Genomic DNA, 112156 nt, shown 5'->3' with positions numbered 1-112156 from the left:
CTTTTATCCTTCCCTACAGTGGCAAGATTCCTTAGGGCCTTGATTCATGTTTTTCTCAAGGTTGAGGAGCACCCTCTCTTGTTCTAACAGGGTTGATGGGTCTCCCCTATACCACATACCAATGAAGACTGCCTCTTTAGTAACCATTACATCAGCGGAAAGATGTGGGGGCCCCACATCAGCTGCTCATTATATGGCATTTTGTAAGGATAGGGTCACTCTCAAGTTCCTGCCCATATTTGTTTCAGTATTCTAGTTCATTCAGCTCCCAATTTTTTCCGAAATCTCATTCAACCCCAGGAGAAGTTAAACGTCACAAATGTAATGTAATAAGAGAGACTGTGCATTAATGGGACAAAACCATTCAGACCACTGATGGTTGCTCTCCCGTCGCCTGTGCTGCTACAGCACTGAAAATGTAGGTAAGCCCTTATATAAAAGCTTACATGCTAAGAGCTACGTAACACTTCTTGGGAGACATTTTGTACTTCCCTTTAGAGGTCTGGCTTGGGCCAAATTTTGAAGCCAAACATGACCATTTGGGGCCTTTGCAGAGGTTAAGAAATGGGAACAGAGATTTTTTAAGTGGGATTTTGACTACATCAGAATGTGTTCTAAGTTAGTGAGGGTTAGAACTCATTCCACTAGAGCTTAGGTAGCCTGTTTGTGACTCAAAAATCTGTGGGCAGCAATGTGGAGCTCAATCCAGACCCTTACAAGTCCCTACTCTTTGGCAGAACCTTCAAAATTGGATGCCCATTTAGTCCTGCAGTCATTGTTTAAATAGGTCTTCTACCTACTTCCAAGCAAATAGATGACTGTTAGCCACCAAGAGTGGAATCCATGGGACAGTACAGTCTGCGGGTGGGGGTGGGGGGTTATCCTACAGTAACTGGTTCTTCATGAAGTGTTGTCCACATGAATGCTGGGACTCCCCTTCCTTTCCTGCTTCTACAGCGTCTTTCTTATACGAATGGGATTCTGTATTAGTAAAGGGAATTGAGGAACAGTTGGGGCCCTGTGGGGGGAGGAATGCAGAGTATATAGGGCACAGGTGTGGCCCCAATAGACACTGCTGGTCAAATGAATTGGATCTCATTTTTAACAGCACATGCACATCAGAAGTAGAATCCACGTGGACAACACAAATCAAAGCACAGTTTAAGTAATTCTACTTTCCTAAGATTTCTGAAAATTTCTGTTCAGCTTGTTTAGTTCGACAGATAAAATGCTTGAAAAGTAACTCAACGCTTTTTATGTGCTGATGCGGCACCTAGTTGACGCCAGTCTGAATGGTTAGACAAAAAATCCAGGTGGCTGGATAGCAGATGAGAGTAAATTATATGGGAGAGTCATATTCCACCATTCTTCCTCTTAAAATGTAGAGGAATCACAGGGGACCAGATGAATCAATTTGTCTTCTGAGATGAGTCAAAGTTGCTTACATTTTTCAGTGTCTTTCATACAAAATGTACCTTACAACACATATGGTAGTGTGGGTGGTGCCTTATAGGGATGTAAGAGCACAAATTCCCTACCCCACAGAGTTTACAGGCTATTACAACACCGCTATAATAAATGTTTTGTATTAAATGTGAGAAAATTTTGCAAGATATGGAAAATGTGGGATAGAAATCCTGAATTCATAGGATTGTGGCAGTCTGTTATTTCATTAAAGTGCTATGCAAACACTTGTAGTAAACTGTTCTTCCATCAAGCTTCTAAATTAGGAACTACAGGAACATGTAGCAAAGCAGAAGGGTGGGTTTTTTGTATCTGTGGTTATTTGCAACAAGTCTGTGACAGATCAAGGAAAACTCCACTTTTCAGACACGTTCTTCTCAGTTGTTAGGGGTTTTTGTTTTTGTTTTAATCTTGTCTGTTGTCACAAAAATTGACTTTTATGGGAAACCTTTTGTATAGCTAAATGCTTTCAGGACAATACTTGTCAGACTTCTTTTTTTTCTTGCGAAATGGTTCCTGACACATTGTGACTTTGCAAAACAGCTCTGTATAACACTGGTTATACAGTGATTATTTATAATATTGGAAGTGACTCTGCTGCTTGGTGACAGCTATGGATAAAAATACTAGAATCAACACAGCTGCAAAGGTAAGTTGATGGTTTATGAGAACAGAATTTAATGACTTAAAATATTAGGAGCTGAAGTAAGTGTGATTTTTTTTTTATTTTTATTTTTTTAGTTCAGAATAACTCTTGTAGTATCATACATGTTTTATATCTTTACCAACTAATTGTGGAAAGGGAGTTCTTGGTTTGAATGCTAAGGTACCTGATGTTTGCCTGTATTTCTGCTGTTGGAGACCTGAATGTGGCAGTGTCATTGGTGTCTGAAGAAATTTCTCCTTGGATGGTACTCTGAGTAAAAGGAAACCTAAGAGATTTTATAAGCATTAATTACACTGACAAAAGTTAAGTAAGGCCTAGCTTCTATCTTGAAGGTACCACCTCTCTTATTACCATCTCCTAAAGCTCTTTGATGGTATAATAATGTACTATTATTAACTAAATACTCAACACATTTGTAAGGTAGATAAGTTAGTTCCCTATTTTACAGGCAGGATAAAAAATAAGTTAAATTACTGAGGTTTTTTTTATTAGACTTACAAACGGATTTTGTAAGCTTTTCAGGGTAGGGAACTTGTCTATGCGTTTAGTACTCTACCTAGCAAAATGTGGGTCCGACTGCAATATAAATAACTTGCAAAAAGTCACAGTGTGTGTCAGCGTCAAAGAGAATGCTGGTGTTCTTGGCTCCCAGTGCAATGTTCTTGACCTTGATAATGTAAATATGATTTGGGGGGGAGGATTGGAGTTGGATACCAGAAATACAAGGAAAAGCACCCAATGCGAGTTACATGGAACATTTATTGTGTTCAGAGTTTTCTGTCAAGGTCTGTTTGAAAAAATTGACCTCTCTTATTCCATGTTAAGTCCATCAGAAGACAATGGGACACATTTTCCTCTCTATTACTGAGACGAAAACTTGACCCATTTATGTTTTGAAACTCCTATATTAAGAAGTTCTCTTATACCTCTCTCTTTGGCTCCTAACACTTTTGTTTTCAATTTAGCAAATTTCCAGGTATGATATTTTGGGCACAGATGTCAAAATAGTTTAGCAGTGGCTGACTGAATTTAGCAGTATCAAGTTGACTTGTAAATTCTGACACTGTCCTTATACAAATATACACATCTTCTGGAGCTGAAGTATGGTAAGAAATCAGGAAACCATTAGCAAAATGCTAACTGACCTATTGGTTCCTATTATCTCAGCAACTCTGGGGCCATGTCATTTTAATGGCCTGACATCATTTTTTATAATTTACTCTGAGATAGCAACACTTTGGCAAGATGAGTGGGCAAAAAATGAGTCCTTTTATAGCTGGAGCACAGTGGCTGTCAGCTTTAGCTGTGCAGAAATTCCCATTATGATGAAAACTAAATAGTAGTGTTAACAAGGGCTCCTGAACACTATTAAAATGTGTGTGTGTGTCGGGGGAGGTAGATTTGCACCTATGTCTGACCCTCCTTTTCCCCTCTTAGCCCCCCTCCCCACCAGCTTCCTGACACTTCTCCTGCCCATGAGCCCCTATGCCCACCCCTCCAATGTGACCAAACAGTGGTAGGGCCATGGCCTGGGTGCCTCCTCTCCCCCCAGCTCCAGGGTCTATGGTTGTTACTGCCACCGCTAACCATTAGCAACTTTTGCCCCCCCCCCCCCTTTTGCAGGATAAATTGCTTCTGTAAAGGAATCCAGTGCGTTAGCATGCTCAATGGACAGCTTGTTAGTTTTTTTGACTATGTATTGACGGCTGATTGTACACCCTGCAGGTGCAGAGTCCTATATGCATATACACAAAGTAAAAAGTGTTGGGCGGGGAGCACAGCATGAACACAGGGGCCCGTCCTATATTAATGAGTTCTGGTGGGTGGCTGCCAAGTTGATCCTGTCTAGCAGCAGCATGAAGTGAGAACTAAAAGATGCACATAGCTAAGCTCCTGTCAGACATGCTTAAGTTTACTCTTAAATTTCTCTCCTTAAGAAATGCTCAGTATGTGCGCACGCTTTTTTTAATTGCATACTTGTAAGTAAGTGATCAAGCTTGCAAAGGAGAACACCTAGTGTAGTGGCTCTCAAACTTTTGCACTGGTGACCCCTTTCACATAGCAAGCCTCTGAGTGAGACCCCCCTTATAAATTAAGAACACTTTTTTATATATTTAACACCATTATAAATGCTGGAGGCAAAGCAGGGTTTGGGGTGGAGGTTGACAGCTCGCGACCCCCCATGTAACTTGTGACCCCCTGAGGGGTCCCGACCCCCCAGTTTGAGAACCCCTGACCTAGCACTTAGAATTTTATTTGCATACTCTCACCTTGCAACCACAGCAACCTCGCAGACTCTGCTGTGTGTTGTGCAAGGACTTTAAGCTATCTTTGTGGGTTGTCAGCCCCTAGCCGGTCAGCCACCAGCAGCAAGTTAGAATAACCTAACTTACACTACTTGCCAAGCACTTTAGGTAACAGGAGGCAGATGTGGGTTATGGAATCCAGAGCCATTCTCTCTTTCTCTAACTTACATCACCTGACCCTCTAGTATAGGAGGGAACTGAGGAGTAGCGTAGGCCTTGTGCGGGCTCTATGCTATTGAAAGTTCCTTCAGCAGAGTCGTCGCCTTGTGGTCAGTTATTACACCTTTAAGGCAGCTCTGTGGCAACAGATTGCATTGTTGTTCCTAAAATATATTTTAAAAAATTCTATGGTCTGTGATGGTACATTTGTGCAATTTCTCTAGGCTGAATTCTCTTCTTGCACTTTCACAACTGATAATTCCAATGCCTGTCACCTAAGAAGGATCAGAATTCGTTGCAAGTGAGCTTCATTTTACCAGACATTTTGCATGACTAGAAAAGTTGGTTGGATGTTTCTGCATTACCAAGTCCACTCCAAGTGCAAAAGATTAAAATTTAGAGAAAAAAATAATAAAAAATCCAACTGTTGCCCCCTACAAGACACAGGCACAGTTTTTCATTATAAAAGTGTTTCGGGGAGAAAAAGGGAACATACTTATTGTAGAAAGAGGAAGGAAAATAACGGAGGCAAGATCTCTTCTGTATAAAGGAACCTTTGAAAATTGTACAAAACACAAGATGTTAAACATGAACTGCTCAGCATTGTTCTCTCAGATTCTCTGCCTTTAAAATATGTGGTTTTTCTGCAGTGATTCATATAGCCGTAAAGGTCTTGCTGAGCCATGACATTTCTAGTGACCGGAACATGAAAAATTCAAAATCCAAGTATTTTTAAATACAAACTGAGGAGGAAGAAGAACTGATACTGTCTTGGGGAAAAGCTCCCAAATACACTCATCTGTCTTAGCTTCACTGCAGTGTCCACATGACCTTCTTATAGCTCTACAACGTCGGAATTCCTATTTTGGTTTCTGCCTTTTCTTCCTGGAGGCTTGACCGAGTGCCATTCCTTCTTTTGCATGAACATAGCTGCAGGCCATGTAACGTTAGAGAGAATTTACTATGTAATTAGTTCCATTCATTCCCAGTGGCTGTTCACTTCACCCTCGGCAGGGTTCACAGCAAGTCCAGCACTGGGAGGTGTAGGCTGAAAGTCTAATACCCAGGCTTCGAGCCAAACCTTACCGTACCGTACTTCAGTCTGAGCTGAAGAACTTCACTTGAGAAGGGGAGAGTGTATTGTGCTCATTTAGGTAATGGAATAATAGAGAAAAGACAAGATGAAAGTCAATGTAAGTACTAAATTATTACCTCTGCTGTATTTTATTTAATGGCATCTCATTTTTTGTGAGAATGTAAATGGAATGTATATCTGCATCTGCTACAATCTCTGTTTAAAGCATGCTCTATTCCTGTTTATTAGTTCCTAACATGATACTTTGTAACATACAATCTTCATTTTTAACATGCAATCCATAGTTATCTGCAAAAACACTACTCTATTTTATCAAGAAGAGGGGAAACTTTTCTGTCTAAAGAAGTTAGGTTTGACTCAGTCTTCTATAAGTAAAGAATTATACAGTGATATGCTGTACTGGTAAGCAACATTTATGACAATGGCAGGTTATTAGATGTCTAATTGGCCATTGTGCCTTCATAATTACCATGGAATTTTTAATGAGCACAAGTGATTGCATCTCATCTTCATTTTGGATCTCATTCAAAAGAGGGAAGCTATACAAATGTATGTGCAGCGTAGTAGAAGATAAATGTATCATTTATGGAACTGTTCAAATACAACCTATGGGCTGATGATTCTCCCCTTGATGTACAAGTGTTAAGTAATATGAGTAAGAGTTACATTTGTGCAGAGAGGACAAAATACACTAGAGTGACTGAACACATCATAAAATCCTGTTCTACAGTAAAAACAACGAAGAGTCCTTGTGGCACCTTAGAGATTAACAAATTTATTTGGGCATAAGCTTTCATGGGATAGCCCACGAAAGCGTATGCCCAAATAAATTTGTTAGTCTCTAAGGTGCCTCCTCGTTGTTTTTGCTGATACAGACTAACACGGCTATGCCTCTGAAACCTGTTCTACAGTAATGACTGAACTGAAAAAGAGCAAATAGCCAGTACGATTCCTTTTGTCTTTAGAAAGTTTTGAATACACTCATTTTTTCATGGGAAAACAACACAGCCCCACGCCAGGTTGATCATATATCTGTTATAAATGTGTCTTAATATTTTGGTCTGGATTTTCAGCACTGCACACACAAGCTTGCTGTAACAGCATATAAAAATGTCCAGCTTGAGATCCAGGTTGTAATTTTCAAAATTGAGCCTCCACATTAGTCGTGGAAAGCTGAACTGCTGATATTAGTAATGAACATTCTTTGCACTTGTTCCTTCCAGCCAATTATCTCAAAACACTTTGCAAAGATTTATCCTCACAGCAAAGCTTGTGCATAGTATTTTGCTCCCACATTTTATAAGTGGGCAACATGAGGCACAGAGAAGTTAAATGTTTGCCCAAGGTTATAAAGCAGCCAAGCTGGGAAGTCATCATTGTCCAGATGACCAGATCCCTGCTTTAAAAAGACCGCACTCCACAGACCACATTTTTCTATTAACCCCATGATGCCAGGTGGAATGACTTCTTCTAGCATTAGTTTCCTTTGTGCAGAAAGATAAGAACTGCCCCTAACTGGAAAACTCTGTGTTTGGTTTTTGTCTAGCAAATAAAGCTGACCTGTGGCAACTGTAGTTTAGGAGGTAATTCCCCCTCATTACCACATAAGTGGCATGCTAACATCATCAGCTTCAACATGTTCTAATTCTGTTTTCTGCATGTAGGTGGAAGTGTGATTTAGTGATTATGGCTGGTCAAAAAAATGCCATCAGCATTTGTTTGTTTGTTTGTTTAAGCTAGGTTTTCAACTTAATGAAAAGTTCTACAAAAAGTACCTGCTTTCCTAAAATTTTGAAATCAGAAAACCAACGCCTTTGGGGAATTTTAAATAAAAACTTGGGAATTTCACAATTTTTTTTCTGTTCGTTGACATTTTCTGGTACCTCTGTCAAGGATTAGGGCACTGGGAGTTAGGAGATCTAGCTTCTAGTCCTGATCCTGCTACTGATTCACTGGGAACAGGCAAAATTAGTCTCTAAGGTGCCACATGTTTTCCATGAACCTGTTTCCCCAATTTCATTTTATTTTACTTGGCTTTCAAATTTAATTCTGACCAAGTTCAGACAGTCACTATCATCCTATTTTAAATGTCATATGAGCCTGTGGGATAGCATGCAATCGCCATTATGCTATTAAGGGGAAGAAAATATAGCAACAACTAAAATGAAACCTTTGCGATTAGATACATGGCATAACATCACTACTGCAAATCAATTTCCTGTAAATCCAGTGGGTGATAAAGGAAGCAATAGATGGGATTAGAGCACTGACTGAATCCCTTTACTGCTCAGTTTCCAGACTTTTTAACAACTTGAGCTTTTAAAAGGTGTAGTGCACAGTGGCAGAGAGAGGATGGCTTACTCAGAGGGGCTAAAGTTGGGGGAAAACAAACAGTCCTTAATTTACAAAGTCTCTTTGGATGAAGCAGAGTAACAAGGTTGTCTTCCAGTTCCTATTGGGTGGCAAAGTTTCCTGGCTGGGCAAAGGACAGAGATCTTTTCTGTGCCTCTTTTCTATATCCCTCCTTTAATGATCCTCTAGTCCAGTGGCCGGTTCTCAAACGGGTTCAGGGGCCCACAAGCAGGTTTCGAAAGGTCCGCCAAGCAAGGCAGGCGTTAGACTCACTGGGGCCCAGGGCAGAAAATTGAAGACTCTCCGTGCGGGGCTGAAACCCGCCACCTCGAGCCCAGCCACCTGGGGCTGAAGCCAAAGCCTGAGCAACTTAGCTTCGCAGGACTATCTATGGCATGGGGCCCTGGGAATTGCCCAGCTTGCTACCCCCTGACACTGGACCTGGGTTTTATATGGTGAAAAATAGTTGTGGCACAGGTGGGCCATGGAGTTTTTATAGAATGTTGGGGGGACCTTGGAAAGAAAAAGGTTGAGAACCCCTGCTCTAGTCAATCCTTTTTGTTGCTTACTTTAGTGATGGGTATGTACAACCCACCTGAAGCTCTCAATATGTCTTGAGATCTAATCTTGGTAATTTCCCCACTAAACATACCTAAAATATTAACAGGCTGCTAACCCTCAGTATGGCCAGCACACCAACACATTTGGAGTCTTTAGGCCAAGACAATTTTGAGATAGAATGAGGCAAAACATAAAGAAATGAATTAAATACATTTAAAAATGGGGGGGGGGATGAATGTTTTCAAAAATTTAAGTGCAGGGAATTTTAAAACTATATTGTATTTTTAAAACTCATTTATTATTTTTGATCCCCAACTTCCTAGAAAAATTCGTGGCATGTGAAATTTTAGGGAAATAGGGTGAAATCTGGCCCTATTGAAGTCAATGGGAGTTTTGCCATTGACTTCAGTGGAGTCAGGAATTGACCAGTTTTGGGGGAGAGAGGAAGGAATTTGAGGAGGGTTGAAAAATAGATTTATAGTAGGAAGGTAGCTTAACTATGGAGCAGCTACCAACTCCCCATAATACAGTACTGAGGAAACAGGACTCCATGTATAAGGTCTCCTCCAAAAGGTACCACCCATAGAAAGGAAGCCAATTTTTCCAGTTTGGTAAGATCTTCATCCTTCCAAGAGCTGAGCTGAGCCTTCTGGATTTGAAATTTTTAGTTCTTGGGATTGTAAACCTGATGCTTAGATTCGCTGACCAAAAAAACGCTTCATTAATGCAGAGCTATGGTTGCCTTGTGGTATCTCATACCCTTCCAGAAGAGTTCAGTAACACTGAAACCACTAAAAAACAGGAAATGAACAGTTAATTAGATCCCTAAGTGGTCCTCTAAGAGTTAGATAACCCTTTGCATAGAGAATAAAATAGATAGTTTTCCTCTCCATTCCTAGCTCTCAAACACTTATTTATATCCAATCCTGAAAAATTTCTATATGCAAAAACATGCGACTTCTGTTTATGGAACAAGTGTCGAATCAAGCCAAATAGTTAATGCTTGCTACGTTTTTGCTATTTTCTAGTTACATTAACCACAAACGGACCAACAGATGAAATGAAAGCATCTCAGATCATCTGTGTGCCACCAAAAATGTTACACATCATCTACACCAAGAACAAACTAAGGCAGGAGGGATAGCTCAGTGGTTTGAGCATTGGCCTCCTAAACCCAGGGTTGTGAAATCAATCCTTGAGGGGGCTATTTAGGGATCTGGGGCAAAAATCTGTCAGGGACAGTACTTGGTCCTGCTGTGAAAGCAGGGGACTGGACTCAATGACTTTTCAAGGTCCCTTCTAGTTCTATGAGATAGGTATATCTATATATATATATAAAAAAAATGGTCAGGCATAGTCAGAATGAAGGCACATATGTTTAGAGAAACTTCAGACAATTTGAGGATTTTTTTTCTTTTCTTCTGCATGTATTAGTATATTTTAACTGTTGGCAGTCTACAGTTAATTTAATTTGTCAAGTTAAATTGGCCTAACTTAGACTACTATTTAAAAGGTTTCAGAGTAGCAGCCGTGTTAGTCTGTATCCGCAAAAATAACAGGAGTACTTGTGGCACCTTAGAGACTAACAAATTTGTTAGTCTCTAAGGTGCCACAAGTACTCCTGTTATTTTTGCGGATACAGACTAACACGGCTGCTACTCTGAAACCTGTCATTATGCAAGGCACTGCATTTAGCCGTATGGAGTGGAAATCCATCAACTTCATGAAAAAATTTGTTAGTCTCTAAGGTGCCACAAGTACTCCTGTTATTTTTACTATTTAAAAAGGACTCATCTGGGAACCTCATTCCACATCTCAAAAGGCATGTGGAGATTGTTTATTTGTTCAGCTCTTTTCAGAGGTGAATAGATTAACTGGAAACAGTTCAGTAAACATGCCAAGACGTGTCACTGATACATCAACATAATTGTTTTGCAAACTATCCACAGCTTTTAATTGTATCTTCTTCTTCTGCTCAAATATTTTGTCATATTTTCCTGCACTAAAGAGTATTTTAAAGGTTTTAAAAGACACTCAAAGTGTGGCTACAACATCTTTTAAGAATGTAAGTCTCAATCTGCAGAAGGAATTCCCATGACTAAAAATCTGTGTTCAGATTTTTTAAATAGCTATTTTAAAAAAAAGCAAACTAAAGACAATAGAAGGAAAAAATCTTTGGAATCATTTTCTTTAGAAATTAAGATTCTGTCAAATGTCTATCATGCTTTTGGATTGTATTAAATAATAATAAAATTAATAATTAATAAGGATTTTCAAATACAACTTTCAGGTGTCCATAAGTGAAATGCAGGCATTTTGAGAACCTTGCTGACTACTGTAACATGCAATATTTTGCTAGTGACATTTGCTTATATTTATACTAGATTTTATTTTCTGTACCATGGTTGTGTCGTTTAGTTCTTGAAAATATTAATTCTATATCATGCTGTAAAATAACATTTTTTCTTTATTTATAAATATATGCCATGTTTTTCTATATGTAGCTACATCTAACTTGAGGTTAAATAATTGCATTGTCAGCTTTGTGGACTTCTAACAACATTATTTCCCACTATTTTTCATTAATAAACATACAATTACACAGCAACTTTCATCCTGAAGGATCCCAAAGTGCTTCCCAAATTCTGTACTGCACGTCCATGAATCATTTCAGGCTGGGGGGTGGAGGTTAGCAGCCAGGCAGAACATGGGACCTATATCTGTGCAAAACTTCACCTTTTCAGATTTTGTCTGATCAAGTGCATTATGTGATAAGGAAGAATTTAATTTACCTTTTCAGAAAGGTGAAAGGTTGTGTTGACTGAACTAGGATTCTAACTTGTGTTGCCAGGGAACTAAAACTGCTGCTTTTAGACAGCTAAACCATCTCCGTTATCAGCCTTTAATATGACTTTCCTCCCCTCAAACTATGTAATTAACTCACGTGGTTATAAATAGGGGTTATACATACATATTCAGAGGAAAATAAGTTCTCAAAGGGGGCTTGGGGATGATGTTCACTTTCTAGGCCTAAATTAATTGATTGGCTATCTGAAATTTGCGTCACGCTGGGAGTGATTAACACATCATCTGTTGAGGTACCTTCATGAAGTGTTGTACTTGGTTTCTAATAAATCATGTTCCTTTATCTTTTTATGGTAGCAGTGGGGTTTATGGGAAAATGTTTGTGTCCTTGCTATACTGCCTTTTTAGGGAAGATGGGACCTTTAAAGAAGCAACAAACAACACAGACAAAAATACTTTGATCTCATCTCTGCTGCTTTAGTGTTTATAGTGCATTGAGTATTTCAAGTGTGCATTAAAGAGAAGTATAGAGATCACATAAAACTACCCAAGAGCTGCATACAGCTGGCCTAGTCAGCATTGTGTGGCTGATGGCGTTAGACAGCCAGTTTCCGGTTCTCTGGTAACAAACAAAAAATGCAATTCTCTTTGGCCTCAGAGCAGAACTATCTCTTATCCCAGCAGCCCACAGAGGTCTCAGTGATCGTGGGAATGATTGACTAATAAACACACACACAATCTTCCGGGAGCATTTCTGCTCAAGTAACAGAAAGGGCCTGTGATAGTGAGTCTTTACACATGTCCCAGGCAAGTGTGAAAGACTATTTGGGACCTGGTTTTGAAAAATGAGCTCAAGTTTGGTGCCCCCAATTCTGCACCCACAAATAATCTTGGGGCAAATAACTGCAGATACCGTTGATGACACACCAATATCTAGCAGCCTGACTGTACTGGCAGATCAGGTAGTCAAATGTTTAAATCTCATAAAATAGGTCTGCAGTTATTTGCAGCCACAAAATTATGCACACAGTTACTGTGGGCACAAAATCAAGTACCAGGCTGAGCTCTTTTAAGAGTCAGTGTCTTATTGTAAAGCATCTCGGAACAACTAGAGCAGAGGTAGGCAACCTATGGCACGCGTGCCGAAGGCGGCACGCGAGCTGATTTTCAGTGGCACTCACACTGCCCGGGTCATGGCCACCAGTCCAGGGGGCTCTGCATTTTCCTTTAATTTTAAATGAAGCTTCTTAAACATTTTAAAAACCTTATTTACTTTACATACAACAATAGGTTATTTATATATATTATAGACTTATAGAAAGAGACCTTCTAAAAGGTTAAAATGTATTACTGGCACGCGAAACCTTAAATTATAGTGAATAAATGAAGACTCGGCACACCACTTCTGAAAGGCTGCCGACCCCTGAACTTGAGCAACCAATGGCTGCTTAGTAATTCACTATGCTTCTCAGAGTAAATGTAAATCAGAGAATAGAGGATCTGAGTGCAGTTTTCTATGCTGTGAGAGTATTGCTGAATGGCAGAGCAAAGACCAGGGAATGATGGCTCCTGGTGTTATGCCAGGTTCTGTCAGTGACTCTCTTAATCTCACTGTACCTCAGTTAGTCACCTATAAAACTAGTAAAATAATACCTTCCTCACAGGGGTATTACAGAGGGCTTTAGTCTGCCAATCTAGCATGTTTCACCAGTACTAAATTTACTTACAAATGATTTTCAAAGTGTGTGTGCATCACCCATTCAGGTGTTGGCCCATGACTGGGGCTCCAAAGTATTACTGTGATACAAATAATATGTAATGATAATATAGTTGCTAAAAGCTATATTAAAAGCTAATATAGATTCCTTAGATAAAAGGTACTACATAAAGTATTCTGCTCATTCACTCACTCCCTAGCTGTCAAAGTTATGAGAGTCATGATGACTAACCACCATAGTCAGAAAGGAAATGAGAGGGAAAAAAAGGTACTTACTATACTTAATAATAGATAGGCAAAGGAGAACACAAGGCATGGAACAAAGGCAAAGCTGTACAAATTACCATTTTTATGCCCTTCAAAAATGTTCTTTTTTCTTTATTTTGTGGAGCTCAGGGGTTAATTGCAGAACAACCTACCTCACTGGCTTTGTGTTGCTGGTGCTGGCGTAACAATATGCTGTTGTGGTTTTCCCTTGGTCCTTCATTACTGTGAACACGGAAAATACACAGAAATCTGAAACCTTTCAAGGGAGGAAGTTGGGTTTTTGCAACAAGATCTAGATGCAAAATGCTTTACAATTTATGGCAGGAATTGGTGCCAGGAGGTTAAAATAACAGTAAATTAACAAACATTTAGAATTTGGGTAATAATGTTGTAGCACATTTATAAGGTTTCGTAAGTGTTTCTGCATGCTCCTAAAATCTCTTCAAATATGGGTGTGAAGGCAAATAGGCCTAAAATCCTCACTAATATACTCAGGCAGTTTCCACGCCTTTTGAACATACAGTGACAATTGCAATACATCATATCATCCAACGGATGAGCAGACAATAACACCTACAAACATAAGATTTATTATACCAATCAGATTACTGGTCTCTCTAATCTGGAATCAGACTTCCAGCAGTGGCCAGTACCTATGCTCCAGAGAAGAGGCACAGGAAGAAATCCTATATTATCTCCTGATTGTGCAATGCAGAATAGGGGGATAGAAAGGACTTGGCTCCTGACCTCCATGGTGCTGACCATATTCCCTGAAGCATGGGCTCTAACTTAGTATCACTCTAGGTTACATAGCTATATTAATGGACATAACGTTACTCTTTGCCCTTCTGTAAATCTCATTAAGGTATTTGTGACACAATGACTTCCCTTGGGACCAAAGTCCACACGTCAATATATGCAATGTAAAGGCATCTTTGTTTTTATTTGTTCCAAACTGACTGCCTTCTCAAATCTAATTTAGACACAGAACATAGGTAATCATATTTATGAATGTTTGCTTAGAAGTTATAACACACTCTGGGCCATGTGCAGTTTTTATTAATAATGCCAATATCTGTATATCAAGGGACAAACTGACTCCTATACTTAAGAAGATGAGGCCTCATTTTCGCTAAGCCTCCAACTAATTTTTTGTTCCCCCTTGGTTATTATTGGACCTTGATGATGATTCACCAGATGAAACATTTATTGGTACAGGTCTAATAAAACTTTTCTGTAACACTTTTTGCTGCAGAATGAACTTTAAGATACAAGAATAAAGGATGGGGATTAAGGATTCTTTAGTGTCATCTCTGATAGTGGGGTTGTCTTGCCCCATACATTTACAGTAGAAGGAGACCCATCTATCCCTATGCAAGGAGATTAGAGAGTACTTGGCATATTTCCCCCAGAAATGCCTGCTGAAATCATGTTTGAGTGTCACTGAAGCACTGATGATGTGACTGTTATTTCATACATTCATATAACATGGGCCATAACTTGTGGTCCTTATTTGCAGAGATTCCTACTGAAGTACATGGGCTAAGCTTAAACTTCTTGTAAGTGCGTTCAACCCTTCTGAAATCAGATAGTCTTATGTACACTGCAATTGCAGACTCAGGCATAAAAATACTTACCATAGCGTTTTCTCAACAAATAATTAGCTACAGATAGGTTGATAGTCAAATGTCTTTTCAAGTCATACCATGGGTATCACCTCTCATTGGTGCAACTAGGAAGGATGGTCTTGTGCTTACCACTCCAGTTTGGAACTCCTTCTTTATCTGGGTTTATTTCCTGGCTATGCCACAGGTTTCCTGTGAGAGCTTAGACAAGTCACTGAATTGCTCTATGCCTCAGTTGCACTCCATCTGCAAAATGATGATATAAATATTCCCTTTGTCCATCCTTTCTATTTAGTTCACAAGCTCTTAGGGGCAGGGACTGTCTGTTACTGTGTATTTATACAGTGCATAGCACAATGGGACCCCACTATTGGTTGGAGTCGCTCGCTGCTATTGTAATATTACTGCTAACCATACTAGGAAAATCTGGCCTTTATTCACAATTGTGACAATGTGAAATGCCCTATCCCTCTCTGGGTTATACTGTATGATGAGATTACAGAATGTCTCACTTAAACACATGTGGTCCCAAGCATTTGGTATCGTCAAAGTAGAATTTGGGACTGACACGTACAAGGCAACAAGAGCATTTTAATCAAACTAGGACATAAGGTAAGTGGGACTGTTGCTGTCCATCTCTGACAGCTGCTAGTGCAGTATGTGTGGATAAACCCATGTATCATAAAAGGGCCATTGTTCCAAGCCATCCCGATGAAGAAATTTATGCTACCAACAACAGGCTGCTTTATCAGCTGAGCTGACAAATTGATTTTCTTCTCCTGATACTTCAAACCAGCTGTTGCTTTATGGCAAATGCGCTGGATAAAAATACAAGGCATTATGTTTCCAATGCAGACGCTATCTCTTTGGACATTACTCGCACTTCTGGATAAGAAACTGTTTTTCCTAATCCACATTCCATGGAGAAAGTGGTTGATCTTATTTTGAAGCTGAAAATAAATCCATGTATGGGAAATAGTATGTGCATACTTCTTTTTATTCTTTCATCAGCTGTAGTAAATTGTACAAAAATGCCTCCAATGATGAAGACCACATTTGCTATTACTTTTGGCTGGTTTAATGATAGTAAAATCAATTGCTTACTAAAAACCTGAGTTCTAAGAACAAAACATGTTTAGCCACATACACATGATCACTATAAACATTAAATAGAGTGGAAGCATAGTTCACTGGGTTAGTATGCTTGTATAGGACTTAGCAGATGCAGGTTCAAGTCCATGCTCTGTCACAAATGTGTAGTATGCCTCAGTTCCCACCTATAATATGTGGCTAATAGCACTTCCTAACCTAATGGAAGTGCAGTGAGGATAAATACATGAGAAGATGCTTGGATGCTATCATAATGGGGGCCATATAAGTATCTCGTGGAGATTATCTTCCACCAGTAAAGTAACTAGCAGCATCATTATTCTCAGATCTGTTATTATGCTCATTGATTTGAAATTTCCTTAATCTCATGTTCACAGCAGATGGGTCTTGCCTACTCTGAATATTTTAGGGAAATCTCTGTCCACCCCACCCCACCCCACCCCTATGCTGGCACAGGTGCTTCTCTCCCAGTACTAACACTGGGGGAAATGATAGTGTAGACTGGCCACTGGTGTATTTACTGTACTTTGTCACCCAGAACCGCTGGGTTATTTTCTTGATATTTTCTTGAAATCCTCAGGGTAGTGACTACCAGGTGGTTCATATATATCTGGCTCTAAGAAAGGAAATGAATAATAACACCTCCAGCATTGTGTTTTATGTGAAAAGAGAGGGAGGATGGATATGTGGTTAACACTCAGAGCTGTGAGGCACTCAGATACCAGATGTGATAGAGTTGTAGATAGATAGCTTGATTAGACAGAAGTTAGGAGATGAGAGTTCTATTCTTGAATCTGTCACAGACTTCCTGTGTGACCTTAGTAGTTTTCTGCCTTAGTACCCTTATCAGGAAAACTCAGCAAATGATATTTTCCTACTTTGCAGGGGTGTTCATGAGACTTATATAATTCATGTTTTCATTGAGATCCTCCGATGGAAGGTGCTGGAGAAAAGCAAAGTATTATTATGGTATTATTTATTTCTATAACACACTAAAACATGGCAGGCATATGTTCAAAAGGTTTAACTTCGTAAAACCAATGCCTTGAGAACTGACCCTTAGGATAAATATTAGCAGTTTTGAATTTGCATGAATTTAGGTGCTGAGAAATGTTAATCTGGTAGCTCCATATAACACTTCTGAATAATACAAGCAGTGCAAATGTTACTACATGTGTTTTTTTAAATTTGTTTTTCCTCTCTAGAATACCTTGGCAAAAGCATTATATGACAACAAGGCTGAGTGTTCAGATGAGCTAGCCTTCCGCAAAGGAGACATCCTAACGGTTCTTGAACAGAATGTCTTAGAGAGTGAAGGATGGTGGAAATGTTCCCTCCATGGAAGACAAGGCCTAGCTCCTGCTAATCGCCTCCAACTCCTTGCTGGTTCCCAGGCAGGCATGTTGTCTCCCTCCTCTGAGCATGATTCCCAGGAATTGCCCATCTGTCAACAAAATATCTACCAGGTCCCATCAGCTCCCAAGTCTTCCTCATTGTCACCTACGTATGAACGGATGGACAGTTGGATTAAGCCACTTCCTTCTTCTGTTTCTTCTCCACCTACTCAAGAAATATATCAGGTGCCAGCTTTAGCTGCACAATTATTCAGTGAAAAGACCCAAAGCCTAACCAATCAGGTAAGAATATAAGCAAGTATTAAGGTGCCAAGTGTTGGAAAATACCAGTGAGGGGAAGGGAAGCCTGACGGTTTTTACTTTTTCAGGGACTTGAGAATTTCAGTTGAAAGTTGCAGTGAAGTCAGTCAAGTAAATTATGCTTTGTTTAGGCGACTTGAATAAATACTGTTATACATTCATAGCATTCTATTGGAAATATTCCTATAAAACACATATAGTCATCCCTGGAATCACATCAGCCCCTGCCGAAATACAGCCACCTCCGTGATAGTAAGTGGCAGCTATATAATGCCGAACTATTTAGGACAGGAAGTGAAGAGGAATATAATAACTGCTTTGGGTGGAATATAGAGATTTATGGGTCCTACAAAATTGCTTAAAATTCCTTAAGCTATAAAATTCCAGAGCTTCATACTTCAGTGGTTGAGGCACAGACACACATTTCTTCACATTTGTGAGGTTTTGACACTTATAGAAGATAATTTGTAACAATGTGGTTATAGAACTTCTCAGTCAGACTGTCATCTTCTCTCACTGAGATGCTGCAACTCTCTTCCCTTTAGTCTCTCCACTTCCCAGTTCTTCAACAAGTTCAAAATGCTGCTGCCAGTCTTCTCATGCACCGGGTCACCTCCTTCTCCAGACAACTCCATTGACTCCCTTTCCATTTCAGGAGTCACTTCAAAACTGCTCCCTTGTTGCAGCTTCTCAGTGAGATACCCTCTCTTTCTCTGCTCACGCTTTCTTTAGGCCTGGAGGCATGATTACCCAGTTCACATTTGGGTGATCCCATCAACACTCAGGTGTTCCAACAGCTCGTATAAGTGCCAATATTATTTTTATTAAATGTGAATTGAGTGCCCTAACATAGGCAGTTGAAAACTGCTGTCCCTGTAACAAATAATTGCCTCAGAGGCCTTCCTAATTAAAAATGAGCAGTAATAGCAGGGATTTATCAGTGCAGTTCACTACAATTTATTTTACTTTATGTTTTGTCTCACAGGCTCATGGGGCCTTGGATATGGGAGCTTCACATTAACCATCCCCTAAATTAGTTCTCAAACTTTTGTACTGGTGACCCCTTTCACGTAGCAAGCCTCTGAGTGTGACCCCCCTTACAAATTAAAAACACTTTTTAATATATTAACACCATTATAAATGCTGGAGGCAAAGCGGGGTTTGGGGTGGAGGCTGACAGCTCGCGACCCCCCCATGTAATAACCTCACGACCCCCTGAGGAGTCCCGACCCCCAGTTTGAGAACCCCTGCCCTAAATGAAACGTATGTTACAAAGGTTAAATGATCTAAGGCAGAGACTTAAATATTAAGTCAGTCTATAAAGGATGCAGGCGATTCATCTAATCATTTACTGTAGGCCATCATTTCACTCCATTTACCTCCTTTAGCCATCTTCCCTACCTTTGCATCAAAAGGAAAGATACAGTGACAACAGTGTTGCTCTATGTATTACCTGGTGAACAGATGCTGAAAAACCAAGTGAACTTAGTGTATCTGTGGAGATTGAGGTCCATTTTTTCAAAATAGCACTTCCAGTTTTCATGGCTGATTACCATAATTGCACAATCAAACTGTGTAACTGAATGTGCAAAAGAACATAATTAGCCTTCTGCACAGGCAATGACCTGATCTGCACAGGCAATGACCTGATCTATGCACCTAATTACAAAGAAGGCATACACAAATTGGGTATGACATTTCACAAACATTTTGCATATGCAATTGTGCCCCCAACTTTTAAAAAAAACAGGCCCTGAAATTGTCACATACCCATTTTCTATTGAATTAGGAGCACAAGCTGAGAGTTAGATAGATAGATAGATAGCAAGCAAAGCCATCTATCTATCTATCTATCTATCTATCTATCTATCTATCTATCTATCTATACTGTTGCCCTGTGATACCTGCTAAGCTGCTATGTTATATGTTGTATCTACCTTGTTCAGCTATAACTGTTTTCTTTAACAAGGAAAGAAAAATACTTTAAAATCTTTAAGATGTTTCTAATATTTACACTTTCAGGTTTGCCTGAGCTACATCACAGTTGCTACTACAAAGAACAACTGTACCACAGGAGTCAACAGCCACACATACACACGCATTTAAAGGTGTAGAAGTAGACAGCCCATCTGAGTGCAGCAGTACAAACTGAAGTATCCTAGATTACCCCATGTAGATGGTATGGGACAACTGGCATATCTTCTGACATGTTCAGCTGTTCTCTCAGCAGCTGGGTGAAGCTACTCAGTCTTTGAGGGACTCTGATTGAAAAAAATAAGCCCCTCTGAAAAAAACTGTGTGCATGCTCCACCTACATTTTAAAGCTTGTAATTTTGTTACTTCTCGTCCAATAAAAATTTCAGCCATTTGTTGTCTTAGTCTGCCTGATCCTGAAAATATACAAAGCGATTTCTTTTCTGTAGCAAATCTGGTAATAGAGTGAGATATTCATTAATTCACATTTTACTATCAACCAAATAAGATTGTCTGTATGTGAAAGGAGGTTTGGGCCAAACCAGAACCTTTTAGCTGGACTCTACTTACCTTCTTACCTACTCTGCGCAGAAAAAGAAAGCCTGTTCTCTTATAGTTCTGTCAGTGTAGATGGTTTGTAAGAGAGATGGCTCCTTTTACAGAATAATAACAGAATTCATGTTCATTTATTTATTTCCTGTCCTTACAAGAAACCAACGTTTCAGTCAGCCAGGCCTTTCTGAAATATGAAACAGGGAGATAAAAAGCTGGGGCCTTGTCCTTCCGCCACACAATATGTCCTTCCGCCACGTTGCTCTGAATTTTGTGGGTGTGATTTTTAATATGGTGGAGAAGAACACTGCCTCTCATTTTTAAATGGCTTATTGCAACATAAAGCTTCAGTAGAAGCTCTTTCGGGTCAGAAATTTGGTGTTGCAATGGTTTATTTATAGACCCACTGTGCAGTCCCAAGGGCATCTCATTGCTGAATAGACAAAATTCAGGGTGGTTTCGGAGTGAGTGAAAAATCCTTTTCCCAGTGCTCGTATCTATTAGCAGTCTGCTAGCATTTTAACTAAACATATCCACAGCCTCCAGTCATGGCAGTATTTTCATTCCTATGCCTCTTAAAACAACGTTTCAAACAAACAATGAAATAAATCTGTAACTGGTCTATGCATTAGAGCACCCTCATTAGGCTCATGTGCTCTAGGAGTTGGACAGGACCAGAGAAAGAGGTGAGAACAACAGACTTGCTTCTTCTGAGACAAGTCCAACCTCCTTTATCGTACCGTATACTTTAATAATAGTGGTGCTACCACCCACTATAATCTCATTTCAGATGTCTTGCAAAACCATGCTCTGAAGTGTCCCTAGCCTCTGTTTGCCAGAAGCTGGGAATGGGCGACAGAGGATGGATCACTTGATGATTACCTGTTCTTTTCATTCCCTCTGAGGCACCTGGCATTGGCCACTGTCGGAAGACAGGATACTAGCTAGATGGACCAGTGGTCTGACCCAGAAAGGCCGTTCTTATGTTCTTACGTTCCTGTACCCGCAGGGCCGCCCGGGGGGGGGGGGGGGGCAAGTGGGGCAATTTGCCCCAGGCCCCGGGCCCCACAGGGGCCCCCACGAGAGTTTTTCGGGGCCCCTGGAGCGGGGTCCTTCACTTGCTCCGGGGGCCCCGGAAAACTCTCGCGGGGCCCGGGCCCCCAGAGCTTCTTCCACTCCGGGTCTTCGGCGGCAATTCGGTGGCGGGGGGTCCTTCCACTCCGGGACCCGCCGCCGAACTGCCCTGAAGACCCGTGGCGGGGGGTCCTTCCGCCCCGGGACCCGCCGCCGAAATGCCGGGTCTTCGGCGGCAATTCGGCGGCGGGGGCCCCCCGCCGCCAAAGACCCCAGGCCCCCTGAATCCTCTGGGCGGCCCTGTGTACCCATAGGAAAGGTGGAGTAGAAACCCCATGGACCTCTTTTCAGTTGTTCTAATTTTTGGGAGCCAAAAGATCTGGTTGCTTTCTGGATCAGGATTGATTCACTACACATCTTTTCTATTTCCTGGGCTATATGTGAGGCAGAATGCCTTTAATCTATCAATAATTCATCTCTGAAATAGAGTGGAAATACTAGTAAAGGGGATTTATAGGAAAAATAAACCCTGTCTGTTTAATAGGCAGACAATGAGCAGTTTTCAAGTTTAGGTTCAGTGAATATTTGACAGAAGCTTTTTAATTAACACCCCAAAAGGAATTCCTCCAGCAATGGCCATCAGACTCATTACATTCTCACAGATGCCCTAAGATCACTTCAACTTTCTCATTACATTCTTCTTTTTTCCCCCCCTCAAGCACCGGTTTACTCTTCCCACAGCATCTCAGGCCTCCATACCATTTATAAAAAATGAGGCTTATGATGTTCCATCACCACAACACCGGGTGGCCTTATTCACTCAGGTGAGTCCTGTCATGTCGCTGAATATGTCCATCAAGTGGGACTGGAATTCAGGACTTCTGAGTTCTTTATCATATGCAACAGTGCTAGAAAATTTAAAAGTAAATTATAACTTTTCTATTCATTTATTGTTTGAACTCTGCTATAAAGATTGGTAGAGAATTCTATATAAAAGTTAAAAAAAACGATAAGAATCTCAGTCTCTTTTAAATTTGATAGATTTTTTAAAATAATGTATTTGGAGCCAAATCTTCAAAAATTAAGTGTAACATCCAACTGCGCCACCTAGTGCCCATCTCCCCTCCCTACAGCATTATGATTTTATTCAACAGTCCACTCCAGTAGATTCTCCTGCTCTGAGTACACACACAGAATACCTGCATGAACTCAAGGCAGTTATGTCCCTAAGTCTTCAAGTTGGTGCTATGATAAACAGTATTTAAATCAACCTTACTTTTGTATTTTATTAGAGGTGTGCCACTCCACCCACAGCCAGAAAGGGCTCTATGCCGATCCTCTCCAAAGAATATATCCAGGAAGAGCAGCAACAGCTTTATGACATCCCATCCAGCTCGGAAAAGGCAGAAATCTATGTCCAGCAAGACTCTCCAGGGGGCAGTGTAAGTGTTACTCACTGAATGGCAGAGAATAGTCTCTCATTAATACTGTCACACTCATACAGCAGAACACATGAAAAGGTGTATGGTTAATCTAATATGCTGTACATGCCTCTGATGTGAGGTGGGGCACCGGCACAATAGTTAAGTGCCTTCAATCTGCTAAGAAGAATAAACATAAAAACAGCACTACTTGAATGTTACATTTCTTTAATATCATAGAACCATAGACATGTAGGACTGGAAGGGACCTTGAGGTATCTAGTCCCTCCCCCTGTGCTGAGACAGGGCCAAGTGCACTTGTCATAGATGATCCTTGACAGGTGTTTGTCTAACCTGTTCTTAAAAAACTCCAGTGATGGGGATTCCACCAACTCCCTTGGTAACCTATTCCAGAACTTAACTGTCCTTATAGTTGGAAAGTTTTTCCTAATATCTAACCTAAATCTCCCTTGCTACAGATTAAGCCCATTATTTCTTTTCCTACCTTTAGAGGACATGGAGAACAGTTGATCGCGGTCCTCTTTATAACAGCCCTTAACATATCTGAAGACTGTTATCAAGTCCCCCCCTTGGTCTTTTTTTCCTCAAGTCTAAACATACCCATTTTTTTAACTTTTCCCCATAGATCAGGTTTTCTAAACCTTTTATCATTTTTGTTTCTCTCCTCTGGACTTTCTCCATTTTGTTCATGTTTCTTAATGTGTGGTGCCCCAAACTGGACACAGTACTCCAGTAGAGTAGAGCATGACAATTACCTCCCAAGTCTTACATACAATGCTCCTTTAATACACCCCAGAGTACTAGCCTTTTTTTGCAACTCCATTACATAGTTGACTCACATTCAATTTGTGATCCACTATAACCCTCTCCCCAAATCCTTCTCTACATTAGTATTACCTAGCCGTTTTTGTATTTCCTCTTTTTGTATTTGTGCTTTTTTTCTTTCTTAAGTGCACTTTGCATTTTCTTGTATTGAATTTAATCTTATAGATTTCAGATCAATTCTCCAATTTGTCAAGGTCATTTTGAATTCTAAACCTGTCCTCCAAAGTACTTGCAACACCTCCTGTCTTGATGTAATCCGCAAATTTTATAAGCATACTCTCCACTCCATTATCCAAGTCATTAATGAAAATGTTGAATAGTACTTGACCCAAAACAGACTCCCACAGGACCCCAATAGATATATCCTCCCTGTTTTACAGTGAACCATTGATAACTATTCTTTTAGTGTGGTTTTTCAGCCAGTTGTTCATCCATTTTATAGTAATTTAATCTAGACCACATTTGGTGGATTTCTTATTTTTAATATTAAGTAAGTTTAAAGTAAGAAATGAGACTAGTTATACTGGATATCTGCTGGAGATGGAACTATCATTGTATTTGTTTGCTTACTATATTTAAAGTGACATTGTCACCAAAAAAGGTGACTCAAGGAACTATTTGGTAAGTAAAACAGATGTCAGATTCTTATATTCTTGAATATTTGCATGTTTGTAACCTTGAAGCAGAAACAAATAACTTGCATTGTATTGTAAGAAGAGAATGTGGTCTAGTGGCTATAGCTCTGTCAATGACTCATGCACAACCTTGGGCAAGACACCTAATCTATGTGTATCATAGTGTATCCACTTAAAAATAGGAATTATTATTAATAATAATTGTATCATGCCAAAAAGTGTGCTGGGAGCTTTACAAGGATAGCCAAATAGATAATGAGATCCATGTTCCAAAAAACTTACAATTTTAAATACATAATACTTACACCTCATGGGGATGTGGTGAGACTTCTACAGTATTTGTAAAGCATTTTGAGATCCTTGGGTGAAAAGTGAAAACTGTAGGCTCAGTCGTGGTGAGTGGACACTGGCTTGCTTTGGGGGTAGTGTGAAGCGGCACACCCCAGCTTAAACTCTGGGAGGGATTGTGCCTCAGTGAGCATCCTATTGTTCAGGGGAGCCATTAGAGGTGCAGCTTGCCCACGCCTTGTATATCTGGCCAGCTGCATGGACCAATGAAGAGGGGAAAGTCAGGGATCCACCTCTTCCCTGCCACTTGTGAGGGTGTCTTGCACCCCTGGAAACCTTGGCAAACCACAGACTCTGCAATTGTGCCCAGTGACTGCACACTCCTGTTGCATCTTGAACTCCCTCCCCACTACCCTTGTGAAGCAGCAAAGCACTATCTGGCCCGAAATGTATAATTATTCTTATATTGGCCTTATTGCACCCGAATCAATCATCATTCTTCAGCTGTAGAGGTCAGATGTACACAAGCAGCTATTGTATGCCATTGAATAAGATCAGTATGCATCTCAGGAAGCCTTTGAAAATGTAAACACAGTGCAATTATTTTAGTGTGGTCAGCTGTGCATTTTTTTTATTTGCGTGTGTGTATGTGTGTATATGACCACCGGAAATTAAAGAGGTTGGAATCAGTTCTGCTAGTTAACAGGCTCATGAAATCTTGTTTGCTTCACTATATAAAACTGTCCTTGATCGACATTACCTTGCAGTTTGATAATCTGTGGATGTGACAAAAATATACTTGGTCAAAATATTCGATATTTCATATTTGCAATGTGATTGTGCATTTCAGAGAGGAAGCAGAATTAGAACTATGTGCCAGAACCACGGCTGGTATAAATCGGCATAGCTACATTGATTTCATTGACCTATGCCTATGGATCTGACCTTATATTTCTAAATGCCGCTTGTAAACCTTGTGTACTGCTTTCCAGGTGTATGATGTCCCCCCCACAACTGCAAGAGACCATGACATTTCACTACAAAATTTGTCTCAAATAAAATGTTTGGGTCATTATACTACCTTGCCAAATCCTCGGAAGTCAGAATGGATTTATGATATTCCGGTATCACCTGAAAAAATGGGTTTAAAAAAAGATCCTTCCGATCGTTCCCTGGAAAAGCAGGTGCTGTATGACATACCGCCAGCCAGATATGGTTCTAGTTTGCAAAATGTTCCATCAACAAACATCAAAAGCAAATCAGTGAATCCACAAATGTATGATGTCCCACCAACACAGAGAAAATTAACCTTTCCTGATATCCCTCGTTATAATGAACCATCCTCATGTGACATGCAACTTTTGCAGCAAAACGGTAACTATCATGTTCCACCAAGCTTTCTGACTCCAAGGGTTGAGCAACAGAACTCTGAACCAAATGTTTATGATACTCCAAAAGTGCTGCCTACTGCTTTACAGCACAGGAAAGGAACTGAAAAAAACAACAGTAGTTTTGGAAACCATACTTACAACATTCCTCCACAGCTGTCAAAAGATTCCAAATTAGAACAAGACAGGTTATCAGTGTCCAGTGTGGACAGTAGAACCAGTACCCTATCTACATTATCAAGCACTTCTGCTGAGTCCTCTTCTATGTCATCATCAGAAGAACCTGCAAAAGAAATTGAATTGGAGCTTGACTTAGCCATAGAAGCATTGACCAAGCTGCAGCACAGTGTATCCAGTTCAGTTGCAAGTCTGATGATTTTTGTAAGCAGTAAGTGGAGATTCCGGGAACACCTGGAGACAAACCTTGAGGAAATCCATAGAGCAATTGATCACATAAAAGTATCTTTGGGAGAATTCTTGGACTTTGCTCAAGCCATCAAGGTGAATGCCTCTTGCGTCACTGACAATAACCTTCAAACCAGAATTAAAACACAACTGAAAATTCTTACAGACTCATTCCAGATCTTGGTAGAAACAAGGGAAGCACTGAATAACTGCAACTGGTCACTGGAAGTTCTGGTCATTAAGAAACCTCAGAATAACCCAGATGACCTTGATCGGTTTGTTATGGTAGCCCGCACAATTCCAGATGACATCAAGAGATTTGTATCTATCATCATAGCTAATGGAAAGCTTCTCTTCAAAAAGAATTGCAAGGAACAAGAGACCAAGACACCAAAAATTGGTACAGATCATAAAATGGCAAAGCCGATCCCAATACCCAGAAGAAGAGAACTTGATTCACTCCAAAGAAATACTTTGGATAAACCAAACAAAAACAAAGTGTCTTCTGAGAAATCAAGAGAAAATGTCACTGAAGACTGTGATTATGTTCAGTTACAGGTCAGTGTAACATGATTTGCTGCCAATTTTCTGCTTCATGTTGTTTGCAGGTAAGTTTACTTGCTCTATTTTAACTTTGTTTTATCACAAACCTCGCTTTGGTTTATATTCAGTTTCACCTGCTAGCCTGATTGCCTACCTCCAGGCCTTTGGGAGTGCTGTGGCTACGAGTGCCACAGCAGCCACAACCAAGGCAGCCAGTCAAATATAGAAGGACTAGAGAAGTGGGGCTTGTCCATTCTTAGAGAGCAATTCTTGAACCTCACCACCCAGATGTGCTTAGGGCTAAATTTTCAGCCCAGCTTCAAACAATGTGTTTCTTTAGAGTGCTATTTGTTTCGTGTCAGCATATTTAACGTTAATGGTTATGGCACAATTTTGTGTTTTGGGTGCACATCAACTACGGTGCCCAGATGCAGGAAATGTCAGCTTCTGTGTTTGTGATTTGCTAGAAAATGTGGCTTTGAGGTGTAGGGGTAATTTACAAAATGTGTTAAAACATAAACCAAATGGTCTAAGCAACTTAATCTTATACTGTAGATTACCTGACCTATTTATTACTTTTTCAGGTGTTTGTCAGTTGAGTAATTTTCCCCGAAAGGGAGAAATGCCAGCGACTCCAAGAAGCTCACTAGGAACATTGCTCTAGCTTTTGCTTTTACACAGAAGGCACTCAGATACTATGGGCAGCAGTATAAAACCCTGAAAGAGAGAGAGAGAAAGTATTTAAATCAAATGCCAGGAAATAATATCTCGACTTAAACAATATTGGAAGTTACTCTGGGAACAGAGTATAAAGAACAAGTATCAGACAGTAAATGGCTCTGTCATAACTGGAATACTATCATTAGCTGGAAGTAGTTCATTGATAATGGGCCCGATGCTACTACTCCTTTCAGGGTCAGCTCCTAAATTCTGTAGTAGAAATTACAGCTGATCAGTTATGCTTCTAACAGCAGGTGCCATTGCATACAGTAGCAACATTTTGGCTGCATGTAAGTTTTAAAACAAGGAATTCTTATGCCACTATCTAAAACAAAACCTGATATAGTATGTTGAAATAATATATAAATCATTTTAAGTGTTTTCATTTTTCAGAAGTCTTCTGGATTGGAACAGGCACAAAAAACCCTTTCAGCTAAAGAGGTGGCAAAGAAGAATGCAGATTTAAAAACAAAGGTATTTCTGATTTTGAAAATTGTTGCTAGTAAAGGCTTTTGGTCCCTGAAGTTATATATGGCTTCTACACTTTGTTGACATTTTAAAAAGCTAGAATTTGGCTGGAAAAATAAATTTTTATGAAGGGATTTTTTTTTCTTTGTTTACTGATCTTTTGTCCGGGACCAGTGCTTGGGCATTTGTACTAGTCTAGGGAAGTCCTTCTAATCTTCATGTCATGAGATCCTGGAATTTTAAATCATAGCATTATTTACTGTCTTGCCCTTTTCACTTTATTTTGAGTATGGCTGAACCAGCTAATATCTCAAAGGCCATGATAAGAGATGAAAGCCTTGATTTTCAGATTTCTGATTACCCACAACTCCCCTGAAGCCAATACCTTGTACGATCAGGCCTAAATGCTTTATAGTATTTGAAAACTAGAATTCCAAGTGTTCAGCCTTTTTAAAGCATTGATTTTTAACTCCAACAGTTCCTGTGACATCAGCTACTAAAATCATGTTGTAAGTGAAGTGTGTGTATGTGGGCAAAAGGTAGATTACAATTAGGATCATATCATTTTAAGATCTGATATTTCATGGCCTACCAAAGCTAGAAACAGTGCTTTATAATTACAAAAGGTCTCCAGGCTGTGACAATTTGGGGGCTGTGGCAAATCAGCTGCAGCGACGAGAAGAATAATTTATTTAATTGAAACTACAGGAGAATACAGGATAAGGAGACAATTTCTGTGTTACCAAACTGAATATCTTTCTTGTTTTCTTTTCCCTTTTTTAGGTTTTCCCACCTTCAAAAAAGCATAATATTCAGAACAACCTGGACTTGGCAAAGAAAATCACTCTCTCAGAAACCTGTAGACTGTATTTTGGTGCCCTTCACAAGGCCATTAGGGTATTTACCAGTAGTCTTAGCAATAATCAACCGCCTGAAGTCTTTATAGCACAGAGCAAACTGATCATTATGGTGGGACAAAAGTTGGTAGATTCTCTCTGTCAGGAAACTCAAGAAAAGGATATTCGGAATGACATCCTCTGCCGCAGCAGCCAGTTTTGTAGCCTGCTGAAGAACTTGGCTGTTGCCACCAAAAATGCTGCAGTGCAGTATCCAAATACAGGTGCCGTGCAGGAACTTCAAAATCAAGCTGATGAGCTGTCTAAATACACGCAGCAGTTTAGAGCAATGATGGAATGAAGAAGTTTTTCCATTCTTAGAATAGAATCCTGGTGAAAACTTTAGGATCTCCCCCTATTTCTGGGTTTTAACCCCTCAACTATGGTATCCTGAGAGCCGAGGAAGGCAGGACTCCACAAAGAACCCAAATGCCAGTCTTAAATCAGCCATACCCTGTAGAGGTTGCTGTTGGGCAATGAAAGGTGTACTAAGGCCCTGAGAGCAGGAGACACTAGGAATGTTACACAGGCTGTGGCAGCAAGCCTCGGCCTCCCAGTCTGGGTTGACAGATTTGGGTTAGTGGGGCATGCTCTGGTGCTCTAAAAACAGATGTATAGACAGCGCTTTGAAGTGACAGTGAAACTCAACCCCTCCTAGGCTTCAGAGCTTGTGCTCCAGCCCAAGCTGCAATTTCAAAGCGCTGTCTATACACCTATTTTTAGAGTGCTAGTGAAAGCCAGCTATCCCGAGTCTATCACCCGAGGCTAGGAGGCTGACTTCCACGGGCTGTGTAGAAATACCCACTATGACCAGGAATAGAATTTGTACTTTCCACACAACAGTTTAGAGCACTGTCTGGAAAATGCTGAGTCAACCCTTCCAATCAATCGTCTGAGTGACTTGGCAAAAATTGCCATACAGCATTGTTATACAATTATTTTATTATTTGTCTGATTTCTTATCTTTCCAAACAAAGCAGTTAAATATATTTTTCTATTCTTTTTCACTTGGAAATGTAAGTGTTTTACTGGTTTTCCTGATAGACCAAGATTTAAACTGTGATACATTTTTATGTGAAGCCATCATCATTCTCCCTTTTCCAGGGAATTGTTTACTGTATTTGTTTTAATCTACGGATATTTTTAATAAAATGTCATTTACAGATCTTTCATATTACAATGTTATGAGCACATTATGGAACAAATTCTGGCAGATTATATGTATACAGGCCTCAGAAAACCCATACCCAGCACCATAGAGAAAGCTGTGTTCCCCATTCTGGTTCTCATCTAAACCCACGGAGCAACTACTGCTTCACAGGTCTTCCATGAAAGAAGCTATAATGGACCATTACAGAATTGGCCTCAAAGTTTAGGGAGCATGGTCAGCATGTTTATGATCACTAAACACACATAAGATCCGTGCAGGTTGTTCATGCAAAATGAGGGTGAATGTCAAGACAGGAATAATCCGTTGATTGCGTTGCTGCTGGCCAGAATATGGGTGCACAGTAATGCTGCTCTTGCAGGATACATGTGCGCTCATTTTGAGGACACTTCTGCATAGTTCAGGAATTTGATTCAATGATTTTTGTATGATTTTGCTCTCTCTCTGGTGTTCAGATATTATAGTGATGGGGGCCATATAAATACCTAAATAGGTTTTTGTGTGTTGTTCTGTATTTTTTTTTAACCAATTAATTAATTTTTTTAAAAATATGGCTTAAATTTTCAAGTCTTGTCTTCCTTTTGTAGCTACAACTTGTATCTGTATAATTTGCTTCTGGTAATCAGGCAGATAGTTTTGCCAGTATTTGCAGTCACAATTCATTTGTGGATGCAAAAATTTGGGTGCAATTTGTCCCTGTAAAGAAAATTTGGCTGTCTCAGTGTAATGTTCCAACATGCAACAGAATGCATTGCTGAAACAGCTGCATTCAGACAGATTTACAATGGAAGTGCAAAGAAAAAATATTTAAGCCGCTCTTTATTTTGAGCACACTGTACATATTTTGGCCTGACCTGATATCTGCAGAAATTTGTTCTCTGCATTTCCGATGTTTAATTTTGTTCTTCTATTTTCCCTTTTAAATGAGTTTTACAATTTTTGTAGTTCACAAAACATGAACAAATAACATATTGATAAATATATGTTTAATTTATCAATATACCATTGCAAAAATTATGTTGTGCCTAAGTCCTTAACAACTCTCTCACAGACTTAATTGGGCAGGCCAGGAGATGGGGTACTTGGTTTAGGTATCTCTTTCCAGTTATTTGATGCAAGAAAAGGGAGCGAGAACAGGAACAAGTAGTGATGAGGCTAATTCTATCAATTCAGACTAATAGCTGAACCAGTTGTTTGTTCATTTCCCCATATTTTCCTAGCTGTGTTTTCTGAAAGCATTTTAATTTTAGAACCTTCTTATCAAAACAAAAAACAAAACCAAACAGAAACAAATTCTGCTTTGAATCAGTTTAAACGATGGTATCAATTAAGTAGGTTTTGTAACTCTGAGCTATAGCTTGCTGAAGAGCACCTAAGAAACAACCACAAAGAAGTCTAATATAGTATACACCTCTACCTCGATATAACGCTGTCCTCGGGAGCCAAAAAATCTTACTGTGTTATAGGTGAAACCGCGGAATATTGAACTTGCTTTGATCCACCGGAGTGCACAGCCCCCCCCCCCCCCCCCCGGAGCACTGCTTTACCGTGTTATATCCGAATTCGTGTTATATCGGATTGCATTATATCGGGGTAGAGGTGTATGTATAAATCCAGGGCAGAAGTAGGTCCTTTGATGGGGAAGTTTCAGTAATATTTTCTCTTGAAAGAAACTGAACACCAACATAACTATTACTATTTGTTATTCCTATCAACAAAGAAAGAATGGAAAAGGATACATGTTAAGGGGGGATTTTCAAATATAAAATGGGCAAGTAATTTTACTGCACAAAATCCAACAGTAATCATTGGAGGGGTTTTAAAGGAAAATTTCATTGCACTATAAACAGTATTGCAAGCATCACATTCAGGTACAAGAAGAGTAAATTACTAAAAAACACAAGGGTCTTAATATAATGAAAATGGTTTATTAAAGAGACTGGCCCAGGATTTGGTAGAAGGATATAGTACCTTTTACTTATAGGCTGCTTGTTTAAATTCAACCTTTCTGTTGCCTCTTTCAGTGGCCTACGTGAAATCTAGTCTTAGTCTAGTTCTCAGTCGGAGGGTGTCCACATGATGACTGTCATCCTTTTAGAGTCTCAGCACTAAGGACATGGTCTGAATGGACCTTGAAATTTACTGAATGGACGCACGAGGCATCGCAGTAAACCACAATCCTGCAATCTTAACTTTCGAAAAATTCCCACAGTCAATGGGAATTTTGCCAGAGTAAGGGCAGCAAAATTTGACCTTTTTTTGTGTGTGAAGGTGAAGGAGCTGGAGGAGGTAAAATGAAGTGCATGAGAAGTGTGTATGTGAGAGAGACAGACAGGGAGAGAGAGCGACATCACTATTGCTGCTTTGCTTTCACACTGACATAAATCAAGGTCAAAGGTACACAAAAGAGAGACCCTAAAGACAGTCTGTTCTCAGAGGCTGGCCAATGAAATCTGAAAAAGGTTCAGAAAAGGGCTCATTTCATTCATGCCTGCCAGTGCATGAGTCCATTCTGTTGACCTATTCTCATGTCCCCAGGCCCAGGTGTTTGTCCCTGTGTGCCAGGACCCGTCTTTGTGTGTTATCCCTGTGTGCAAATATGCCAATGTCCATCCCCATGTGCCCATGCCATCCTTGTGTGCCTACATGCCAGTGCCCAGTCCTCTGTGTTTTGTGCCTGTGCTGTCCCTGTGTGCCGACATGCTAGTGTCTGGCCCTTATACCTGTGCCATCTCAGCTTCCCAATATGTCAGTGCCCACCCCTATGTGCCTGTGCTGTCGTGGTGTGCCTCTATGCCAATGTCCATCCCCATATACCCGAGGGTTGCCACCTCTGAGGTACAAAAACCCACGACATCCAGGATGGTCCTGACCCCCATAAAAACTGGACAGCTGGCAGTTCATACTGAGGACCCTTACAGATTTCCCAGGACAGCTACCTCAAAAAAGGGATGATCTTGGGAAAACCTGGGAGGTGGCAACCCTAAGGTGCCCATGCTGTCCCTGTGTGCCTTCATGCCAGTGCCCATCCCCATATGTTTGTGCTATTCTAGTGTGCCTATATATCAGTTCCCGTCCCTGTGTCTAAGTGACCATCCCCATGTGCTTGTACGTCAGTGCCCATCCCCATGACCCAGGGCCCATCTCCATGCGCCTATATATCAGTGCCCACCCCCATCTGTCAGTGCCCACACGGGTTGCCAATTTTGGTTGAGTGTATTCCTGGAGGATTCATCACATGACATAATCTGTAATTAAAGATTAATCTTGAATTCCTGGAGACTCCCGGACAATCCTGGAGGGTTGGCAACCCTAGTGCCCATCCCCATGTATCTGTATGTTAGTACCCATCCCTGTGTGTCAGTGCCTATCCCCATGTACCCCTGTATATCAGTGTTCATCCCCATGTGCCAAAGCCAATCCCCATGTGGCTGTGTGTCAGTGCCATTGCTGTGTGCCAGGGCCCAACCCCCGGTGCCTGTGCGTGCAGGTTTGGGGTGACATGTGGGGGCCCTGTAGTGCTCTGTGATACAGTGCGTATTTCCCAGGGCCCTAGTGTGGGAGCAGGATGGGCCCTCCCACCAGCCGCTGAATCCATACAGGGACGGACACTGAGCTCACGGCCACAGCCTCAACCTCCTCCCCTTCCCCCACCCCTCGGGTGACTGGTTGCTAGGGGACCTTAGCAACCCGAGTCCCTGGTGCGTCATCCTCGTGCGCCGGAAGCACTCTTCATCTTACCGGAAGTACGTTTGTTGTGGGAGAGGGGACGACGCGGAAGTGCAGATTGGAAGGGAACGATGGGTTGCGACGGGGGGACCATCCCCAAGAGGCACGAATTAGTGAAAGGGCCTCGTAAGGTCGAGAAGGTAGGAGTGTGCTCCAGGGAGCCATGGCTGGGGGCGGCTGGCCCGGTCCGTGGGGGTACGGGGATTGGAGCCACCCCCGGGAGTGTGGAAAGCCTGGTCAGTGAGGGGGAGCTGGGCCTGCAGTCGAGGTTTGAACAGGAAGCCAGGGGATTCCCCCAGTAAAACAGCTGGAGATCCCCGCTGTAAGCCTGTTAGTGACTCTTAGAGAAATAGTCCTGAGTCTCGGAGCTGGCGATTGCAAACCCCTCTGGAATCTCTCTCTCCCCCTTGCAGACCCCCGGGGGGAAATGTGAGGCTGCAGCGTGTTTTTCCAGGTGGAGGTTGTTCTTTATCTGACACTGACCGAGCGCGGCAGCTTTTTGTGACGGCTTGTTATGGGAATGAAGCTAAACTTCATGCCAGTAAAACGGGCAGAGTGCGCCACTTATTGCACAGCATGGCACTCACCTGCTGTTCACTGCTACATGGTAGTGATAGCCAGCAGTTCAGGAAGATTCAAAAGGGGTTGTGTGTTTCTATGGGTGCATTCTTGGATGCTAGCTATGGTTACATTATGCACTTTTTGTCCAATCGGATGTAAGCCCCCGTGTTTCTGGGGATAAGCCAACCCACTAGCTGCATGGAGTTAGGAAGAAACTTCCCCTATGGGCAGTTATTCCTCTGAAGACATCCAGTATTGGCTACTCCTGGAGACAGAATAATGGACAAGATGGATCAATGATCTGATTCAGTATGGCAATGTCTGTATTACACTATGGCACTCAAGGCATTCTGACAGCTAGTTAGATCTCTTCTATTTTTTTTTAATGTATCAAGCATGTACAATGTTCTCAATGATTTTATCTGCTCTTGCCTTGAGGGGCAGATCAGAATCAGTGTGAATGGAAAAAGCTGCAGGACCTCATGGCCATCCCCATGAGTGTACACAAACATGGCAAACATTTTGCCATGTATAAAGCACCAAGCAGCTGTTTTAAATCCATCCATATTCTCTTCCTATTTCTCTTGTGGCCCACTATGTGCTCAGCTGAAGTAGTAGTTCACATTTACAGGTTGTAGGCTCAGGCAACAGCCTACCAGCCCAAACTTTGCTTTTCTGCTCTCGTTTCACTTGCCTTAGCATTGGGTCATACCGACAGGCAGCCACAGCCTTAGGGGAGAAGAGGAACAGGTGGAAAGAGACAAGTGAGCAGAAAAACTTGTAACAGATGAGTGAGGGAAGAGAGAGGAGGGGGGAAAGACAGAGGAATAGAGAACAGATGATAATAGACAAAATATAAGGAACAACATTGTCCTTTTTCAATCCATCCCAAGGAAGGGGCTCCAACAAAAAGGTTGGGAACCACTAGAACAGTGGTTTTCAACTTTTTTTTTTCCATTTTCAGACCCCTCAAAAAATCCAAATGGAGGCACGGACCCCTTTGGAAGTCTTAGACATAGTCTGTGGACCCAAGGTTAAAAACTGCTGTTCTATGATAATGACAACTTTTTGCAGACCCCTTAGACATAGTCTTCAGACTTCCAGCAGTCCGCAGACCACAGGTTGAAAACCATAGCACTAGAAGACACTCCCTCTGCTGTCCCTCTCCTCCCCCCCCCCCTCCACCTCCACCTTCCTAGTTGAGTTTATAATCTAATGCAGTGGTAACACATGCAGTTAAGACATTTGTCTGACAGGAGTCCTATTGAAATCAGTGGGGCTACTTGCATGAGTAAAGGTTAGCAGGATTGGGCTCCAAGTCAGACATAGGCAAAACACTTGTTTCCCATAACACTAAATCAAGGTCTACCCTAGCAAATGTGCAGAATCTTCACTGAAAGTTTTGAAAAAGCATTTTATCAGGTGAATTTGAGCCTAGAGGGTGGTTGTTTGTCATTTTGTAGGGTGTGGGTGCTGGTTTCAAATGTAAAGGTTTGAATGATAAATCTGCCAGTGGGAAAAATCCATCTGAAATGAATGATAAACCAGTGTTTTTTCCTCCTTCAGGTTGACAAAAATGCAGAATTAGTGGCACAGTGGTACTACTGCACACTGAGTCAAGAAGAACTAAGGAGACCAATTGTAGCCTGTGAGCTGGGCAGGTATGATTGTTTATTCTTTAGCTTTCTTGATAAAAATACTAATTTTTGAATAAATGTAGTTTATGAAAGTCAGAATTTTGACTACAAATTTTATGTTGTAGGCTGTATAACAAAGATGCTATCATTGAATTTTTACTGGATAAGTCATCTGATAAATCCCTTGTGCAGGCTGCATCATATATCAGGAGCATTAAGGTAAGTGGATGCCAAAATTTAAATCTGATTCTAAAAATTCTTAATTTTTCAAGTACTGTTCTGGCACTCTTTCCAGTTCAAAATGGAAAGTTTAGCAAATAATTTTGTAAATTCTTATATAGCATGTAAATTTAGCATCTCATTTCTAGGCAGTCTGATACTTTGGTAGCAGTTGTGTTGGCTTACAATATCGGAGACACTGCTGCTATACTGCAGGCTATCTGTCTTTTTATGATATATTGTATGGGAGGGGAACACATACTTTTAACTAATGGTGACAATCTCAAATTGCTAGGCAGCCAAAGTCTGTACCCAGTCTGTATAAAATGGAGCAGATTTCAGTCACTTTCTTCTATACTGTGAGGATGCAACCTGTGGAAACTACTACACCCAGTTGCTGTACTCCATCTTGATCCAAACAGGCATTTGTCCTGTCCTGAAGTGGAGTATTGCATGCTGTACCGTGTTGTCTTCGTAAGCTGCACTTCTTCATTAAACATGAGAGTTGTCCATGTCACCTCATAGAATTTAGAGCTGCATTTGGATCACCCTTTGCTCTGTGAATAGCTCATGATTAAGGCTGTGGGATTGTCACGGAGCTGCCTGTCCATGCCTCCGCCTAAGAGCTGAGCAAGGGGGATGTCGCTGCTTCCGGGGAGCCCCCCAAGTAAGCGCCACCCAGAGCCCACCTCACCCCGTCCCGTGCCCCAGCCCCCTTCTCCCTCCCACACCCAAACTCTGCTGCTGCGGTGGGGAGAGGCGCAGAGCCAGGTAGGGTGCCAGCCGGCCTCGCCAAAATTTCCCGCACCAGCGGGATCCCGGGCCGCACGCCGCTGCCCTCCCCCCTGCCCACACCATCTGGGCCACCCTCCCCCAGCACCCGCGGGGCCTCCAGGCAGACCCCCAAGTTGTAGTCATGGGCATTTTTAGTAAAAGTCATGGACAGGTCACGGGCCGTGAATTTTTGTTTACTGCCTGTGACTTTTACTAAAAATACTTGTGACTAAAACATAGCCTTACTCATGATACCTTGCATGTCACTATTTAATAGCCAAGCCCATACCACTCCTGTAACACAGGTGGTATTATCACCTTTTAAACAGTGGGTAAAGAGAGGCACAGTGAGGCTAAACTGGGAAAGAGGCTAGTTGATATTGAGCCAATATGGCCACTTTGTAAATATTTATTTTTAAATCTTTATACTGTATTGCAGAATTAGGACACTGTTAGAACACGTGTTAGAACACTGCCAGTCAGGAATAGAATCCTGAGTCTCCCATGCCAGATATGTCACAAACATTTTGCAGGTGTAAAATTTCAGAGCTGCTGTATGGCTGAACTTATAAAAACTTTACAGTGTCTGTGACACTAAAATGTCATTGTCATTATAAATGTCATTGAAGGCTCTAATATAAAATAGAATCATAGAAATGAAGGACTGTAAGGGACCTTGTGAAGTCATCAAGTTCAGGCCCCTGTGCTGAGGCAAAACCAGGCGAACCTGGACCATCCCTGACAGGTGTTTGTCCAAACCGTTCTTAACAATTTCCAGTGATGGGTATTCCGCAACCTACCTGGGAAGCCTATTCCAGGATTTAACTACCTTTATAGTTAGAAAGATTTTCCTAATATCTAATCTAAATCTCCCTTGCTACAGATTAAGCCCATTATTTCTTGCCCCACGTTCAGTGGGCATGGAGAACTACTGATCACAGTTCTCTTTATATACAGCCATAACATATGAAAAACTGTTATCCGGTCCCCCCCTCAGTTATCTTTTCTCAAGACTAAACATGCCCAGTTTTTTTTAACCTTTCCTCATATCAGATTTTCCTAACCTTTGCATTTTTGTTGCTCTCCTCTGGACTCTCTTCGGTTTGTCCATATCTTTCCTAAAGTATGGTGCCCAGAATTGGACACAGTACTTCAGTTGAGGCCTCACCAGTGCTGAGTAGAGTGGGACAATTACCTCCTGTGTTTTATAGATGACACACCTGTTAATATACCTCAGAATATTAGTCTTTTATGCAACTGCATCACATTGTTGACTCATTCAATTTGTGCTCCACTATAACCCCAGATCCTTTTCAGCAGTACTACACCCTCGCCAATTATTCTCCATTTTGTAGTTGTGCAGTTGATTTTTCCTTTCTAACTGTAGTACTTTGCACTTGTCTTTGTTGAATTTCATCATTTCTTCATATAATAAGCCTGTAACAGGTTGTGCTCACCACCGCGGTGCCTCCTGCTGGTCGCTCCAGGAATTAGCTCTGTCCTAGCCGTGGAGCGCCCTCTGCGGGTGGTGTCCTACCCATTGCCTGCTGTGCTGTCTGGGACCCGCATTGCTCCCTGGCTTGCGGCATCCTCTTCTGGATACAGTCCTTTGGCTGTGCCCCTGCTCTGTTTTCCCCCCTTCTGGGGGTATCAGCAGTCCTCAGTCTGCACCTGCCGCCCCAAAGTCTAGTCCCTTGCCTCAGGCACTGTCCTTTGGCTATGCTCCTTCATGGCAAGGTGCGGTGTAAGAGGGGAGGGGAGGACCCAGGCCTTCCCACTACAGAACTCTCTAGCGGTAGTCTCCCACTGCCCTCCTTCAATCCCCTCTTTTCCCTGTGTACTCTGGGCCACTTCCCCTTGGTCCTTATACCTTCTTGGCCCTTTTCGTCAGGGGCCGCCGCCTGGCATGTAACAGGCCGGAGCTCTCGCTCTGCTCCCCTGAGCCTGCCCAGCACTGCTCTCGCCTAGGTGCTCTGTCTACAGGGAGCTAGTCCTTCTCCCTTGCTTGTCAGGAAGGGACTGCTGCCTCTGCTTTGCAGCCTTTATGTAGGGCCCAGCCTGGCCCTTATTGGCTGCCTTTCTGCCCTTCTCTGATTGGCCGGGTTCTGCACAGGCTCCCTCCAGCCTGCTTTCACCCCCCTCTGCCAAAGTGGGGCAACTGCCCCACTACAAAGCCATAAAGGAAAATGTATCTTCAGGAACATCACCACTTCAACATGTCTCAAGCATCATTAGAACACAACTTAAAAACTTAGTTTTGTCTCTTCCAGAATGTAACAGAGCTGAACCTTGCAGATAATCCAGCTTGGAAAGGTGATAAAGGGAACACAAAAGGTGATAAATATGACGACATCCAGTGTGCACGCTTTATTTGCCCTGTGGTGGGCTTGGAAATGAATGGAAGGCATCGGTTAGTATCATACATGTAACTTTAACTGGACTTTACTTAGAACTGTGTAAATTAATATTGTAGAAACTGTTAAAATATTGGGAGGGCAGATCCTGAGCAGCTGTAAATTGTCATAACTCCATTAGGGGGCTCTAATCCCTCTCCCTCTGAAAGTCTACTGCAAAACTCCTATTAACTTCAGTGGTGCGGGGTGAGCCCCAGGGAGTTCTCCTGTTGTGACACATTATTTTGGAGGAATGTAATAGTGGCAGATCTGTGAAATTAGAGTGGAAGTCTACCAAATTATGTTCAAGATCTCCTCACCCATTTTCTTTATGATGATGATTGACCTAATATTCCGCCTCTCAAAATAATTACCCCAGGCAAGAAAAATGTTCTTCTTTATTGCCTATTCATTCCAAGAATCCATTTTAAATTGTACTATATTCAGTAACTAACAGTCAGGCAGGTGAATGCCTAATTGCTCATTTATCGGTTCATGAATGCTTTCTTTTTAATGTCAGCAAATATTTCAGGATGGAGGAGGGGATGACTCTTACTTAATGGTACTTTGAAGCTTTTTTTTTTTTGCCATATCGGGTTGTTGGAAAGGAAGCTCTTTCCCAAAGCATATAAACCTTATACAGAATCATTAACAGATCCGTCTCTCACTTTTTTCTCTTTCCCTTTCTGAATATCTCAAAGACAATGTTAAGAATATAGCTCCCATTGGCAATACTGCTCATTTAGTAGTTAGCAGAAAATTTGTTATGTTATTTATTTATGCACAGTAACATGGTTATTTTGGATTGTATAAAAGTAAGAATTATGTTTGTCTTAACTTCAAAAATTTTTATATTGAACACTGGAAAACTGAATTATGGTAGGAATCATAAAATTAGCTAAACCGCTCTAAGACTCTACATTTTACTTAAGTTCATATTTTTAAAAATGGCCATTATGTTTAATCCACTTCTCAAATTAATTTTCAAATCAAATGCTTTGAGAATTACTATGAATAGCCCCAACATTATTATTTATTTACTATTGGTGTTACTGTAGTGCCTTCGAGCCTTACTAATGGACCAGGGCCTCATTGTGTTAGGCGCTGTACAGTCACACAAGAACAACAACAACAAAAGACAATCCCTGCCCTAAGGATCTTACAATCTATAAATCAAGAGACAATAAAGCGATGCAGATTGGGGAGTACAAGGAAACAGTGAGAGCATATTGGTCAGCATGATAGACTGTGGTCTCAGCAGCCTAACCATTACCAGCTTTTTGTTGTAAGCATCATAGAAATGTAGGGCTGGAATGGACATCAGAGGTCATCTAGTGCAGCCCCCTATGCTGAGGCAGGATTAAGTATACTTAAACCCTCCCTGACAGACACACAGAATCTTAGAATCATAGAAATGTAGGGCTGGAAGGGACTTTGAGAAGTCAAGTCCAGCCCCCTGCACTGTGGCAGGACCAAGTAAACATAGACCATCCCTGACAGGTGTTTGTCCAATTGTTTTTAAAAGCTTCCTGCTCTAGAGCTTAACTACCCTTATAATTAGAAAGTTTTTCCTAATGTCTAACCTAGAGCTCCCTTGCTGCAGATTAAGCCTGTTATTTCTTGTCATGCCTTCATGGAGGACAATTAATCACAATTCTTTCTGTATACAGCCCTTAAAATATTAGAAGACTGTTATCAGCTCCCCCCTCAGTTGTCTTTACTCAAGACTAAACATGCCCAGATTTTTTTAACCTTTTTTCATAAGTCAGGTTTTCTGAACCTTTTATCATTTTTGTTGCTCTCCTGTGGACTCTTTCCAGTTTGTTCACATTTTTCCTAAATGCTTTTGAGAGAGGTTTTGAAGGAACCTTATTATCATTATAATTTTGGATAATGAGGTAGCTTAGTGCATGTTTGCAGGGGGCACCTCACAAGTGTGAGGGGAAGCCTATGGAAAATATATGAGGAAATTTCTTTGAAAATTTAACAAGTAGGTGATGGAGGCTGGTGGGCTGATTGATGGCTCATTAGTGAATGAGAGATGATAAAATGGGGATAGACTGTGAAGGGCCTTGAAAATGAATACAAGCAGCTTATGTTTGATGTGATAGAGAAAGTGGAGCCAGTGGAGGTGTGCAAAGGAAGGGGCGACACGGATTGTGAAAGTGATGGGCTAGGAATATAATCTTTGCAGCAGCCACAACAGGAAAAGTCATAGTGGAGAGTGTCCATCACTCATCAGAGTGCTCATCATACAAATACGAGAGTTTGATTAGTGCTTAGATACTTCAGAGGATCTGGGGAACCTACATGGATCAGTAGCAAAGTATAGTGAGGTCTTGTAAGAATTCATTAATTTTTGAGAGATTGTAGTAAACTTGTTAGTATTCACTGAAATAGTATAAAAATAAACTAAATTAGACTAGTCAGAATAAATTAACAAAGTACATAGCATAATTCAGAATGTTTGATTTTTGTTTGTTTAGTTAGTAATTATAATGAGTCTCACTATCATTAATGCAAATTAGCTATGGCATACTTGTGTTTCTCTTGATTAGCCACAAGGAGGTGTACAAAAAGCTAACAGGTAAATTACTTGCTGCCATCTGCAGTGTTGGTTTAATTTATTTATTACACATGTATAAAATAAAATGTCTGTTACTGGTAAACTAAATTTTCTAAAATGTTAGAATCAAATTACTCTGGTTTTATTTTTTTCCAAGGTTTTGTTTTTTGCGGAATTGTGGCTGTGTGTTCTCTGAACGTGCTCTTAAAGAAATTAAAACAGAAGTTTGTCACCGGGTAAGTTTAATCTTTAAATCTTGTTTTTGCTTTAAAAACACATAGGAGTAAAATGTGGCCATAGTTTGGGTGTATACATAAATATACAGACACTCTATGCCAGATGCAAATGCTTCTTCACACAAAAATTTGAACAGATGCACATACAAATTGAGGTTGCATCTGCAAAACTCAAAGATTTCACTTTTCTAGTAACCTGAAAATAATACTTTATATCCTTTTAACAGAATTGAGTGTAATAGTTCCTTTGTGATTAACTTGGGAAATGCACATCTTAAAACCCTTATTCTTAAAGTTAGTTTGGTTTTATATCCGCTATTCTCCAAAAACAAATGTTTTGTTCATTTTATTATTTTCCCCAGACACTGTAGTCTTTTAATTTCAGTTCAAGAAAAGGTTGTTTTTTATATTTGCTGAATACTTGCCATTTTTTGTTTTTATTTTTAAAAAAATCTTTTGACCCATTTATAACGTTAAAACGTCAGATAACTTTTCCCCAGATTTTTAAATAGTTAAATAATCTCAATACTTACAGTAAAAGACAAGTTACTTTGAATTATTCTGCTTGGAAAACTAGTACAGCAATCTCACCAGATGAAAAAGTAACACTATATATATTACGTTACTGTGTATGATTTTAACATTGTAAAACAGTCTTATGTGTTGGTACATAAATACTTAAACACTGATGTGAATTCTTGATGAAATTCAAGGTGCAGATGGATTTCCTTTCTTCACTTAATGTTTTTCTAGAAGCAATGATATGAATGCACAAGAGAGTTATTTACTCTATTTTTGCTTCTGTTATTTGACTTGTTCTTGAAGACATTAGTGTGCTCAAAAAAGAATATTTTCTTTATTTTAGGGTATTCCATTGATAATTTTGTTTGTTGTTCTTCTTCATTGCTCCAAGTGCAATGCTGTGGACAAAGGGCTAATGCAAAAACTGGGAACCTCGAGTAGGAGTAGAGAGGTTATTTTACCTTGTTATTAGGCACTGGTGTGACTGCTGCTGGAATATTGTATCCAGTTCTGGTACCCACAATTCAAGAAAGATGTTGAGTTATTGGAGAGAGTTCAGAGAAGAGCCATGAGAATGATTAAAGGATTAGAAAACATGACTTTTTGTGATAGACTCAAGGAGCTCAATCTATTTAGCTTAACAAAGAGAATGTTAAGGGGTGACAGTTTATATGCACCTACATGGAGAACAAGTATTTAATAATAGGCTCGTCAATTCTAACAGAAAAAGATATAACACAATCTAGTGGCTGGAAATTGAAGCTAAACAAATTCAGACGGGAAATAAGGTGTAAATATTTAATGGTGAGAGTAATTAACCATTGGAGCAACTTACCAAGGGTTGTGGTGGATTTTCACTGACAATTTTAAAATCAAGATTGGATGTTTTTCTAAAAGAAATGCTCTAGCTATTATTTTTGGGAAAGTCTATGGCCTGTGTTATACAGGAGGTCAAAATGGATGATCACAGTGGCATTGGAATCTATGAATTGCACTAGCTGCTAGAAAAAGCTGAAACATCACATATGCAAGCTTTTCTTGATTAAAATTAATATTCATTCTGCACCATAGGTATACAAAGTTCATGTGTACTAGATCTAGCAGATAGACCCACACATTGGTTTTAGTGGTATTTCTCCTGGAGTATTTAAGAGAATAGGACTCATGGTCCGTGGACCACTGGAATGAAGATTCAGCTGCTGCATTTGTCTTTAATTAGTAACAGCATGGTGGTTACATGACATTGTCTTGGTTCTGCAGATGTTGAAGCTCAGGTGCAGGGATGTTTACTGATTTGTCCAAAAGTCATACAAGGTCTGAATATAGTGGAGAATTTTGGTGGTCCCAGTACAGGCTCATGCTCCTTGAATGCTTGTATAAAAGTGTATTCACAAATAACTGCTGCTAACATTTCAATACTGCTTTCAGTATAATTGTGATTGTAGTAGGTCTACATCAAGTCTTAAACTCCTCTGCTGGTTCAATTTTAACTGATTCAGAACTATTTTAGAGTTAGTTTGGCAGAACTGGGGCTAGAATCCTGTCTCCCAATCCTGTCCTTTTTCCTTAGGAGGACAGAGGAGGGGTGGGGTACAAACTTCCACTCCACCATGCTGGGGGCACCATTTTGAAGCAGCACAAGGGCAGGATGGGAGGGAGGAGGGGGCTCCTAGCTCACAACCACCAACAATAACAATAAAAAAAAGATTGTAAAGATAGGTATTTAGATGCCAAAGTTCTAGGGGATCTGACCCTTCAGTTCCAGCCTGGTGTTCGGCCTCAGACAATGCAGGGCAGGAACTGGGTCCATTGTAACACAGTAGAACTGGGACTGGCTTTCCAGCTGGCCGTCGTCAGGGTCCTGAGTCACAAAAAAGGGACAGCTCCTCTCCAGCATCCTCCTGCTCATTTTCCCGTGGGTCTAGCCAGTCATCCTCAGTAGGGGGAGAGAGCCAGCACCAGGCTCCAAATACTGCCTGGAATGGCTAGAATCCTGTCTAGTTCATCCAAAAATGGACAGATCACATGTCCTCTACCAGATTGTCTCATTTGATCTCTTATAGATTCATAGATTCTAGGACTGGAAGGGACCTCGAGAGGTCATCGAGTCCAGTCCCCTGCCCGCATGGCAGGACCAAATACTGTCTAGACCATCCCTGATAGACATTTATCTAACCTACTCTTAAATATCTCCAGAGATGGAGTTTCCACAACCTCCCTAGGCAATTTATTCCAGTGTTTAACCACCCTGACAGTTAGGAACTTTTTCCTAATGTCCAACCTAGACCTCCCTTGCTGTTTCAGTGTATTTTCTTCTGAGCTGCTTGAGCTTTTTCCAGCACTAGTTGGCATCCTGCTCCTGCCCCTCGTGAACATCTGCTTTTCACACAAGCTTTATTTCTGTGGCTAACCACAACAGCTTCCTGAAACAGTGCTTCTCCCCAGATAGTGATGCAATCCAAGGTCTCAGCATGCCTCCAAGCAGCTGCGCGAGGCATGTTGTGGGGCTTCTGGAGCGCTAGTGTGCTTGTATCACCAGACTAATGATATACTGGCATCCAGAAACAAATGGGTAAAAATCTGACTCTGCAACCTTCTAAAGGAACGTGTATAGTAGTTTGACTCTTAAAAATATGTATATATACGGTTGATTTAAGTACATCTGGGGACTCTGATTCTTAACACAAGTTTTCAGTGGACTCATTCTAGGCCTTGTCTACACTAGGAGAGGTTGGCTGGTATAGTTTTACTAGTATAGCTATACCAGCAAAATGCTGTAGTGTGGATGCACTGATATCAGTATAAAAGTGATTTTACCAGTGTATTTATGCTAGTTCGGGAAACCAACATTAACTATACTGGTGGAACTGTATGTACAGTAGGACTTATACAGACATAGCTTTGTTGGTTTAAAAACAAAAATCCCACCCCTAACTGACATAGTAAAATCTTTAAGTGTAGACCAGGCCCTATATTTTGGTCTGCACTTCCTTTGATATGCGGTTAAGACTGAAGAACTTAGAGTAGAGTTGAATGTTCAGAAAAGAAAGCCCTGATCCAGTTGCCTCATGCACAGAAAGTGAGTAGAAGTTAAGTAAATAGGGCCCTTAGGGAGCTGGTTTCTATGCTTTCTGGTAGTTAATGGTTTGTTTATATTGAAAGCAATAATTAGCTGTATTCCCCTGGTGCACTCTTTTTCTTTGTGCAGTAGTGGATTTAAAAACTGAAGTGAATGTGAGAATAAGAAGTAAAAAAGCTGTCATTTTCTATATATAGTATGTTCTATGATTAGTGATTGACTATTAGGAATACTGTTTGTTAATATCTGGTATAGGCTGTCTCTCGGAACACAAGGCCTTCCACAATATTGAACTCTGGATTTTACCAATTCCCACAGAGACGTCTTGGAAGCTACATTCTAAATAGTGGCAATGGCGACAGCTTCTGTTGTGCTAGCTGGTGTATTTAAAGACATTCTGTTTTGCAAACCTGTATCTTAAAGATAAGTGAGAACATGTTCTCAGAAGAAGCAACTTCTGATGCAATAATGATCAGCTCTAGCATGGCTCTTATGAGTACACTGATTGCAAAGTTAAATGGATTTTTTGTGTGTGTAGGAGAAATGTAAGCTTATTACAGCGTAACCCATAGGCCATGTGTTTGATTATGCTCCCTTTCTTCATATCCAATATCTAATTGATTCAATCGGTGGACAACTTTGTATTTTTTAAGGAGGAGAGGAAGGGGATAGTTAAACATAGATATTATGACTAAAGTTGATAAACTGTCCTCAGATATCATATACTCTGTTGTGCTGAATAGTTGAAACACTTTTGTTTTACTCACCTGCTTGTTTGACAACTCATCAAAAATTGGGTTATTTTACATTAGGTTAAAATAAGTCCATTGTTGGTCAATAAGTATTTCTGTGTCCACTATTTTATTACAGATGAATGTCTTAACCTGCACTTTACCCTAAAAACCTAGCTGACAATCCTGAGACCTCTTAGTTTGCATCACCCAAGAGGACACAATAGGCAGCACAAATACATACCCATAGAGCATAAATCTGGAGCTTGGGTAGTCACTCTATTCCCGACTAATCTCAACTGTGTAAAAGTTCATTTAAAAAAAAATCTATTTTGTATGTCCACTTAAATTGTGAGCCCACAGACTAATCTGGATACCTAGTAATTAGCAAACAGCTAAACACCAAGTGCTTCCCAAAGGAACTTAGAGAGATGCTTTCTGACAGTGATGAAATTCAGAAGACTCATTGTCTTGGGGAAACATTGACATAGACTATGGCTTATATAATAGCCCAACATTTTTTGTCTGAACTCTGCACCTTAGGTTTCATATAGGTAATCGCCGAGAGCATGCCAGTCAGTCATGCCCTGGGCTAGTTCATCAGATAGGATGCATACACATGAAAGAGAAACAAGTTATTTCTTCAATGCCATCGACTTCCTCCTCCAATCTAAAATAAAAACTGTATCCATTATACAAACAAGGGGAAATCATGAGTCAGCCCCCCAAATTTCTGCACCACGCTAAATTCCCAAATGTACTTATAGAAGACTCTCCTCAACCAAGAGGCTAAGGCATATAAGAATTAGTGGAGCACTATAGCCACTCTGGAATATTGCTGGTAGACACTCTTCCACCAAAGCACCCTTTCCCACTCCACCACATAAACAGGTTACCATGTTCATGGATAAACTGCAACAGGAAAAATAGGAAGAAAACTAGTTTCGGTCGTGAGAGAAACTGTCTGATACAGACGGACCTAGAGACCCAGAATTAATGCAAACCTATGCCACTGCCATGAAGAAGGCAAAGAAAACCTGCCTATCCTCTACTAAGAAGACAGCAAAGTCATGCTCTGCAGGAATTTTCTGAAGCATAATTCTTTTCATAAACCTTCTGCTGAACACGGGGATACCACCTCTCTCACTTACCTCTTAAGAATTTGGTCCATTCACACAAGTAGAAATCATGGGAGTAATGATGGCACGTGGGGTCACCACCTATGAGTCTTCCTTGATAGTGAATGTAGAGAACACATGGGAGCTCTACTAATAGAACATAAGAATGGCCCTACTGGGTCAGACCAGTGGTCCATCTAGCCCAGTGTTTTGTTCTGACATTGGCCACTGCCAGATGCTTCGAAGGCAATGAACAAAATAGGGCAATCATCAAATGATCCATACCCTTGTTGTCTGGTCCTAGTATCTGGCAGTCAGAGGCCTAGGGACACCCAGAGCATGGAGTTGCATCCCTGACCATCATGGTAATAGCCATTGATGGACCTGTCATCCATGAACTTATCTAATTCTTTTTTGAATCCAGTTATAGTTTTGGCCTTCACAACATCCCTGGCAGCAAGTTCCACAGGTTGACTGTGAGTTGTGTGAAGAGTACTTCCTTTTGTTTGTTTTAAACCTGCTACCTGTTAATTTCATTGGGTGATCCCTGGTTCTTGTGTTATGTGAAGGGTTAAATAACAGTTCCTTATTCTTTGTCCACACCATTCATGATTTTATAGACCCCTATCATATCCCCCCTTAGTCATCTCTTTTCCAAGCGGAATAGTCCCAGTCTTTTTAATCTCTCCTCATATGGAAACTGTTCCATACACTTAATCATTTTTGTTACCATTCTGTGTACCTTTTCCATTTCTAATGCATCTTTTTTGAATTGGGGTGACCAGAACTGCAAGCAGTATTCAAGGTGTGGACACACCTTGGATTTATATACTGGCATTATATTTTCTGTCTTATTATCTATTCCTTTCCTAATACTGGAATACTTCCCAATACTTCTGTTAGTCTTAAAGGTGCCACAGGACCCTCTGTTGCTTTTTCCTAATACTGTAGTTTCTAACATTGTTAGCTTTTTGACTGCTACTGCACATTGAACAGATGTTTTCAGATAACTATCAACAATGACTCAAAGATCTCTTTCTTGATCAATAGGTTGCCCACATCTCCTTTTGAGGAGGATATATTGCCAATCCCAGAACTACAAAAACTATTGTTCAGCGTTAGGCACCTCCCCCACCCCCATACTACTGCTTAGTGTCTAACTTCCCTTTTCTAAGCCAGCTAATCAGGAAAATATACTTGAAAATATGAATGTACAAAAGCATAATTTACATGGGCAGAATGGGTAACTCTATCTAAACAGCAATTTGCATATTGATGCTCACATTTTGCAACATAAAAGTGTATATGCTAAATTTCACATGCAGCTCAGGTAACCACATTTGGAAGGGTGTCTTGTATGGTGTCTCTGAAATGCAGGTCCACAAAAACAACTTGCATATGCATGTTTGAGTCGGATTTAAGGTAACAAAAGACAGTTCAGGTTGCCTCAGCTCATTTCAACGAGGTACATATTGTACCGTGTTCAGAGGCTTCTGAAATCCCTAGGTACTTGGAAGGAAGGGATAGCAGTTTTTTGCATTTTTTTTCAGACAAGGGTCCCCCAACACTGAAATAACTTGATTAATTCCCAGCAAAAACCTTGCATAAAGCAAATCTGAAATATATTGCCCATCTAAATTCTTCTTCTGTAGCTGGAAACTTTTAAAGTCCTGGTTCATATTTTGTTTTGCTAACAAAACAGGAAAGAGTACAAGAGGCAACCGTCATAGCGGCTTTCTTTCATTAGAGGCACTAGGCAACAGTTAACATTTGAGAATTTTTTGAAGTTGTTTTTACACACACAGTAGTTGCTTTAAAACTGTTTTTCCATTCTTCACACCTGTCTCCCACTGCTCTAGGATTCAAGTCAGAGCTGCCATTAAAAATGTGAAACCTGTAGAACAACTAAGGCTATGTGTACATTACACAGTTTTTAGCGACATGGCTGTGCCGCTACAGCCGTACCACTAAAAGATATGCAGTGTAGCCGCTGTTTGTTGGCAGGAGAGAGATCTCCTGCCGACAAAAAACTTCCACCCTCAATAAGCGGTGTTAGCCTGCCGACAAAACGCTGTTCAAACTGGTGTTTGTTGTCAGCAAAACGTTTGTCTTTTGGGGTGTGTGTGTTTTATTTTTTTAACATCTCGGAACGACAAAAGTTTTGTCTTTCACTTGCCAGTGTAGACAAAGCCTAACACTTGGAGCATGAGAGGTTGAACACAAGTCTGTATTATTAAGAAACAGATTAATTGTATCTTTTCTCTTATCACCTGAAGGATAAACCCTTTTGAATGCTTCTGCTAAAATTTAACTCCATCTGGCCAAAATCTATTGGAAAATGGATAAAACTTTATATTTGTGCTTTATGTAAAAAGAGAATTTGAAGAATTAAGGCCTTAGTTAAAATTTTCATTAGTGACAGAGGCACTTAGAGCCTCTTAAAAGATTTAGGCTCCTAAATCATTTGGGCTCTTTTGAAAATATTACCCCTTGTCTGTATTAAAATTTGCACCAGTTTTACCAAAAGTGTGATTTACACCAGTGAAAAACTAGACACACTCAATGCAGTTTAATCTGTTTTATATTAATTAAATTTAAATGTAATCAATTTAAGACAAATTGATATAATCCTGATTTGAATTGGATTAAGATTATCCACAATGCACAAGTTTAACTAAATCAGTTTTTCACCCAATTTATGGTTAAACCCGAGCAACTCTGATTCTAGAAAAGGCCTAAATACTTCTAAAGTTTTTCATTTGATTGAGCGGTATACAGAATAGTATTTTTGAAAACCCAGGAGCTGCTGTAGAAAAGGAGAAAACAAATATAATATCAGTAAGATGCCACACTTCTAAAATAGCAATGGCAGGATATGACTTTGAGAGAAAAAAGAAAGGAACTGGGAGAACAGAAACATTTTTCTGGAAGCACCGTTGGATGGTTGGACAACACAAAATGAGGTGGTTTCGTGGAGATGTGTTCCACAATGCAGGATCCAATAGAACAGCAGCATGATTTCCTGTCAACTTCAGAAGGAATTGTGTGCTTGTAAAAGAGAGGCTTTCAATTTCAATATTGGACTTTGATCTGAAATCGTTTCACCTACTAATGTTGCAGATAGCACCTCAGATTACTAAATTTGGAGTTTGAAGGAAGAAAAATTCCTGTCTCATTTCTTTGTTCGTTTGTCAGCAACTTGGACATGATCTTCACTTTTACACCAGCTGTAGCTCCACAGACTTTAATAGAGCTATGCTGACTGACACCAGCTGATGAGCTAGTACTTGGCATATAATGGACATTTTCATTCTCTTCCTGTGTAGTCAGTCAGTCTATTGTTTTTGTGTGAATGTTTTATGTAGCAACCGGAATGAAAAAACATTATAAAAAAGGAAACTATTGTGAAGCTGCAGAGATCAACAGGGTGATTTAGCAACAGGTATAATAGCTGAAATTATTTTAACTCTGTTTTTAGAAAATGTCTAGTTTTCAAGTTGATAATGTCCGTCTCAAAGGCATTTAGTAAGAGCCATTAGTACAAGTTCCACTAGTAGGTAGACCTTGAGATAATCAGGATCCAAAGCCATTAGGGTCTATGACTTTAAAACTGGGACTGCTGATTTTTAAACTGCTCCTTTATAGCCACCAACTATAAGGCATACAGGGCAGGCATAGTGTGATCATGGTAGCTCAAGCCACGGAGCAATTGTGATGCAACATTCTGAAGAAACTGTGCGTGAAGGAGTAGCCACAATGAGAGGACTGACAAGGGATTTACAGTAAACCAGATTTGTCACTAGAGTCTAGGGTGACCAGACAGCAAGTGTGAAAAATCGGGACGGGGGTGGAGAGTAATAGGAGCCTATATAAGAAAAAGATCCAAAAATCGGGACTGTCCCTATAAAATCAGGACAGCTGGTCACCGTACTAGAGTCTGTGTTGCTGTTATGAGGTCATCAAATGGTTAAGATGCAGATTGCACAACCAAAGAATACACTTTTTTACAGTGTCAGATATGTTTCATGCTTCCATGGGCAGGCCATAGGGTTGCCAACCCTCCCGGTTTTGCCGGGAGTTTCCTGGAATCACGCCCTATCTCCCGGAGGCTACTGAAGGCAAACTGGGAGATTTTAGGTGCTGAAAGTCTGGTGGTGCAGCGGGGCTAAGGCCTGCCCTGTCCCGCTTCCAAAAGTGGCTGGCATGTCCCTGCCGCCCCGGGGGGGGGGGGGGCGCTGAAGGCGCGGGCAGCACACGGAGCCCCCTGCGTCCCCCCCTACCCCCCGGAGCTGCTGCCAGACATGCCAGCCGCTTCTGGGAGCGGCGCGGGGCCAAGGCAGGTAGGGAGCCTGCCTTGGCCCCACTGCCCAGGAGCCGCCCGAGGTAAGCGCCTCCTGGCCGGAGCTTGCACCCCACACCCTCTTCTGCACCCCAACCTCCTGTCCCAGGCTCAGCCTGGAGCCCCCTCCCACACTCCGACCCCTCGTCCCCACCTCCCAGCCCAGAGCCCACACCCCCTCCCACACCCCAACCCTCTGCACAAGCCTGGTGAAAGTGAGTGAGGGTGGGGGAGAGCGAGAGATGGAGGGAGGCGGGGTGGAGTAGGCAGGGCCTAAGGGAAGGGGCAGAGCAAGGGTGTTTGGGTTTGTGTGATTAGAGAGTTGGCAACCCTAGGCCAGGCCATGGTCAAAAGTGAAACCAAGATTCTTAACTTGGTTAAACCTCTCTGAAAGACAAGTGGGGGGAGCAAAAGGAGAAGTGAGCACCTCAGGCAGGCAATCGCAACTTCATCAAGCACTCAATAAGAAGACTATAATGCATACAGTTGGCAATATTATTCAAGCATTCCTGCAGAGCAAAGACTGAACTTGAAGGGACCAAGGGGATTAATATGTATATTGGATAGGAGGGGAGAGTGGGCAGAACCTTTAACAATGTACTTCTGGTCCATTGATTTGATAAATTAGCAAAATACAAGTTTCATTATGTTCTTCAAAACCATATTTAGGATTCTATTTTTTATCCTTGCAATATACAGCAGGCTCTCTAATTGAAACCAGGGGCATCTTTTTAAATATAACATTTCTCATAAGCCGTGGTAAAGTAAATGTGAATAAATAGAAGGTGGTGGTTTTATATGCCATCTTTTGCATTTCTTTAACATTTTATTTTGAAAATGTTTCATTTTCAACAGATTTTACTACACTCTTGCTATAGTACTGTATTTGAAATAATGCCTTTTAAACATACACAAATATGTTTATCTTGGAAACACAGCTGTTGCACATGTGCAACAACTTTCAGAAGTGTTTCAAATGCTTTTCATCCATAGAATTAGTGCATCTGTGATACATTATGCAGCATACTTTGTACATAATCACATTGACATGATAGATTGAAGTTTATTGAGTCAACAGTTTTTAAAAGTCAGTAAATGCAGATTGACATGAGACAACCCTGAACAACTTGCTGGTAAAAAACAATAATGTGCATTTAATAAATTTCCATAAATATATGTTAATGCTGTTCTCAGCTCCCAGTCACATTAATGACTTGTTTTTAAATTGTTGTTGAAATATTGTTAAGGCTTTTACTTTAACGAGGTTGTGCCAAATCAGAGTTAGGGATGAAATGTTTTTCTTAAACTGCCCCATTGTGTTGACGTTGGGTGACTTCTTGCCCTCCCCCCATTTTTTTTATATGTAGAGTTTTGTATTAAAACTATATAAAATATAGAAGAGCCATTTTAAGGAAGGATCAGGCTCAACTCTGAACTTCTTGGCTTGCCCATTCTTAAATCGTACCTTAATACTATTTTAACAAGAGGTTCTTTTTATGTACATATGACAGCTGTAAACTAAGATTTTTTTTCTCTAGTTTATTCAGTTAGGGCCAGATTCTGCTATTCATACACGTTAAGTGATTCCTTGCTACACAAGTAAACCACTAATGTAATTAATTATGGAGAAAGATATTTCTTATTGTGAATAAGGGTGGCAGATTGGGTTGTTAACGTGCAAGCTAAACACAGAGTCCTTTATAGTGGCTCTTATAACAAAATGATTGTGATCATTACATTTATTTTCTAAAACATTTGTGCAGAACAGATAAATACGCTTAATGTTTTATAATGGTGTTTAAAGAGAAAGTTCAAAGCTAATTTTGTTATGACTGATGCACGTAACAAAATCCCTAGTTTTCAATCAGTCTAAACAAAGTGAAAAATGCTCTAATGATGAATTTTCTTGAGAAAAGGCATTTGCTAGTTTACCCTGTGACTTTAAACCATGAAATTCATAAGAGTTATGCTGCAATGTATTTTTAAATAACTAAGTTGTATGCTGATTCTTTTTATACCATGGATAATTATGGAGGCAGAGGTTGAATTTCTTGACTTGCTAAATAAATAAGGAAACAGATGCTCAGTGCTTATGTTAAAGTTCTTTTCAAATAAACTGTGCTGCCAAGAAACCGTTCAATAATATGGCTCAGCTCCAAACTCAACCTCAGCAAGGGAAATCGCTTTGGCCTTGGGTAAGTCACTTAACCTTTCTGTGGCTCAGTTTTTGCATCTGGAAAGAGGGGAATAATACTTTGCTACCTCACAGGTATAGGTCTGATTTGACATGAGTAATTGGACCTGGGTGAGGCCTTATTTGTTGGGAGACAGGATTAAGGAAGGAAATGGATCAGCAAGCTGGAAACAGAATGTCTGAACTAGCTAAGATAAGGGGGAACACCCAGGGAACCATTTACAACCGACAAGATAATAATGGATAAGGTAAGCCTGGAACATAAAATGAGGTAAAAAGTAAGTAGTGCACGGACAGTGCATGCTGTATAAGGATTGGTTCTTTCAAAGTGACGAAACCAGTCCCAAAATGTAAGATGCAGTGCAAATGGGTAAATTTAAATAAAAGAGGAGGTTTGCTGAGTAACTGGATGTGTGCCCTATATCCACCCCGACACTTGAGTCTGATCAACTCCACGCAGCTTTGCTGTACTCCTGATAAGGGAAGCTAAGTGATGAGACTGGAGTTGAACTGAGTTCTTGGGGAACCTAGTGGAAGAGGTCTTGCGGGAACCCCAAAACAGTAGTGCCATGACTTGAATCCGCTCGTCTTGAGTATGTAATGTATACACCCATTAGTGTGGGGGTCATAAGCTAGCATTTAGGGAAATGGCTTTAAAAGGGTTTAAGAATTTAAATATGAAGAAATAAATACCATGCTGGAGAATGGGTTAAATTTAAGGGCGGCCCCTATGAACTCCCCCAGAGAAATTTTATGGGGAGACTGAGTGAAAAAGGAACTCCAGAGAGTGGTATTAGATTATTTTAAAAAGTGTTTGGCAAAGCATGGTAGAAGTCCATTAAATACCATACATAAATAAATGGCAGAGTACAGCAAAGGTCTATTGAATACCTCTAAAATTTTCAAGAAGCAGGACCCATTGGCAGCCATAGAAAAAAATGGTATCTAGATGGAAGTCTCTAAATGTGCAATGTATAAATAATAGTATGTATTAGGTCAAAATTCACTTCTAGGAAATATAGGAGTGTATGTGGGGTCGTGGGAATGAGGTTCCACTGCACACATTTTTTTTTCAGGAACACTGACTACTTGGATTTTTTTAAGTGGCCCAAAAAATGGAAGTTTCTCTGCAAGTCCCCTTTCATCAGTGATATAGTGTGAATTGTTTTTCTCTTCTGCTGATGCTTATATGGATTTCTTGCTCAAGGGAGAGTGGGCTGGCCTGAGAACACCAACACCCAAATGTGCTTGTGCCCCACACTCCTACCGGTCATTTCAGCGCAGGATTGAGGTAAGGCCTGCCAGGAGAGGCTTAAGGAGAGAAGATCTGCTTTGTTCCCCAGAACCAGTAGAGGGGTTCTGGGAAGTGAAGACAAGTCCTTGCCCAAACCTATGCGGAATCCTTGCGCTATTGCCTCTGGTTTGTTGGTTGTTCATAGGGTCTGGCTGGGGCCACCACCTTCCTGATGCAGAACAGTGCTTCCTTTAATCCACAAATGGATTTGGAGGTGGTGTGCATGTCCGTATGCTGCTAGATATTCTCTCAACTCTACAGCTAGGTATAGGTGTTGGAAAGAAGTGGGCTACCTGCATACCCTTTGGAATGGAAGAATGGGCCTGTTGCCCAGTTTTCAGTTGCTCCCCAGCCCCAAGTACAGTCTGTTCCTTCTTGCCCTGTCTATGCTCCCATTGTTTGCCAGTTCCATTCAGAGATCCCAGGAAAAGGGTCCCCCCAGCTCCAAACTCAACTAATAGCAGCTCTGCTACTGATAAATACCCTCCAGTGAAAAATATGCATGTAAGCTTCCACCGGAGCAGTGCATAAGTGATGTTGCCATGCTAGCGCATGAGCCAGGAAATGTAACGCCATCAACAAAACAGTGAAATTGACTATATACAAAGTGCTGACAAATCCACAAAATAAACTGAGAAAATAACACACACACATATATATATATATCACTTGACTTCTTTCAGTTTTAGAAATTTAGGTGTTACTTGCAACTCTATTAGGTTAAAAAAACAACTTAGTGAATGTTTTCAACCTACACTGTCCCTTTAAGACTACTGTACATAATGTAAACTTCTCCCTTGATTCAAAATAAGTTACTTACTAGGACATATAGTTAGACACCACTTTAATTTAACTTTAAAATCTTAATATTTTGTCTTTGTTCAATCTGTGCTTCTTATTTTCTGTTTCAGCAACTTGAATGGTGCTTTCTTCAGGGCCATATGAAACAATTATTTCCCCATTGAATGAATCATTTTAAGGAGTAGCTTGAATTTTCTGCTTCTCTTTGATAAGTCTCATATGTAATCATATGGTAGTTTATTCAGGTATAGGGAAAAAAGTCACTTCTTTCCTTATTAAAAATTTGTCTTCTGATCTTTTTGTCCATATTCTTCAGAACTTTCTCAAAAGCAGTCTGTACTGAAGTAATCGTGAGTGTACTCTATTCAATAATTAAGGATTTCTTAATACCGATAGGAACTTTCTTACAGTTTGTAGTTCCCAGAGATGGTAGTTGGTGAACAACAGAACAGGAGCTGGGTTGATGATACCACCTTCCCTAAATATAATTTATATAAAGAAGTCTGCACTTTTAAAAGACATGTTGCTAATTTCTTCCCATTCTTTCTCCTCAATATTTTAGATGTTCAGTAGGCTCAAACATTCAACTTCATATTAAAATAGTTACTTTCCTGAAAATGCCAGTGGGCTTCTAGTGGGACTTCAGCTTGCTGCAGTACTTTAAGCCTATAGCGTCTCTCTAGGCAGTCCATAACAAGTGGATATGTTGTGGGCTCAAACTTGTTGGCAAATAAATTAGGTGATTCAATGATCCACTGTAAATCCCCCAGTCCATAGACACAAATATCTCGGATGTAATGACCTGCAAAGACAAAATGTAAATATATTAACAATTCCAAGCTGACTGAAATGCAGAAGGTACACAAAGTGGGGAATAATGAATTAGATGTTTTTTAAAATACTTTAAGGTGCTACTAACATTAATGACAAATAGATGTGTCTGCTTATTGAAGTAAATCTAAAGAATATTACTGTTTTGTTACTTATAAAAACAAGGGGCTACATACTGATTATTGATTTTAGACAAAGGGGTGTACATTGTACCCAGACTTGCTGCTTCAGTGACACATTGCAGTGCTTCATGTTGCTCACTTGACCTGTTGGTGGTCTGATCCCATGCTCTCCTCTGGGGTACAACAATTCATTCATCTTGTTTTGTCCTGTCCCCAAATTTCCTCTGTGCTTAGTTTATGGCAGTTACAGGTTTAAATGAAAGTAGGTGATTGAATACTCAACCAGGGTCAAACTGCTCTTTAGACATCACTATATTTCCGCATTTTCGCCTGTATTGCTGGACTACACATAGGCCAACCCTGAGTTACCTTGTGGACACATGCACACTCACTTGTTGAACGTGCATATTTGTCAAATGGATGTCAAGTAAATCTGTTCTCTTCAGTTTAAGGCGAACTACTAAGGTTCGTGCACTGGATACATGTTCATTTAATAGGTGGGAATTATGTGAGTGTGCAGTGGCTTGTAAAAACACTAGTTTAAGCTTTAATGCTACTGAAATGTTAAATGTGTGGAACTCGGTCATTAACTCACTTAATTATAGAACTATCTTCTTAGTTGGGGGTTAAAAGAACAGTTTAGTAAATAGGTACTGTAACAGTCTGCAGTATTCAAAGATATCAAAAGATATTTGGACTGGGTATAAGAGTAATTTAGTATGGTTGCTTTTATTTGATACTTTAAAAAAATAAAATATCCATGACTGAGACATTTCATGGATAATTATGAAACATAAGAATTATTCTGCAATGGATGTTAGAGCAAGTGCATCAATTTATCTGATAGTGGTATTTCATAAATACAGTGTTTTGAAAGGGCCTAGTTCTGTTTTCAGTTATCACATTACCTTTGCAGCCATTATGTGCAACTCCTTCTTGATCTTTCCATTTAATAGCTCGTATATTTCCTTCCCACTGTGCATTTGGTGTAGCAGCTGGAGCATCTAAAAAAATCAAACCAAAGCTAAAGACAGTTATTTTCTGTGTAACACAAATAATGTTGATTGTCTTTGAAGCTATCTTTTAAAAGTATTGCCTTATTGTTTCTTCATTTTACAGATATTAAAAATGACAGATAATAGAAATATCAAATAGGTTTGCCCAATTTATTGCTCCATTAGAACAAGTAGTCTATACAGGGGGTTAGGGGACATGCTTAAAAGCTGCATTTTTCTAGCCCAGTAACTAGTGGTCTGCACTGCCATTTGTGATACTTGGAATACTTAAAGATTCCATCTTTTATTTCCCAAACCATCAGGGGATGTGGACACTGCAGTACATCCACTGAGGATGGAGGAAATAACCTCTGCAGCTGATATACAATGGCATCACTGGGTTCCAAAGGGAACCTCATCCCTCTCCTGGGCTGAAATGTCATAATAATGTGGGACAAGGAGGCAATTCATGGTATAAATAACATACATCTTACCACTTAAACGATTCAGTGTGACCCAGTAGTGCTCATCTGGACTGTATGTGTCCTTTGACCATTCAAGCAAATCTTTTGCACGTACATCGGTCAGTGTAAACTCCACAAACTTTCTAGTGAGTACATAGTAAGCAGTACCAAAATATATAGTTAAGTTATGTGGAGGATCATCTTTCATATTCTTGGTTGGATACACGTAGGATGTTCCTGAATGTACATATTCTTTGTAACTAAGATGCGTCCTATGTTTCATATGAGGAGGTTGGACCACCCCAGGAGTAATATTTTTATCATTCCATTTACTTTTGATGTACTGTATAATTTCTTTGTTTGTTTTGATGGGATAATCCTGGCCACACAGATTAATAACATAATTCCATTGAGTTTTGGCATTAACTAAGTCCTTCATACAATTAATATCAGCTTGTAATCTTGAAAATCCTGCATAAACAACATTTTCTCTTTTTGATGAAATAAAAATGTTTTCAAAGCAGTTAACTAGGTTTTGCACTGCAGTTTTGTAATCCTGTGGTGACTTTTCATCTATGTGTATGCAATAAACATTCTGAGGCAGATAAATGGCTCTGAGTAGCTTCACAAACATTTCTAACTCCTTGTGAATTGTGATGATGTATGCCAAGGAGAAGTTTCCTTCTTCTTCAGATAGTGGTCTTGTTATAAAATGCAGACTCTTCAAGACTGTAGAGCAATTGCATGGAGTCCGTATGCAGTCAGGCATTTCAGGTTGGTGAATAATCTGACACACATTTCCAATTTGAGGTGCAGCACTTTTCCCCTCAAAAAGCGCTGAACAAAGTTCATCTGGATAAACACCACATTCTGCTGTATCTGGGAAGGATTTTTGTTCACTTGGTACCTTAGAAAATGTGTTTCTTACATAGATAAAAGTGAAGATGAAAATACAGAGGCCAATGCACACTAAAAATCCTGATTTTGTTGCATCAAGTTGGTTCATTTTTTGCTCTCTAGAAACTTTCTTCTGACCATAGTTCAATTAAACATAGTTCAAATTACCTAAAAGGGGGGGAAAATAGTGTTTTAATTTCTTTAACCTGATGAAGCAATTATGCATTTATAGATGAAGAAATTGTATTCTTAGTATTGCATAGAAATGCTAAATTTCACAAGCACCAATATGGGAAGGCAGTTAGGAATAAGTGTCACATTCTAAAATAAACTTTAACTTTGTTCCCCCACCCTGTGTTCACCCTTATTGACAATAAGGAGCTGAACATATCCGCTGTTGCATTCTCTGCAGATTCCAATTATTACTTACATTAGCTGTATTTTTTGTTTTTTCTCCTGTGTCAGCCCAAGAGTTATTAAATATTTTAATCTCTTTTGACAGCTGTTATTAAATGGATGCTCCTCTCACAGGAGTAGATAGGACATACCAGATACGTTTTGACAATACTAAAGCTTCATATCTCTCTCTCGGATAGGTTTAGCTGTAGAAAAACTACTAAAATAAGAGCCAAAGATCACAATGTGATCCACAAAGGTATCTCTATACTTTTGTTACCATCGTTATAATAAAAAGTGAGCCATGGTTCATTTGTTTTTTGTCTGTAACGTCTTTAAATTAGTGGTTTTGAATACAAAACCTGAAAACACAATGCATTTTCTTGTTTTTAGCTTACTTAAACCTATCCTAAAGACAATAGCTGTAATTTACTTTCTAACATGTATAGATCAGTCAATTCAGTTCTGTTACAGCAAAATTGTTTAGAATTTCATGTTTTATATGTGAAAATATATATTTTTACAGATATCTCAGATCATAAGCATGACATTACAGCAGTCCAGTCTCCCAAGTCATTAGTCCTTATCCGTGAAGTATTTGGCATAGGATATATACCTTCCTAGAAAAGAAAAGACATTCAATGAAATTGATAGTCTGATAAATATTATTTTAGGACTTCTAACAGTTTTACTTGTAATTGTAAAGACAATTCATGCTTTCTACTGCTTCATGTAATACTTTTTTTAACCTTTATTTAAGTTAACTGCTTGTAGCAAAATATTGATATTTCACACACAAATATAGCATATTTTGCATCTGTCAACATCACTTGATATCAGAATTTTTCATTAGAGTCTCATGAGCAAAGAAAATCAATGCAGTTTATTAATTTAGATCTTTCCATAGCTATTTCTTACAATCTTAAGATTTCATGCTTTTCTTAAAACAAAAGTTTCTCGTTTTTCAAATAGAAGATCAAATAAAGTAATTTTGTTTTCAAGCTTCTAAAGCATTACAAACAGAGGATAACACAACTCAACACAAATCGAAGTTGAAAATTGGAGATCTTCTATAACATATAATCTTTAAATCTTATTAGACTTTTGACAAATAATGCATTTATCATATTGTCCTTACTAGAGAGCACAGGATTTCAAGCTGGAAGAATGTCTTATTTTTCCCCTTCAGCACATTAATCCATTTTCTGGAACACTAGATGGAAGATTCATCCATTTTGCTTCTATGCCCTAACTGTGCGTCAGTCAGCAGTACTCTTCAGTATGCACTGAACACGCAGGCCAAAGAACAACATTATGAAATCAGGTCCCAGAAGAATATTTTCTTAGTGGCTCATAAGGGATATGTTTACTTTGTAAACATATATCTGCAAGCATGATTTTAAGTGAGTCCGTTGCATCTCTTGAAGCTGAACAATTCAGCACTCACATCAGCATCAACCTTTTCATGTTGTGGAGAAAGCAAGAGGAGAAGAATGTCTTTGAAAGATAGACACAAGCGTTTTCACAGCAGAAATGAAATGTGACAGGCACTGGGAGTGTAGCCTGCTGCCAACTGACTAACAAATCCAAGAATAGGTTAGTATAATGGACATTATGTACCCAGTAGCAGGGTTTACGGGGCTGAGGGTTTGCTACAGTAGGGTGGCAGTGGCTTTGTCTTAGCGCCAGAATAACTGTTTTATAATGAGTGAATGATTAAAAAGAGAACAGAGAAGTCACTCTGAATTAGTGAATGGTGGGATCTCTAGGGCATGTGTCACATGGGACATTCACTGTGCTGGACATCAGCACAAGTGTTGCATTGAAGGACAGGAAATGCAAAGTTATTAAAAGGGATTGAAAATCCACTAGCATATAAATTTTTATAGGGCTGCTATCTATATGCTTTAGAACCAGATTAGGAAATGCAACATCTCTGCAGGAGGAGGAATTTTTTTCTTGAAATATTATTTAATGGATAGATTTAAAAACTGAGAAATCAAACTATAGTCTGTTTATTACTTATATTTAAACTGTCTTTAAAACAGTCAAACCCATAAATAGCATCCTCTAGGGGGTTTTGCATGAGATTATTAGGATTTGTCTTGGGTTTTTCTATAGTGCTTAGCATTGTAGTAGCTAAGCATTATAAAGAGTTTTGGTTTTTGTATAGTATCATAGATGTATACAGCACTTCATAAACATGTAAGAAGAGAAGATTCCTTCCCCAATATATATTTCTTAGACATTTTAGGAATATGCATAATATTTTAACTCCAAATGTAAAAAATAAACATAAATGGTGAAAAATCCACTTTAACATTTTTTTCATGGAATCTGTTTTATTTATTGTAGCACTAACTGGCCTCAGTCAGGATTGGGACCCCAGTGGGCTAGGTGCGGTACAGAGCAAAAAAAAGCCCTGGTCCGCAGAGTTTACAGTCTAAGAAAGATAAAATGCATGGAAGGATTGAGAGTAGGAAGGAGACAAGAGAACAGTAACAAGAATATACATAAGTTTTACATAGGATATATAAATATCAGAAGTCTCTGCTAACAATCTACCTAGATGTCTTTAACTTAACAGTGTCCCCTTAGTGAAGGTGACTGTATTTAGTTTAAAATAATAGTGATGTCAGTGGTTTATTTTCACTATAATCTCATTTTTCTTGTGCCAGTTGTTACTTAATTTTTTTGTGACGGTACTGCAAACTTTCTGTAATATGCTTACATTTAAAGGCAAGTAAAGCATTAAGGTCAGGTTGAAATTGCCTCCTTTCTGCACAAGGCTTGAATAGGCAAGCTTTGTGTGGAAATACAGAATTCCATAAAACCCATCATGAGGCCATGGGGCTAAAACACAAGCCCTCCACAGTCACTGTACCAGCCTGAAAGCTTGAAAAACAGCTGTTGCTTTTTCTATGCCTCTCAATGGGAAGTTTGGGCCACTGGATATAAGAATATCCTGTAACCCCTATCTGACCTTACAGGCAATATATTGAGCCAATATGGAGAGCCTCCTGCAAAACCAATCTGCCCATACCTCCATCTGCCCTCAAAGGGGCAGTGTGTATGGAGGACCTTTGCTCAAGCCCTCTGTACCTGGGTGAACTTGAATTTGCATATACTAAAACAAAAATATCTACAAGTATTCATCATAAGCAAAGAGTTATCATGGTTATAGACCTGATACTCAGGGTACCTTGTTACATTATGGCCAGTACTTTCAAACTTAATTACATATGTGTCTTGATTCAGAGGTGCTGAAGTCAATGATTATTTTGGGTGCTTGGCACCTCTGTTCGGTATAAATTTTAGGTGCTGAATTCAGGCACTCAATTGAAAATTTTGGTTAACATGTTAAAATTCCAAGGTTTGTATGTGGTGACTTTTCTGGATAGTATGGGAGGTGGGGGGGGGGGAACTATTGGGGTAAGGTAAAATTCAAACATCTTAATTTGAGGAAGTTAGCTAAAAAGCAAAGTGAATTTATCACAAAACATTACTTGTAGAAATACGTCCACATACTAGTCAGTTCAGTTAATCAAGACCCCATTATGTAGCTTCTGATATATTTAATTGCTTATTTACAAAACTAAATTCAGATCAGTTAAAACAATTTTGCTTGTTAGCATCTCTCCCTGCCCTCATATTCTGGCCCAATCACTGAATCCCTAAATCAGCTACTGCATATGCACTTGTGGTATTTCTTTAAAGTTAAAGTTTAGTTAAACTTCAGTTCACACATCTTCATAATTCAGTGAATCAAATGCCTTTAGAAGAGAATATATATTATAAAGAAAGTAAGGGGTTAAAAAGCACTTATGCTTCATTTCAAAGTTTGTTTTTTTTCTATGTACTCAGGTTGTTTGTTATCTGATTAAAGAGAGAGTTATACAACAGATGGTGGTAGAATTATATAGGGAAGTGAGCAATAAAATTCTAAAAAAATGTTACAAAGTCCAAGCCTACGTTCTGAAAGAAAGTAATAGTAGTGAATGTCGCTTTATTGTATCCTTACTTCTTACAACTGTTTTTTAAATAAATTGTTATGGGCCTTATCCTACACTCCGTGAGGTAAATGAAAATTTTGCTAGATTGGACTCCAAATAAATACTTTCTTTGAAATTAAAATCCTTTTGACACTAAAAGATGAATATTGGATCAGTACTGACTAGAACCTCAAACAGGTTTATGAGGGCTAATAGTTTAGCTGTTTTCTTCGTTTACTGCACAAAATTTTTGAGCACTGCTATTTAATGGAAATGCTACTACAAAAGCTGTAAAACACTGGGTTATGAAGCTGTAAGAAAATGAGTTGTTTGCTAGAAACCTTAAATTGCAGTTACAAGATCTTGAATTTTATAAAGATTTTAAAGCTTTGATTTTTACATATGACCTTCTTCATAAACATACATAACAGGAACTGTATTTTGCAGACAAAAGCAATATATTGAAAAACACTTTTAAAACTAAGTGCAATGTTTTGGTCAAAATTAAAGCATTCTTTATAGTTCTCTTAAGGGATGTTGCAATAAATAAATCATAAAACCCAGCTTATGGAAACTCACCTTGTACAAGAGAAGCCAGACATTTGCAGCAGAATTTAATAAAGAAATCCCATGTGTAATCCATTGTCCTTCGGGGAAAATTCAGGCTAAGTCCTTCATTTTGTTCCTTATGTGGAAACGTCATGTGAAATCAGTTAAATATTAACATGAAATGTTTTCATTTACTGGTTAGTTCACTTAACTGCATAATATATTTGTTCTGCAGTAGCCCCTTTAATATTCAGAAGCAGCAATGTCCTCTAATGTAATAATGAAAGAAAGCTTCAGCTTCTCCGGATTTGTTTTGTCATTGCTCTGACGCAGCCTTTTAAGGAAGTAAAAACCAGTCTGAGATCTGTAGAAACTACATTGTAGCTGATTATAAATAGTATTCTATGGCTTTAACCTCTGGGTTGCTATCACAGCACTATGAACGATGTGGAAAAAACCTTATGCTTTTCTTAACTCTTTATCTGCTGAAACTTTCCAATTTAAGCAGACAACTGAGTATAATGGAGGGGTGTGTTCGGATTTCCATAGCAGCTTGAAGTTTAAAAACAAAACAAAAATCCTAGAGGAGACACTTGCATTTCTTTGCGTTCTCCTAATCTAAATATTTCCCTTCTGCTTTTGTAAAATTTAACACTTGTTAAATAAGTAAAAAAGATAATAGATAAGCCCGGTAGGGGCTGAGGAGCTTTTGGGTATGAGAACTGCCTTGAGAGAGAGAGAAATACTTTTGTGTTTTGTGTATTTGCAGTCTAAAAATAGTATGTGTGAGTAGGTCTACAGCTGCACTTTTGTCACTTTGATTGAACAAAAAGTCTGTTGGTCAGAAATAAGTACAGAGATGGCCTAGAAATATCTTAAGGAGCTGCTGCAGGCACTCCAAAAATGAAAGGCGCTGACTTCAAAGGAAACTCTGTATACAGAGTTGCAGCATAGGGTCCTTAATAACCAATAGCACTATTGTTTTAGATGCTGTAATGTATTAATTATCACATCTCTGCAGTGCATATTGTATGTGCTGGATGACCTTTTCTTTCGTAACTAAAATAAGGTTGATATTTTATCTCTAATTCATGTGCATAGGGCTTCATAAAAGGATCCTATGGAAATTAACTGCAGAATTCAGATAGTATCTAAATCATGTTTCTGTCATTTGTTTTTACTGTTTCTCTTGTTCCCTCCCCCCAGAATTTAATCATTTTGCCACCCAGTTAATTTTGCTGAACAACCTCCTCGATGAACAGTTTGAAAGAATTATATGTTAAGACTTTTGTGGTGTATTTAATCCTGTACATGATATAAATGACAGATGTCAGCCTCCTTGAGAGACACTCTGGCAGTCAGTCTTGCCAAGGCTCTTGGTTTTTGAAGTACTGTTTTGTATTGACCTAGACTTGAAGGTTGTGCGCCCTGTGCAGAGCTGGGGGGCTCCTTTGCAAGATTGACGCACGTTTTTCTCACAATACAGATGACATTCAGGCAGGCTGGCTCAGCACAGTATTCTTGGAGGGAGTGTTCCCGTGGTTGTCACTGTTGGGTGATCTGTTTAGTCCTAGGATTGACAAGTAAAGAAGACCACTCCAAAGAAAATGTTTCTCCCTAGAAGTTTGTTCAGCAGGAAGAAGTTAATCTTATCCAAATAGATTTTCAGATTTCAGCAAAGAGGTTGTACTTAGAACTCATTTGGAGGCCACGTCAGCCATCTGAGGGCCTGCACGGAAAAGGGAGTATCTTCTCCTGCGTGACTTAAGGTTACCGCAGAACTTGAAACATTCATCAGGCACTTATCAGCTAGCAGCCTACTAGCCAAAGGGGCCAATAAAAAATGTGAGGAAATGGGGACCCACCAGGCAGATCCAAGAGCAATATCCTAGTGAGAGAAACAGCCTACTTCTTCCCAGCTGCCATGAAGAGGAAGATGCTGGGATTCTTACAACGGTGTTGTCCGCAGACTATTCTTGAGGATCTCTTTTCATCAGCCTCTGGATGACAAATTTGAAGCCTCTGCTCTTCCCCGAATTGCTGTTTTCTTGCTCCTCTCCCTTGTTTTCCCCTCCCCCCCCAATACATCATGAGGTTCTGTGGGCAAGGATTGACTACTCTGCCACCCCTCCTGACTCCTGCAAAAGTTGGGGGAAGGAATTAAGTGCGTCAGCTGCTCCTCCCCAGCTTTTTTTTTCTCCCCTTGTGTATCTCCACTGCTTGCCTCTATTACAGATCATACTTTTAACAAGCTTATTTGGGTATGTCTAAATAGCATTTTGGAGCAAATCGGGAGTGAGCCTCCTAGACATAAGAACGGCCGTACCGGGTCAGACCAAAGGTCCATCTAGCCCAGTATCCTGTCTACTGACAGTGGCCAATGCCAGGTGCCCCAGAGGGAGTGGACCAACAGGCAATGATCAAGTGATCTCTCTCCTGCCATCCATCTCCATCCTCTGACAAACAGAGGCTAGGGACACCATTCCTTACCCATCCTGGCTAATAGCCATTAATGGACATAACCACCAAGAATTTATCTAGTTCTCTTTTAAATGCTGTTATAGTCCTAGCCTTCACAACCTCCTCAGGTAAGGAGTTCCACAAGTTGACTGTGCGCTGCGTGAAGAAGAACTTCCTTGTATTTGTTTTAAACCTGCTGCCTATTAATTTCATTTGGTGACCCCTAGTTCTTGTATTATGGGAATAAGTAAATAACTTTTCCTTATCCACTTTCTCCACATCACTCATGATTTTATATACCTCTATCATATTCCCCCCTTAGTCTCCTCTTTTCCAAGCTGAAGAGTCCTAGCCTCTTTAATCTCTCCTCATATGGGACCCATTCCAAACCCTTAATCATTTTAGTTGCCCTTTTCTGAATCTTTTCTAGTGCCAGTATATCTTTTTTTAGATGAGGAGACCACATCTGTACGCAGTATTCGAAATGTGGGCGTACCATCGATTTATATAAGGGCAATAATATATTCTCAGTCTTATTCTCTATCCCCTTTTTACATGGATATACATATTGGAGCTTTAAAAATAGCTGTGTAGACAGTGCTTTGAACTTGCAGCTCAGGCTGGAGCTCAGGCCCGGAAACCCACCCACTTCCTTAGGCTTCAGAGCCCAAGCTTCAGCACCAGCCACAACTTCAGAATGCTGTGTATAAACTATTTTTAGAGCACTAGCAAGAGCCTTGCTAGGCCAAGTTTGTCAACCCAGGCTGGGAGGCTTGGGCCAAAAGACTGTGTAGACAAACCCTTTAGGATTATGAAGAGCAACTGTGAAACCGACGAGAGTCTTGTTGATTTCACTTTGTGGCTGTTTAGGAAAACTGAACAGAAACAAGGGACCAAAGCGGTCCTCTGCAGACAGCAGTGCATTAGTTCACAGTTAGAGGGTTGTTTGCAACTATTAAGAACTAGAAACTCTGGAGGAAAGTTTAAATTCTACAAATTAATAGCTTAAAGTGTCTTTTCTCCTCTTTCCTCGTTACCCTTTTTCTTTCACCTCCATCCTGCCCCTACTTCCCCACACACTGAGGAAAATGAATTTTTCAATACTTGAATTACTGTTTCTAATGAATAGTCTTTTGAAGTGGCATCTTTACATACTGGCCTCCCAAAAGTATTTTTAGCTAGTAGTCATTCATCTTCTGAAGCACCATGTTAATGCATGAGCTTGTGATTGGCTGGCACATGAAGTATGGTTTGGCCTCAGGTCTAATAAAACACTAGTCAATCCTTCCTTCTAAATTCTTGCTCTATTTAGAGCAGGGGTGGGCAAACTATGGGCCACAGGTCGCGTCCGGCCTGTCAGACCTTTTAATCCAGCCCTCGAGCTCCTGCTGGGGAGCAGGGTCAGGGGCTTGCCCCGCTCCGCGCGTGCCATGCAGCTCCCGGAAGCAGCGGCATGTCCCTCCTCCATCTCCTACGCATAGGGGCAGCCAGGGGACTACGCGGGGAGTTGCGGGGGCGGCACCTGCGGATGGGGCAACGCGCAGAGCCATCTGGCCACGCCTCCGCATAGGAGCCTGAGGGGGGGACATGCCACTGCTTCCGGGAGCTGGTTGAGTTAAGTGCTGCCCAGAACCTGCACCTGAGTCGCGCCCCCCCCGACCTCCTGCCCCAGTGCTGATCCCCTTCCTGCCCTCCGAACCCCTTGATCCGAGCCCAGAGCACCCTCATGCATCCCAAACCCCTCATCCCCAGCCCCACCCCAGAGCCCGCACCTTCTGCTGGAGCCCTCACCCCCTCCCGCATCCCAACCCCCTACCCCAGCCCGGAGCCTACTCCTGCACCCTGAACTCATTTCTGGCCCCAGCCCAGAGCCTGCACCCCCAGCTGGAGCCCTCCCGCACCCCAATCCCCAATTGCATGAGCATTCATGGCCTGCCATACAATTTCCATACCGAGATGTGGCTCTCAGGCCAAAAAGTTTGCCCAGCTCTGGTTTAGAGGGTGGCTGGTGTGTGTGGGGGGGAACAGGGGACAGTAGAGGTATGGAGATATGTATTCCATGGCCTGCTGTAGATTCCTTGGAAGAGAATTCTAGCCCTTTTTATGTTTTCAACAATCAAATGTACATACATTTGGGGAGGGGGGGGGGGAATAAACAACCTAATTTGGCTTTTATGTCTTTAGGCTTAGAGTTCCACATTTGTTTTAAGAGACACTGAATAAACAATAACACAGAGATGCCAAGCTTTAAATGCATAAAGCTAAATTTGTTAATAGGTATAAAAGGTACATTTGTATCTGTTGTTATTACCATAGCTCCTAGGAGCCCCAGTCTTAGACCAGGACCCCGCTGTGCTAGCCACTGTACAAACACAGAACAAGAAGATGATTCTTACCTCAAAAAGCTTATAGTCTAAGTAGTTGAAGTACAAACCCTGATTTTGTTATGTGGCAGGAAGAGAAGATTTTAGTATAATGAAAACTTTAAAAAAATATTGGTACTAAAAAAGGCTTTATTTTTCTTATGTAAATTTTTTCATATCAATGCAATCAGTTTAATTTTAATTTAAAAAGATTTTCATTTATTCTAAAAGCTACTCTTTTTATACTCTAAGTTCTGGCTACCTTGTGAAATCAGAGTTTGTGTGTAGCTAGTTGTATCTTCTGTACCTATTGAACAATTAATTGAATTGTATAGGTATTAGACCTTCAGAATCTGAAATTACCTTTTTGGTAGTAAAGTGTGTGTGTGTGTGTGTATCTACGTATCTGTAAAGTCAGATTCTGAAGGCTTTTGGATGCCTATTGCTCCCACAGTTCAAATAGTTGTTTAATGTAACCATCTTAGATCAGGTAACTTCACAAATATATAATTTGACTAAAGCAATTTAGACACATTTTATAATTAGAGAGAGTACTTACACAAAAGGAACTAGAACTTGCTCATTCGCACGCCTATTTTCTGCTTGTATTCAGTGTCCTACCTTTCAGCAGTTACAGCTTGAATCACATGAACAGAATTGATTGGCTGCTTTTTTATCCATGGGAATTTCCTTCAATTTTTCTCTGATTTCTGAGTGTCTTCTCTGCAAGATGTTTTAACAATAAAAGAGAGGCAAAAGCAGCAGTTAAGCATGTTCAGTAGCCGTGTAAACAGTTTCAGTTTCGTCATATAGATAGATTGCATGAAGGCATGCCCTTTGCTGTTCTGAGACAACGCCTTTAACAGGAAACCTGATAGTTCCCTTTCAGTGTGATCTGTTGTAATCTCCCCTTTAACCAGTTCCTTATCCACCTTTCAAAATTCTCAGATTAATCCCCATCTTCTCCAATTTAACTAATAATTTCCCATGTGGAACTGTATCAGATGCCTTACTGAATTCCAGGTAGATTAGATCTACTGCATTTCTCTTGTCTAAAAAATCAGTTATCTTTTCAAAGAAGGCGATCAGATTGGCCTGGCATGATCTACCTTTTGTAAAACTACTATATATACTCGTTCATAAGCTGAATTTTTTTAATAAAAAAGGGAAGCACCAGAGAAGGGGGGTCAGCTTATGAACGGGTATAATGAGGGAGACGTGGGACACAGCCCTTCCCTCCAACAGAGGGAGCAAGGAGAGGCAGCAGAGCCAGAAGGGAAGAGGCAGGGCCAGAGTCTCTCCACTTCTGGCCATGCTGCTCTCCCCCCAGCTTCCGAAGCAGCTGCAGCTCTGGGGCTGGCAGGCTGCAGCCATGCCGCTCGGCCCCGCCCCCCCCCCCCCCCCCGAGCGGGCTGTGACCGCGCCGCCCGGCCCAGCCCGCTGGAGCACACTGCGGCCGTGCCGCCCGGCCCAGCCCGCTGGAACATGCTGCGGCTGCACCACCCGGTCTGGCTCACCGGAGCAGGCTGCGGCTGCACTGCCCAGCCTGCTGGAGCAGCTCCAGCCAGGCCAGAGACATCCTCCCCTGGCCCTCCCCAGATAAGGTGGGAAGGGATGGGATGGGGAGAGTGTGGGGGTCCCGGGCTAGGGGTGGGGTCATGGGGGTGGTCAGAGAGGTTACTCCCCTGACCCCCAGCTTCTCCCCCCAAAAAATTTCCTCACCAGTTGCTGTCCCGGCCTGTCAGGGTAAACAGCTGGCCTGCCGGGACACTTTGTTTACTTAGGTTTAGGTAAACAAACCATCTCGGCCTGCCAGCGGCTTATCCTGATGGTCCGGGAGCCAAAGTTTGCTGACCCTGAATTATAGGGCCAGCTTATGAATGGGTCATAAAAATTTTCCATTTTTACTTATCCATTTTGGGGGGGTCGGCTTATAAACGAACTGGCTTATGATAGAGTATATACGGTATGTTGTATTTTATCTCAATTACTGTTCACCTCTATGTTGTTAACTACTTTCTCTTTCAAAATTTGTTCCAAGCCCTTGCATACAATTGAGGTCAAACTAATAGGTCTATAGTTTCCCAAATCATGGACATTATCTGAGTCCCCCAGTTTAGTCCCATTAAACTGTTTGAATTTGACTTCCACCTTGGATGTGGTAATTTCTACCTCCATATCCTTGTTCCCATTAATCACCCTATCACTCCCTCTAAGCTCTTCATTAGCCTTATTTAAAACTGAGACAAAGTATTTGTTTAGCTGTTAAGACATGCCTAGATTATCTTTAATCTGCACCCCATCCTCAATGCTTAGCGGTCCCACCTCTTCTTTCCTTGTTTTCTTTTTATTTATATGGCTATAGAACCTTTTGCAATGTCCAACTCTGCTTGTCTTTTGGCAGTTCTCACTTTATACCTACACTTTCTGACCTCCAAGAGGTAGTTTTTCTTGCTGATCTATCCCATCTTTTAATTCCTTGTAGGCTTTCTGCTTTCTCTTACTCACCTGTTTGGGATGCTTGCTCATCTGGGTTGGTCTGCAACGCTTCCCTGTGAATTTTTTCCCCTTGCTTGGGATGCAGGCTTCAGATAGTTTCTGCAACTTTGTTTTAAAGTAATTCCAAGCCTTCTCCACATTCAGATCCTTGAGTTCTTAAGTCCAGTTCACTTCTCTATCTAGTTCCCTTAATTTTTAAAGCTTGCCCTTTTGAAATGAAGGACCCTAGTTGCAGATCTATTTTTGTTTATCCTTCCATTTAGTTTAAATTGAATTAGCTCATGATCACTCGAACCAAGGTTTTCCCCTACAACCAGTTCTTCTATGAGGTCCTCACTACTCACCAATACCAAATCTAAAGTGGCATCACCTCCTGTTGATTCAGCGACTATTTGGTGAAGAAATCTGTCATCTATCACATCCAGGAAAATCTGGGGCCTACTATTGTTAGTAGCACTTGTCCGCCAATCTATATCTGGGAAGTTAAAGGCTCCCATAGTCATACAATTCTCAGTAATATTTATTTCATTAAAAACATTAAAGAGATCTCTATCCATATCCAAATTAGATCCTGGGCGGTCTGTAGCATACTGCAAGCACTAGCCCAAGGGAACCTCTAGTTGCTTTCTTCCCTATTGGCCTGCCAAGTCCAGGGTTGTGAGTTCAAGACTTGAGGGGGCCATTTAGGGATCTGCAGCTTGGTCCTGCTTTGAGCAGGGGGTTGGACTAGATGACCTCCTGAGGTCCCTTCCAACCCTGATATTCTATGATTTTTGGCTCATATAGACTCTGTCTTATCCATTCCATCACTTCTAATTTCTTTACAGTCTACCTCATCATTAATATACAGTGCTACTCCATCACCTTTGCCTTTATTTCTGTCTTTCCTGAACAGCACATACCCTTCAATACCTGTACTGCAGTCATGAGTACTATTCCATCGTGTTTCTGTTATCCCTATATCTGGTTTCACTTTCTGTACCAATAGTTCTAGTTCCTCCATTTTGTTACCCGGGCTCCTTGCATTGGTTTACAAACATTTTAATTGTTGCTGCTTTGCTTTGCCCATATTCCTCACCCAACTGGGTGTAGTCATTCTACTGCCAGTATCGCCTACCTGTTAGCTTCATTGGTATGGGCACTATCTTTCCTCTTAATGTCCATTTTCCTACCCACTGTTCTTCCGTTCTCCATTGCGGTATCTTTTTTTACTTGATTTTCCTCCCTTTCAATGTTAAAATCTGGTGTGGAGATTACATGAGCATCTCCCAACCATTTCCCCCCAAGTTTCTAGTTTAAAGCTCTTTTAATCAGTTGTGCCATCCCATGAGAACAGTCCCCTGTCCATGAATGCCTCCCAGTAATCAAACATCCCAAAGCCCCCCTTATAGCACCACTGCCCGAGCCATCTGTTGATCACCATAATCTTGTCTCGCCTTCGTTCTCCTCTGAGGACAGGTGGAATTCCACTTCCTTATTTTTTTTTTAATTCCAATCTTTCACATTTTAGCCGATCTGTTCTGAAACATCATTCTTTTGTAGCACAGAGGGTAATATTCAGAAGAAAAAACTTTGTGAGGCTGTAGGCCCAGTGACACTGCCAACTTAAAAACCTATGCAATGTTCCTGTTCAAAACTACAAATAACAAACTGCTCCTGGTGGAGCAATAGAGAAAGATGGAGTTTGTTTTTTCCATTGTATGCAGTGTGCTGCTGTTTAAAAGTGCAATCTCTCAAACTGTCCTCACTTTACCATATCTTGGAAGGGTTTGGTCTCTGTAACGTAACCGGAGCTGGTTGCTTGTCCAGATTTTTCACATTTTGCCTGCCAGCAAATTTAGTGGTTATAATTGCAAAGTTAAAGGCACAAGCAGTAACTTAATCACTTTAAAAATATTAGGGGAGAAAAGCTTTTTAAAGGATCTTCTAATGCCATGAGGTACTATAGCAGTAAGGTACTGGGAGATGTTGGCGTGACAAGGTCGGGTCATGGAGATGCATGTATTGGTTGCAGTAAACTCTGAACAGAAAATTATTCTTTCTTCCTTCCTGGGGCATGACCAAAAGGACTTCTATTTTATGTTAGGTCAGTGCAGATTTTGCTTACTGGCATCTGTCACAATCTGTGAACCTTAGTTTTGCTGAAGAGTAATTTGGCTGCTGTCATGGAAAGAAGACCTCTGTCCTCATGAATGGGAACAAGACTAATAGTTCAGGTGTCTCCCTTGCCTTCTTTCTCGGTGGTTCTAGTTATTTGTAATTTTTAAAGCACTTTTCGCCTTATTTTCCAGATTTGATTTGCTATGAACAAAAGGCAGAAATTAAGGCAATGTTGTGTATGTATGCCTCATTTAATTACAGTTGGTGTCTCTCGAATAATTTTTGATGGAGAAAATTTGAACATGTATGAATGGCTTTTTTAAAAGTTTAATGGATTATAGGGTTGTTTTGTATGATCATCTGAGAGCAGTACTTGCAAAAACAACAGTTCATCCTTGTATAAGGGTGTCTGTGTTCGATTCTGTACTTAATAAACCTCCAACTGGACTTGATTGTCTTTTTACAGGACTTTTACTGACTCACGGGGAAGATTTTTAGTAACCTCCATGTATTCCCCACTTAGTACAAAAACATATTTGTCTTGACTGTCAAGCTTTCTGGTGTCCCGGCTCACAAATGGCCAAGAGTATAACAAGTTGGTGGTGTTGTAGTATCTTATCCACCAGCAGCTGAAATATGAAATAGGTAGCAGCAGCAGAACTAGTGAGACATCTATCTTACTATCAAAGTAGTTTTCAGTACAGGTCTTTCTAGCCCTTACTTTTTCCTTCAAGGTTTCTTTTCCTTCTGTGTTAGGATTAGTTTTCTGAACCATATGGCCCCCACCTTTGTAATTATGGAGGGGAGAGGTTATATCTCAACAGAAAAATTAAACAGACTTCAGTCAAAATACTGCATAAATGTTCTTATAAACTGATGGGGGGGGATGTCTAGTAGACTAACTAAGTTAATCCCCTCTGGAAATAAATAAATTAAATAACCTAGACAGTTAAGGGATTTGAATGGATGGGGAAAAAAGCAGAAAATTGGGATATAGCAGTATGGGCAGGGTAATATCTTCCAGGCCAGCAGAAAACATTTAATCTTACAGAAAATGCAAAGACAGAAATTGATAGTGGAACTTCCTTATCAATCTCTCACTAACAGTTGTCGTTTGTGTAAAAAATGTGTCTGCCAAGTGATAGCGGATACACACAATGAAACATTGTTCTTGGAATATATGTAGGCTTGGGAGGATTAGATATTTATTGGTAAATGTCGGTAAACATAGATTTCACCATACACACACAAACCAACGAAAAAATATTTGTCAATAACAGAAATTTACAGATGGGCAAAGTAAGAAACATGCTGCTTGTTGAGAACTTTTTAGAGTTTGATTTCATGATATTTACTTTGTAAATTTTGACATGTGATGTTGACAGTTTGTGTTTTAACATTTATAAAGCTTTCCTTTTTTGAATCTGTGTCTGTCATTAAATTTGTCTGACCCCTCCCCCCACATTTCCTGCAACTGTGAAAAATTTTAAAAATTAAAAATCAGCAAAAATTTTAAAAAATACTTAAACATAAATATCGGTATTATCCTTTGAAATTGTTTTTTTCCAGGCCTAAGTGTCATTATGGATCTCACTGTAGGTTCACATATGCCTCATGCACACAAGACCAGAATCTTTTCAGAATAGTAGTAGAGACTTTCCATTGGACCATATGAACTGGAACCATAAACTCACTGAACGTTAAATGTCCCCAAATGAGGGTCAATCCATCCTCATCATCGTATCCACTCATTATATTCCACACCTGAACATACCCATTATATGAACAACATACCCTCATATCTCAATGTCTGTACTTTGTCCCGTTAGCCTTTTACCCCCAATTGGGGATATTGCAGATTATGTATTCCTTACACCATCAGATTTTAAACCAAACTTCGCACCCCTTGATAATCTGTACGTTATTCCCTGATAACCAGAAACTTCTACGCTTAAACTCTGTACCGTTCACTTTTTTTTTTAAACATCTTAATAAAATTTTTAAATCTGTATGCCCCTGTTCCACGAGGTGAGGCTCTTTGCCCCAAACATCTTGATAGCAGACTCTAAACTGACAGTATTTAAACCTGCCCATTGTGTGATGCTTTTATGCCCTTAACTGTCAGGGACGACAAATGCCTTTTATGCCTCGGGGAAGCACACATCCCCAACAATCTGCCATTCCTTCTTGTCTGACATCTGAAAATTGAGAGACACAAAGGCTCAAATTACATCTACTTGAGCAATCCATGAAAGTCATGTCTGATCCTGGAGAAGACATCCACCAAATCAGAGTTGAGGCGACTATCCATGGCAAATGCCCCAGTAACCAGACACCATACCCCAGTTCCAGTGCGGAGAAAAATCCTCTAAAAGGGCACCCAAGCCACTGGTACCTGTGCCAGGATCTCAGAAACTGAACAGAGCACCAGAACCCTCGGCATTGTCAGTGTTTGTGCCAAGTGCAACAGCACTTACTCTAGGACAAAGAGACCTGGAACATATGCCATCTACTTCAAGAAGTGCTGAGCAGCCAATCTGCACCAAGCACAAGCACAGCTCTGAGCATGCAGTGGAATCATCTTGCAAGGAAGACTTAAAATATTCATCAACGTTGAGCCCAGGGAACAAGGTACTGACTGAAAAGAAAGTGGAGGAAATAGTGACACTGGTACCAATCAAGACCAGCACCAGTACAGACAGTGGCACCAATCGGCAGACCCTTGCTGGTAGAGAGAGAGAGAGAACTTAGTAGAGAGACTCATTACCTTTCACACTGCATCTGAGCAGGCAGCTGCCCTGCATCCAATGGCACTGCTGTTCATGGACATATACTTCTCTTTGTCATCTCCAAGTTATACCTTCTGCCCTCTATCAAGAAGGGAACCTGCTCGCATCAATCAGAAAAGGACCCTCTAGGGAGTTCCAGACACATCCCATGCCATGCACCAATGGAAGATTGACAATAGACTAGTCAACTGGAATCTGGCCAGTACTCTTATAACTTGCCACTTCAGTCATATTGGCCTTACGGGGGGCCCACCTTCCCATATGTCCATCTCCGGTTTCAAGGAAGAGGATAAAGTCTCTGACATCAGCAGGTTCACTGACCATACCAAGCCCCTCACACCTGAGCTAGAGGAAACTCCTTGTTTTAGGGCACAGGTGGTTCTGGAGACACTTCATTTGTCCTCCCCACCAAAGGCATTTTCATCTTCTCCTGATGGGACAGTTAGATCAGTCCCGACATTGGCTCAAAATGATTTTAAGGCCTTCCAGGACTTGCTTATGAGGATAACTGAAACCTTGGACATTAAGACAATGGTGATCCAAGAGAACATGCATAAGCTGTTTGACATCCTCAGCACCATCAATAATTGCCCTTCCAATCAATCAGTACATAATATACCCAGCAAAGGGGTTGTAGCACACTCCAGTCTTGTTTTCCCTCCCCCTCAAAGTTAGTAGAAAAGCACTACCAAGTTCCACCTAAACGTTTTTAACAATTTTACATACATCCAGGATCTTTATTAGTATTTATGGTTCAGGAAAAGACAGCTCATCTGAGGGGACTCTGGAAGACAAGAACCCTCCAAAATTGGACCACACTGACACATACGTGAGAACCAGTTACTGACCCTACAGTAATTGTGATTCTTTGAAATGTTGTAGTCAGAGTAGATCCCATGACCCATCCTATGTCCCTGCTTTTCATGGTCCTCAGCAGTCACAGGCTTCCGATTGTGAGGGAACTGAGGGAGGGTCATGGTTGCTCAGCCATTTATGTCCTTGCATGGGAGCACAAGGTGACCACAGGGTACGTGCATGGCCCCGACACACTGTTACTCAGAAAAGATTCCAAACCTGTGCAAGGCTACTTCAGCATTTCAAAGATCCACTGTTATTGTAGAGTAAGTAACTGTTCTTTCTATGAATGAAGTTGAAAAATGCATGGAAGAAAACTTTGTACCTCATGGAGATTAATTAGTAAATGTACATACAGGGCATTTGGGTTGTAAAGCAATGTGTAAGTCCTTAGTATTACATATATTGGATAGAGTAGATCAGGAGTGCCATAGTTGAGAGGCAAGAGGAGGAAAATAGAAACTATATCAACTCTAATGTCTTGTACAAGTCCCACTGAGTGTTACTACCTCCATTATCCTCTTTTATCCACACCACAGCCTTTCAAAAAATTGCAGTTTGATAGCTGTGCCATGCGGAAAGCAAATTGCCCATCAGATGGTACTGTCTCCCTGGAATAAACCCCTGAAAGGGTGACATCTTTATACTTATTTCTTATCAATACAGGGAAGTGTTGCTTTCAAGTACAGTTCCACTTTAAAATATTGCCCTGTTGAGAGAGAGAAATTTCAGAGCAGAATTGGCATAGTTTGAAATATTAGTTAAATACATTCACAGGCAACGAGTCAGCAGAAAAATGCCTGTGTGCTTTTGTTCTTTATGCTAGTTGCATTTGTAGGAAAAAAAGAGGTTGGTTTCCTCTTTAATAGATTATGCAAGAAAGTTAGACTCTGGACCTGTTAGAAAAAGTCTACAACTGGGACAGAAAATGTACAATGGTACCTTCATTTAAAAAAAAAAAAAAAAAAGTCCGGGTAAGATTACTACTGGGAAGAGAGAAATAGTGATGTAACTATGCAATTTCTGTACCTTTTTGCATGGAATAGGGTTTTGTACAAATTCAGAATGTTCTAGTACAATTGGAATATTTTTAGAATTTGCTATGCAGATTGATACAAATACATTAATTTCTTGTACATGTAGTTATCTTAAGTGCATGGTTCACCATTAAGATCATCAGTATTTATTATCCCTTTGAAGGGATATACTCAGAGGGTGGTTGTTTCTACAACAGACCAAAATACTGAAATTTTCCCTTCAACTGACTATGAATATAAATAGTTTTAAGTGGGTAGCTAAATATACGTATTAGAACAAAGGTTTCAACAAAAGAATGTTGTTTAAACCTGTCCTAAAAAACATGATGGCTATAGTTTAATAGCTATGTTTTATGGTCTCTTGTATTTAGAAAATACTTCCGATCATCTGCTTTGAAAGAGATTTTCTCCTTTGATTTAGCAGTTGAAGAAAGAGGGGAAAAGTAAGATAAGAATTACCCATATTGATGTAATGGAACAAAGGAATATTGCCAACTTTGTTTTCTAGTTTAGTTTCTATTACAGGAAAAGCAATTTATTGTGATTATGGTAAATGATGGAAATTTAGAGGTGATAAAACATTCATTAAAATAATCTCATTGTCCTATTAAGATAAATTACTAGTTAGTACTATAGCATCACATTCCTTCCACTATTGCTTTCTTGCTGTTGTTTTTTCCATTGGTATCCTTTGTGCTGAAGACTTTATTAATCCAGATTAAGAACTGATTTCTATGTAAATTGCATTTACACACCAAGTAATGAAAACACTCTTTGGACAGCAAGGTCCGAATCCAGAGGCAAATGACTTTTTGGAGGGAGCTGTGAGAGGGAGCCCCAACCTTTCATGGTGGTTACTGTGACACCAGTGCTAACTGTGTCACAGTAAGGCGATATGAATCAACCCCAATAGTGCTTACTGCTGTTTTGGGTCTACTTAGTGTATATTGAACAGGATCGCCAGTTCTGCTGTTTGCAATTTCTTGCCCCTTCGTTTTAGGTTTGCTGGAGGGGCAAGAAAATTAACCCCTGTTGTAGTAGATGATTAGTTCAATCTATGCATCAGGCACCTTAAAAAAGAAAAATTAATTTCCTTAACTCCAAAGTGTATTAATGCTGATGATAAAAAATGAAAAGAATTTTTGGTAATTACATGTAATCCTAGACACATCCTTAACCGTACTTGAAAATAAGATAGTCCATCTAATCAATTAATCATTTACATTTCTTGGAAATTGGAGAGTGGACTCCCACCACAACCCTTTTTCATTAGAGCACTGCCTTTTAACTTAGGAAATGTCTGGTCTCCCTTCTTGTGCCAAAAGCTAATTGAGTAATCTGTTTATGCTACAGCAAAGTTTTAACCTATCAAAACACTGAAACAAAATTCACTTCAAGATGTGTTTTGTGTGTGTGTGTATTCTTAATTTGATACAGTAGTGAGCTGCCCTCCAAGTGATCTGTATACTGTCAGCCAGTCGCATAGTTTTGGCTTAGTGCTGATTGGAGATAGGCTTACAGGTTTAAATTAAGCTAAAGCAATACAAGGCACTCTTAAACCAATTTAAGTGTGCCCAGACAAGGGGGCTGCACTGATTTAAACTAACTTTCTGAACTGATTTGACACAAAATGCTCACTTTTATTTTTAGCTTTCTCTCTCACAATGTGATTACTTACAAGAAGAACTCAAGGACTTTTTGTGTGGTAAAAACCCTAAAACCCATGTTCACTCTTTTTAAAGGTCTGTTAAAGGTGACCTTCAAAGTGCTTTAAAAACAAAAAAAGTTTAAGCTCTGTTTTCTTCTTTGAGGTATGAAGGGGGCTTGACATTTTGGTTTCTCTCCGTCCCATTAGAAATTCAGTTACTGTCTAGATTTTTTTTTTTTTTTTTTTTTTTTTTTGGTGGAAAACATGATGACGGTCTGGAGAACTAGTAGGATTCTGACACAGGTACCTAGAGAATATTGGAGCAATTGACAGAAAAGGGATTTTTGGTTGCACTGTTCAAAACTATTCTTGTTTAACTCAAACACCTGACAAACAGAGGGTGTCTGAAAAATTCACTATTGCTTAAGGGGGAAATCTTTTCAGCCCTCATTTATACCTCAGAAAAAAGCACAATTAGTGCACAACCCTTTGCATGTCACCTTGACATGTATACATACTACTGGTCTAGATTAAGTTGGGTTTATATATGTGCAAATGTTTAACTTTCAGTATTGAACAAATATCAAGCATGAGGACTAATGGACATGCCTCCATTTTCCTAGCTGACAAGTATGGGGCAACCTGCACAGTTAGCTGCTGCAAAAATGGAATCGTACTGGGCTCCCATGCAGATACTTTACCTGAGGTGCTAACGGTAGTTTCATTCCTTATTCACCCTCATGAGTTGAAGCACTTCTGTGCAAGACCATGGTATAATTCCATTTCTGCGGCAGCTTCTGATCGGTGTCTAAAAGTAGAGAAATATACACAGAGAAAAATGGGGAGAGAAAATGAAAATGGAAAAGGCAGAAGGAAGGAAGGATAAGGATGTGGCAGTTCTTTGAGGAGTGTTTAAAAAAAACGGTACTTTTTAAACAAAGATCCATCCAGCATAAACGTCTGTTTCAGATTTTGAAAAGTTATGTTTTGTTTCCTTTTTTTCTTTTTTCTTTTAAAGTGTGGTGTTTCCTTTCAAGAAGAAGATGTGATTATACTTAATGGTAATAAAGAAGATGTGGAAGTGCTGAAGAAAAGAATGGAGGAGAGAAGGCTTAAGAGTAAAGTGGGAAAGGTAATGATTTTACAGAGACTTAAAAATGCTAGGAAGTTGAGTGTGTGTAATGAGATCTTTTATGAAAAGATCTCATAGGTGAAAGTTCAACTTGTACAAACAGAGATTCTTCATTGATTCTGAGAATGAACCACATTCATTCTAAGCTATCCACATTTTATTTCTTGCTGGTAAGTCTCTTTAGTTCACGTTGGACCCACTGACCTGAATGCTTCAGTTTTATCCAGAACAATTTTTTTTTTAAGTATTAGTTGTTTCTCTACAGCATTCTCCTGCAGCAAGACAATGTATTTTAGGTGCAAAATGTTTTCATAGAATATCAGGGTTGGAAGGGACCTCAGGAGGTCATCTAGTCCAACCCCCTGCTCAACGCAAGACCAATCCCCAAACAGATTTTTACCCCAGTTCCCTAAATGGCCCCCTCAAGGATTGAACTCACAACCCTTGGTTTAACAGGCCAATGCTCAAACCACTGTCTATTCCAGACCAAGTCCCAGAAAGATATCGTTATGCTTATAAGACTAAAGCAACCAACATCAATTCAAGTGTATGGTGGCCACTTTAGCATACCATAATGTAAATGTCAGTACAAATAATAATAAAGACAATTGGAAAAAATGCAATAGAAATAAATATATTGAAACATACTTTGCAGCTATTCAACATAAAGACTACTCCTAATTGATAGTCATTGTGCATAAAAAAAGTAGATGACTCACTCATCGGACACTGCTACTGGAAGAAAAATATTTCTCCTACTCATCTGTGTACGTGGATAGTGTGTGCACCACTTTATAGTTAATTATTCTAGTCTGTTTTAAAAAGCCACCTGGATATGTAACGTTGTTCAGGGTGGTGAACCTCTAACAGACATTTATAGGCATGCCCGTCTCGAGCTCAGGTATCATCAGATGTCACCAGCTAAGTAGTATCAGTCTTGGCCAATATTTGGACCTAGTATTCTGGCAATTGGTGGTGCAGTTGGTGGCACTGTTTTTCTAAATTGGTACAGAACCAATCCCTTTTCACAGTGCCAAGGGGCGCCATGCTGGTGGAGATACTGTCCTTTGGATTAGATGTAAAACCAAGGTCCCAATCTCTTGTCATTAGACTTTGTGGCACTTTTTACAAGCATCAAGTTGTTACCCATGTCTGCTGACCAAATTACAAGTTTTGGTAATTCTGCCCACTAAATGTTCCCCTACAGTTTCCGTTGACTATTGTGGTGGTCACTTCTGCAGTAAATTGTGTAATGTTGCTGCTTATGAATTTGAAAAACTAGCCAATAAATGTCCAGAATGCTTTGGGAGTCCTTCAGGATTATGAAAGGAACAGTGTTGAGAATGAATAGATATTCACATGTGGTTAAGTGTCTAAAGTCAGCAGGGCTTAGTTTAGGGTGCTCTGCTTCCTTCCAAATATCCTTGTTTATTGTGGGTGTTTTTTTTTCAAACCATAGTTTTAGTTTAAACTCTTGTATTATTCATAATAGCGCCACCTTTTCTCTCTGCTCACCTCAGTAATTTATAATCTAGCAAATTAATCAGAGAGAAATAAACAAATCCGTTGGCTTCTATATCAGATTAGCTACTACTTGAGTAGTTGCTCTGAAGCAAGGAAGTGACTAAATTTGGATTCAATATAAATTCAGGACTTTTCAGGAGAGTCATATGTGGTCAGTAGAGTCCAAGAATGAATCCAAATGAAAAGGTCCGGTCAAAAGTCAAAATCCTTCTATAACCTTAACTACAGAACTGGTAGGATCCTCGATAATACGAACTGTTTTATACTTGCTCCTCCTTGCACCTGTACCTCTCTCCTACCCTCAGTCCTAAACACTATCTCACCAACCTCAATATGTCCTAAGAACACAACCCAGCTTCCAGCTGACTCCCCCTCACCGTGTTTCATGAAATCGTCAAGAATCATAGTTGGCCTCATGAGTCTAAATTGTTGCAGCTACTTATTTTGAAATAGTCCCCGGGTAGTTTTGCTTTTTTCAGCTGTTTCGAGTCTTCTTTCCTGTTCAAAAGCTAACTAAAATATGTCAGAATGCAAATTTAATTCTCCAGCCAGGGTAATAGGATTGCTTCTTCAATGTTGTTGTGCTGGAGGCCAGCCATGTGTATTTGGAAGGTGTTAATCAGTTATTCTGTGTGTCACTTATCCTCAGTTGCATTTGTTTTTATATTATGGTGAAGCGTATTTTAAGTGACCTTTTAGAGATGGTTTTCTAATAATACAGGAACAGAATTGTACTTGATACATTTGAGAATCCTTTAGAACAGTTGTTTAAAACAGGTGGTTGCCTATAAGATCTATACAAGTTTCATTCTACAATATGTTTTATATTAATTTCTTAAGCTCATGGTAGTCTCTTTATAAATAGGTTTTAATAAGAAATAATAAACTTATCATTTTTAGTAACCCATATTTTACTAATTTGTAGTTGTTGCTACCTACTCAAGCCATACGAAAGAACAACACTTAGTTTACTGGCACTAGTTTTTACATTTAACTTATTTCCACTCAGTCTGAGTAATAACTTCTGTTACAATCTAATTTTGGTCTTTGGTTGCTGTTCTTTTCTCCTGTGGGTAGAGTGCATCTTGTTCTTATCCTTGTCAAACTGAATTAAAGTAGCATTTTATACAAGAAGTATTTAATGTGTGCTGTATTGCAGCTTCTCCTTGGTTCAATGGGGAGCCTCCTTGGTCTTTGGAATTGCTGGGTAGCAACCATCAGAATATGCAAATTTGAATGAACAAAACTCTTATTTAGGTCTACATTTCAAGAGCAGTGCTTCCTCGTCTAGCTTCAGAAATTAGAAGTTTCCTGATAATTTTAGTTCTTGAAATGGAGATGTGGAAGGGAGAACCCTGTTTTATGCCAAGTTTTTTGTAGATATTCTGCATTGTTCAAGCCAAAAAAAACCCAACAAATCCATGTTCTTTCAATAGTATCAGTAAATATCATTAGGGCTGCATCTTCTGTTCAACACCTCTACTTGGTTATCTGGTGTCAGTAACAACTTTGGACTCCTGATTCACTGGAGAGCAGGCACGTGTGACAGGCTTGTTAGTTGGGCTGCTAAAGGAATACTCAATGCTAAAACCTACCCTGAAAATGCAATTTTGTTGTAATCTGTTAGCTCTAATACATACATTCTGTCTGCTTATTGGATGAAGAACTAAAATGTGAAAGCCCCAACTGCTGTCAGGTGATCCATTGTCAGATTTAGCGTGCAGAGCTTTTCCATGAACGAGGACATGTTTCCAATACATCATCCCTTCTCTCTGCCTGTTCTGTGTTTGAAGCAGACAGGTTATTGAAATATACAAAAATCCTGCTTTCTGAAGCACTCAGATAGCGTTCTTGTAAATTTCAGTGTCTTACATGTCCGTAACATAAAGATGGAGGCATAGTGAAGAGAAAGTGCTATTTTCATCCACATACCTGCAAACAAAATCATAGTAATTTATTTCTGGCTTTATAATAGTGGCCTTTTAGCACCACCTGCTGGACAAGACTAAGAGCAGCATTTGCTATGTCACTTTTCCCCCTAAGATTAAATCATACTTGTGACAGTATGTGAGCTCATAGATTCAGCAACATATTTTAAATGTTTACCTTCATTGGGATAGTCTTTTTTTTGCAATGTTTGTAAATTTCTTCACTTTGTCAGCAAATCTCTTTAAACATCAAATATTGTCATTGTTTTTCTCCACTATTTTCATACCGTTTTTTAAATATATTTTTACATATTCTAATACACAGACAGATTCTTTTATTTGAGCACATACAAGAGTGGGCTTTGAAAATCTTGCCAAGAGATGCTATTGAACTGATTTTTTTTCAACCTTCTGAGAAATTAATTTTAACTGTTATACTAAGCTTTGTTTTTCAAGTGAGTATCCACATAAGAAGGAATGCCTTGATAAAACTGTAGGAAATATAAAGCAGCTAAACCCAATGAGGAGGTTAACTGAGAAAAATAAAGATTGAATTATATTATTTGTTTATGCTGAAATTTCTTTTGTTCAAAAATGCCATTATTCATTACAATTGTGCCCAGCTGTAGTATCTTGCCAAATGGTTTCAGTGCTAGTCAATAAGATTACTGAATAGCTGGTCATTTTACTAATAAAATAATTAGGCTTTGTATTTTTTAAAAAAATGAAACCAAATAAGTAAAAAAACCTGCTTTTAGGCAGCTTAGTTTCAGCCTATGTGGTTTTCTTTGAGATGCCGCCAAGCTAATCAACTATTATTTTCTATACTAAAATAGTAAGAAAAGTATAAAGTAATTGTATGGAAAGAAACAAGTTCATTGTATAAAACACATAAGCATAGCAAAGGTACTTATATTTCTATCAAACGCACACTTGGTTAGATATCGCATATGGAGATTCTAAATGTAACCTCCGTTTTCTGCTTATATTGTTTCAGAAATCAAAGAAATGTAAGGCAGCAGAATCGGTCTCTCAACAAGACACCCCTGAAGGTAACGTTGTCACAGCTATAATTGACATTTACCTTCTGAGTAATTTAACAAGCTTATGCTTTAGCTTTTTTTAATTCTGTAGATTCACCAGGACCATCAGAAGTAAAGAGTGCAAAAGATGACATGAACACTAATTCTGGAGAAAGGAAACAGATTGTCTTCACAAAGAGTACAGGTTGGTGTGTATGTTTCAGTTTAACTGGGAAAATTTTCATAAACTGTTTTCCTGTGCTCAGATATTTAGAGAGATTCTTTGTTAGCTATTTGGGGCCAAATTTTCAACCAGGCTTTTACCCTGCCTCCCTCTGTGTGTGCTCAAAATGGCTCATACATACCCATGCAACCACATGTTGCAAACATGCTTGAAAATTCTAAGGGAAGCATGTGCAGAGTGTTAGAGAATTTGTCCTTATAAAGCCCAGTAAGAGGTAAAAGTCTAACATTTGTGCACACATGGAGGGTGTTAAAACTTTCCAAGGGATGTGTGCAGAGTGCATTCCGACGTTTGCATGCGCACCCAGAAGCCTGGGTCTGACAATTGGGTCCTTAATATCATTCGTATTTTCTTTCTACATGTCTGTTTTACCGATTGTATCTTAATCAGTTCCACTTTGTGGTGTTAATACCATTATTTAGGAGTTGAAGAAGATTGTTTAGTATTTCCTCTCAAACCATAAAAATGTCAGCTATGCTAAAAGTAAACTTCCCAAAATAAATGACCCCATGAGAGATTTGTTCAATGCATCATAGAAGAGGATTTAGTGTAAAATAAGACAGGGTCACCTTATGGTTTTCATTACCAATTCCAGTTTTTATAGGATTTAACTTGGTAAAAATAAATATTCTTGCCCATCTAAGTATGCAAGGTTGGTAGTGGTGAGGGGAGTTTATAACATTTGCAGAAAGTTTGTTGTCATTTCCCATTAAATCTGAAGAAGAACAAGTCTCTTTTGACATTCATTTCAAACGAGACTTACCAGCTTTGGATCTTTTAATAACTTGATTGCTGTTCTGCTACATGTCAGTGAGAACACTGAAGAGTAACTTCAGGACATTCCTAATGTATTCAGCAGCAGTCATGCAGTTAAGATTACACTTGGCTACCCATTAGTCCAGAGAGTAGCAGTACGACTTTAGGTAATATATATGACAAAATTTAATGTCTCATATTGATTTTTTTTTATCCAGAGCTATAAAAATGAGCATATTGTAAAGGTCAGTCAGAGTTTAGAAATGAGATTCAAAATCATGTAAGTTACAGTAAGAGAAAACAACATTTTCTGAAGAGAAAGTCATCGAATGTTTGATGAATCCAGAGATAGGTCAATGATGAGCAATTGTGCTTCTGTGTAGTACGCAGAGTATTTTCATTATAAGTGTCTGGACCCCTGCCTCTCCCCAAAGAGCTACTGAGTTCTTCAGTTTATAAGTGATGATTCTTAAATTTATATTTTATCCTAAATTATTATTATTGCTAGTAGACCTCTAATAACATACTAACTCTAATCATGCTTGAAATAATTTATCAGAGCAAAGGAATAATTGCTTGACCCTTTTGAAATGACAGGTCATTAATTTATGTCTCTGCATAAATAGGTTGCATTAATGAACTGAAAAAAAAAAAATCCAGTAAGGGAAAAAGAAACCTAGGTAGGTTAGGAGCTGGCTGGAAATTAATTTGCTGAATGCTGGGCCCTAAAATTTCCATGGATTTATGGGACCCATTTTGATTCTTTCATATATCTTGGTGCAGTAGTCATTCTTGGTGGGTATCTTTGAGTTCTTGTTCCCCAAGGTGAGGATAAACCTCTTCATGGAGTTATTTTTTAGGGAAGGGATGGGTACTCCAAATCCACCTTTTGTTAATCCTCTCCAGTCAATTAAGAGGGCTTTTTCCAAAATGAGAAGGCTAAGGTCCATGATTACTTAGGATTGTATGTGCAATTCCTATGATTGCATGCACAAATCAGGTAAATGTACATGCAGATATGCTCCAAACTAGCAATACACATGCAACTGCCAAATTTACACATAATTGCAGTAATTATATGCAGTTTCTGCCAGACTTTTGTGTACACATTTTTTGCTTGTGGTCTAAAGCTTCTGCTTTTTAAAAATCTTGCTGTACCTCCGTCCTTGGAAAAGACTGAGCGTTTCTGCCAGTGTTTGCAGAGAGGAACTTCCATATTAGCAGTAAATCCAACACACAAAAGGAAATGGCATCAGAAACAAAGGGATGGGTATTTTTCTGGCTTGAATGAAAAATGATTAAAAGACACGTGTTGTTGCTTTTCAATGACTTCATCAGTGATAAAAGGAGTAGATAGATTCCCAAGTGATAAACATGTCACGAGTGTAGCTTTTGTCATTTGATAACTAATCTTAAAACAATAGCTGAAGAAAAATATCCTCCTACACTTACTTGCTAAGACCAGAGTTCAGAGCTCTGTTTTTTGCATACAGCAGTAGATGATGTCAATACTGTGTTAAGCAGTGCAGAAGGGTAAGGGAGGGTGTACATGCACACACAGTGGAAGGAGACGTGCATTCCTGTATGTAGATTTAGCTGCCAATTTTGTGTGTGCAGAAAGAGGTACAAATTACATAAACTAGAAACTACCTCATACATTCATGAAAGATATTTGTAGCTGTCAGATTTCTGAACCAAGCCATCAATAAACTTATCTTCCAGAGGTGCAAAAATGATTTTTTTAATAGCTATGGGGTTTTTTAGATTTGCAAAATTAGAGAAATAGTATTTTTGTTTCTTTTCTAGAAGCTAATGGAAGCTCTTCTGCATCAGGAAAAATCAGTAAAGCTTCATCTGGCACCACCAAGAGATCCATTGCCGACAGTCAGGAGAAATCAGAGGCATACAAGTCTATTTTTACGTCACACAGCTCAGCAAAACGCTCGAAGGAAGAGTCTTCCAATTGGATTACTCACACGGCATACTATTTCTGAAACAATTGTGTGCATGATTGTAACAGTCATTGCTGCTTTTCTTCCCTGAGGCTTTTTCTGTGTAACTCTGATACAGGGTGTTCATTGTAATCTGATGTTATCTGGTATTATTCAGTTTGCAAGTTGTTTATAAACTTTTGAATAACCAGTGTACTTAGGTTGTTTGCAGCTACTGTTAAATAAGAAATAGATGGCTAAAATCCATGTCTGGTAATGTGACTTATTTTAAAAGATTATTTACAAAAAGTATAATTCTTTAGGGTCAGATTCTGCCATCCTTAGTTACACTGAATAGTATTTTACTCTTGGTTGCAGTTCCAGTTAGGATTGCAGAATCTGCTTACTAGTAAATATATCCTTCTATGCTTTTAATGATTACCTACACAATTTTAGCTGCAGTTGTAATTGAACTTCTCTTTGTGTTAAAGACTGAATTGAATTTTTCTAACTTTCTGACACTGCTTGCTAACAATAAAACCCCCCACAATATTTCCTTTCTTACATTAACTAATTTGACTCTAGTCAAAACCAGTACATGTCTCTCTTAAAGGTGCTGGAGATCGCTTTGAATTAATGCATGTCAGGATGGAGTCATTTAGAAAGCTCAGTGTGATCTCAGAAATAAAGTAAAAACTTTTACAATAGTCTCCTGTTCCATTTCAAAGGAGAATGGCAGTGGGGGAAATGTTTTGCTATTTACTGCTAAATTATTTTTAAAGAAGGCCCCAAAATCGTTTTGTTCCCCCAAAAAGTGTTCTAGCTTTTTTTCCTCTTACATTAGAAATACCAAGTCTGGGCTTCCATCTTTTTGTTGGAGAACTGTGTAGAATAATGGCATCACACTATGCTGAAACTTGAGCTTTCTTCCTCTCAACTGAAGTAGCAGAGGCTGGTTTTTGTACACCATTAAGCAGCAATTTGCCTTTAATTAAAACAAACTGATGGATGCAAATCTTTTTAGCTCAACTGAAAAATATGAACACACTTATTACCGTAACTTTGGATGTTTTGAGAATTTGGAGAAGCATTTCGTTCATCTGGTTAAAGCTGTTTTATGAGCCTAGCACATTAAAATGAATATCAGTGTGTTTAAACACACATTAAAAGATTGGTGATTCTGACTCAAGGGTTTGGGTGGAAGAGAGAAAAATTTTACAGAGGACTCCTTGGAGAAATCAAGATCAAACTCAGTTTTTAAAAAAAATATGATTTGCGTCTGTGCAAAGAAAACTGCCTTTAGCCTGTCTGCTTTGTTTTTAATATAAAAAGTCCAGATTTATGGAAAACTGAGTGTCCCTTTTACATTTTTAATGATTTCTGTGCCAAGTAGCAGTTTTGATTTAAGGAGGAAGTTTACAGATACTGTACAGTGCAAGATATGGAAATATTTGCTTCTGAAATCTATTTTACTTCATGTTATTTCCTACTTTTTAGAAACTGCAAGCCTTTTACCACACTATGGCTACTAATTTCACCCTTTTTTTCTTTTTACTCTACACAGGCTAGACTCTGGAAGTCCAGTCTATACCTTTCCATGAATCTTTCAGTTTCTTCTTAGAATCACTTTGCAAGAGTATGGAAGAGTGTTTTGATTCTTCTTCTTTAATAATTACATGATGAATCTGACCTCATTTATATAAAAAGCTGTGGACTAAATTTCAGAGACATCCCAAAAGAAGGGCTCACAATATCTCTGAGTGCAAATGTTTGCCCAGCAAAATAGTGTAATTACATGTGCAAATGCTCACCCAGATGTGTGCATTCTTTTATGTGGATAAAGAGATGCATCTACAAACTTTGGGGGTGCATTAATAAAGACCATTTTAAATTTCGGCCCTTTGTACCTTCAAATGCAGTGGTAATTTTTCTTTGCACTTTTTTGCAGATTAGTGAAATGTGCTGCTTCCAAAACGTCTGTAATCCATGTTTCTTGATTCCTATCCTAAAGCTTCTAACAGGAACTGAACATGTTAGGCAATTCTGACTTGGACCTGAATTGGACTGCCTATGTCGAACTGAGTGATGCTATGTGCACGTACAGCAAGGCACAGTGACTTGCTCTTATTTTGATCAAGTCTGTCCCTGTAACTTTGACTGAAATAAGTGGTGGCTTTTGTCATATGACCATAAAGGTTCCTGGTAGCCTACATAACATATGTCAGTGCTTGAATAGAGCAACTTTTAGATGTTAGTCATCTTTCATTGTCTCATGCTTTCCTCTGGGCCCTTTTTTAACCTTATTTGAAATTTAGTGATCCTTTTTAAATGTTGCAAAGAGTCCTGTGGCACCTTATAGACTAACAGACGTGTAGGAGCATGAGCTTTCTTGGGTGAATACCCACTTCTTCGGATGCATCCGAAGAAGTGGGTATTCACCCACGAAAGCTCATGCTCCTACACATCTGTTAGTCTATAAGGTGCCACAGGACTCTTTGCTGCTTTTACAAATCCAGACTAACACGGCTACCCCTCTGATACTTTTTAAATGTTAACTTTCCACTTCCAATTATTCAGTGGTCTAACAATAGTCAGTGCTATTATCCAATAATACCTACTTAAAGTGATCAAAATAAAAGCTGGAAGCTACTTTTATTATTTATTTTTTTTAAATGTTATAGCCTTTGTTCAAACTAACCAAGCTAAAATTACAGTAAGCAGTAAGCTTTTAAAGCTACTGCACAATGATGTTACATTGTTACTTTTCTGTGTGACAACAATTAATTAGCCTTGTAATTTATTTTGAAAAGTGTCTTCCTTTATGATCAGCAGTAATTAATTGGAAGTTTAGATGATTTGTTTATACTTGTCTACCTGGTCTTTCTGATTCATGTGTGTAGAATGCAACTGATTATTTTGTAATTATTTTGAGACATAATTAAGCATTATTTCCATGGGAGTTTGTCATGAAACCTACATGATAAGCATTTCAGTTGTCCAAATATGTTAACACATAGGATACATACAATTAATATTCCAATCAAGTCAGTTTGAGGCTTAGTTGAGTTTCAAGGAAGTACTTATCCATATTTTATGTGTATATATATGTCTAGCAATTAGCTTTGTTCTTCCCATTCTGTATTTTTTTTCTCTTCATTCTTTTCATTTATTATGTAAGCACAAATGTTGAGTTCAGTGTGATACAATTCAGAAATTGACAGTCCTTTAATCTGCAATCTAATCCTGCTTTGACAATAAGTGAATATCAGTGTGTTCAAGCACACCTTTTTACGATATGTAGTAGTCCTAGGGGATAATGCTTATTTTATTTTGATAATTTCTTTGCCAAACCGTGTGTTGATATAACTATAAATATTTAGCATGGGAATTGAGGGGTAGAACCCTGCAAATCCGTGGGTATCTGCTATATAGCTGCAGATGTGGAGATCCGTGGACCATTTCAGCTAATAGCAGCATGGATGCGGATACAAATTTTGTATCCGCGCAGGGCTCTGACGGTAAGAGCCAAGCGGACAGCTGTGAGGAACCGCGGCACAGATCCTCCACCTGCCCTGGGCGGGGAGCCTGGGAAGCAGGGACACTGGGCAGGGAGCTGCTTGGAGCTACGCCCAGGGCAGGTGGAGGGTCCGCCACGGCTCTTACGGTGGCCGGGCTGCAGCTCTGGGCTGCGGTTCCGAGCCGCCTCCCACCGGCCCGGAGCTGGGTCGGAGAGAGCTGCGCTGGCAGCAGTGGGGAGCCCGGGTCCCTCCACCTGCCCTGGGGGGAGCAGGGACATGGGCCGGGGGCTGCTTGAGCCCCCCGCTCAGGGCAGGTGGAGGGTCCGCCACGGCTCCGCACAGCTGCCAGCGCAGCTCTCCTCGACCTGGCTCCAGCCGGGGGAGGGGCGGCTTGGAGCCGCAGCCCAGCCACGGTAACAGCCAGGTGGGCAGCTGTGGGGAGCCACAGCGGACCCTCCACCTGCCCTGGGTGGGGGACCCGAGTAGCCCCTGGGCAGCTCCACGGGTCTCCTCCAGCCCAGGCCAGCATGGAGCCCCCGGGGAGCTGTGGGGAGCCGCGGTGGACCCTCCACCTGCTCGCGGTGCGGTGCGGTGGGGAGGGTGCAAAGAGCAGCCCTGGCCTTGTTGTCCCCCCCCCCCCCACACACACACACACCCACTCCCCCGGCTCCTCACCCTGCTGAGGGCATGTGGAGGGTCCACAACTCCGCATAGGCTCCCCACACGACTCTCCCTGACCAGACTGGGGGGAGGGGGAGGAAGAGATGCCTTGGAGCCTCAGCCCGGCCCCCAGTGTAGAGCCCTGCAAATCCATGGATAGCCACAGATCATTTTTGCTGATAGTGGGTCAGATGCAGATACACCTTTGTGTATCCGCACAGGGCTCTATTGATGGGAGTTTTGCCATTGACTTCATTGGAGCTGGGGCTTTACTCCAAGTATCCATCTATTTAAGCAATATTATGGAGGCATTGGAAGCAACTCCATAGCTACAATTATGTGGAGTTTTTCACCTGAGGTGGGATTAAAATCCCCCTTTCAGGGTTCAGTAACACTGAATGCAATCTACAAATTTAGCACAGTTCCAGTTTCTATTCAGAGAATAATTTATTTCACAACAATAATGAGTGAAAATACTTTGAGAAACTGAAATTTATCCTTTTTTGAAATTTCACCTGACAGTCCCACTTCACTTTGGCTCCTTATAACTATACAACGATCAGTCACCTCATACTCTTCTACATCAGCATCAATTCTTGCAGATAGCCTAAATTTTCAGAGAAGCCTTCCAGGCGAATAAAGCTTTTCCCTCCACTTACTACATTTTGTTTTTCCTCCAAGACAAGTGGATCAGTCAGAATCCACCAGGTACATCCACTATCAGCCACTTTCTCCATGGTCCACTGCTCATTTTTTCTCCCTAGTGCTGCTTTTCCACAGAGATCCTCAGCCTGCTCCCCACTCAGGGGAGGCTGGCTAGGCCCACAGAATGGGATATGCTGGTTTTAGAATCAAGCTTGGTCTGCGCTGTTGCCAAGCCAATCTGCATTTGTTGGACTAGCTGGGGAGTCTGTCTCATCTGACCTAACTTTCTCTTCACCTTCCAGCCCAGGTCCTGGACCTGGCATGGGTTGGGAAAGGAGTGGGAGTCCTGGATGGATTGGGAGCCTGGTTCATCAGGTTGTGATTCTCAGTTTGTTGCTCCTGAGTGGTTCACCAAAGAGAGAAGCTGCCTCTTTAAGTGGAGTTTGTCAGGGAATTTGCTTGTAAGTCTCCTCCTCTCCCCATTGCTGATAGGGACAGGTTTCTGACTCCCTTTGTGACCTTGGCCAAATCACTTAACCTGTCTGTACCTAGTTTCCGCATTTGGAAAATGTACATAAAATTTACCTACCTTGCAAGGATGTTGTAAGACATCATTGTAATCTTTGAAAGAGCAATATATTTATGCAAAGTGTAGTCATTATATTATTGCATTGAAAAAGGCAGTTGTAATAAATTACATCCACTACAGACAGCACAAGGGTTGCTTTTCCATAAATTAAACATTAAAGACTGGCCTAATTGGGTATGGGAACAAGCACCTGCTTTAGATTAAGCTTAAAATAGAATGGCTGCTAGTTTAGCAGCTTAAACTTCCCTAATGACTGTCAAGAATGGCAGGAATCCCCACAGAGCTAGTTTTAATTAAAAAAAAAAAAACCCCACAACCAATTAGATATCCTTTAATAGCCATTTTGCACTTTATATCTAGTGATAAATTCTTTGCACCATGTGAGCTTCCAAAATGCTGGATCGAGTAGGACGGGGGTAGCCTTCTTCCAACTCTCCTACCAAGCTAAAGAAATGCACAACAGCTTCTTGCTCAAGTATTCAGACTAAGCAAACTGGTCAAACAGATTTAAAAAAATTAATCTTCAATATTTGGTCTCAACCTGGACATATTCATGTGTTATATAAAGCATGCTGAACTCTACAGTCTAAATGGTTCCCCCTCCTAGTGTGGTGTCAAGTTAACAACCTGAGAGTTTTTTAAAGTGTGTTTCATTGTTTAAACGTATTTCACTCAGGTTAAGGTTAACGTGCATTATTCAGACTGACAAAAGTGATGAAATTACACAAAAGTGTTTGTAATAATTAGATCAAGTTTTTGATTGGCAAAGGGGGATGGGAATGTTGGGAGTTTCAGTGCTTCTGAATGGGGCTGATTAATAGCACTGACAAGCCAGGCACAATGCATGCTTGTGTGGTTCGAGCGAACCCCATACAGCTCTGCCAGGACTTGAGTCCTAGTTTCCATCTCGCCTGCTCTTCAGCTGTGCAACCTCTCATGAGCAGAAACCACCAGTCATGGGCTGTGTAATGTGGCATTTATATGGACAAATTATTTTTATTACATGCATTTCTAATATGTCCATCACTGTAGGATGAGGGTAATCCCCAAAAGGGGGACTTAATTGAAGCAAATAACTTCTGAAACTTTCCAGAGATGAAAACCTGAGCCAGCAACATACTGCATTGCCTAGTCCAGCTTTTATACATAGAATAGTCTCTATTTTTTCATGGTTTTCATTGAGTATATAAGATGTAGCCTTAAATGTTAGTTCCCCTTATTAGCAAATCTGTAACTATTAGAACTGAGGATGAAATCTAATGGGGTGGAGGACGAAAATAGGTTGTCCCACATCTATCTGAGACATTTTTATACCTTCCTCTGAACCATCTGGTGCTGGCTGTTGCCAGAGCCATGATACTGGATTAGATGGACCTTGGGTCTGATCCAATGTGGCATTTCCTATGTTCCTACAAGAGAACACCATCTTTCTCCCCTTTCTTAATATTTGAACTAGTTCTCCTGTTTAATGGCGTGAAACACAGTTCTGCTTGCCTTTAAATTAGGACCAGCAGTCTGCACTGCTGGGCTAGATAGACCTGTTGAACCATTTACTTCTCCTCTCCTTTGGGCATAACCCTACTTAGCCCCATCTGGTCTGTACAGGCGGCCACTGCTCCACAGGAAGAGGAATTCCTTACCTGTTAATTGCTTTCTGTGACCCAGTTCCACCAGTGCTGTTTGTCAAATGGCTAGCTTCCTTAGGTTCTCTTGTTACTGGCTTGTTCAAACTTTAAAGTTCATGCATGACATACATTCGTTTCATTGGAAGCACTGATTGGACAAAAATGTATGGAGTGGGGTGATGGGACTGAGCATAGGAAGGTGTTTTTGATCTGATTGTTGATCTACCTGATTTGCATATGGGAATGGAAAGAACTGAACCCATCTAATATTCAGAGGAGATTTAGCAGGTAGGATATTCTCATCTTGGGCAAATCCATTCCTGGTTTAGATCTACTGACATCAGTGGAGTTACACCAAGGATGAATTTGACCTGTTACCTCTATGTGAAACAAATGTCTAGTGGAGAGACTATTTAAAAGGCAGCTCGGTGAGATGAGAGACTGTTAAGCTGAAATAGGAGTAAAGGGTTGAAATTGAGCCAAGGAAAAACTCCTAACACTGAAATGCTGTAAAATAATTCCCTGGGGGAAAGTGATGGAAGCCCTAATAATTTTAATCATTTATAACTCAAATGGCCAAAGCAGCAGAGGACAAACTGAAGGGAATAACATTGCAGAGACAAATTAGGGGGGAGGATTTTCTCTCTAGTTAAAATGAGATGATCTAAGATCAGCCAGTTTTAGCCTTCCATCTGTTTTGGGGAAAGATTCGGGGAAATAGTTTCAGTATGAAGCACTTACTATTCACGTACGTACCTGAGAGCTTAGCGAACACCTGCCTCTCGCTTCTGCAGTGTTACGGAAATCCACCAAAAGGCAAGTGAGACATCCAGACATGCCTTACTATTATATTTGGGCTTAATGATCCCCAAAGTGAGCTGTGCTTTGACCAAAGGGGGAGGATTTAGGCTTACACACAGGTTTACTTGTGAACTATCCTCTGAAGTGTGTGTGAAGCTGTATTCTTGGGTCCTGTCAGGAATGTGGACTTGCAGCTGTGCCTGCTCAGTCTTCAGGCAGCCTATGAGCATAGCAGGGCCACCTGTTTCACTGATGAAGTCAGCAAACCTGCTTTTAACCCCAACAGCAACAACTGATCTCTGGCTACTCAATGTACATGCCCACAGCTGTGATCTTTTCTCTGCCTCCCTCGCTCCTGCCTTGTTCCCAGCCTTGCTCCTGTTCTGCCCACTCCACTCCAGCCCTGCTTGTTTCCTTATTCCGGCTCTGACTCCTGGTCCCTGACTCCAAGCTCTGACCTTCGGCTTGTTCCCTGAGCGCCGTCTCCAGCTTCGACCACTAGGCCTAATCACCTCTGTTCCAACCACCCCTCACATCTTGGTTCATGATAAGTGCAACCTGTTCTTAGTTTGCAAGCTCTTTGGGGCAAGGACCGTAAGAGCTTGTGTGTGTGTAACACCTGCTACCACAATAGGGCTGGTTAGGAGTTCTGGGTGCTATAATATTAATGTATTTCAAACTCTTGCTGAAATTAAATAATGTGTCTCAGCCTCTCTTGGGTGTAGATATATTCAGTAGGTCACATGATTTTTACACAGCTTTCAGCAAAAATGTTGCAGAGAACATGAGCTGCAGTTGATAACCTTATCCATTTGGTGGCACCAAAAGTACAGCCCAGAGAAGCACAGTTCTGGTGCAGTTTTGTAGACGAAAGCCTGTAATTATTAACATGCAGTGAAAAAAGAAAGCATATGACAACGGAGGAAACCCTCCATAATGCTGGAACAGAGCATTGCATTGCATTAAGGTATATATTTGTGAATGAATATAAATGTGCACAACAGAATGAATTCTGCATACTCTCAAGGCTCTGACAGCAGATTAATATGCATTTACTGCATTATCTCCCTGTCTCTTTTCATGTCCCACCACATCTTGGCATAGCTCAAGCTACTCGCTCAGCTGTTCCCCTTAGTGTTCTCCCTCCTGTGTCCACTTCAGAGATGACCCCCTAGCCCTGGTACTCCCTTCCTGACAATGTCCACAATGCCTCTTGCTTGTCATTTAAGTTCTCTCACACTCACCTCTTCAGGCTTGCCTAAGTATAGACTATAGCTAAAAATATTATCAGGAAAGCTTTTGCTTTGTGTCACCACCAAGAAGAATGCACTCACCTCCCATGTGATGGTGTAATTAATATTTATGTATTATGGTATTGCCTAGAAGTCCTGAAATATCAGCAGAACTCTATTGTGCTAGCTAGGCCCTGTACAAACATAGAGGAAGATACAATCCCTGCATTGTAGAGTTTACAGTTTAATTTTACTGACTCAACTTCTCTCTACTACCCCTTCTCCTCTCTGTTACCTTTTTGTGTTGTCTTGTCTTTACCTATATTGTAAACTCTTATAGGCAGGGACTCAATATTAATTTTCTTTGGAGCAGTATAAAAATGATCGGCAATTAACTTCCACATTTTAAAAATATATGTGCAGGTTAAGATACTCTCAATCATCTATACACCCCCTGCCCTCCGAATCTTGGCTCCATAGGAAATCTGTACAATGAAAATCCCCCACCAAAAATTTGATTCGGGATTATTAAATCATTTTGAACTGTGTATTATATTTTTAAAATATTAAATATGTGATAACATTTTATAAAAGTCTAAACAAGATTAATCAAAATGATAAAGTTAAAATGTTTAGACTTTTCCCCATTGAAAATTTTGTTGTGAATTGAAACAAAGTCCCATAAAACATTTAGATTTTGACAAAATTGCATTTTCTGTTGGAAAACTGTACTGTTGAAAATGTTTCAACCAGCTCGACTTTCAATTTTTACTACTTTAGGTTTGGTTTAAGGTCATGTCAAGTAGTTTCGATCCAAAATCTAGATGTGGGATTTTAAAAAACCTCTTAGAAATCTTTCATAAAATTAATATTTGCAAATTGAAAAACACGCTGAAAATGTTTTTCTATTTTAAATATAAGTGTTTTGCAGCATTGGCAGCCCAAACATTGGAGAGTATTTAGCTGTTACATGAGCACCCAAAGGTGAAAATTGAAAAGAAAAATTATGCAGCAGTGAAACTGGCAAGTCTAATTGCATTGTTAAAACAGAGCAAAATGTAAAAAAATGAATAGTGAAAAACAAATTAGATTTATAAAATTATTTCAGTTTTAATAATGAGATTGTAACACACATAAGGGTTGGGCTTTTAAATTTTAACATGTCAATGTACCATTAAGTGTGGACCAGGATGGAAGGTACTCTAATGAATTTATTTTCATTATACAGCATTAGTGTATCACAAACATAAAACAATTTTTGATAAGATGGCACAATGATTTGACTTGCTTGGAAGCTCAAACCATGCAAAAGCTGTTAGGATGAGGTGTGTGATTTCATACAATTGCAGGGAGGAAGAGATTAGTAAGTATTGGTCTTTCCTTTCTTCCTCTTATGCCTTTTCCCCATGACAAAATACAATATAACCAATAGTAGTACTATAAGGTAGACTTTGCTTAAGTGTTCTTATTGAGGGTGTCATGGAGCAGCAGGTCAGAGCCCTTGACAGTCAGGCTTCTGGTATATAGCAGCATGGGAGGATCCTTGAAAGTCAGTGTATTACAACAGTGTATTATCCCAAAGGAGGCCATGTTGTCATTGACAGCATTGTTGTAGATTTGTCAGAACTATAAAGAAAAAGACCAAAATTGTGACACATGCCATCCTGGTGCTACAATCCTCCTGGAAATCAGAGCTTCCTGGGAAAATTATTCTGTGGCAGTAACTTAAACAGCATCAGCAGGGGAAGAGACTCTGGCTGGGTAATGTAGTAACGAGCCTTTTACATCTAGAACAATGGTTCAAATCCAGTCCACGTCCAAAGTGGCTGAGTCACTAGCATCTGCTGGCTGGCTGATACCCTTAGTCCTATTCCAATTGCTACCCCTGTTGGCAATCACAGCAGAGGCTGAGGATTGACTGTGCAGTGGTCTGTCATCTTGCCCTTAGAGGACAAGGGTGGGGGGGAGGAACTGGTAATCTGGCACTGCCCCTGCCTTTGATGTAACTGCTCTGTGGATGAACATGCTTTCATTCTCCAGTGCTCTACTCAAGCTGTCCCTTTTATACTCTTGCTGATTTTTTTTTAACCTATACGAATAGTTCTTTGGTCACACGAGAACCCCCCAACCATCTGGCTTATCCCTCCAAATGGAGCCTAGGGTTTCACTGGCTGTAGTCCTAAAGCCTATGGGACTTCTCCACAGCCAGTCATGTTAACAGCAAAAGCGTTGACATTTAGCTTGCATTGCAAGACTGCCAAGAAACAAACCATAAGAGCCATCTTGTTTCCTTTGCACCATGTCATTCTCTGATTCAAATGTTACCTTGAAAATCACCGCATCCTTATAAGCTGTTCTTGTTCTCTTTCCTCCAGAACATGCTGAAATAGTTTTAACATACACATTTAGGTTCCAGAAAGCCATCTAGTTAAATACTGCAGTCCACCTTGCAATGGTGGTAGATGGTTTCAGGCTCCATCGCTCCTTTAGGTAAATCTATGATACTAACATTTTTAGCTATTGATTGTTGATTTTATCTGTTTCTGATCTAAAATTATGCCATGTTAACTTTAATGGGGTGCTGTAGGTGGTTTTATTCTGAGATGAAGATTCAGTGTTTGCCTGTAAAATGGACTTGCTCTGCTCAACCAGCTCTGTATTCAAGATTTGAGAGTATTAGTTTGTCTAGTTCAGTTTGTATCATTTCTATGGTTATTTATATTTTAGGAGCTGGCATCTATTTACTTCAGTAGCCATTGTGCTGTAATCTACAATGGCTTTGTGCTCATGGCCAGACATTTCCAGCTGAATTTGTATCATGTTCACATTCTTAATATATATTTTGTGCTGTAAACATTTGTACTGATTGCTGTGCTCCGGTTTGGAATAATAGGTGAAAGGAACTCTCTAGGTGAGCTAGTAGAACTCCCTATATCAAGCATCTATACCAGGGGTGGGCAAACTTTTTGGCCTGAGGGCCACACTGGGTTTCGGAAATTGTATGTAGGGCCGGTTAGGGGAGGGGGTTGTGGCCCAGCCCCCACCTTCTATCTGCCCCCCCCTGGACTCTTGCCCCATCCAACCCCGCCCGTTCCCTGACGGCCCCCCTGGGACCCCTGCCCCATCCACACACCCCCGCTCCCTGTCCCCTGACCGCCCCCAGACCCCCGCCACCCCATCCAAACCCTCCTCTCATTCCTGACGGCCCGCCTGGGACCCCTGCCCCATCCAACCACCCCTTCTCCCTGTCCCCTGACTGCCCCCGGAACCCCTGCCCCGACTGCTCCCTGCCGCCCCATCCAACCCCCCCCTTCCTGACTGCCCCCCGGACCCCTGCCCCCATTCAACTCCCTATTCTCACCCCGACCCTATCCACACCCCCGCCCCCAACCACCACCCCGAACTCCCCTGCTCTCTATCCAACCCCCTCTGCTCCCTGTCCCCTTACCGCACTGCCTGGAGCACTGGTGGCCCGCCTGGGACCCCTGCCCCATCCAACCACCCCTTCGCCCTGTCCCCTGACTGCCCCCGGAACCCCTGCCCCTGACTGCTCCCTGACACCCCATCCAACTCCCCTCCCTTCCTGACTGCCCCCCAGGCCCTCTGCCCCCATTCAACCCCCTATTTTCGCCCCAACCCCTATCCACACCCCCGACCACCACCCCGAACTCCCCTGCCCTCTATCCAACCCCCTCTGCTCCCTGTCCCTTTACCGCGCTGCCTGGAGCACCGGTGGCTGGTGTCCACACTGCCGACGCCGCCACCACGCAGCACAGAGACCGGGTCAGGCCGGACTCTGCAGCTACGCTACCCCAGGAGCTCACAGCCCCACCGCCCAGAGCATTGCACCGGCAGCGGAGCGAGTGAGCTGAGGCTGCAGGAGAGGAGGGACAGCAGGGGAGGGGCCGGGGGCGAGCGTCTGGGGCCAGGTAGGATGGTCCCATGGGCCATAGTTTGCTCACCCCTGAGCTATACTATACACTATACTACAAAATATTTTCAACCTGTCTTTCAGGTGAAATCCTGGCCCCGCATTTTGCCATCAATGAGTTAGGATTTCACCCATTGTCTTTAAAGGATGTTCTGTAACTTCCTCACTAACCAATCTGCTCCACTGTTACCAAATTCCGCTCAATATCTGCATTAAACTCACTCCTTTTCAACCTTTCCCAAGATGAGTTTATTTAAAAAGAGACACAAATTAAAAGGATTAACAAACCCAGCTCTATTGAAACACCCATGATCAGTTAAGGAGTCACTCTACCCCTGTTATCTCCTTCACATGGGAATATCACAGACAATTTAAATGGTCTGTGTAATGAAACATTCATTAAAGGCACCACTAAACGATGTAAGAATTTCTTGTATATATGTAGAGTTTTACAGGCATAGATCCTAAAATGCTTTCCATTCCTATCCTCATTTTAAAGATGAGGCAAAAAGGGGAGGAAAAGATTTGCCCAAAGTCACATGGTTGGGAATTAGGTCCCAGGTATCCAGACTGATAGGCCTTTGCTGGTCCTATAGCGACCCCTCTTACTGAATTGTTTATTTCACAAATATTTCACAGCTTCCCATCACAATAGTTATCATTATCTGTCTGTACCACGCTCATTTTCATGCAAGCAATCCCAACCTGAGCAAATGTGAAACCATAGGACCTTCCATGTGAAAGAACTTCTAATTCTCCCAATATGACTAAAGAGTTGTGACTGTGAGATGAGACTGGATGGACTGCGTTACATAGTATAAATGGAAGCTCTGTTTCTCTTTCGAAAATGCAAAAAAAGTATCAAGCAATCTTTTCTTTTCATACACCAGAAGTCGGTTGGTATCTTTTAATAAGTAACTAAACGAGCACTCAAAGACACATAATCACACAATAACATGTGTGATCACAGTTCTGCATTGTAAGGGATTAGAAGGGATTAGATAAATTTCCCCTCATCTTTTTGTACAGACAGGATAGAATTTTTTTTAAAGAATTTGATTGCAGAACTGTCTGGTAAGAGCCTTTATTCCTAACTGATTTATGTTGTGTGTGTGTCTCTTATTTGAGCACATTTTTTAAAAAACTGGTATTGCAGGGATCTTAAATCCCACTATGTATGAAGCACATCTCAAGGTGCTCTACACTTCTCAAAGAGTGACTGGGTGGGAGGCATGGTGTAAAAATGGTGTTATTTGCCTGAATTGCTCAATCTTGCAGTATTCTCACCACCTACAAATTAATGACAAACATTTTCTAAGGAGAAGTCTCTGCTGCCCTACACCGCTGTTCAAGGACCTGGCTGCAACATGCTTGTCTTGTAGTGTAGATGGAACTTTGCTGTCTTTGACTCATATTTTGTCCAAGATGTTAGCCTAGTTTGGGAGCATGGTTAAAACTTGAGTAGGTCCTATCTAATACTACATCGCCCTGTTTTAACCATGGTGGAGAGTCCAAGTGAGTCCCCTGACATGGCATCTCCCAGCTGTCTGAGTTTTGGTCTACCAGTCTGTAAAATGGATGCAATAATACTTACCTACTTGCAGGTGTATTGAACTTTGGTGAAATAAACATTTTTAGTTCTTTGGACAAAGGACTTATTTAAAAAACCATGTTTAAGGGTGAGATTTTCAAAAGTGCCTAAGTGGCTTTGGAGCACAAATCCCATTGAAAGTTCTGAACCTGACACTTCTCTTTCACTCTCTGGTGCCTTCCTCCATGTTGGCACCTACCCACACTCTTCCTGTAACCAAAACAGCAGCAGTATCCACAATGACTCCATATACACAGGTATGCATATTCTAGTATGCTGCTTTCCACACCCCATCCCGACCCCCCTCCATCAAACCTGCAGCTGGAAGAAGACATGCTATAGCAGCATTAAAAGTTCAGACGAAATATATATGGAATTTGTAGGGGAGGGGGAAGTTCCTAACATACTAGTCATCAGTTCAGATCTCTGATCTCACAAATCTGACAAGATATTTGCTGTGGTAATACTCAGTAACTCATGTATCCGGGGGGGAGGGGGGGTGGATGGGCCAACACCCTGCCTGACAGTCAACAACAGGCAATATCCAGCAGTGAAAAGAGGGTGGGGGTGGGCTTCCAATCTTCAATGAAACTTGCTCACGTGTTTCGTTATGGCTGGCTCATGGAGGCTGGTTCCATTGCATTCTTAGGCCTTGGCTACACTTGCAGATGTACAGCGCTGTGAGTTAAACCTGACTTCGTGCAGCTGAGTAGGGAAAGCGCTGCAGTCTGTCCACACTGACAGCTGCCCAGTGCACTGTCGTGGCCACATTTGCGGCAATTGCTGCGCTATTGGGAGCGGTGCATTATGGGCAGCTATCCCACAGAGCACCTTTTCCCATTCTGGCGCCGTGGGTTGTGGGAAGGGGACGTGGGTGCGGGGGATTCTGGGTCCTGTCCCAATGCCCCGTGATGCATTGCTTCGCATCCCAGAAATCCCTTTGTTTCCGTCCGCCTTTGCCGCCATCTTTCAACGGTTTCTGTGCAGCGCGATCTGTCTGCGGGAAATGGAGTCCGAACTGCTGAGGCGTATGCTGACGAGTCTCGCCAGCACGTCACGTTTGGCTGTCGAACTATTCCTTAAGATCCAAAGTGACAGTGAGAGTGAGGGTGAGGAGTCCGACGATGCTATCGAGCCGCGTAACGCGTATGACACGAAATTGCTTGTGGCATTCACGGACATGCTCAGCACCGTGGAACGCCGCTTTTGGGCTTCGGAAACAAGCACCGAGTGGTGGGATCACATTGTCATGGAAGTCTGGGATGACGAGCAGTGGCTGCAGAACTTTCGGATGAGAAAAGCCACTTTCATGGGACTGTGTGAGGAGTTTGCCCCCACCCTGCGGCGCAAGGACACGAGATTGAGAGCTGCTCTGCCAGTGGAGAAGCGGGTGGCTATTGCAATCTGGAAGCTGGCAACTCCAGACAGCTACCGGTCGGTCGCAAACCAGTTTGGAGTGGGAAAGTCGACCATTGGAATCGTGTTGATGCAAGTTTGCAAGGCCATTAATCGCATCCTACTCAGAAGAACCGTGACTCTGGGTAACGTGCAGGTAATAGTGGATGGCTTTGCACAAATGGGGTTCCCTAACTGTGGAGGGGCGATAGATGGAACGCACATTCCTATTCTGGCACCACCCCACCTAGGATCTGAGTACGTTAATCGAAAGGGGTATTTCTCTATGGTTCTCCAGGCGCTTGTGGATCACCGTGGGCATTTCATTGACATTAACACAGGCTGGCCCGAAAAGGTGCACGAAGCACTCATCTTTCGGAACACTTGGCTGTTCAGGAAGATGCAGGCCGGGACTTTTTTCCCAGAGTGGAAGATCACGATAGGGGAAGTTGAAATGCCCATTGTGATCCTTGGAGATCCCGCTTACCCGTTAATGCCGTGGCTCATGAAACCCTACACAGGGAGCCTTGACAGCAGCAAGGAACGGTTCAACTACAGGCTGAGCCGGTGCCGAATGACTGTGGAGTGTGCCTTTGGCCGTTTAAAGGGCCGCTGGCGATCTCTGTATGGGAAGCTGGACTTGGCCGAAAACAGCATCCCCGCGGTTATATCCGTGTGCTGTGCCCTCCATAATATTTGTGAAGGGAAGGGTGAAAGCTTCACTCAGGCATGGACCTCCGAGGTTCAACACCTGGAGGCTGAATTTGCACAGCCAGAGAGCAGGGCTATTACAGGGGCCCAGCGCGGGGCTGCAAGGATTAGGGATGCCTTGAGGGAGCAATTTGAGGCTGAAAACCAGCAGTGATATCTGGTGCCCTGCATGGGAGTGAAGTGCAGTAGTTCCAATCTTTAGGAATCAGTGTCTGCTTAGCAGACAAGCAGACTTGCAGTGCCTGTTTATTTCCTGGGCTAAGGAGTCTTTTACTTTATGCAATAATAAAGAATGTTTTCAAAGCCAAAGAATCCATTTATTGAAAAGAAAAAAAATTTATTTATTGAAAAGAAACAAGGGGGTGGAGTGGGGAATGGTACAATCACAGATTCGCGTCTGTCCTGTCTGGTGTGCTGTGCAGTGAGTGCTGCACTTCAGGATAGCTATACTGCATGGTGATGGGGGTTGAGTGCAGAGGGTAAGGGTCGTGGTTTTCAGGGCTGGGTGGTGAAGATACTGGTGTTGGAGGCAGCGGGTGGCGTGAAGAACACGGAAGTTGGGGAAAGTGGGTTGGAGGTGACAGTGGGGCACAACGGAAAGAGTTTTGGGACAAGGGCTGTAGGGGGGGTGGCGTTTGTGTTTGCGGTACTGCTCCTCTTTCTGCACGGCTACCAGCTCCTGGATAGCATCTGCTTGGCGCTCCAGGATGCTTATGAGCCTATCAGTGCTTTGCTGCCGGTGCGCGGTGCTTTGCCGCCAGTGCGCTGCGTTTTCCTGGCGGATCCTGCTTTCTCTCTCCCTCCAGTCCTGTGCTTTCTCATTCTTTTTAATAGATTGCCGCATCACTTCTTGCAGCATGTCTTCTTTGCTTTTTCGCGGTCTCTTCCTGAGTCTTTGCAGTCTTTGAGCAGGCGATAAGAGGGACGGCTGAGGTCTCAAGGTTGATGCAACTGTATAGGCAAAATGCAACATTTAACAGAGGCAGTATTGTTTATACCAGACAGCGTAATGATTTCCCCCCGCACTTAAGGAGTAGAAAACACACAGCATAATTTTCCCGTCCAAAACAGAGCACACATATCCCACGGGAGCCTCAAAATGGTGAGTAAGGGGGACTGATTGTTTCAGGGCTGCACTGTCCTCTGGATTTCTGTGCCTTGGGGAGAGCCAACAGCTTCAGGGGGCACCTATACTGAACACTGTCCCAACATTTTCCACAGGAGTTCGTCCTGGACGATATCTCGCTGTTGAGGGTGACCTGGGAAGCAAGGGAGGGTCTTCTACTGCAATGCGGCTTCCGCCCTGGCCCATATGCAGCTTGCCTGTGTGCAGCAATGGTCCCCCCGCCCCTCGCAGCACAGTGGCGCGGACACGTTAGCCTGGCTGGGACAAGGACCACGGTGGCTCTCCCGATAAACCTGCGCAAGCGCATTGCACACGTTCTGGATGAGACATTCGAGGAGATTACCGAGGCCGATTACCGCTATGTGATAAACCACATCAATGCACTATTCCGCATCTAGGCATACATACCTAACCCTCCTCTCCCAAAGAGCCCGCACCAAAAAAATTCCTTCCCGAAAAAAAAACCCGCTTACCGGGAACCTGCTCTTCTGTTTGTCCTCCACCAAGTACCGGCCGCTGCGACTGGCTACCTTCCTCCTGGCTTGAGAAGAGCTCCTGGCTGCATGGCTCCAGGGATTCCGAGGTGTCTCCATCCGGCCCACCACCATCACTCCCGTTTTCCTCCTCCTCCTCCTCTTCCTCCTCCCCCCCCCCCCCACCGGCTCTGAAGTGTCCATGGTGGTGCTCGGAGTGGAGGTGGGGTTAACCCCAAGTATCACATCCAGCTCTTTGTAGAATCGGCAGGTCGCGGGGGGAGCACCTGAGCGGCCGTTTGCGTCGCGGGCTTTGCGGTAGGCACTCCGCAGCTCCTTCACTTTAATCCTGCACTGCAGGGCGTCCCGATCATGGCCCCTTTCCATCATGTCCTTTGATACCTTCCCGAAGGTATCGTAATTCCTACGGCTGGAGCGCAGCTGGGACTGTACAGCTTCCTCCCCCCAAACACTGATGAGGTCCAGCAACTCGCCATTGCTCCATGCTGGGGCTCGCTTGGCGCATGGAGGCATGGTCACCTGGAAAGATTCGCTGATAGCACTCCACACCACGCCGGGCTGAGCAAACAGGAAGGGGATTTTTAAAATTCCCGGGGAACGTAAAGGGTCGGTCACATGGTTGGTTACCTGAGACCAGGGCAGTAGAGTTTGAACTGATGACCAGAGTGGCTAGAACAGGCATTGTGGGATACTGCCGAATAATTCTGGAGGCCATTCACTGCGCATTGGGTGGCCATACTGGTGCCGCAGCGCTGCAGCGGCAGCGCAATACTCGCTATTCCTCTCGGAGAGGTGGAGTACATGCAGCGCTGCAACCACGGAGATACAGCGCTGCACATGCCTTGCCAGTGTGGACGGGGAGTGAGTTACAGTGCTTGGGGAGCCTTTACAGCGCTGTAACTCGCAAGTGTAGCCAAGGCCTTATATACCTTGGAGAGTTGCTTGTTTGCCAAATTCAGTGGTGGTAACCTAAATAGGCTACATGGGGCAAAGGGCAGGATATTTTTACTACTTCGGCTTAAGTCAGATGGGATCCAGCAGTTTTAGTTTTGGCCTAAGGCCGTACTGAAAAAGTTAATGTATCACAAGCAATATTCTAACTCTGAATAGGTTTCAGAGTAGCAGCCGTGTTAGTCTGTATCCGCAAAAATAACAGGAGTACTTGTGGCACCTTAGAGACTAACAAATTTATTAGAGCATAAGCTTTCGTGGGCTACAACCCACTTCTTCGGATGCAACTCTGGATAGTTTGCACCTTGGTGCCTCTCTATCTAGGGATACACAACATAGTACAGGGCATATTTACCCCTTAGGAATAACAGTCATTTGCATTCAAATAGTCTTGTTAAACCTGAAGAGTTCTGATGTGCTTCAAAGCACAGAAATGCAGCCACCTCTGGGGTGGGGGGAAGCACCCACCAGCATTATACAGCAGGAAGAGGAGAAAGCCAAAGATAGTGAGGTGCTAATGCCTACCCTTTGAAAAAGTCCCAAGGGATCCTTAGTGTCCATGTAGAACAAAAAGGACATTGTTTTTTAATCAGTAAGTTAAAATTTGAACAGAGATAGCACTTAAAAATGTTGATGTCACAATTCTGCATGTTTGCAATGACTCATTATTAAATGGATAGCAATGCTAACAGAAAGGTAAAGGATACCAGTCATAATATACTATCTACTGCCAAAAGGCAAGGGGTTGCTGCTGTGTAGCAATGTAGCCCCACGTCTGCCAGCCCCATGTCTGCCAGCACCCAGATCGCCCTCGGCCTCTTCTGGGTGCTTAGCAGAAAATACTGGGCGCTTGGCAGAAAATAGTATACTACGACTGATACCCATCATCGTCAAGACAGTTCAATAGGACAGAGCATGTCTGCCCAGGTGCCAATGATTGATAGCCACTGCTGTACGACGAGGACGGTTACCAGTCGTAATATACCATCTACTGCCAAAAGGCAAAAGGTAAGGGGCTGGTGCAATGCAGCCCTACGGCTGCCAGCCCCACAGCTACCAGCACCCAGATCGCCGATGAAGGCTACCAGTCATGCTGCACCGTCTACCGCCAAAAGGCAGTTAGCAAGGTAAAGGTGTTCATTGTTTCATAGAATATAAATTTGATGGAACGGGAAGCATAAAGTCCAACTTTCTTAGCAGTTACTCTCTTGAGCCTGTTGTGCCCAGAGCAGTGTGAGGCAATTCCCATTGGACACAAGCTGTGGTCTTTACTTGCTGAGAAGAGACTGGTTACACAACAAAGCACCTTGCCTTGAGCAACACCTAAAAAGGTAACGATTTTACTCTGGTTTTCCCCCCTCTTTGTTTTTAGAGTTTTGCACTGACCAATATTGACCTTGGGGTCAGGAGGTTTCAGTTAAACAGCCAGGAAATGCCCTCCCTATTGTTCATTATTACCCATTTAACAACTTTAAATATTTCACAATACATTTCAATGACACAAAATGGCTGTTTTGAGGGTGGTTTTTTTTGCAAAGTACTCAGTGTTTGCATTTAAAAGACCCCCAAAGAGATGGAGAGGGATAGTTGACACTTCTGTTGGAGCCAAGACAGAATGAGACATTAGCACCAGACTCAGCAAGGTGGCACCTCTAGTTTTGCTTGCACTGGGAAGGAAATTTTCACAACCTCAAAGGCTAGAAACTTTTTTTTTAAATTAATGCATATTCTACTCACTGTGACAGTATCAACGTGAGGTTACAAAATTCTGCAAACAATGAAATATATGTAAAATAGACCATTCCCCTTCTTTACTACCTATCACATACAAACAATTAAAAACCAAAAACCCAAATCCTCACCTGACTATTGACCCTAATCAACATGAAGCCAGGTAAAACAAAAGTGGTTGCATTTCTTCCCATAAAAAGAACAGGAGTACTTGTGGCACCTTAGAGACTAACAAATTTATTAGAGCATAAGCTTTCGTGGGCTACAGCCCACTTCTTCGGATGCAAGAAGTGGGCTGTAGCCCACGAAAGCTTATGCTCTAATAAATTTGTTAGTCTCTAAGGTGCCACAAGTACTCCTGTTCTTTTTGCGGATACAGACTAACACGGCTGCTACTCTGAAACCTTTCTTCCCATAGGCTGTCAGATCAAGACTCTGGTAATATCAAGTGGAAGGAAATTGGGCATGCTCCAGTATTCCAGCCATTGCAATAGATAGCACTGACTATTTCACCCAATTGGTACTGCAGAGAAGGGGTGCTGAGAGCTAGGGCCCAAGACTCAGGCTATTTTACAGAGGTGTTGGTGAACTGGTTAAAAAGCTGCTACTGGGTGTGTCTTCATTGGAGTAAAAGGTGTGTTCTTACCTCATGTTAACTAACATATGGTAATGAACAGGAGGTAAAATCCTAGTGAACACAAGGCAGTTTTAGCTGTCGCACTTGGTAGCACAACAAGATAAATATTATTGAGGAGCTTAGGGTTTATCTCAACCCGAGAAGTTGAAGCTGAAGGGCTTTTTATGATTTAACATCTCCTTTGTAAGGGGTTGTTTAAATGGGGAAGTTACTCCAGAATAATGCAGGGTGTGAATTTAAAGCACAATAGCAATTCTGGAATGGTTATAGTTTATTCTGCAATAGCTGTTCTGGTCAAGTTTCAGAGTAACAGCCGTGTTAGTCTGTATCCGCAAAAAGAACAGGAGTACTTGTAGCACCTTAGAGACTAACAAATGTATTAGAGCATAAGCTTTCGTGGGCTACAACCCACTTCTTCGGATGCATATAGAGTGAAACATATATTGGGGAGATATAAGTTCCCTGTGTAGACAAGCCCTTAGTCAGAGCCTCCTTCCTGCTCCCTGTTTGGTAAATACTGAAAGCCCACCTCATGCTTTTGGGCTCAAAATGAAGGCGAAACCTACCACAAGCGTACACTGACAGGCTCATAGGCTTTGAAGGGATATTTGCCTAGAGTTTGGAGAGCTGGAGACAGTTCGCTGCACCTTTTGATTTTATCTGTCCAGCTTTGACGTGTTTCATCTTATGGAATCAAAACTTCCAGGAGACTAAAACAGCTAGCTAGCTGCTATCTCGTATTTTCTTACTAAGAAGTTCCAGGGAATAAGAGCTTGTCTACAAGGAGAAATATACCAGCATTACTATACCGGTACCCAGTATAACCTCCTGTGTGGGCATTGATTCCAGAACAAGAATGGCTTTTTCTGGTTTAGTTTATATCACTTCCAAAGTTTTAAATAACTTCTGAACTGCTGATATTCCACTATGCAGTTTGGAGTCCATATTATATATATACTGCTACAAGATTTTATATCAGATAAATATATGTATATAATGGGGTGGGATAACATTTTGGAGCAGCTTTAGTTTGGGATGTTATTCTTGAGTGGTGAAGCCAGGAGTAAGTTATGCAGATCAGCCAAATGAGAATGCTACACAACACCTGTAAAGCCAGGTACCTTCATTAACATGTGACCTACTGTAGAGGGCTCAGAGGGAAGCATAAAACCTCTAAAAATGTCTGAAAATAGGTTTTCTATAAATAAAAATGTCACAACTTTAAATAATGTTATTTTGGTACCGTGCAGGACTAGAAGAAAGTGCTGTGTCCCATTGGGAAGCTGGAATCTCCTCTTCCCTGTAGTATAAAGCTTCAATTTCTAGCTCTGCCATGATGTGAGATTCAAGGTGGGGGTTAAAGTCCTGACAATTGTAGGTATAGGAAAGCTGTCACTTGTACAGGAGTAAATGTTACTTGCCCTGGGCCTCTGGCTGGAGTAATTTTGAGGGTAAAATTCCATGCATGAGAGGTGGATAGAGAGTTTGGAAGGAGGAAACATTTCTCCAGCTGGTTCGTTTTAAAAAAAGGCAGCTGTTTGAAGCTGTTCTGAACTTTGGAATGTTAGAATAAGCCCCAGCAAGATGGGTTATTAGGTGGAAGACACGTGAGGTGTTCAAAAGTAGATGA

The 112156-nt window shown here is 40.9% G+C and overlaps 3 protein-coding genes across 4 annotated transcripts; 2 read left to right on the top strand and 1 right to left on the bottom strand.

Moving 5' to 3' along the window:
* Positions 1–5679: 5679 nt before the first annotated feature.
* CASS4 (Cas scaffold protein family member 4) lies at positions 5680–29295 on the top strand. The gene is made up of 7 exons (XM_065414821.1): positions 5680–5789; positions 17335–17766; positions 22104–22208; positions 22677–22826; positions 25567–26925; positions 28024–28104; positions 28882–29295. The coding sequence occupies exons 1-7, from the start codon at positions 5778–5780 to the stop codon at positions 29293–29295; spliced, it is 2553 nt and encodes an 850-aa protein (XP_065270893.1). The 5' UTR covers positions 5680–5777.
* Positions 29296–33907: 4612 nt separating this feature from the next.
* RTF2 (replication termination factor 2) lies at positions 33908–90810 on the top strand. 2 transcript variants are annotated; one of them, XM_065414282.1, is made up of 9 exons: positions 33908–34031; positions 36019–36113; positions 36215–36308; positions 39353–39492; positions 42199–42277; positions 81371–81484; positions 85934–85988; positions 86071–86163; positions 88768–90810. In XM_065414282.1, exons 1-9 carry the CDS (start codon positions 33963–33965, stop codon positions 88950–88952), a joined length of 924 nt encoding a protein of 307 aa, XP_065270354.1. In that variant the 5' UTR covers positions 33908–33962; the 3' UTR covers positions 88953–90810. The 2 variants fall into 2 exon arrangements, with proteins under 2 accessions (XP_065270354.1, XP_065270353.1); XM_065414281.1 differs by having other exon boundaries at positions 88765–90810.
* Positions 56858–59810, bottom strand: LOC135886985 (beta-1,3-galactosyl-O-glycosyl-glycoprotein beta-1,6-N-acetylglucosaminyltransferase 7-like). The gene is made up of 3 exons (XM_065414762.1): positions 58798–59810; positions 58217–58312; positions 56858–57157 (listed from the first exon to the last, which is right to left on the bottom strand). The coding sequence occupies exons 1-3, from the start codon at positions 59771–59773 to the stop codon at positions 56931–56933; spliced, it is 1299 nt and encodes a 432-aa protein (XP_065270834.1). The 5' UTR covers positions 59774–59810; the 3' UTR covers positions 56858–56930.
* Positions 90811–112156: the final 21346 nt, after the last annotated feature.

Source organism: Emys orbicularis, chromosome 12 (genome assembly GCF_028017835.1).
Source record: "Emys orbicularis isolate rEmyOrb1 chromosome 12, rEmyOrb1.hap1, whole genome shotgun sequence".
Classification (NCBI taxonomy): Eukaryota; Metazoa; Chordata; order Testudines; family Emydidae; genus Emys; species Emys orbicularis.
Note: the sequence above shows the minus strand (reverse complement) of the source record. Positions and strands in the feature narration are given on the sequence as shown.

Excerpts from the sequence above, each read along its gene's own strand:
- CASS4 (XM_065414821.1), top strand. Across the intron at positions 22,827-25,566 it reads AAGACTCTCCAGGGGGCAGT|GTGTATGATGTCCCCCCCAC; the intron begins GTAAGTGTTACT and ends ACTGCTTTCCAG. Across the intron at positions 28,105-28,881 it reads ATGCAGATTTAAAAACAAAG|GTTTTCCCACCTTCAAAAAA; the intron begins GTATTTCTGATT and ends TCCCTTTTTTAG.
- RTF2 (XM_065414281.1), top strand. The coding sequence starts at position 33,963 with ATGGGTTGCGACGGGGGGACCATCCCCAAGAGGCACGAATTAGTGAAA. Across the intron at positions 39,493-42,198 it reads GAAATGAATGGAAGGCATCG|GTTTTGTTTTTTGCGGAATT; the intron begins GTTAGTATCATA and ends TTTTTTTCCAAG. Across the intron at positions 42,278-81,370 it reads AAACAGAAGTTTGTCACCGG|TGTGGTGTTTCCTTTCAAGA; the intron begins GTAAGTTTAATC and ends TTTCTTTTAAAG.
- LOC135886985 (XM_065414762.1), bottom strand. The coding sequence starts at position 59,773 with ATGAACCAACTTGATGCAACAAAATCAGGATTTTTAGTGTGCATTGGC. Across the intron at positions 58,313-58,797 it reads CACACTGAATCGTTTAAGTG|ATGCTCCAGCTGCTACACCA; the intron begins GTAAGATGTATG and ends TGATTTTTTTAG. Across the intron at positions 57,158-58,216 it reads TGCACATAATGGCTGCAAAG|GTCATTACATCCGAGATATT; the intron begins GTAATGTGATAA and ends TTGTCTTTGCAG.